We start from the raw sequence: 144179 nt of genomic DNA, 5'->3' as shown, positions 1-144179 counted from the left end.
AGTGCTTAGTACAGTGCTTTGCACACAGTAAGCACATAGTAAATATGATTGAATGAGTGAATGATCTAGTGGAAAGAGCACTGGACCTGGGAGTCAGGGGACCTGGGTTCTATTCCAGGCTTTGCTACTTGTGTGCTGTGAGACCTTGGACAAGTCAATTAACTTCTCTAGCCTCAGTTACCTCATCTGTAAAATGGGGATTAAGAGTGTGAGTCCCATGTAGGACAGAGACTGTGTCCAAACTGATTAATTTGTAATCTACCCCAACGCTTAGAACAGGGCGTGGCACAGGAGTAAGCACTTAACAAGTATCATAATAATAATTGTTATTATTATAACCCAGGATGGGGCCAGAGCAACCTGACCAGGTATAATGCTCGCATTTGGAGAAATGGCTATCTCTCTGAAACTCAGCAGCCAGCCCCAAGCCTAAAGGACTGACTAGTTCAATTCTGGATGATTTCCGTTACTTTTGGGATAACAAATATATGCATCACAGGGTGATGGAAACAAACTATTGGACAATCTCAAGGTGCACTACCATGGATCTCTGAGAGACTTCCTATCCTGGCTGGCAGTTGTCATGAGCACTGGGGCCCTGATGGTAGAAACAGGATATCTTACCTCTAAAGCTACTGAAAAGTTACATATTCTTACACTATTTGACTGGTGAAAAGAACCAGTCCAGTACTGAGAAAATGCTGTCATTCCAAACCACAAATTCTGCTTTAGAGCAGGTAAAGTTTTTGATAAAACTTTCAAGACTGTCGTTTAGACTGTGAGCCCATCACTGGGCAGGGATTGTCTCTGTTGCCGAATTGTACATTCCAAGTGCTTAGTACAGCGCTCTGCACATAGTAAGTGTTCAATAAATACTATTGAATGAATAAAATACATTCAATTCCCTTGTCTAAACCGTCCACAAAAAGAGCCCCAGGGTTAAAATGCTAATGGAGGATAACCTCCCTTGAAAAGTTCCAATTTGGTCTCTAAAAATTAATTTCTCCTTGTGTTTTGGCAGGTTTGGATTCCTGAACTATAGCTTGCTTAGATAGGACACAGAGCATCAGGACCAAGTTTTAGTTACAGAATTAATCTCATCAGTGAGTCCTCTCTATAATTAATAAGTATAGTATTTGTTAAGCACCTACTAAGTGTTAAGCACTGTTATTTATCTATCTATCCAGGTTTCTTTTTTAAAAAGTATTTAGACTGAGAAAATTCATTCACAGCACCAGTTAGTACAAGAAAATGGATCCACCAGCCAAAAACAAAATGAATATTCACTAGGGTAACCTGTCAAGTTTAAGCAAGAATAAGTTGTTTTGAGTGTATATATCTATAATTCTATTTATTTATATTAATGCCATGCCAATGATGCCAGTTTACCTGTTTTGATGTCAGTCTTCCCCCTTCTAGACTGTGAGCCCTTTGTGGGCAGGGATCATCTCTGTTGCTGAATTGTACTTTCCAGTTGCTTAGTACGGTGCTCTGCACACAGTAAGTGTTCAATAAATGTTTGAATGAATGAATGAGCAAAGTTTTCTGCTAAAATCTAGACTTTGCCCTCCTTGAAATGATAATGATGAGGAGGAGAAGGATGGTGATGATTAAGCTTTCATTTCTTCTTCTCCCACTCCCTTCTGAGTCACCTGGCTCTTGGATTTGCTCCTTTTATTCACCACCCCTTTAGCCCAACAGCACTTAGGTACATAACCATAATTTATTCATTTATATTAATGTCTGGCTCTCCCTCTAGACTGTAAACTCATTATGGGCAGGAAATGTGTGTACCAACTCTGTTATATTGTACTCTCCCAAGTGCTTAATACAGTGCTCTGCACCTAGTACACACTCAATAAAAATGATCGATTGATCAGTGGTGGTGGTGGTGGTGGTGGCGGCAGTGGTGATAGAGGCAGGACCATCTCTCCTGCTACCAGAGGTAGGAACTCTACAGGTGGTAGAGGGTAAGACCTGCTATTAGGTTCAAGTGACCTTGAGAGTTTTGCCGATTGGAGTTTGTATACAGAGCGAGGGTAAACTTTGCCTTGGCTGAATGAAGGAGGTGGCAAGAAAATAACTTTTCTCTACATCAAACCCACAAGAATCATAATCCTGGACCTACTTGGGCACAATTCCTGAAAGGCTCCAGGATCAGGAATTGGAACCCACAAAGCAGGAACTGAGGTGGCTCTCAGTGCCTGTATTCTAGTCACAGGACTAGAAATCCTAGCAGCCCTGGGGCCTTGAAACTTGCCACGTTCACCAATGTCCTGCCGGTGGAGGAGTCTAAAATGGAACCCTGTCATGGCATCCGGGTGGAATGTGTTCCACTGCTGAAAAGCCCTAACTAGATTAACTTGTGAGGAAAGTTTAAACAAACTAATGAGAGTCTGAGAGTAGCTAAAGGAGGCCAATCCTCCATAAATATTTGAATGCATAAAAATCCTGGTGAGGGGAATGCCTGGCTGAAGGGAATCCAAGAAGTAGTACTGGAAATAATAAAATAAAATCCAGGCAATAAACATTCAGCTTGAGGAATTCAGGAAAAGTCTCAAAAATATGGCATTATCTTCCCATGGAATTTGTGGAACCTCATTTCCTGAATGATTTGAAAGCAAGAATACCATTGACAGGGGAATGAGATGGAGTGCCTAGCACACTGTTTTCATATCTAATTTCTCTGATTTGGAACCAGTGATCATATTTTATTCTCCATCCCCACAAGAATATTTCCTTACTCAAAATCAGAAGGGTCTTTTTAGTTAAATTACATAGTTTTTCACTTGTATAAATAATGCATTGATATCCCACAGTACAACTTGTGTGGTTTATTGAAACTCATCAGCTTCTTCAAGCCAGACTCTCATGTCATGACTAAGAACTACTGAATAGTTAACCCCCTTTGCTCCGCTGTGCCTTCCTTTCAACTCTCTCCCATCTTCCATCCCTTGCTGATGCCCTCCATTCAGCCTGGAACTCCCTGCCACTTCTTATCTGTCAGATCAATACTCTCCCCCTCTTCAAAGTCCTACTAAATCATATCTCCTTCAGAATGCCTTTCCTAACTAACTTTTCATCTCCCCACCCTAGTTTGCCTCACTGTGGCCTTGCCTATACTTAGTTACATTCCCTCAGCACTCACTGCCCTCCCCTCTAACCCCCACCCCCTACAGCACTTAAATACATATCCTTCTAAACTACTTCCCTTACCTGCAGCGTGATCTGGTGGAAAGAGCCTGAGTCTAAGAGTCAGAGGCTCTGGGTTCTAACTCCGGCTCCTGCACTTGTCTGACATGTGACCTTGAACAAATCACTGAACTTCTCTGTGCCTCAGTTCCCTCATCCATAAAATGGAGATTAAATCTTACTCCTTCTGACTTAGATTGGGAGCCTTGGGTGGAACAGGGACTGAGTCCAATCTGATTATTTTATATCTACTCTAGAGCTTAGTACAGTGCTTGGCACATAGCAAGCACCAAGTAAGTACCATAATGATAGTAACCATAATATATTTTCAAGTCTCTTTCTCCTGCTAGATTGTAAACTCCTTGAGAGCTGGGATCTGTGGCCTAGTGGAAAGAGCATGGGCCTGTGAGTCAGAGGACCTGGGTTCTAATCCTGACTCTGCTACATGTCTGCTGTGTGACCTGGGGAAGTTACTAAACTTCTCTGGGCCTCATCTACCTCATCTGTAAAATGGGGAATAAGACTGTGAGCCTTATGTAAGACAGGGACTGTGTCCAACCTGATTATCTTGTGTCTACCCCAGGACTTAATACAGTGCCTGGAACATACAAAGAACTTAACAAATGCCACTCCTATTATTGTTACTCACTCTACTGTACTCTCCCAAGTGCTTAGTGCACTGCTCTGTGCAGAGTAAAAAGTCAATAAGTACAATTGATTGATTGAAAATGGTAGCAAATTAACCAAGCAAGTCATTAATTGCTGATTAATGCTCCCAAAGGAGAGCCCTAGTTTATATTGGAAATGGATTGAACAGTGGAAGGTTGGGAAGAGTCCCCTCTCCTAACAAGGGTCTTTTGTCCTAAAAATGGTCTTGGGTTAAAAGAGGTGTGCTTGGAAAACAAAGTAAAAAGAAACTTGGGAAATGTTTCTTTTCCCTGCAGAAAGATTAGAAGGTCGCAACTAGCCTATTAGGAAGTGAAGGAGCAAACAAGAAACCCAACAGAGGAAGAGAAAAGGAATGTTGTGATGCTGTATCAAAAAAAACAAAACTCTGTGTCTAGATTTGCCTTGCAGAGGGATTTTAGCAGGGGGGAAAGTTAATTTTCTATAACTGTAAGTAACCCAAGTGCCCTTTAAGGTAACCATGTAAACCAAATAGGTTAGAGCCACGACTCTATAAGAAACGAGGGTGGGTCCAGAAAAGTCAGGCGGAAGAAGTTTGTATTTGTAAAGTCTGAGTGTCTGCATCTCTAGAAATCTGTTTGTGTCCTCTAGGCCCAGTAATATGGGAACTGTTGGAGGAGGAGCCAGAGAGGAAAGGGCTTTCCCCAGGGCAAAAGGGCAGTGCTTGCTAACAGGGTAGCATCATCAGTGGTATTTATTGAGTGCCTACTGTGTGCCAAGCAATGTACTAAGCACTTAGCGAACAGTCTTTTGTTTGGACAAAGGCAGATTTTGAGGGCTACTGGAATTTTCTTCGTATGCACTATCTTCTAGCAAGATCTAGACCAGCCCTAAGAGGAAAACTGTGTTCAGTCTAGAAGTTGTGTACAACCCTGGAGGCTAATTTGCTTAATGATGTGGGTGGTGCCAAGAACAACTGGGCCTCAAAAGAGAGTCAAACTGTCTCCAAATGTAACATTTCATCATGCTTTTGAAAGTGTCATTTGAATCATGTTGGGGTACCCTGAAGAGGAATAGATGAAATCATGGTGCTTGAAGAGACATTCACACACACACATATACATACACATACATACAAATGCAAACCTGCCATTCCCACAAGTACACATGTAACAATAAAAACTGTCATATTGGTTAAACTGTTACTATGAGCCAGCACTGTACTAAGCACTGGAGTAGATATAGGATAGTCAGGTCCCATATAAGGCTCACAGTCTAAGTAGGAGGGAGAACAGCTGTTGAATCCCCATTTTGCAGTTGAGGGAAATGAGGCATATAGAAGTTAAGTGACTTGCCCAAGATCACACAGCAGATGAGTGGCAGAGCCAGAATTAGAACCCAGGTTTTCTGACTCCCAGGCCTGTACTCTTTCCACTAGGCCATGGTGTTTCTCAAGGCATTCACATGACCACATACATAGAAACATACACATGGCATTCACACAAACCCACAAAAATTCACAGGAAGTCTCTTCCAGTAATCTTCAAAGAGGGAGATATCTACATGCCTTTGGTCTGGAAAGAAGGCTAAACTCTACCCTCCAATCAGAGCAACCCTGCTATGGCAGGCTTCCCAAACGCATTCCTTTCCAAGATAATAATTCTCTTAATTATATGTTTGCTAAAGTGAATGCAATAATTCCAAGTTACTGACTACAGAAATACTGTGATTAAGGATGATATTAATTCTGGTTTATTTTTAGGAACCAAAACAGGACACCTAACAAGCTAAGTGGGGTCTAATCAGAGTCCAAGTAAACTTGGCCAAGATTTTGTAAAGTAAATCCACCAAAACGTAAAGCAAGGACATCAACTTTGTATTGACTGGTTTCTGTGGAGACAACAGAAAATTCCCCTAAAAATACCTCTGCTTTGAAAAAAATGTATCCTGAACTACAAGGGAGAGTGAGTGACCTTCAATCAACAACTACGTTAAGCATCAAACGGAGTCAATTAAGAAGGGTAGGAAGCAATAGGAAGAGGTTCAGGATACAATCATGGTATTTGTTAAGCACTTACTGTGTGACAAGAACTGTACTAAGCTCTAGGACTGATAAAAGATCTTCAGGTTCCACATGGAGCTTACATTCTATGTAGGAGGGAGCCAAGTAATGAACCCCCATTTTGCAGATGAGGGGACTGAGGAACAGAGAAATTCAGTGACTTGCTCAAGATCACATAGCAGATAAGTGGCAGAGCCAGGATTAGAATCTAGGTCGACTGACTCCCAGGCTCCTGCTCTTTCCACCAGGCTATGCTGCTTTCCTAGATAAAGGTATGTGAAGGGGCAGAAGGACCAATCAGAAAGGCAGGCAGAGGGCCCTCCCTGGTCTTACTCCTTTAGAAAGGTCACCTGACCCAATCTTGACTCCAAATACAGCCAGTCTTCTAGCTGCCACCAACTAAACTGTCCCACTTATTATGGTGAACTTGAGATCATATCATTCCATATCTGCTCCTTCCAGGAGTAGGTCTTGGAATGAGAAGCCAAGACCAAGATTCTCTTCAGGACAAGTTTTAGCAATTACCTAATTAAAAAATTTCCATTTTGGATTTTCTTCTACAGGATCCTGGAGATTTCTTTTCCATAAATCAGCAGGGTTAATGGATAGTGCCCAGCCCTGGGAGCTGGAGGACCTGGGTTCTAATCCTGGCTCTGCCACTTATCTGCCGTATGACTTTGGGCAAGTCATAACTTATCTGGGCCTCAGTTACCTCATCTGTACAGTGGTGATTAAGACAATGAGTCCCTTGTGGGGCATGGATTGGGTACAACCTTATTAGTTTGTGTCTACCCTAGCACTTAGCACAGTGTCTGTCACATAGTAAGCACTTTACAAATACCATTAAAAAACCAAAACAAAACAGTCATTGCTCTTCTCCCCTACACTTTCAAGAGGGTGTATACTAAACTCAGTAAGAATGTCTCAAAGTCTTCTCGGAGTCTGAATTTAATTCTGCCTCTGTCATGTACCTGCTTAGTGACCTTGGGCAAGTCACTTAACTTCCCTCAGCCTGTTTCCTCATTGTAAAGTGGGGATACAATACCTGATCTTCCTCGCCCTAGACTGTGAGCCTCATGTGGGTCAATGACCATGTCAGATCTTATTACCTTGTATCTATTATAGGACTTTCTACAGTGCTTGGCACATTGTAAGTGCTAAACAAATATCACAATTATTGCTAATTATTAAGACTGGGAGAAGAATTAGGGTGGTTTAACCTGCTAAGCACTAGACTAAGGACCAGGAAATGATGTGTGCCTACACCTGCTTGAACATCAGTTTCCTGCGTGACCAACAATAAAGCTCTTAGGAGAGTGCAATACAACAACCTGATTACCTTGGATCTATCCCAATGGTTAGAACAGTGCTTGATCCATAGTTAGGACTTAACAAATATTATTATTATTATTATTATTATTATTATTATTATTATGAGAAGCTGCTTGGGGTAGTGAATAGAGCACAGGCCTGGGAGTCAGAAGGTCAAGAGTTCTAATCCCAGTTCTGTCACTTTTCTGCTGTGTGACCTTGGGCAAGTCATTTAGTTTCTCTGTGCCTCAGTTACCTCATCTGTAAAATGGGGATTGAGACTGCGAGCCCCACATGGGATGGGGACTGTGTCCAACCTAATTTCCTTGTATACTCCCAAGCTGTTAGTACAGTGCCTGGCACACAGTAAACATTTAACAAATGCCACAGTTATTATTGCTATTATTATCTATAGTAACCCTTTACCTTTCCTTAGGTCAAATGTTCCCTACCAACAGTCTAGAGGGGGAGACAGACATTAATATAAATAAATAAATTATGGATATGTACATAAGTGCAGTGGGGCTGAGGGTGGGGTGAATAGAGGGTGCATATCCAGGTGCAAGGGCCATAAAGAAGGGAGTGGGAGAAGGAAAAATGAGGGCTTAGTTGGGGAAGGTCTCTTGGAGGAGACATGCTTTTAATAAGGCTGTGAAGGTGGGGAGAGTGATTAATTCCTGTCGGATAGTAAGAGGGAGGGTTTTCCAGGCCAGAGACAGGACATCAGGGAAGGGTCAGAGGTGAGATAGACAAGATCAAGTTACAGTGAATAGGTTGGCATTAGAGAAGCAACGTGTGCAGGCTGGGTGGTAATTGATCAGAGAGGTGAGGTAGGAGGGGGAAAGGTGAACAGTGGCATTTTGGGTTTGTAGTATCTTTATTCTCTAATATCCAAGTGCTCTCTAGATAACAAATCAATAATCAACCTCCCATCATTGCTCTGAGATAGTTACCAGGAAGAACATGGGCCCCCTCTCACCGATGGGGAAAATGAACTCATGAAAAATACTAAGTTGCCCAGCTCACCTGAAAATACATTCTAGGCCAAAGATAGCACACAGTTCTCTGACTGATATCATTGTTCTTTTTCTAATTGTGTCATGCTTGTTCATTGCCCTCATTATGTTAAGGCCGGTATGGAACTCCCAGTCCTCCTGCCTGACACATTTTAGAGAGCTGTCCATTGGTAAAGGACAACTAGTAAATCTGCTTGAAGGCAGTGAGCTGGAGTAAATGACCTTTTGACCTTTTAGCTTTACTTTTGTTAGTGTCCACTAAGCTACATCTATCTGAGCAAAAGAAAGAGGAGAGGGGAAATAATAACCCAGATAATTAAGAAAAAAGACCTATATTAAAGATAAAATGATCATATTGAGATTATATTCATGGGAAGCAGTGTGGTCTAGTAGATAAAGCACAGGCCTGGTAGCCACAGGACCTGGGTTCTAAACCAGCTCCACCACTTACCTGGTGTGTGACCTTGGGCAAGTCACTTAACTTCTCTGTGCCTCAGTTTCCTTAACTATAAAATGGAGATTCAACACCTGTTCTCCATCCTGATTAAGCTGAGAGTCCCATTTAGGACAGGGACTGTGTCCAACCTCATTAACTTGAATCTACCTCAGTGCTTAGAACAGTGCTTGAAACTTAAGTGCTTAACAAAGTCGGTTAAAAGCAAACAAAAAACCCCGAGTTATCCAGTTAGTCAAATTGATCAGATTCACCAGGCAGTAGATCAATTTTCACTCCTCTTAGCCCTTGTAGATTCTGTCATACGTCTATGTACGTCTATTCTATGACAGAATTTACCCCATAGATCCCAACTCCTCAACCGACCTTTTCTTCTCCTCCCTTTCCTCTCCCACCTCTGCCTCTCCTTCACACCAAATCACTTGAAAACATGTTTTGTTAGTCATTCCTCTCTCCTTCCCTCTCTTGTTCCCTCCTCTCTCTTTCTCACCTCACTCAATCAGTTGCGGGAGATTGACCCCTTCCATAGAGTATCTGCTCTATGCACTTGGATCTCTGACCTTTGGGTAGTTGGTATTCACCCCACCCTCAACCCCCAGCACTTACATACGTATCTATAAATTATATATTATGAACTAAATATTTGTATTAATGCCTGTCACCCCCTCTAGACTGCAAGCTTGTTGTGGGTAGGGAACATGTCTGCCAACTCTGTCGTATTCTCCCAAAGGCTTAGTATAGTGTTCTGCATACACTAAGCACTCAATAAATACCACTGATGTTGTTGTTTGTCCTGAATATCAAGAATTCTATAAAATGTAGAAGATTTGAAGTTTTGAAGTTTTTCTACCCATCCAAAGGGTGAGGAGAAAATTCTTCTAGTAATTCAGGCTTATTTTCACAAATCACATTACCCTTTCAAAAACCAGGCTTCCTTTCACTAGAAATGGATGAGAAGTAGAGGAGGATAAATGCTATATTTCTGATCAATCTATCCATTCTCTGAACCCTTTCATTATTGTCTGTTCTGGGAAGGAAATTCAGTATTTGCTTTGAAAAAACATCCCTTCTTCTCTGGATCATCTTGATATTTGTTCTATCAGTAGAGCATTACTGGCTTGAGTTAAAGTAAAATTCTTCCTGTTGGAAACAAGTCTGCTAGCACTCAGTAGTGAAAAACACATTATTATTCTAATGAAAAAAACCTGTAGGATTACCAATAATTAACTCTAAAGTTAAAAATATGGTTCTTGAAAGCAGCATCCATATATTTAGCTTCAGATGTATTCAATGAATTAGCAACCTTATTTTCCTTTACTGCAAATTGAGTATTTGATGTGCAAGAACCCATAGAGATAATGATGATCTACTTTTTAGCACAGCTCAGTCCCAGCTGCATTAAAATGTCTGTTAAGGAAGACACAGTGCTTGAAGTGGAGCTCAAAATTGGAATCGTGTTTTCCCTTGCAGGCAAAGTTTGGGAAACAGGGATAGAAATTAAGCCATTTATACATGTCCATGCTTTTAAAGCAAAGTACTTTTCAGGCTCCCAAACTAATGTGTACCACTAAACTCACCCTTTCAAAGGAAATCCCACTCACTTGTTATAAAATAAAGTGCATGGTAGGTAACATGAGCACTCTTCAGAGAAGGAATCAATCACAAAAGCGAAAAATGCTATCTAATATTCATTACCACTTAACTGCCCCCAAGAGAGGAAGTCTTTCAAATGTCTTTCTTGATTGCAAATGAAAAAATAATGATGTCATTTTCTCTTTACCTTTGTTGTTGCTGTCAGCCATGCCCGGTACCCGAGCAAAGTAGAATTCTAGAGGCAAAGATGCACTGTGGTTGTTGGAGAGAAACGTGTCCTTAGAGGGGTGACTCAGGCCTCTGAGGATAATTTGGGGCTTGCATTAAGTCTCTATTTAAGTGAAGTCAGGTTCTCTGAAGATGGTCCTGGTGTAAGTGACCGTTAGATTTTGAAAGCATCCATTTAAATTCCCTGGCATAAAAAGTTAGTAAGTAGTAAGACTCCTCAATGGATCAAGCCCTCAGACAGAAAATAGATCCATCTGAATAAAATTGTGGAATGAGGCAGATAGGGCTTCTGGCTTCCAGAGAAGAGAAGGGACTCCCTTTTCCTTGCTATTAGATAGAGTATGAGAATCAAGTGATTTGGGTCTTAATACCTGCTCTGCCACTGGCCTGCTCTGTGACCTTCAGCTAGTCACATATCCTCTTTCAATCAAACCATCATTAGTATTTATTGAATTCTTACCTTGTTCATAGCACTGTGCTAAGCACTTGGGAGAGTACAATACAACAGAATAGGTCATGTTTCCTGCCCACAGTGAGCTTATAGTCTTTGACCTGCAGTTTTCTCACCTGTATAATAGGATAAGAGATACCAGCATTCCATACCTCTAAGTTTGTAAAATGTGGGTCCAGAACCATGTCTGAGTTGATTATCTTATATTTGCTGCGTGGCTTAATTAAAAACTATTTGTAGTAAAGCAACAGCTAACAAATCAGATCACATTAGGATCATTTAGAAATTTGTGTTTTGTTTTTGTGTAGTATTTGTTAAGTACTTACTATGATCCAGGCAGTATATTAAGCACTGGGGTAGATACAAGATAATCAAGTTGGACTACAGTCCCTATCCCATATGGGTTTTACAGCTTGAATACTCATTTTACAGATGAAGTAACTGAGGCACAGAGAAGTTAAGTGACTTGCCCGAGATCACACAACAGAGAAGTGGCCGAGCAGGGTTTAGAACCCTCTTCTTCTGGCTCACAGGCCCATGCTTTATCCACTAGACCACTCTGCTTCTAGCACATTCTGGGAACTTATTTTCACCTACGGTTGACTTTGCCCTATACAGACATATTCATGGTCTTATTTATGTGAAATGTATATTATGATCACCACAACAGAAATACCCAAATATTTTGCAAGTTCCTGACCTGTTTTCAATAGTGTGATCATCTAGCTGTGGTGTCCGTAGAAAATAGGTGCAGTACTCTGAATGTTACATAAACCCTCAGGAGTTTGTGCCATGAACAAGTACTAAAAATACTGTCACCCACTCACCTTTTTTTTAAAAAAAAGGTCTCACACACTCAATCATGTCATTCCTGATACAAAGTCACTTTGAGGTCATTCAAGGAATCCCCTGACATTGGGCTCTATTTGTGTGGCAGTCACTTCAGAGACACTGTAGGGTGCAATCTTTTATTGGTATTTTTTAAGCGCTTACTATGTGTTAAGCACTATTCTAAACACTGAGATAGATACAAGTTAAACAGGTTGGACACAGCCCGGTCCCACATGGGGCTCACAGTCTAAGTAGGGAGGGAGAACAGGCATTGAACTTCCATTTCCAACTGGGTTCAATTACCATCTCTACGCAGATGATGCCCAAGTCTAAATCTCCAGCCCTGACCTCCCTTTTTCTCTGAAATCTCACATTCCCTCCTGCCTTCAAGACATATCTACTTGGATGTCCAGCTGACACTTCAAATTTAACATGTCCAAAACTGAGCACCTTATCTTCCTACCCAAACCCTGTCCTCCTTCTGTCTTTCCCATCACTGTAGACAATATCACTCGCTAACTCACAACCCATAACCTTGGCCTTGTCCTAAATCATCTTTCTCATTTCACCCACATATTCTGTCATCAAATCCTATCAGTTCTACCTTCACAGTATTGCTAAAATCCTCTTTTTCCTGTACAATAAAACTTCTACCATGCTGATCCAAGCACATATCCTATCCTGTCTTGACTACTGCATCCACCTCCTCACTAACCTCCCCGTCTCCTGTTTTTCTCCACTCTAATCCATACTTCACTATGCTGCAGGAATTATTTATCCAAAGAAATCCTCAGTCCATGTCTCCCCACTCTTCAAGAACTTCCATTGACTGCCCATCCAGATTGTCTCTCTTTATTGTTGTATTGTACTTCCCCAAGAGCTCAGTACTGTGCTCTGTACACAGAAGTGCTCAATAAATATGATTGAATTGAACGTGTCCTCATCAAACAAAAACTCCTTACCATTGGCTTTAAACTACTCAATCAGCTCACCCCACCTCCCTCACCTCACTAATCTCCTACTACAGCCCAGCCAGCACACTCTGTTCCTCTAGAGCCAGCTTATTGACTGTGCCCGATCTCATCTATCTCATCAGCAACTTCTTTCCCACATCCTCCCGGTAGCCTGGAACCGCTCCCTTCACCCCCCATACACCAGGCCACCATTCTCTGCACCTTCAAAGCATTACTAAGGTCACATCTCCAAAAGGCCTTCCCTGATTAAGATGCCATTTCTGCAGCTTGATCTCCTTTCTGCATTGTCTGTGCACTTCAGTCTGTGACCTTTGGACATTTGCTATTTGCCTCATCCCCAACCCCACAACATTTATGTACATATCTTGAAATTATATGTTATAAATTACTTATTTGTTCATATTAATATCTGCCTCCCCCTCTAGTCTGTAAGCTCATTATGGATAGGGAATTTGACTGCTAATTCTGTTGTATTGCACTCTCCCAAGCACTTAATACAGTGCTCTGCAAATAGTAAGCTCTCAATAAATACGGTTGATTGATTGTTTGATGATTCAACAGGGGATTTAAACTTCAACTGAATAAACTACATACATTTTCCTTATGCTACTAATTGGAAAAAAAATCATGAGTATTGAAAATAGCCAAGAAGCCCCACCTTGGCTTAGGAGCAATACATCAGTTACCTCATCTGCAAAATGAGGATTAAGAGTGTGAGCCCCATGTAGGACAGGGACTGTGTCCAACCTGATTAGCTTGTATCTACCCCAGTGCTTAGTACAGTGCCTGATACATAGTAAGCACTGAACAAATCCCATAAAAAATATGATACTAAAAAATATCATTACAACAGAAACCCTGTAGGAGGAAATCACTGGCCACAATAGGGAAAGAGCATGACATATCAGGGAATTTTGTTAAGGCTCTGGAAGACAAAAGAACAAGAGTTTAAAGAAAGTCAAGCTAAAATCAAAGTGAAAACATCAGTGAAAACAGTTTTTATGAATTTGCAATCCAACAGAGAAGGAAGGAGATGCTGACATTTCCTCATCGGGTGAAAACCTCTTCTAGCTCGCCCATCCCAGGGAGGTTAGTTGATCATGAAATAACACAAAGTCAGCAGAATCTCAGCCAGGATCCAGTTCAGGAGAAGAGTTTGACTAATTCTTGGACTTGACCAACCTTGGGCTAAGAACCCACTCTTCAAATGTGAGCTACTGGCGTCTTGCTTCTTGCAGAATTTTCCAGACCAGCCTAAATAATACTGACATACAAATCCTTTCTTCAGGTCTTGTTTCTCCTTTTTGGTCATTTTGAAGAAAAAGGTCAATTTGGAGCTTTTCTTGGACACCTTTGTCTTAATGCTGCCAGAGGGCATGTGCAGGTAAGTGGAGGATTCTGGGAGTTTACGAACACACCTTCCCTTCTTTTGACATAGCTCCTGGCTGCAGAACTGGGTGGCTAAGGTCACATTAATGATGTAAGGCCCCAAGGTTTCATTAATGTATTTTTGCACTGTTAAGCAGTTGTCCTATAGGAAAAAGGAAGAGCAATTGAAACTACCCTCAAATTTGAATTCTTCAACTAAGATCATCCCACTTCCTGAAGCTTAACCTAAAAGATGATGAGTCTCAGTAGTCTCCAGAGTGAGAAAAGATTAACTATTAGGGATCCCTTGAATACCAGGAACCCTGAAATTGTAAACTTAAAATGTAAACTATTAAAGGGCAGGGACTACATCTTTGACTTTTACTGAACTCTCCCAAGGATCTAGTACAATATTCTGCAGTCATTAGGCACTCAATAAATACTAATGAAAGATTGAATTTTATAGATTCTCTCCACACTAAACATTCCTAACAAAATCTGCCTCAGCTAATGAAAGAGGGACGAGTCAGTAATAAAAAAAAACCTCAGTGGGGAGTAGAGCACAGAATGGTAGTTTTTGTTTTTCATTTGAGTTTTGGGGGTTTTTTTTGTTTGTTTTGCTTTTAGTCAAATGATCCAGGCAGCAGAGTGAAGTATAGACTGGAAGGGGGAGAGACTGGAAGCAGGAAGGTCAGTGAGGAGACTGAAGCAGTAGTAGAGGTAGGATGTGATAAATGTTAGATCAGCATGGTAACAAGTAGAATGGAGAGGTGGGGGGATTTTAAAGATAGGATTTGGTGACAGACTGAATACGTGTTTAAATGAGAGAGATGAGTGGAGGATGTTGTCAAGGTTACGGGACTGTGAGCCAGGGAGTATGGTTGGATGGTCTACAGTAATGGGAAAGAGAGGAGAAGGAGAGGGTTTGGGTGGAAAGACAAGGAGCTCTGTTAAGTTCGAGATGTTGGTTGGACATCCAAGAAGAGATGTCCTGAAGGAAGGAGGAAATATATAAACATATAAAAGAATAAAAATGTATTCTTAAAGTGATAACCAATGCAATAAATACAGTTAGCAATAAGAGTATTATAAAGGCAGTTGCTATAGTGCTTTCTGTGGTAATGCATCACAGCAGTTATAAATTGTAGTTCTTGCAGACTGTTTCTGTTTTTTTTCAGGAAGATTGTATCTTGATGTATACCTCTGAAATAGTCCAGGAATCTGCCTGATTGTCCCTACCTTTCGGCCTTTGATCCAGCAGGCATGGAACAATGAGAAAGATTGATTGAAGGGAACAGTGTATGACAGAGTTGAATTGGCCTTCAGAAGCTGACAGGGAAACCAAGAAGCAAACTCCACTCACCCTGGATGCTTCATATTGCTTATTTCCCCACATGACCATTCCTGCAGCCCCTAAAGCGGCACTCTCACCGATAGTGTGCACCAGGTCCATCTGGAAGGGAAAATTTATTGTAGGAAGGAAGGAAGGAAAGAAAGAGAGGAAGAAAGAAAGAAGAAAAAAAGAAAAAAGAAAGATGGAAAGTGAAGGAATGAATGAGTGAGTGAATGAATGTGTGGATTAACATGGTAGCAGTTTGGGTGGAGAGGAAAGGACAGATTTTAGCTATGAAGTCAAGTAACATTCACATTACCCTTGGCTCCTCCCTCTTTTTTAACACCCCAGCCTGTCACCAAAATCCTGTCAGTTCTACCTTCGCAACATTTCTAGAATCTGCCCCTTTCCTCTCCTCCAACTAGTCACTGCACTTGTCATATGACAACCTAATTACTCTTGGTCTACAGTCATTCATTCAATTCATTCAAACATATTTATTGAGCATTTACTGTGTGCGAAGCTCTGTACAAAGCTCTTGCCTTTCTTGCCTTTCTTCTGTCAATCTTCACTCTGCTGCCCAGATCAATTTTCTCATAGTTCTGCACACAACTCCCCATACCTTAAGCATCTCCAGTGGCAGCCCTTTCCTCTCTGTGTCAAACAAAAACTCCTGACCATCGGCTTCAAGGCAATCAATCAGCTCTCTTGTTGACTTTATCCTAGTGCTTAGTATAGTGCCTGAACATAGTGAGCGCTCAACAAAATGCTTCAACTACCATTATTCATTCAATAGTATTTATTAAGTACTTACTATGTGCACAGCACTGTACTAAGCGCTTGGAATGTACAATTCAGCAACAGAGACAATCCCTGCCCAGTGATGGGCTTACAGTCTAATCGGGGGAGACAGACAAAAACAAGACAACTTAATCGCAATAAATAGAATCAAGGGGATACACCTCATTAATAAAATAAAATAATATAATAATAAAATAAAATAAATTTTTAACTTCTTACCTGACTTAAAGCTATGAGGCTATAGGAGTAAAATGGTCTGGAGTAAACAAAAACAGGCAAAACATAATCCTGTCTAGCAACAGTGGCAACTCGTATTGCTTCTCTAACCCGATGGTGAACAAATTTCAGAACATTGGTGCTTGACTTCAAGATCTCCGGCAGGTATATGGAAGGGAAAAGTGCCGTACTTGCTTTCCACAGCCAGAGGAGTTGATTGTTGCGGGAAATTTCAATGTTGGGGCATTTGCCCGTGTACTTATGTGGGTGATTTTTGTAATTATAATTGTAGCATTCTGGGTAAAGATAATAACCCCAGAGTCCCTGGGACCTCATTTTTAAGCCCAGATGGAGAGTTGAATTCATGAAATTTTTGCCAGCCTTTTCAAATTCCTTTTGAGCCACAGTTTTCACTTTGGAATCAGGCCAGGAAGGATGACGGCTTCTAACCAGATTGATAGAGTGCTCCCTATAGATGACTTTATTGTCCCAATTCCTAATCCACTGGGGCCTCCAGTTTTCCCAGTCAATGATGGCAAGCCCCTGGAAGTCCTTAGATGGGAGGACCCGGTTGATGTCTTTCTGGACTTGCGATAAGTGATTTGAAAGGCTCTGGTTTTGGGGGACTCCTCCGTGAAAGGATTCCCCGCTGTCTGAGATGTGAGGGTAATACCCAAATACGTTATGATAAAATATGGTAACTTTGTCACCATTAAGGGCCTCATCAGAGTTTGCAGCAATGCCAAAGGTATCAAGATTGAGATCCACATGATGGCGATTCTTGCACTGAGAAGTGGGTGCATTCCAGAACACGATGAATGGCTTGTTCTGGAACATAGGAGCCTTTGTTGGCTTGAAATTTTGTGTATCGACAAGGACACAAAGCATCATCATTGCCAGCCACCTCATCAGCTTGCACATGGTATGTGGTTTTCACTGTCTAGTAGAGAGAGGTCCTTCAAAGGAAAAACAAAAAAACAGCACGTGTTAGGTAACATTGGCCACAAGGTGGAGTTTCACTAATTACATGGAATCAGTCAATCAATTGTATTTGTTGAGGACACAGCACTGTATTAAGCGCTTGGAAGAGTATAAAATAGGTGAGAAACCTTCTAGTTGCATGGCTTTCTGACAAAAATGTATACATCACTAGGTTAGAAAGATAAAAAAAAATTACTGGAACACGGAGACAGGCAAAGGTGGGAGGGACTAGTTTAAGATATAGGGGAAAGGCAGGAAAATGGCTTAGAACAGAGGAGAATGGGAAGGGAGCAAGGCAAGGGGGATGGATTGAATTTACCGGTTGTGTTTGGATGCAATGTCATAGGAGGGCCGGCTGATCTCAGGGTGTGTCAGCAGGATGTAAGACCAGGTGGCTTGTATTCCTTGCAGGTTTCCTGGGGTCCATAAATGGGTTAAGGTGAAACAAGGTCAGAGAAGCAGCGTGGCTCAGTGGAAAGAGCACTGGGTTGGGAGTCAGAGGTCATGGGTTTGAATCCAAGCTCTGCCACTTGTCAGATGTGTGACTATGGGCAAATCACTTAACTTCTCTGTGTCTCAGTTATCTGTAGAATGGGGATTAAGACTGTGAGCCTCACATGGGACAACCTGATTACCCTGTATCTATCCCAGTGCTTAGAATAGTGCTCTGCACATAGTAAGCATTTAACAAATACCAACATTATTATCATTATTATTATTATTATTAATATATCCTCAGGTTGAATTGTCTTAGAAATAGTTGCACCATAGCTGGTTGTGGGATCATAACTTGCCAAGGAGTGACTCTGAGGACAGAGTGTGTGAGATCAGGGCACTGAGCCTCTGGGGACCCTAGTAAGATGGAAACAGAAGAAAGGCCTTATTGTGATGTATCTGATGATGACTGTTGGTTGCCATGACCTTTAACCTACCCCGGCCATTGCCCCTGTTTGGACTCACTGGTCCAAAAGCCCATTTGCCCTGAGTTTAACTTTGGCTCAGTTAAACTAAACAATCTGGGAAAAACTCCAAGTGGGGAAGAGAAGAGCAGTCCTTGACTCTTCCCAGTGGCCTCCTTCCCACAGGGATCAGTTAGATTAAACTGCCAAAGGACCTTTCCGTCCTGGAGGGACTTTCAAATAAGCAGTGTGGCCTAATGGAAAGAGCCCAGGCCTTGGAGTCAGAAGATATTGGTTCTAATCCTACTTTGCCACAGGACTGGGAGTCAGAGGACCTGTGTTCTAATCCCAGATTAGCCCCTTGTGTGCTGTATGACCTTGGCAAGTCACTTAACTTCTCTGTGCCTCAGTTACCTTGTCTATGAAGTGGAGATTAAGACTGTGGGTCCCACATGAACATGGACTGTGTCCAACCTTGTATCTAACCCATCACTTAGTACAGTACCTGGCCCATAGTAAGCACTTAACAAATGCCATTTTAAATAAACACAAACACAACCACTAGGGACATTTTCAGGCCTCTGGTTTCTTTATTCAGCTGTCTCTAAGGATATCTAGGACAAAGATTCTGATTTTAATGTGAGACAGGGACTGTGTCTGACCTAACAGTCTTTGCCACATAGTAAGCCTTAACAAATACCATTCATGTTTTTCTTTAAAATGTAAAAGGCACTCACTTTGAGAGCCAAGGCCTAGGCCTCAGTGGTAAGCAGAATAGTAGAATCATAATTCTATTGATTAGAATCATGATTTGAATATACACAAATACAAAAGTACAGTGGATGGGTACAATTGAATACTTAAGTGTGAAGAGTGTTGTGTTAAGGTGACTTGGGACACTGGAAATTAATTGAGGAAGGTTTGTTAGGAGAGGTGGGGTTTCAGAAGGATTTTGAAAGAAGGCAAGGCTGAGAGAGGATTGTAGACTAACTCCTATTATACTGTGCTTTCCAAAGTATTTAGTGCAGTGTTCTGCATACAGAAAACACTCAACAAATTTCATTGATTTATTGACTGACTGGCTGTATTCATCATTTATAAAGGTCAAATAAATATCTTTTATCTTTTTATTATTCCTGTTAAGGATTTTCCTTTTACCAATTCAGGGATTATTGAGCCTCATCCACTGGGATGCTCAGATTTTAGAGTACTTTAGAATGAAATATGTTAGAGTGAAAAATCAAATGTATTTTATTTGCCATGTGACTGAACATGGTGCATAACTTCAAAGATAAAAACTGAATGGAAAATGTGATCACAAATAGCATGATGTCATTTAAACTTACCATATAATGGGTTTGAAGGGGAGATGAAATTCATATTAAGGCTGATACTAATGTTCTGAGAAGAACATCCAGGTGGTCTCCGGTCACCCAAATGTTGAGACCAAACAACTCAAATAAGAAAAATCAAAATCTCTTTAATCAGTGACCTCGATCATGAACACTAATTATTCTCTTTTCATTTCAACTTCCAGGCCGCCAGCAAATTCATTTGGTACCTCATTATGTCCATGAACATGTCTTCCCACTTTTCTCATCCAGGGACTCATTTCCGTGTACAATTTAATTTGGAGAAGGACCGTTCAAGACCTAGTCAGCTCTCATTGCTTCCGCTTCACATTCTAAAAACAGACCCTTCTTTTCTGAACAGTGACCACTTAAAGGGCAGTTTTTTAGCCTATGGTCATCCAATATGCTGTTTATTCAAGGGCTGTATCATTTCAGGGGATGTGTCAGGTTTGAAGTGGACTCAGTTGCTGCACACCCACTTCCATGTTGATAGGAAAAAAGGCTTAATCAATCAACGATATTTATTAGTGTGTACTGTGTGCAGAACACTGCCCTAAGTACTTGAGAGAGTACGGTTCCCTGCCCAAAATGAGCTTATAGTTTAGATTCTACTACATTCTAGAATCTAGACTATAAGCTCATTTTAGGCAGGGAATGTGTCTGTTTATTGATGTATTTTACTCTGCCAAGCAATTAGTAGAATGTTCTGCACACAGTAAGCACTCAATAAATACAACTGAATGAATGAACGTTGGGTGTGGGCAAGAGACATTAATGATGTGTTAGACCGTTTCTCTTCCAAAGTAGGTTCTGTTCTTTTCCATAAGGTTAGGGTTCATGGAGAGAGGACAAGATGGGCTAGTACAAGATCCCTCTTTATATCTGACAGTCATTCTCCCGATCTTCAAAACATTATTAAAAAGTGTATCTGCTCCAAGAGGCCTTCCCTGACTTGACCTTCATTTCCTCTTCTCCCACTCCCTTCTATATTGCCCTTGCACTTGGATTTGTACCCTTGATTCACCCCTCCCTTAGCTTCACAGCATTTATGTATATATCTGTCATTTATTTACTTGTATTAACGTCTATCTCCCTTCAATACTGTAAGCTTTGTGTGGGCAGTGAATGAATGTACCAACTCTGTTATATTGCACTTTCCCAATTGCTTAGTACAGTGCTCTGCATACAGTAAGCACTCAATAAATATGATTGAGTGATTCACAGTCCCTCAAAGACCCTTCCATCTAGATCCCAGATGCTTAAGAGAAAACCATCAGGTTAAGTTAGTTGAAAGTGAAAGTGGGTATGTGATTATGGGAACTCCTATCTCTCTCTCTCTCTGTCTCTCTCTGATATGTATGAGCAAATACGTTTGAAACATGTTGAAATATGGAAGACATCTTAATCCTCTGCCTTGGGATCCAGATAATCCTTTAAGATTCCTTCCAGCCTGAGGCAACAGAACAGTTGACTTGTGCTGCTTGTTATTCAAACCCTACACTCTTCACGATACCAACTGATCTTCCTGCCTTCAAACTCACCTCCAAAATGTTGAGCCAAATGAACTGGAGCTTTCAATCTTTCCAGAAACGTTAATCATTCTAATCTTAAACTTCAGGGAAAAATCATCAACCTCAATGGAGCAAGAATAAGTAACCTCCCCATGTTTTGATGGAAAAATCAATTTAATATGTTCACCCTTTTCTACTGGTTGGATTGCCTTTTTAAATGGGAACCAGATTACCAGTTCTGTATGGTGGAGGAGAGGGTGAAGATGGAGAAAGGACTAAGAAGTAGAGACCAGGTTCTACTAAGTACATGTGAAGAATAACTGGAAAATGGAAAGGAGATGGGAGAATAGGTACAGGAAGAATGTTGAAGGTAGGGCCTAAGGGAAGGAAACAAAAATATAAACATTGAACGGCATCTGATATATTTGGTCAGGGACTGAAAAGTATCCTTAGCAGAATAAATAGCACCACCACCACTTCCACCATACTGCCATCAAAGATTTAACATGGATGGGAATAGCGAGGTGGGTGTTATGGACCAGGCCCTTTCATCTTTTTTTTCAATCCGGAACCATTTTTTCCATATGGTCCCTGTTTCCAAAATGAAGGGCAAAACATTTGGTTTAACCCAGTACTCAACTTTGAAGGTGGAAAAGATCCTGTAACTAGTCATCCAAAGAAAGCACACACTCTGGCTGATTTACACGTAACACCTAATTCACTTGGGGATCGATGGACAAATGATAACAGCAAATAGGAATGATCAGAAAAGTAAGACAACTGATCAATCAGTGCTATTAATTGAGCTCTTATTATGTGCAGAACACTGTGCTAAATGCTTGGGAGAGTACAATCAAGTTGGTAGACATAATTCCTACCCTCAAGGAGTTTACAATCTAGTGGGCATCTCTGAATAATGTATTTAAATCAATCAATCAATGGTAATTATTGAGCACTTACTGGGTTTGGAGCACTGTACTAAGTCCTTGAAAGAATACAACAGAGTTGGTGGACACCATCCTTGCCCAGAAAGAACTTACAGTTTAGAGAGCAAAATGATTTTATAGTGTCTATAGACATGTAATTTATGCGGGACATTATAATTCTTAACAGCACTGTTTAAATGTTTATAGTGTGCACAGCACCATACTAGGTTAAAAAAGCAAAACAAACCCGGTCTCTGCCCTTGAGGGGCTATAGTCTAATGAAATACAGGAATACCTCTAGATAATAATGATAATAGTCATGCTATTTGTTAAGCACTTAACATGTGCCAAGCACTGTACTAAGCACTGAGTTAGATACTAGGTAATCAGGTCCCACATGGGGTTCTCATTTTAAGTAGGAAGAAGAACAGGTATTGAATCCCCATTTTGCAAATGAGGGAACTGAGGCACAGCGAAATTAACTGACTTGCCCAAGTCACTCAGGAGGTAAATCGGGATTAGATCCCAGGTCCTCTGATTTCCAGGCCCAAGCTCTTTCCCCTAGGCCATGATGCTTCCCTAAGCACCCCGTCATACAACTAATTCAAAATACAGCCTGCATTGTTTGCTGGCTTACCCCAGGGGTATGCCTACCAATCCAGCTGACTGCTCTTGGTAAATCCATCTCTCTCAAACCATGCCCTACCTATTCTAAGAGTAAACCATCAACAGTGAATGGATCTTGGAGAAACTCTGCCCTCAGTTTGGGGCAGATTATTCAAGGCTTTAAAGGACCCCTGAACAGATAGCCAGAGAAGTTGTTGAACTAGGCAACTATTTAGAAATTTATCAAGTTATCTAAAGCAAGGAGCACCCATTTTGGGGAGAGTTGAAGAGTGACTGTCCGAATCATATCTTTTACATACCCAGGAGTAGAAAATTCTAGCACCATTCTTGCAGCTTTGAGGAGGGCCGTCCAACCACTTTCCACTAACCATTAACTTTTTGACTATTCCTTTCACACAATGGGCCCCGACTAATAGCATCACTGGTTAATGCTATCAGCTGCTCAGTGATTTCCAAAGGACCAACCTAAATCCAGATCAGCAGTGAGATGATTAGACTTGTCAGACAATTGTTATCAAAATGAATGTTTTCAGTCTGCTGCCCAGAGTCTCCAAAGAGGTAGAGGGGAAAGTTAATGCCCAACATCACTCCAGCTCTTCCCTATATGCTTGAATGCTCCCCAAACGTCAATAGTTTGTAGGACATCACTTTCAGCCTTGGGTCAGCAAAGTTATCCCAAGATTGATTTCCATCTGGATGGGGATACAATGAAGGGATCGTGTATGATTGTAGAGGCTGCCAAAAGTTATTAAAAAGGATCAAGTCCACTGCAGCCCAATGAAATCACATTAAGTGCTACCAGCCTCTATGGTGACATTACATAGCCTGAGTGAAACTGGTCTTCTTCCTTTTTGGATCATCACTGTGAGACTTGATTATTTACACTGGGAAGTTTACAAACCTAAATTGAGGGGAATAGAGTTTTCTTTCTCTTTTTAGAAGAGTCAAATGGGGAGTAGGATGATTCCATGGTCAAATCCAACAAGGTGCCCTCCTAGACATCAATGGGAGGAAAAACCCCTTTACCCAAACCTTTGTCAGACTTTGCCCAGTTAAGGAGATGGGCCTGTCCACTGGGAAATGAGGGCCAGGAGTAAATCAGCCTCTGGGGGACCCCTCCACATTCTAGGAGGCCAGGTCCACCTGCCATCTGTCAAGAGAGGTGGGTTATCTGGTGCTAATAGTGATAATATTTGTTACGTATTTTCCTTGTGCCAAGCACTAGAGATAGATACAAGAGAATCAAATCAGACACAGTCCCTAACCCACATGGGGTTCACTGCCTAAGAGAGAAGGAGAACATATTTAATTTCCATCCTACAGATGGAAAACTGAGGCATAGGGACATTAAATGACTTTCCCAAGGTCACACACATCAGGTAATCAATCAAAGGTATTTATTAATAAATTACTGTACTAAGTACTTGGGAGAGTATAATACAACAGAATACAATGCAATACAAAAAAAATGCAACCGAGTTGGCAGACACATTCCCTTCTCTCAACCGGCTTCCAGTCTAGATTAGCAGAGCCAGGATATGTACCTAGGTGTCTTGATTCCGAGGCCTGTTCTCATCCCAGTAGGGTTTGTGTGGCTTCTGACTCAGTTATCTCCATCTCAGGAAAGGATCCTCTTCTCTCCAGGTCTTCAAGGGATTTCCTGAGTACATGTGCCAATGGGGTGTATGCCAACAAGGTTCTTGTGCCAACAGAGTTCTTTCCAGGTAAGCAGCCCAGTAGAATTTGAGTTCCTAAAGGACAAAGACCATATGTTTCGCTTTCGTGGTGTGTTCTAAACTGCCTGTTAGAGTGTTCTCCATCCTGTAAGTGCTCAGTCAGTGTGCTGATATGATGGCAGGCCTAGGGAAGGGGAGGGAGGTAATAATAATTATTACTGTGGTTCTTGTCAAGCACTTACTATGTGCCAGGCACTGTACTAATCACTGGTGTGGCTACAAGCAAATCAGGTTGCATACAGACCCTGTCCCACAGGGGCTCACAGTCTCAATTCACATTTTACAGATGAGATAACTGAGGCACAGAGAAGGGAAGCGATTTGCCCAAGGTCACACAGCAGAGAAGTGGCAGAACCATGATTAGAACCCATGACTTTCTGACTCTTGGGCCTATGCTCTATTCACTACACCATGCTGCTTCAAAGGTCCACACTTCAGCAAAGTTGAAAGCACAGGGCCCAGCCCAGTCACTTTGATTTAGAGCATAACAGGTACCACACTTTTCACCATCTCTGGACACTGGGGCCATCCCAGAAACAGCAGGGCAAGAAAGGTCATGCCGGGGTTGGTGGGACACCATGAGCAACTGCAGGATGAGTTCCCAGCATGCCCCAGCCACATCCTCCTTTGGTCCAGACATGCCTGGGGAAGAGTGTCTAGAACTCTTGCTTTGGACTTTAGACTCTAGAATGTAAACTTTCTGTGGACAGGGAAAGTGGCTATCAACTCTGTTGTCTGGAATCTCCCAAGAGCTTAGTACAGTGTTCTGCACACAGTAAGTTCTCTGCACATAGTAAGTGCTCAAAAAATACCATTGATTGATAGATTGATGATTTGGGGGTGGGAGAGTGAGAGGTGTGAGTCTCAAACCCCAGGATAATCCTGTTTTAGAGACTCTCCCATACATATGGGCCAGGATGGGGAGAGACCTGACTTCTCCATCCAAACTGAGGGTAGGAACCAAGAGCTCAAACACCACATAGAAAAGGACTCTCTACATCGTACTCCACTCACTCAAAATTAAACACACATGTTTGGGGAAAAGGGTAAAAGCAATGAAACAGCTTTTTTGGGGGGTAAATAGGAAAATCTTTCAGACTGGCATGCCTCACTTCAACATTTCTTAAGAAAAACAACAAGATATAGATGATATTCTTTATCAGATCTTCCCTATTTAAGAGGAAGTTCAGAATTGGAGCCAAAACATCATTCACGCTGCTTGAAGACTTCCTGCTTCAGTTCATTCTCACTGAGCTATATCATTGAGGATTCTGGCTCCAATGGGCAGGAAATTCTCTGAATTGTCATGGGAATTACAGATAAAAAGAAGAGCTTCCAAAAGAATGTGGAGAGCAGTTTTGTAGTAAAATTAGGTCATCTCACGTTCTATCAAACATAACATTCTTCTTATCGTGTTGTGTGCTTCACTGAAGTGTGACTCAGACTCCAAATATGTCTTTGATAGAATAACAATGGCCTCAGTTTTCATGGAAATTCTAGAAGCAGCCAAGACTTCTAGGGATGTTTTTTATTAAACTTAAAACTGTTTTAAGGTTGAGAGTTATGACTGAAACCTGAAAACAACCATTCTTTTACTTCAACTGTGAATTCCCTAAACACTCAATGCTGTGTTCTGCTTATGATTTCCCTAGTGCCTGCTGACAGAGTGGTGAATATGCACCAGGAAATCCAACCCCAGAACTAAATGGCATCACGGAATTCTGCTACCTAGGTAGCTCTCTGTCCAACAACACAACAGTGAGCAAGAAAGTAGAAAACCGAATCAAGAAGACTGGCAAATCCTTTGGGTGGCAGTTAGATAGAATGAGGTAACATCATGGCATGAACTGCTATAGAGCTACTGGGCATTCCAAATTCCTATATATCTTGTATTTTCCAGTCCTTTGTACATAATAAGTGCTTAATAAATATCATAATTACTTATCATATGCAGTTGTGAAACTTCCACCTTTATAAAAGACATGTCTGATTCCTTTTACAGCTCAATCAGTATCACTTAGGGACCATACTAAATATTATCTAAGAGTATTTCAGTCAGTTGAATTCTGAAATGTATCCAGAGTACTAGCATTAGAATCATCCTCACCTCAACACAGTTTCTCTGGGTGGGCCATAAGAGGTGAATGGATAACAGAAGGGTACCCAATAGTGACTGTAAGCTGTACTGGAAGCAGTGTGGCCTAGTGGAAAGTGCACAGGCCTGGGAGTCCAAGGAACTAGGTTCTAATTTCAGCTTTGCCACTTATCTGCTCTGTGATGTTGGACAAGTCACTTAAATGTCTCTTTCTTACCTCTTGAGTTCATGGAGAAATGACTTTTAGAAGAGCTCTAAAAGGAAAACAGGAGAGCTCTATGTTTTCAAGATAAAAACAAAATTCACTGTATGCTTTGGTGAGCCTGAGAGCCATTTCACTAGGACTGTTTCTCTCATGCCTGACTCATAATTCTTTGGCTTCAACCTTAGTTTGAAATCAAATTTCTCCTTCATCAGATTTTTTTCTTTATTGAGTAAATTCGCTTTGGAAAGCTGTGGGGAAGGATTGAGCTGAACTTGGTTGCGAGCTCTGATTTCCTTTTCTTAATGAAAAACACTTGTCATGTGACCTCCTGTGGTTTCTCATTGTCCCTCAGAATAAGGAAAGTGGATTAGACTGGTCTCCTCTGCCCCACTGTACTTTTACTACTCACATCTATACCTAGTAGGACTCAAAAGCCTTCTCACTTTCTCCCTCTGGTCAGTAGGTAGTATGAGTATTGGGGGTCAGCTAGGAGGACTGGTCAGAATTTGGAGAGACAGCTAGCTTGCCCCATTCCTAGATGTAAGCTTGACCACTGGACAATTAACTCATTTTGGGCAGGGAATGTTTCTGTTTATTGTTGTACTCTCTCAAGCGCTTAATACAGTGCTCTGCATGCAGTAAGCGCACAATAAATACAGTAGCATGAATTCTCTTTTCCCCTTATCTAAGCCCACTCTCATGGCATCCAAACCTTGAGGAGGGATTAAAGGAGGACGTGAAGGATGATGGACTGAAGGACCCAGGTTTTAGACAAGTCAGTCAATCAATCAGTGGTATATTTATTGAGCATTTACTGTGTTCAGAGCACTGTATTAAGCACTTAGGAGAATTCAATTCAGTTGGCAAATATGATCCCTCAGGGAGCTTGCAGTCTAATGGACTGCACACACTTAGACTGCCATTTACTGCCCAGTTGTATTTGTAGTTTGTGGTGTCTGATGTTGTTTTTCCTTTTATCTCTTCATCTCTTAATCTTATCAAAGCTCCTGATCTTCAAGAGTTGCTCCTTTCTTGATTGCAATATTCTTTGCTGGCTTGTGTGCCACAGTACCTCAGCTTTCACCTGTGGTGCTCTTTTGTCCTTCATCTCACTTTCCCACAACATTAAGATATCATCACTATTCTTTTAAATGGTACTTGTTAAAGAGTTTACTCTATTTCAAGTACTCGAGTAGATACAAGATAATCAGGTTGGACATAATTCCTGTCCCACATGAGCTCATAGCATCCCTGAACTAGGGTCACACCAAGACACTGGAGGAGCAGCTGCTCTTAAGAGAACCTCATCTCTGAGTGGACCATGGACAGATCTACACAAATGAAACTAATGCTACCTGGTCAATGACATACAGCCTGATGTTCAATAAAAATTAAGTGAGTGTCAAGGCAAATGAAGAAAGCTCACTGCTAGATTAATTTTCCTGGGCAATCATCACATTAGCTACCACAATTTGGTCCATTTCTTCTTTCACACATGCTTACATAAAGAAGACAGTTAAGGCAAATCAGTTGTGAACAAAAACTTAACAACTGGAAATTTTTGGAGCTCTGGCTACCTTCTTATAATAAGGGAAATTATCCTGGATTGTTTTCTCTTGTGGAATGAAGATCTGGGGGACCAGTGAAGCAGTGTGGCGTAGAGGAAAGAGTAGGAGAGTCAGGAGTAGGCTACTAAAGCTGAAGTCAAAGGTATTTACACAGCAAGTGCTAAATAAATATTGCTGAATGATTGACCTAGTGTGAACAGAGGGTTCTAATCCCAGTTCCACCAATCATCTGCTGAGTGGCCTTGGGCAAGTCACTTTGCCTTTCTGGACCTCAGTTACCTCATCTGTAAAATGGGGTTTAAGACTGTGAGTTCCTGGTGGGACATGGACTGTGTCCAACCTGATTATCTCATACCTACTGCAGCTTCTAGTACTTTGCCTAGCACATAGTAACCACTTAACAAATACCATAAAAGAAACAGAGCAATGAACCAAGCTTTAGGGAAAATATAATAGAGTTAGAAGACATGAACCATACCCTTAAGGGCTTGTAATTTAATGGGGAAAACAGACACAAGAAGTGTTTAGAGAGTACAAAGTCAAAGGACTATGGACTAAGGAAGTCCTGCCTTCACCTCACAGCCTCAATTCCTCAACTAAGAATCAATAAATTCCATCTGGAGATGCCCACCAAGGGCATCCTGCAAGCCTACTAATTCTAACATGGCTCTTCAATTTGATAAATCCCAACAGCTTAGAAGCTTCTTCTGTTCCCCACCTGTCTCCTCCCTTTCTTCCTGCCAAAATTAATTGCCTCCTAGTGTAAAATACTTTGCCAGGTTTTATCTTAATTGAGGAAGGTAGTGTCAGAAAGGAAAGGCAGCTCTGAAAATCTTTCAATTATTCCTAGGAGAATTTCTAATCTCTTACAGTCTGCCTTGAGAGAGTGAAATTTTAAATACATCTCAGGAAACTTAATGGGAATGGTGATTAGATATATTATTATTACTATCATCATCATCTTCACATCAGGCAAGATAAGGCAAACAGTTAAAGGGGAAAAATCCAGATTATCTTGGTAAATGTGAGGTATTCATTTGATCTTTGTTGCCAGTAGATTTCAGGTTGTAATACACTGCTTTAATGACCAATTCAGCTAAAGGGTGATGGGGGAGAAGAGTCGTTTTGAAGATAATCCAATTATACCGTGTGCCCAATGTAAGACACTGATAATGATAGAGCTTCAATTTCCAAAAATAGCATCTTTTTCCTTTTGCCCCTCGGATCTTCCTATCAGGAAATGTGTATTTCAAGTAATTTCTTGGCTTGATTTGTTTTAAAATTCTCTGAAATGCTCTGGTAGCTAAAATTAGAATAGTCATTGAAAAAAAATCCATCTAAGGGAAAACATACATTCCACAGGTATCCAGCAGTACAGTTCTAAATACCTGTTGGATAGACACAGAGAAGTCATTTAAAAAGAGAGAAAAGGGTAGTCTACTCAGAAGGACTTTGAGAAGGAGTTTTCCTAATTTCCAGTGGACAAATAAAAGACAAACTATTCCCTTGCCCATGGATATTTAAATACAAACAGTGTAATCAGTACTCACCTCTCTGAAACCTTTGGCTGGAAGATAGCATTGGCACAGGGAGTTGTTATGGTGGTGGTGGTGGCTAATTGTGTGTTTGTATTTGAGATTCACTCCTCCTAATGAGTGTACTTTTAACTGATGAGGTACTGGAGGGAATTCAGGAATTTGATACTATAGTTATCCAAGAAATGGCCAGGAGGTCCCAGTTAAAAAAAAACTTATATTAGGGCCGCTGATCATTTATGTCTTCATGGAATATTATCTAGAATTTCAAAGACTGTTTATGGAAGGTAATAATATCCATCTGATCAGTGATCATGATAATGATCATAATAATAATTATGGTATCTCAAGTGCTTGCTACGCGCCAAGCACTGTATTGAGTGCTAGATAGAGATAAGATAATCAGATATGACACTGTTTCTGTCCCACATGGGGGTCAGTCATAGAGGGAGGAAAAGTGTTAAGGAAACTGAGACATAGAGAAGTTAAGTGACCTGGCCAAGGACTCACAGCAAGGAAGTGGCTGTTGGAGAAGCAACAAGGACTGGTAGAAAGAGTATGAGCCTGGGCATCAGATGACTTGGGTTCTAATCCTGGATCTGCCACTTGTCTGCTATGTGACACTGGGCAAGCACTTCATTTTTCTGTGCCTCAGTTCTGTCAACTTTAAAATGGGGATTAAGACTGTGAGACTCTTGTGGGACTTGGACTGTATCCAACCTGATTATCTTGTATCTACTACAGTGCCTGGCTCTGAGTAGACTGTGTCAGTAGTCTTCCAGACTATGAGCTCGTTGTGGACAGGGGTTGTCACTCCTGATTTGTGTACTGTACTTTCCCAAGTATTTAGTACAGTGCTCTGCACACAGTAATGCTTAATAAATGTGATTGATAGTAAGCACTTAACAAATACCATAAAAAATGGCTAAGCCAGGATTAAAACTCAGGTGCCCTGACTCCCAGTCCCTTGTTCTTTCCACTAGGCCAAGCTATCTTCCCATAATTAAAAACTATACTAAGAAACATGTAGATGCCAGATTTACTACGGTTAGAGTGTCAGTATTAACTTTAATTGTTTGGGGGACAAAATGAATTAAGCTGCTCCTCTCATTAAATCTTTTGTTCTTTAGTTTGGGATTCACTCATGTCTAACAAAATACCAAATTACAAAGTACTAGATCTATAGGAATTCTACCTAGAGTCCTAGAAAAGTAGTTAAAGTCCAGCAAGGTAGGTCAAGGTGGAATTTTCCCAGTTTGTTCTGTTCTCATCACACAGGTACACAGTTGGGGAGTGGAGAGGAGTGAAGGGAAGAGGAAGAGGAAGATCTCTTACACAAACAAACTACACCTCCAACCATGAAAATAATAACTGTGGTATTTTTTAAACACTTCCTATTAAGCGCCATACTCAACATTGGGATAGGTACAGTACAGACAGATCAGACACAGTCCTTTTCCAAAATGAGGCTCACAGTCTAAATAGGAGAGAGAAAAGGTACTGAACCCTCATTTTACAGTTGAGGAAACTGAAGCACAGCGAAGTTAAGTTACCTGCCCAAGGTCACACAGCAAGCAAAGTAGCAGAGTGGGATTAGAACTCAGGACTTTTGTCTCCCAGGCCCTTGCTCTTTCTACTAGGCTACACTGCTGCTCACCCACAATTGCCAAAAGCTGTGGATAGTCATTGGGCTCTTTCAGCAATAAAGGCACAGATCTCACAATCCAGAAAAAGAGAAGAGTGTGGAAAAGGAGCAGGAGGAGCTGGAGAGAGAGGGAGAAGAAAGGAGGAGGAAGAGAGGGAGAGAGAAAGAGATGGATAGGAGAAAGAGATGGAGAGCAGAATAAGAAGAGAGTGAAAGAAAGAGTACAAGATCAATCAGTGGTATTTACTGAGAGCTTACTGCATGCAGAACACTGTACAAAGCACTTGAGAAAGTATAATATAACAAAGTTGGTAGACATGACCCCTGCCCACAAGGAACGTACATTCTACAGGGGGAATCAGACATTAAAACAGATTAGGAATAGGGGAAATAGTAGAGTATGAGAATACCTAAGTACTGTGAGACTGGGATGAATATCAAGGTGCTTAGTGGGTATACAGTCAAATTCGTAGTAGACTCAGAAAAAAATGGGCAAATAGAGGGGAAATAAAGAGCTTAGTCTGAGAAGGCCTCATGGAGGAGATGTGATTTCAGGAGGCTTTTTTGTCTGTGGGGAGAGTGGTGGACTATCAGGTATTTGTTAAGTGCTTACTATGTGCCAGGCATACAGATATAAGCTAATCACACTGGACTCAGTCCATGTTCCACATGGGACTCACAGTCTTAATCTCCATTTTACAGATAAGGTAATTGAGGCACAGAGAACTTGCCCAGAGTCACACAGCAGATAAATGGCAGACTTGGAATGAGAAGCCAGGTCCTTTTGACTCTTAGTCCTGAGCTCTATCCACTAGGCAAGAAAGTAGAAGGGGTTTCAAACTCTAGGGAGAAAGAAAGATAGATGGGGGAGAGACAGAGAAAGAAACAGAGAGAGAAACAAGGAGAGACAGAGAGAGACAGAAGGGGAGAGAAGGAATGTGAGGAAGGAAGGAAGAAAGGAAGGAAGGAAGGAAGGAAGGAAGGAAGGAAGGAAGGAAGGAAGGAAGGAAGGAAGGAAGGAAGGAAGGAAGGAAGGAAGGAAGGAAGGAAGGAAGGAAGGAAGGAAGGAAGGAAGGAAGGAAGGAAGGAAGGCACAGAGAGAAGAGAGGGAGAGAGAGAATGCTTAGATTGCTTGATTGATAGATGCAGTGTCTAGGAAGATTCTCCAGAACTGAAAGATGGGAGGTTTTGGGGTGCCACTGGGGCAGCCATTCTTCTATTTGGGGATCACTCCCTGGGGGAGGGTGGAGTGGAAGGGGCAGGTTCTTACTGGAACACTACCAGCCTCCAACTAGTGTTCTGAACTACTGCTGAGTCCTGTTAGGGGTTCGAGATCTCTGGCCTGATCCAGGCCCTCTCCCATCCCTTGGGAGTGTGGTCTGAGTCCAGTGATGATGAAGTAAAGTTATATAATTGTCTCCATCAGATCCATGGCTAGAGGGAATCTTTCAGTGAAATCTACTGAAGAAGAGCAGTAACTTCTAAGAAAGCTGCTATTAAGAAGCAGGATGGCCAGTTGATTAGAGCATGGGACTAGGAGTCAGAAGGACCTGTCCTCTCAACCTGGCTCTGCCTCTCATCAGCTGTGCGACCTTGAGCAAGTCACTTCACTTTTCTGTAAGACATGGACCGTGTCCAACCTGATTAGCTTGTATCTACCCCAGTGCTTAGAACAGTGCTTGGCACATAGTAAGTTCTTAACAAATGCCATAAAAAAGCAGTTCGGTCTTGCCCTTTCTGAGGGCCAGTGACTGATTTATAGCACAGTGGGGGCTGGTAGGTCAGAGGAGCCCAATCTAATTCTTCTGCAAATCATGGGACAGGGACAGGGCCCCTTTAGGAAACAACTTCCCTAAGTCCACTGCCCTCAGGCTTTCCTCCGACAACCATCAGGGTCCAAGATGGCCAGAGAAGCAGCATGGCCTAATGGATAAGGCATAGGCCTGGTAGTTAGAAGAACCTGGGTTCTAATCCAAGTTTTGCCACTTGTCTGTTGGGTCACCTTGGGCAAATCACTTAACTTCTTTATGCCTCAGTTGCCTCATCTGTAAAATGAGGATTAAGACTGTGAGCCCCATCTGGGACAGGGACTGTGCCTAACCCAATCAGCTTGTATCCATCCCAGCACTTAGAACAGTGCATGGCACATAGTAAGCACTTTACAAATACCACAGTTACTATGTTCCCAAACCATTCATTCATTCATGCATTCATTCATTCAGTAGTATTTATTGAGCGCTTACTATGTGCAGACCACTGTACTAAGTGCTTGGAATTTACAAATCGGTAACAGATAGAGACAGTCCCTGCCCTTTGACGGGCTTACAGTCTAATCGGGGGAGACGGACAGACAAGAACAATAGCAATAAATAGAACCAGCCACTCTTTGCTCCCAAACACTGACTTTCACTGGAACTGCACCTCCAGCAGGATGCCTATGGGTAGAGGCAGTGGTAGTAGTGGTATTTATTCATCACTTTTTATACACAGAACACTAAAGCTAAGGACTGGAAAAAGGCTGGGAGTCAGAGGACCTGGGTTCTGATCCTGATTCTTCCACATCTGTTGTATGACCTTGGGTGAGTCACTTCACTTCTCTGTGCCTCAGTTACACCATCTGTAAAAGGAGGCTTAAGTCAGTGAGCCCCACGTGGGACGTGGATTATTCGCAACCTAATAACTTGTATCTACCCCAGCACTTAGAACAGTAACTGGCACATAGTAAATGCTTAACAAATACCATAAAAAAAGGCAGAGGTGTGTCAGGGAGGTCCCTGAATTCCACTACAGTTAATAATGTTGGTATTTGTTAAGCGCTTACTATGTGCAGAGCACTGTTCTAAGCGCTGGGGTAGATACAGGGTCATCAGGTTGTCCCACGTGAGGCTCACAGTTAATCCCATTTTACAGATGAGGCAACTGAGGCACAGAGAAGTTAAGTGACTTGCCCACAGTCACACAGCTGACAAGTGGCAGAGCCGGGAGTCGAACCCATGACCTCTGACTCCCAAGCCCAGGCTCTTTCCACTGAGCCATGCTGCTACAATTAGGCATATCAAACTAGGTCATAATAAGGTGAGCTACTCCAACTCCTAGGATTCAGCAGATATATGTATCATAATTGTAGGAGTGGTATCTTCTGAGCTCCTATTGAATTCAATGCACCGTACTATTTGGGAAGTACAAAATTTGTTTTGTCTTTTTTTAATAACATTTGTTAAGTGCTTACTATGTGCCAGCTTGCCTGAATTTTGAATATTTCTCTAGATGAGTTGGGATCTTAATCTGCCCAATCCTTCAGAGCTTTTGCAGTCTCTTCCTAATACTTCTGAGTTCTATGGTTTAGATGTGGGGCCCAAGTAGTAGTAGTAGTGGTAGGCACTACCCTAATAATTATAATTATTGGACATGAAGGCATCCAGAGCCATAGCTGAACCAGACAGGTGACAAGCCAGCTGAAAACTGGACTGCCCATTATAAAACTGGACAACTGGATGGTTTATTCTGGAATGAGAGCTGTGAGTTAATTGGACTACTCACTGTTATATTTAATGAGGTAGAAGAGGTTCATGGAAAACTAAGGAGCAATTGGAACACAAACTTGTCAAGATTCCCCTGAAAACAGGAATAGGGATCGTCTCCAGGAGGAAGAAATTCCCAAAGCACATCAGCTAGGAAAGTACTGTTCAAGGACTACCATGGTAACAAATAAAGCAGCTCTTCATGACTGGGAAGCAGCCTGATCTAGTGGAAAGAGCGTGGGCCTGGAACTCACAGGACCTGTGTTCTAACCTTGGATCTGCCACATACCTTCCGTGTGACTTTGGGAAAATCACTTCACTTCTCTGTACCTCAGTTCTCTCATCTGCAAAATGGGGTTTCAATACCTGCTCTTCCCTCTACTTAGACTGTGAGCCCCAGGTGGAACCTGATTATCTTTTATCTATGCCAGCAATTAGTACAGTGTGTGGCACATAGTAAGTCCTTAACATACCAAAATTATTACTGTAACTTTACTGGATCAAAAATGCAGAATCCAGAAAGTGAGAGGAACAGGCAGTGACCATCCTTGTCTTTTTTTCTTTCCAAAATCAACATTTTATTGCCTTAAGTTGAGACCATCTGAAGCACAGAATTTAACACTGAAACACAGAAAGATGTTTAGCTTTACCATAAATGGTGGGGAATAAAGAGGGTGTCCTAAGAGGAATTGTTAAAAATCTCCCAGTGAAGAGGAGTTCTGAAAGATTATAATGAAATCACAGCGGAGTTCTGAAAGATTATAATGAAATCACAGCGTCTGATAAAGAAGTAAGAAAAGTGCAGGGAGTTTACCTCTTGACTTTCAAGGAGGAGAAAAATGAGTATTGTCTTGAGAAACTACGTATTGAAAGTGAACTGATAGGAGGATCCCAGAAAAATGGATATTATCAGCTAAAGTTTGTGGGGAAAAGCTAACCGGGTTAAGGCTAACAAAAGGATTAGTAATAAATTGTAAAGAGCTTTTGGAGAAAAGATCTAGGGATTACAGGTCCACTGATAAATGAGTAGAGGTATGAATGGATGATTATAAAATGGTAAGATAATGAATTCTTCTCTGAATGACATTTTTAACAAGACCCATGAAGAAAAATAGAGACAATTAGGAAGTAATGAAGAGTTTACAAATAGCTATTGACAGAATGTAGGTAAGAGAATTACCAGTGAGGAAGGCAGGAAAGCAATGATTTAAGAGGAGCTAGTGATAAACTTTCTGAAATGCAGTTGTTTCTGCAGAAGAGGGAGTTGTGAGGAGATATGGTTTAGACAGGATATGTTGGGAAATGTATTAGCCCTTTAATAAAGGTGACACTGGGATGTGGCTGCCTGTTGTTTATCAAAAAGGTGAACGCTAGCATAATAAAGTTGTTTGTTGATCATCAGAACTGCTGGTTCCATGCTGTCAAAGGCAAAGACCATTTCTTTTACATCTGTTTTATGTTCCCGGGTTCCTAGTACACTCAGTTCTTCCATCATGTGTGTTTTTATTACTCATTTTGGAGAAAACACTGTTTGGGAATTAGCGAGCATTCTTCTGACAGTGCATTTAGAGCTGGATCCTACCCCCGATGAGTAGGATGAGAAGGAGGAATGATAATATTCATTAAGAGTCTACTCTGTGCAGAACTCTGCACTGAGCACTGGGAATGATACATAATCGAAAATTAGACCATGGCCCTGGCCTCAAAGGGCTCTCAGTTGAAGGATAAGGGAGGGGAGAAGGGACAGACAGTAGATACATAGGAAGATGAATCACTAAAACACTAAAATAGCATTAAAGATAAAGATGATGGTCTAAGCAACAAAAGGGACAGGGCACTGTGGCTAGAGGAGTAAAGTTTCGAGCTTCTTGAGGCTCAGAGTCCAACAGTCCCAGCCCCGGCACATCACAGCTGCCACCACTGCTGCCTCAGTGTTTGGCCAGATAAGAAGACTTCACGTTGCTGAGATTCCCTCACTCTCCCAAGTGGAGAAGATGGGGCTGGTGAGAATCCTGGTGGTGTCAAGAAGAGCGGACGGCCTCTCTCACACATGGCAGACCTCCATAAGTGATTCTTAACTGTTGATTCCAGCCCTAAAACTGCTTAGTGAGCTCCTCTTCCTGGAGAAGGACATCCTGTAAGGAGAAATCATAAATCAGTCAGGTTCAGATAGAAACAGAGCAGGAGGGCCTAATGGAAAAATCTTGGGCCTGGAAGTTAGAGGACCTGGCTTCCAATTCCAACTCTGCTACCTGCTTCCTGTGTGTCCTTGGGAAAGTCATTTAACTTCTCTGTGCCTCGGTTTCCTCAACTGCAAAATGGGGATGCAATACCTCTTCTCCCTCCTATTTAGACTGTGAGCCCTGTGTGGAACAGGGACTGGGCCCAAATTTATTAACTTAAATTAATCTACCCCCATGCTTAGGAAAGTCCTTGACACATGTAACCACTTAACAAATACCATAAAAATTTTAAATTAAAAAAAGTATTTTAATGAAAGCCATTGTTTTTGCCACACCTAAAGAAACTTCCACAAACCATAAGCAACTTTTCCATTTGACTCAAAATATTTTTCCTTCTCTCTTATTAGGCAGAAGAAACTGTGTTTGAAACAGCCCTCCGTTAATTAGCACCACCAGAAATGGAACAGAAATTGGAAGTTGGAAATTTAAATTGGAAGCTGGAAATCAAGGGAATGAAATGTGTACCTACTATCATAAATATTCTTTGATTCCCTATAATAATAACGGCATTTGTTAAGTGCTCACCAAGTGCTAAGCACTGTACTAAGCACTGGGGTAGATAGAAGATAATTAGGTCCCACATGGGGTTCACAGTTTAAATAGGAGGGAGAACAGGTATTGAATCCTCATTTAGCAGATGAGGAAACTGAGGCACATTAAGTGCTCAGTAAATACCACTGACTGGTTGATTGATTAAAGGCCATTTGCATTATTTTTTACACAACCCTGTGAAGTAAACTTTATGTCTCTTTCACTAAGCACTGTAGCTGGAGCCATGTCATAAGTCATGGGCAGAACAAAAGTCAAAATTTGTATGTTCAGTCTCTGGGATACAGGCTCTAAACACTTGGTCACGCCCCTCCTTGGAAGATCTGTCCAACCACTGGGAATGGGTGTGGAAAGAGAACACATGTGATTCCTCTCAGTACTCCATTGTTCAAAACTCAATTTAGCTTAAATTCATGCTGTCTATTGGGGTGATTCACGTGCTTTAGAAAATAAAGATGAAGATTGAACTAATGTGATATATCCTATGGGTAGATTGGAAGTGTGTAAATAATTTATATTGGGGGAATGGAAGAGGGAAGGCTTCATCAAGGCTCCTTGTGGGCAGGGAACATGCTTACCAACTCTGGTATATTTTACTGTCCCAAGCTCTGTACACAGTAAGAGCTCAGTAAAAGCCATTGATTTACAGATTGATTTCTGAAACTGCAGCTGCTGTGAATTCATGACATTCATTAAATCATCTTTATTGAGCGCTGTGTGCAGAGCACTGTACTATGACATATGAATTCATGGCATATGTGGGCTGAGCCTAAACAAACAAACCTTTAGCTCCTCGAGGGCAGGAATCATGTCTACCATCTCTGTTATACTGTACTCTTCCTAGTGCTCAGTACCGTGCTCTGCACATAGTAAGCTCTCCATGAATAGCCCTGATTGATTCCTGAGATTGCAGCTGCTATGTACCACAGGCAGATGTGGACTGAACCCCCCAAAATGCCCCTTTAGATCTCTGTTGGAGGAATAATGTCTACCAACTCTTTTGTATTGTACTCTTCCAAGCTTTTAGTAGAGGACTCAAAAGCACTCAGTAAGCACTCAAAAATACTATCGATGAATTTTACCTAAATATATGTCATGGACTTGAAAGTGATGGGTTCCCATCAGGCCCAATGCAGCAAATCAAGGAATACATTGGGTGCCCCACTTTGAATCCTCATTGGTTTAAATGGGTTTTGCTTAGGCAGGATATTTGAGAAACAGCAGGGTGTAGTGGATAGAGCACGAACCTGGGAGTCAGAAGGTCATGGATTCTAATCCCGCCTCTGCCACTTGTCTGTGGTGCGACCTTGGGAAAGTTTCTTCACTTCTCTGTGCCTCAGTTAACTCATCTATAAAACGGAGATTGAGACTGTGAGCCCCACGTGGGACAGGGTCTCTGTCCAACCTGATTTGTTTGTATCCACACCTGCGTTTAGACCAGTGCCTGGCACATAATAAGTGCTTAACAAACACCATAATTATTTTAAAACAGACAATTTCCCAGGCTTCCTAAAGTTCTTAAAAGCTAAACGTGGACGGACAGGTGATGTTCAAAAGACTTAAGGAAGTAGCACCACCTGGTGGGTGATAATGAAAGGGTTTTTTTCGTTTTCTGTGATGATGTTGAGGGTTGTATTACGGCATGAATGGTGTATTTGGGGGTTGGGGCAGGAGGGTGGGGGCATAAAATGAGACCAGCCGACAGAACCTAAGAAGAAGCATGGCCTAGAGGCCTAGTCCAGACCTAGGCATCAGAGGACCTGGGTTTCAATCCCAGATCTTCCCCCTCTGCAGGATGACCTTGGGCAAACCACTTAACTTCTCTGTGCCTCAGTTGGCTTCTCTGTAAAATGGGAATTAAGACTGTGAGCCTAGTCCAGTGCTTAGTATGGTGCATTTACGTAAATGTTTAACAAATGCCATTTAAAAAACCACTTAATTTCTCTATGTCTTGCTTTCCTTATCTATAAAATGGCTATTCAATAACTGTTCTCTTTCCTCCTTAGACTTTGAACTCCATATGGGACAGAGACTGTTTGATCCGACTATCTGGTATCCACCTCAGCGCTTAGTGCAGTGTCTGGAACATAGTAAATACTTAACAAATATTCTTATTACGATGATGATGATTAGTCCCCCAAAATGCCTAGATATGACCATGGCATACCCTCTTTCCCACTCTCTCTCACCTATAAACACCCGTGACCTCTCATCTCACCAGAGTGAAAAGGTCTTCAGGCTGGTCTCTGGCTCTCTTGGAAATAGTGAGGGGAGGCTGAGAAGGGGACCACAAGTCCCGTTTATTGTTGTATTATACTTTCCCAAGCGCTTAGTACAGTTCTCTGCACACAGTAAGCCCTCAATAAATATAACTGAATGAAGTTCTGTAAAAGATAAGGTGCTTACTGCATTTGTTATGGGCAGGCATGTGTCCACTAATTCTGTTACATTGTACTCTCCCAAGTGCTTAGTACAGTGCTCTGCACATAGTAAGTGCTCGATAAATGCAACTGAATGATTGATTGATTGATTGATTGATTGATTCCAGCTTCCCAGTTCAAGCAGATGTTGCTCTGGGATCCCAGGCTGGCAACACTCAACGGCCAGCAGATGGCCCTGGCCTTCAACACCTGTAACAGAAGTTGCTCTGATAACCAAACAAAAACGGTGCTCTGAGCACCCTTAAGAGGTCTGCTTCTAGGATAACAGAGGTGGTCAGCTCATGGAGTGGTGTTTATTAAGTGCTTACTATGTGCCAAGCACTGTATTAAGAACCGGGGCACATACATGATCATCAGGTCCAACATGGGGCTCATAGTCAAAGTGGGAGGGAGAACAGGTAAAAATAATAATAATACTATTCATTAAGCACTACTATGTGCCAGACACTGTACTAAGCCCTGGGGTGGATACAAGCAAATCGAGTTGGACACAATCCCTGTCCCACATGGAGCTCACAGTCTCAATCCCCTTTTTACAGTTGAGGAAACTGAGGCATAGAGAAATGAAGTGACTTGTCCAAGATTATACAGCAGGCAAGTGGAAGACCCAACCCAGGGACTTGACCTCCCAGGTCCATGCTCTTTCCTCTAGAAGTTGTAATCCTGAAATCTAAATTAGCATGGTGTAATGGAAAAGGTACTGAGGGATCAGGTTCATGCCCCAGATCTGCCATTTGCTGCTCTGTGCTTTGTTTGTTTTGTTTTTTTAATAGTATTTGTTAAGCTTTTACTTTGTGCCAGGCACTGTACTAAACGCTGGGATAGACACAAGATAATCGGGTTGGATACATTCTTTCTTCTATATACTGCTCACAATCTTAATCCCCATTTTGCAGATGAGATAACTGAAGCTCAGAGAAGTTAGATGATTTTCCCCAAAGTTACACAGCAGACTTCAGGCAAGTCACTTCAGTTTCCTCATCTGCAAAAGGGGGATAATACTTGTCTTTCTCGGCTCATTGAGAGAAAAAAATGACCTAAATAATATGGGAATGTCTTGGAAATAATAATAATAATGGTATTTGTTAAGCCCTTACTCTGTGCCAAGCACTGTTCTAAATTTCTGGAGTAAATACAAGGTAATCAGGTTGTCCTACATGGTGCTCCCACTTTTAATCCACTTTTTACAGATGAGGTAACTGAGGCACAGAGAATTTAAGGGATTTGCTCAAGATCACACAGCAGACAAGTGGCAGCACTATATAAAATCAAGGCATTATTATTAGTGTAAATTATCTGGAACTTGAACACTGCTCACTCTGAGAAGTAAAATCCCCCAGGCCGTTCATCCCTTAAGTCTGGACGGAGAACTGTCCAGAGAATACTGGAAAGCACTTAAAAATATCTGTTGGGTTCCTGGAAAAAAGCGGGTAACGGCAACCCAAACTGTGAAGCACAGATTGTAAAAGAATAACTCCTGTGACAAGAACTCGTAAGGAATGTATGAACTCCTCTTGGGGGTACAACTTTTCATTTCAATTATGAAGGTGGAGTTGGGCATGGATAACAGGGAATCAGTGTGGCCTAGTGGAAAGAGTACTGGCCGGGGAATTCGATGAACTCAGTTCTAAACCCAGCTCTGTCACATGCCTATGTAACCTTGGGCAAGTCACTTAGCTTCTTTGTGCCTCTGTGTCCTCATCTGTACATAGAAAGAGCTCAATAAATACTACTGAATAAATGAATGAATCTGTAAAATGGGGACTCAATACCTGTTCTCCCTTCTACTTAGACTGTGAGCTCCATAAGGGATAGGGACTGTGTCCAATTTGATTATTATTTATCTGCCCTGGTGTTTAATACAGTGCTTGGCATGTAGTAAGTGCTTAACAACTACAACTATCATTACCATTGTTATTATTATTACTGTCACCATTATCATTACTATTATCAGTGGAACCCAGGAGGAAGGGCAATGTACGAAGGGGGTGGAGCTTTGAGGGACCACAGGGCCTCAGAATGGAGCTTCAAGGGGATGTGGATTGAGGGATAGGGACAAGAGGGTTTCAGAAAGGGGGGAAAAGAGAGAGGAAAAAATAGGGACAAGGGAGAAGACCTGGGAAAAGACCAGGGAGAAGTGGAGGAGGAGAGGAGAAGAGGAAAAGGAGAATAAGGTCAAAATGCCTACTGTCATAACCATGATTTTCTCATCTTCACTGAGCTCTGGGATCAAGCCAAAGGCTCCCCCCTTTCCCTCCCCAGGCTCATCCCCAAGCAGTCCCCTGTTTTAGCACTTTGCAAGGCCTACAAATTATTACCATGATTATTAGTAAAAATGATGCCAATATCAGTAATAGTAAAATCAACATGGTTTAATATTGGGAACTCTCTGTCTTTCCTGGAACACCTTCTCCCTCTTCCGCTCAAATTAGACAAACCATGCCCAAATCCCTCCCTAAAAATCACCTCCTCCAGTGGCTTTCCAGATTAATCCTTACCTTCCTGGTCATCCTACCTTAAACCTGGTATAGATATTCTGTGCTTATTTATATTTTATCTATTCATATAATTATATAGTTCATTGCTTTATTATTTGCATTTTGCTTAGCTACTGTATATTTGGCAATTTGTGTCCATTTCTTTCCTCCATTAGATTTTAAGTTCCTTAGGAAGAGGAACTTATCTGTTCTTCTATCTCTTTCTTCCTTTGTACATTTCCCAAGTACCTTGTAAAGCACTTTGCCATGCACAGCAGATGTTTAACAAATACTGTTAATTGAATTGATGATGATGAGCTTAAACAAACACATGATTATCAATGTCAGTCGTATTTATTGAGCACTTACTGTGTGCTGAGCACTGTATTAAGCGCTTGGGGGAGTACAATATAACAAGAATTGGTAAACATGATCCCTGCCCACAGTGAGCTTACAATCTAGAGGACTGTATGGATGTCATAGATATCAGCTGAAAAGGAATATCATGGAAATAGGCAAAAAGATTCATTCATTCATTCATTCAATAGTATTTATTGAGTGCTTACTATGTGCAGAGCACTGTACTAAGCGCTTGGGATGAACAAGTCGGCAACAGATAGAGACAGTCCCTGCCGTTTGACGGGCTTACAGTCTAATCGGGGGAGACGGACAGACAAGAACAATGGCAATAAACAGAGTCAAGGGGAAGAACATCTCGTAAAAACAATGGCAACTAAATAGAATCAAGGCGATGTACAATTCATTAACAAAATAAATAGGGTAAAGAAAATATATACAGTTGAGCGGACGAGTACAGTGCTGTGGGGATGGGAAGGGAGAGGTGGCGGAGCAGAGGGAAAAGGGGAAAAAGAGGGTTTAGCTGCGGAGAGGTAAAGGGGGGATGGCAGAGGGAATAGAGGGAGAAGAGGAGCTCAGTCTCACCTCTTGGAGGAGGTGAGTTTTAAGTAGGGTTTTGAAGAGGGAAAGAGAATCAGTTTGGCGGAGGTGAGGAGGGAGGGCGTTCCAGGACCGCGGGAGGACGTGACCCAGGGGTCGACGGCGGGATAGTTGAGACCAAGGGACGGTGACGAGGTGGGCGGCAGAGGAGCGGAGCATGCGGGGTGGGTGGTAGAAAGAGAGAAGGGAGAAGAGGTAGGAAGGGGCAAGGTGATAGAGAGCCTTGAAGCCTAGAGTGAGGAGTTTTTGTTTGGAGCAGAGGTTGATAGGCAACCACTGGAGTTGTTTAAGAAGGGGAGTGACATGCCCAGATTGTTTCTGCGGGAAGATGAGCCGGGCAGCGGAGTGAAGAATAGACCGGAGCGGGGCGAGAGAGGAGGAAGGGAGGTCAGAGAGAAGGCTGACACAGTAGTCTATCTGTGGTATGACTCATTGTGCTCATTATTATTTGAAAATTGCTGAATTTTTTGAAGTGTCATTGAGGGACACATGAGGCAAGAACACCGATGTGACTGACACTCTAATAATAATAATAATAATTGTGATATTTGCTAAGCACTTACTATGTGCCAGGCACTTACTAAGCGCTGGGGTGGATACATGAAAATTGGGGTGGACATAGTCCCTGTTGCACATGGAGCTCACTATCTCAATCTCTATTTTACGGATGAGGTAACAGGCACAGGGAAGTTAAGTGACTTGCCCAGGGTCACACAGCAGACCTATGGAAGAGATGGAATTAGAATCTATCCTCTGACTCCCATGCCCCTGATCTTTCCAAAGGCCCAGGCTGCTTTACTAGTCTAAGGTGCCTAGTTTTCAGATTTGGTAGCTTTTCCAGAAGAGGGAGAAAGAAGGGAGAAGCAGAAATGCTGGAAGGGAAGGCCAGAGTGAGAGAGGATTTTCCAGTTTCTCCACAGAGATCATCGGAGCCCTGCAGATAAGTAACAATTGTTTGTTTGCCCCAGAGAAGCTGCTGTGATCACTTTCTGGCTGATGCCAATTCCTCTGATAATCACTCAGTAGAGCAGCCAGCTGTGGTTCTGTGTATTGCTTTCAGCTTGTCCCTGCTTTTCTCTCTCAGTCGGCACAAATCGCTGCCTATCTTTCCACCTTAATCCCATTTTTCCTTGATCCTTCCCTGCCTGCTCTATCCCCAAGGCTACACGGAGAAGCAGGGTAACCTGGTGGAAAGAGCGCGGGGCCCTGGATTCTAATCCCCACTCTTCTACTTGTCTTCTGAGTGACCTTGGGCAAATCACTTCACTTCTCTGTGCCTCAGTTCCCTAATCTGTAAAAATGGGAATTGAGACTGTGAGCCCACTTTGGGATATGAACTGTAACCAACCTGATTAACTTGTATCAACCTCAGTACTTAGTGCAATCTATGGTATGCAGTAAGTGCTTAACAAATATTATTTTTTTTAAATCCAGGAAGATAGATTGGGGCTTCTAAGAAATGTCAAACATGGAAACTCTTGGTCTTTGATGAACAACTTCATGATAAAAATCACTAAAACATACAGCCTTCTAAATAATTTGTAATCCACTGACTGCTGACCGGCTTGTTTCTGTCTTGTTTTGTTGTCTGTGATGTCTGTGCTTCAGCTCTTCACAACAGTGTGAATATTCTGAAACAGCTTTTGCCAAGAGCAGTGTGTCAGCAGCTGTGCACCCTCTAAACAACTGTTTGGCTGATTGGGAAATGAGATCAGACTGAGAATATTTTGAAATAGGCAAGCTGACGTCATCTACTTTTGCGTGTGATTCTTTTTTAAAGTCAGCAATTTGATATTTTCAAGTGGAGAAAAAATGTACAAGTTCCAAGTCCACAGAAGGAAGAATTTCAGTCGGTCTTGTTGTTATTACAGTAAATCACGTGGCCCCATTTCAGAGAGCAAGTAAAGACGCTGGCTTCTTGTGCATTCATTTAAAATGAGTTGGAATGAAATGAATGCTCTTAGAAGTTTGTGAACAAAGATCCCAAAGCCCTTAATAGATGAGGAAAATTCTTCTTTTTCATTTAGCAGTTGTGGATATTGGTTCTAGGTGACTTGGCAAAGGCTAAATAGAAAGCACATGAATATTCTGTTCACTGAATAGAACTGAGACCTACTTCATTGTACTAACCCCTATCAGTTTTTTTTTTCTTAATAGCAATGAGAAATTCCTCTTGCACAAATAGGGTGTGTAAACCTCACTTCTTCTTTGGGTGTAGGCTCTGTGGACATACCTGCTGAAAAATTCATAGTTCTGATCCATAAATCCTTTGTACAGGCAGTGATTCGTCTTTTTAAGGGAGTGGTCAAATGCTGTTTTGCCAGTTAGTGATTCAGTGTATGCTTTATTTCCGTGGAGGCACTTAGAGTGTCTAAGAAAAATTGCCTTCCTCTAGACTGTAACCTCTCTGTGGGCAGGGAATGTGTCTGCCAACTCTGTTGTATTGTACTCTCTCAAGCAGTTAGTGTAGTGCTCTGCACATCGTAAGCATTCAATATAAACACCACTGATTGATTTAGAATCACTTCATGATTTTTCATCCTTAAAATTCTAATGCCCAGTGTGGGACTGAGTGACATAAGAAAGTATGCTTTTCAGAAAATTTTGTATAGTTGTGTATGCCTTGCTATCATCTCTGAAACAGAGCTGGAGTGGGATAAGAAATTCTATTTTATTGGGGTTTTTAATCTATTTTCTGCCTGTTATTTCTTCAAGTGATTCCCTCCTCCCCCTTCCCATATCATGGGTCCCATAGGGATCAGAGACTGTGTTCATTCAATTTCCATCTTGTCTTCCCAGATTTTAGAAGAGTTTCATAGAAGATTAGTGCTCAGTAAACGTGAATATTGATAGATCAATTGGTTGCTGCCAACAAGCCAGCAAATGCAACCAAGATTTAATGTATGTCCTCATCATTTATTAATGAGGATGAAGATGATTTACCATCAGGACTTCTGACATGTAAAAATCTATGAGGCCAATTCAGGGATATTTTCCTAGCTCCAAACAGTTGTTATTGAACAAGTCTCTATGTTACCACTAACACCAGTTCCTGGACATATACACTTCACATACATCTTATGTCTCTGTCAATTTATATCAAATGTTTATACAATTTTTTGCTGAAAATCCATTATAGGGTTGCCAACTTTTACTTCTTGTCTTGTCTTACTTATGCTGTTGAGTTGTCTCCAACCCCTAGTGACACCATGAACACATATCTTCCAGAATGCCCCACCTCCATCTGCAATCGTTCCGGTAGTGTATTCTTAGAGTTTTCTTGGTAAAAATATAGAAGTAGTTTATCACTGTCTCCTCCCGTGCAGTAAATTTGAGTCTCCTCCCTCGACTCTCTCCCATGCCACTGCTGCCCAGCACAGGGGAGTTTTAACTTGTAGCAGATTGCCTTCCATTAGCTAGCCACTGTCCAAGCTAGGAATGGAATGGGTTTGCCTCTGCTTGACTCTTCCTCCTGTAGAATAGACTGGTAGAATACTGGAAACTCTCCAGGTGGGAGCCTGAGAGGAACTTTTACTTCAGCAGAAGGAAAATAGTTGTGTCAAACCTCCACCTCCAGCGATCAGATAAATCTACCCTATCACAATCCTGCCACCACCACCTCTGCCCTTACCCCCCATCTCTTCAACTCTCCCAAGTTCCCCTCCTCAAGGAAGCTTTTAAAATTGTTCCCCCTGTTTTCCTATAACTCCCCTCTGCCCTCCACACTCTTAACACCACCCCTCTTTCCTGGCAGTAGCCCCTGGTCACAGCCTTGGGCACCAGTGTAGCCCAGCTGGACCAGCCAGGGCAGGGGAGGAGACCAGGGAGGGGGTCAGATTGCTCCCTCTCTCCCTCCCCTTTTCCCCAAATTTACCCTGCCTCAGCCTGACCCCTGTAGTTGTGGTGATTCCAGAATTGCCAACAGGGCAGGGACTGCCCTGTTGGGAAACAAACAAACAAAATCCCATGAGGGGGACCATGGAGAGGAGGGGATGGATTTCAGGGATGAGAGGAGGAGAGGGTGTGAGGAAACATGCCTCTAGACTATAAACTCATTGTCGGCAGGGAATATGTCTGTTTATTGTTAGATTTTACTCTCCCAAGCCTGTAGTACAGTGAATTGCACACAGTAAGTGCTCAATAAATACAATTGAATCGAATTGAAACAGACAAGCAATTCTAAAAGCTGAGGGAGAGGGAGAAAGAGGGAAGTTTGAAGAGGTATAAAATAAGGAGTGGGGGAGAAGGGGACTAGGAGGGGGAGAGATTAGCTGTTCTTTCAGATAAAGTCAATTGGCTGGTTCCATATCATTATTTCTCCCCATGAAATACAGATCAGGCCGGCTACCCCACCCCTTATTTCAGATCTTCAGGAGCATTCCCAGAGGCTTCAGCCTTATAGATATCAACAGTTTCTCAGGAAATAAATCTAGAAAATCTTCTCTTCTTAGATTTGGAATTCTATGAGGGACAGGGACCGTATTTAATTTCTACTTGCATATTCTCTGCCAGCACTTAGTACAGTGTTCCACAGACAGTGAGCGTTTAATAAATGCTATTACTGCTACTTACCTCAGTGCATACTGAAAAAGTAGATAGAGGTTTCCTTCTTCCCATTCCTCAATTCAGATAAGCAGGAAATTCAAGGAAAACTTTTATCAAACAGAGCTTTGTCTTATCTGGATGGCTGCATAACCTCAATCAACCAATCAGGGGAATTTATGGAGCATTTAATGGGCAAAGGGCACTGCACTGAGCACTTGGGAAAATACAGTACCACAGAGTAAAAAGACTCAATCCCTCCCCACAAGGGGTTTATAGTCTCAAGGGGTTCCGTTCACAGTGATGGACTGTGGCTGAGATGGGCCATTTCAAATTTGTTGCGGATGTGTTCAAGGCTGGGATGTTTGCCAAGGTTCCCGGAAATGAGCGTGCTCCCTGGGATCAACCTACTCTCTTATGGTTATTGCTCCGGGTTCTCCTTATGCAAATTTCAAACCTGACTCAGTATCTTGCTAGACTATCTAGATTAGCGGGTATCCTAAGTAGACCCAGTCCTGGGTAGTTGTAAGGTCATAGGGGGCAGGGAACGTGTCTGTTAATTCTGTTGTATTATACTCTCCTGTTTAATAAAGTACTCTGCATATAATAAGCACTCATTAAATACCACTGATTGATTAACTGACTCACTGGAAACAAGGAGGCTCTGCTGAGTTTCTGAAACTATCAATGAACCTCTCTTATTCAGCATCTATTTGAGATCGATCCTGGAATCTCAAATATTTTTTAATAATTATGATATTTGTTAAGTGCTTACTATGTGCCAAGCACTGCTCTAATCACTGGGGTAGATACAAGGTAATCACATTGTTCCAGATGGGGCTCACAGTCTTTATCCCCATATTACAGATGAGGTGGCTGAGACACAGAGAAGTGAAGTGACTCACCCAAGGTCACAGCAGACAAGTGGTGGGGGTGAGATTAGAACCCATGACCTTCTGACTCCCAAGCCTGTGCTCTTTCCATTAAGCCACGATCAGAAAAGTTAAATATAAGAATACACACAAGGGGGTGGCATTCTTGAAAAACTTCGTGCTGTGGGAAAATGTTAGTGTGGTATTTGTTAAGCATCTAGTATGTGCCAAACACTGTGCTAAGCACTGTAGATACAAAATAGTCAGATCAGACAAAGGTCCATGCCACCTGGGGTTCACAGTATGAGGGGGAGGGAAAACAGGTATTTAATCACTATTTTAGAAGTGAAGAAAGTGAGACAGAAAGAAGTTAAGCGACTTGCCCAAAGTCGTACAGCAAGCAACTAGCAGAGCCAGGATAGAACTCAGGTCTCCTGACTGCCAGTCCTGTGCTCTTTCCACTAGGCATAGTAACCATTGATACTATGGAAATTAATGTATTAAATGGTAGTTCAAAGATGTCATCTTAAATTACATTCTTTGATACAAAATCCTATTATTTTTTCCACCAGTGGTAGAATGCTTTACACCCTGCACTCATGGTTATTTTATTAAACACTGTGAAATTGGAGAAAAAATGAAGTAATATATGGTACAGTAGATTGAAACAGAGGCTGGAAGTTTAGCAGTGTCTTGTCTCCTTCAATCCCACACACACACAAGCACAACCCTTTATTTCTACCCTCTATCTGCTTCTACTCGTTGCACAGGCTATATCAGAACAGTCTCATGCTGTGGGAAGAACATTCCCCATTTCGTCCACTGTGTTTTATCCAAATTGAGTAATGGAAGCATGTGTTGTGAAAGAACTGGTTTTATGGAAAAAGAACAAAGTATCTTTTTTAGATGTGAAGCATGTTAAATTCCTCCCAATAAAAGAATTATATAAGAGCAAGGTAGCTAGTCTATTTCTCCCACGGCCTAAGGTTAGCTCCCTCAGACTTCTAAGGGGCAGTTAATGCTTCAGTACTGACTCTGTGCATATTTATTATCAGCTAGCAGGCAGCAATTGGGAGAGGGGGTTTTTGTTTGTTTTTTATGGTATTTGTTAAGTGTCAGGCACTATACTAAGCGCTGGAAGCTAATCAGCTTGTGCACAGTCCCTGTCCCAAATGGGGGTCATAGTCTTAATCCCCATTTTACAGCTAAAGGAACTAAGGCACAGAGAAGTCTCCACATAGCAGACAAATGGAGGAGTCCAGATTAGAACCCAGTTTCTTCTCACTTCCAGGCCCATGCTCTCAGCACTAGGGCCAACTGTTTCTCAAAGTTGGTTTCCTTGAGCAAAGTCTTTGAAAAATCAGTATGCCAAGAAGCAAGTTGGAAAACTGGGATAAATCCATTAGCAAAGCAAAGATCTAGTCTTAAAGTGCAAACAATGCTACAGAGCCTGGCAACTGCGCTTCTGTCTTTTCAGCCCTGCTTCCCAATCAGTAACATCATCTCCCAAAATGGACAACTATACCAGCTATACATGAGAATCAGTGTGGCCTAATGAAAAGAGCACAGGACTGGGAGTCAGAGGATCTGGGTGTGGCTCAGTGGAAAGAACACGGGCTTGGGAGTCAGAGGTCATGGGTTTGAATCCCCGCTCTGCCACTTGTCAGCTGTGTGACTGTGGGCAAGTCAATTAACTTCTCTGGGCCTCAGTTACCTCATCTGTAAAATGGGGATTAAGACTGTGAGCCTCACGTGGGACAACCTGATTATGTGTATCTACCCCCGTGCTTAGAACAGTGCTCTGCACATAGTAAGTGCTTAACAAATACCAACATTATTATTATTATTATTATTGTTAGTCCCGGCTCTACCACATGCCTGCTGTGTTACCTTGGATGAGTCACTTAACTTCTCTGTGTCTCTTTCCTCATCTGTAAAATGGGGATTAAATCTTACTCCCTCTCACCTAGACTGTGAGCCCCTTGTGGGACAAGGACTGTGTCCAGCCTGATAAAGTTGTATCTACCCCGGCACTTAGAACAGTGTCTGGCACATAGTAAGTGCTTAACAAATGCCATAATAATAATAATAATGATAATACATCGACTTCTGCTAGAATGTGTGTTTTTCATTAGGCATTTTGGCTAGAATGTTGGGAGTGAGTCAGGGAATGAATGTCCATCCAATAATGTAAGCCTGAGTGGTGACAAGACACATGGTGCTGGAAAAAATGGTCAGTGTCCACGTGCCTGGTGTTAGACAACACCAAAGACCATGGTGTGAGTTTTCCTTAATAAGGGATTTGAGGAGCAAGTAACCACCACATTTCAGAAGAACTCAGTGCCTTTATAAAAGACCTCCTTGCCCTCTGAAAGAGATTCTGCTCCTCCCAGAGTGTCTGACAACTGGTGGGTGAGTTTAGGCCCTGAAGGGATGGGCTTCTTGATGTTGTTTTTATATAATTAATTTATTTCATTGTCATGTGCCCTGAGTAATTCAACTAAATAATAATAGCGTGATCCTCACCTGGCCTTATGCCTCTAATGACTTAATCCAAAAATAGTACTCCTTTAAAACAAGTGAATAATTTGGAAACCAGAATTTGGTTGTCAAACGTCATACCCAGGCTTCAGTTATTCAATATGAGGGTTGACCCCCCAAATCTCTCACCTCCATGAAGTCATATGACTTGGAAGTCATATGGTGAATCATGTTTGCTTCTTCTCAGGTATTCCCAACTCCAAACTTCCTTCAGAAGCACAGCCAACTAATTGAAAAGTTGGCAATTTCACCTCCTGTCACCTAACAATGGGACCACTCACAAGCCAATTATCTGGTAGCTAGAATGCTGGGGCATGTGGCATTGTGTTCGACTTCACATGAGTTGTCGTTCTATCGGCTAATGAATACACATTCTGACCTTCCAACTCTTCTTACTCAGTGGTTTAATGGGGAAAGTCTTTTCACCATCCAAATATATCATCTTGAAATAATATACTCTCCCACTGTGGTACTTAGATGAGGAGTTTTAAAAATCACAAGATGGCACCCAAATCACTGGATGTTATCCCTTTAGGTCTCCCCTTCTCCCCTCAAATAAACTGATGAGATCACTGCAAAGGAGAGCTAGACTGATTTCTTCAGACAAAAAAAATCCCCCTTTACTGTTAATGGGCTGGGAATACAGAAGAGAGGGTGACGGGAGCAGCTGTGTTCAGTTTGCTTCTGGCTCCTAATTGGTGAACACAGCTTTGCAGGCAGACCCCCTTATGCTCATTCAAAACTATGAGCAGACTCAAACTGCCCTGCTGGTCCACTATGCTGACCAAAATCAGAACCCTGCTCCTTATTTTGCAGAAGTGAAAGAAAGAATAGTCTTGGTCCCCGACAGGGAAGTACAGGTTTAATTTCAATTCTACCAATTCTAGATTGTTCAGGGGAGTGTGGATTTCTCAGAAGCTCAAGTATCGACCAAAATAAGTTAGGCAGCAATTCAAAGTGTTTTTCTATCTCTCCACTTCAACCACTATTTAAATGAAATACAGAAACCAGTTGTGTGTAATCGATCTGTTCATTCTAGCAGAAGACTCTCTTGCAATTCAGGTAAAGTCCTATGGTGTGTGAGAGTCGGGGGTCGGGGGGAAGGGGGAAGCTCTTTCAATTGCTCTAAGTAGTCCAAAAAAGAAACGGTGGCGTGCAGTGAATGATGTAAGGCTTAAAAATCAACATCTGGGAAGCAATCCCAATCTGACAGCCAGATGAGAGGGTCAAAAAAGCATACTTATCACCACTCTTTATGTCATATTGTTATCAGCAGTCTTCTCAGATACCCCTGGGACCTGTCCCACTGTAAGGTCGAGGATGGAAATGTGCTAAGTTTGTCACCTTGGCCAGCAGCATCAGGCAAGGTCAAGATGCTGGCAAGAGGAAGTATATCCAAGAGGTCAGAATTCAAGCAAGAAGAAGTTGGGCACAACTGAACTCAGTACCCAAGAGATGGGTTGTCAGGGTCCAGGGGTGGGGGGGTGCTATTGGAACTCTAGGAGAGGAAAGGAGCATGATTAATGAGCTTGGCATTCAGAGGTCACTGGCAAGGATTCAATCAATCAATCAATCAAGGGCATTTATTGAGCACCTATATGTACAGAGTACCATACTAAGCATTTGGGAGAGTACAATACAACAGAATTAGCAGACATGTTCCCTACCCATAATGAGACTACAGTCTAGAGGGGGGAGATAGGCGTTCATATAAATTAGTAATTTACAATACATCATTTAAAGATATGTACACAAGGGGATTGTTTCTAGTTGTAGTAATAATATTTATTAAACACTTACTTTGTGCAGACCAGTATTCTTAGTGATGGGAGAGAATACACAGGTAGGCATTAGACATGGTCCCTGCCCTCTGGGGGGCTCACAATTTAAGAATCCATGCAGCAACACCACATGCTGTTCTGAGCCTTACATACCACCGAAAAGTGGCATGGCCTGGTGGAACAAGTTCGGATCTGGGAGTCAGGAGACCTCATTTTCATCCCGGCTCTGCCACTTGTCTGCTGAGTGACCTTGAACAAGTCACTTAACTTCTCTGCCTAATTTCCTCATTTTTATAATAGGATTTCAATGCCAGTTCTCCCCCATATTTAGACTATGAGCCCCATGTGGAACAGGGACTATTTCTAGTGTACTTACATTATAACAATCCCAGTGCTCAGTGCAGTGCTTGACACATAGTGAGTGCTTAATGAGTACCACAGTTATTATTAGAGTAACTCAGAGCTGCTGTGAGATACTCCTTAATAACAATGATAATAGTTGTGGTGTTTGCTAAGCACTTACTACTGTACTAAATGCTGCAGGTGGATATAAGCAAATCTGAATGGACACAGAACCTGCCTCGCATAGGACTCACAATCGTGATCCCCATTTGACGGATGAAGGAAGTGAGGCACAGAGAAGTGAAGTGACTTGCCCAAGGTCCCACAGCAGACAAGCGGCAGAGCCAGGATGATAACGAGGCCTCTAATAAGAGGCTCTACAGAGCATGGCTTGCAGGTCAGCCTGTCTTGCACTGCTCCTCAACTGCTCTTGGTCACTTTAAATGCTGAACCAGTAGGAGCATGCTTAGTAGGTACTTGGGAATTGAATCCCACAGTATTCTGAGATTTGTAGGGCAGATGTTCCATGTTGCTGGGGGGATTTAACTCCATGCATTCTCCTACCTCTGCTCTCATGTTTTCCAAGGAGGAAGTGAGAAGTGGTGTTAGTTATTGTGTTTATTAAGCATTCTTTGAGTGTCTCACAAATACTGGGATAAGTACCAGGTAATCTATTCAGACACTGTTCCTCTCTCCCAGAGGCTCTTAATCCAAGTCGGGGGAGGCAGAAACCTAGAACAATAAGGATGAATGAGGAAGATTAATAAATTACAAAGCACAAGAGCAAATTCAAAATAAACAAATTAGAAACAGAGATAAACTGATAATCAGGTGTTGGATAAGACAGTCTTCAGGATCTGCATCGCTCTCAGCCAATGGGCATTGGTTACAAACCACGGCAACCTCTTCAGTACTCTAACGGTTGGTTAGTAAGGTTGGTTTGGCTCTAGGGGTACAGAGGAGGCAAAGAATTTGACCCAGATATGGCTTGGCCGATCAATCGTACTGATCGCTTACCATGTGCAGAGCACTGTACTAAACACTTGGAAGGGTAGACATGTCTATGTTGCCACAGTGAGTTTAAGATCTAGAGAGGAAGAAGGATATTGAAATAAATTATAGCTATGTACATAAGTACTGTGAGGCTGAGAGGGGCGAGGGGGATAAAGGGTACAAAACCAATCAGTCAATCAAATTTATTAAGTGCTTATGCAGAGCACTGTACTAAACTCTTGGGAGAGTACAATATAACAATAAACAGACACAATCGCTGCCCAAGTGCAAGGCCAATGCAGAAGGAAGAAGTGCTCAATTAATACAATTGATTGACTGTGATCGATTGAAGAGGGAGTAAGGGAAATGGGGGCTTTCTGGGGACTCCAGGCCACTGGAATCTCAGTTTCAGTCCATCCCACCATTCCCTCAGCTGTCAGCAGGATCAGGGAAGCTGATCCTTGCATTAGACAGCCCTCATGGACTCTAGATCATGTAGCCCTAGTTGGGTGGTGCCCTGATCTTTAACAGAAATAGCATGGTCACTTTATCTAGATGGGACTTTCCCCCATCTAGATAATAAATAATATTAAACATAATAAAAGAAAAAGACCAGGCCTGTTAAAATAAAAACCACCCTACTGGAAAATCCCTAGCTATTAAATCCACTACAGTGGTAGGATAGCCAGTAAACTAGAATATTTGATGCCCGTCTTTGAGTTTGGGGCAGATTCTCCCTGTTCCAGCAACTTCCCTGATTAGGAGAACCATATGAAGGACAGATTAAAATAGTTAGGGAGGTTCATTTGGCAGAGAGATTGCTCTAATCTCCCTCTCTGAAAGAAACATAATGCGCTCAAGTATTTGGTAAACAAAGGAACTGTATAGAAATTGCCTTCCTATATTCCAGGGTCTCCAGTGGTGGGATATTGATTTTGTTTGAAAAGGAGGTTGGTCTCCCAATGAACTGCATTATTTTCAGTGCCTTGGGCAAAAATGTCATAATTTAGGGTGAAATTGACTCCTGCTGTGAGTTTCTTATATTAGTGGTTCTTTGAGTACAGCAGTGGGTGTATGGAAATAATTGCCCCAGGAAGTGGAGTAGGTTGAAAATATCAGATAATTTGAGGGAGTCTTGAATAAATTCACTATTAAATGGTCCAAAATGGGTTACTAGAAGGAAAAGACTAAGCATACTTGAAGGTAGAGCAATCACCATGAGGATCGTTGTCAAACCAGTCAACCAACACAGACTTCCTCCAATGATTTTGTTGTCACTTTTTTAATGGTATTTGTTAAGCGCTTACTATGTGCCAGGCACTGTTCTAAGTGTTGGGGTAGATACAAATTAATTAGGTTGCACATAATCCATGTCCCACATGGGGCTCACTGTTTTAAGCCCCCATTTACAGATGAGGTAACTGAGGCACAGAGAAGTGAAGTGACTTGCCCAAGGACACAAGGCAGACAAGTGGTGGAGCCAGGATTAGAATGCAGGTCCTTCTGACTTCCAGGACCTTGCTCTATCCACTAGGCCATGCTGCTTCTCAAGAAGTAGGTTCAGTATGGACCAATGGATCTTGAGAAGCAGCGTGGCGCAGTGGAAAGAGCACGGTTTTTGGACTTAGGGCTCATGAGTTCGAATCCCAGCTCTGCCACTTGTCAGCTGTGTGACTGTGGGCAAGTCACTTAATTTCTCTGTGCCTCAGTTCCCTCATCTGTAAAATGGGGATTAAGACTGTGAGCCCCACGTGGGACAACCTGATTCCCCTGTGTTTACCCCAGCGCTTAGAACAGTGCTCTGCACATAGTAAGCGCTTAACAAATACCAACTGATCTTTGTATTAATCGATGATGTCAGTATTTATGGTTTTATATTCTAATATCAAGGCTTGACCTCACTCCCACATTTGACAAGACAGTTGAAAATGGAAAATCAAAATATATTTCTCTCCCCATTAATGGAGAAGAATGGATTTATTCCTTGAATCCTCCTCTAAAATGTCTTGAGACTTTATGGTGATAGACCCAGTCAGCCCTTCAATCTATTTCCTAGATTAGGAAGGACAGTGCACCTGTTCCCAACATCAAAGCCTTCACCATTAAAATGGGGCCACCACTAAAGTGAGACCCCAAATCATCATCGAGGAGCAGCATGGCTCAGTGGAAGGACCCCAGGCCCAGGAGCCAGAAGACCTGGGTTCTAATCCTGGCTCTGTTATATACCCACTGCATGCAAGTCACTTAACTGCTCTGCACCTCAGTTTGCTAATCTGTAAAATGGGGAGGCAATCAATACCTCTTCTCCCTGCTACTTAGACTGTGAGCCCGATGCAGCAACTGATTGTTTTGTATCCCCCCTAGTGCTTAGTACAGTGCTTGGCACATAGTAAGTGCTTAAGAAATACCACTATTATTATTATCATTATTATCAGCTCATTGAGCCAGAGAAAATGCTAACTTTGAGCTTTCCTGTTGGACTCCTCTGGTTTGTGAGACTGGAGCCTTTTTGCTGAAAAAGAAGTGAAAGTACTAGTATTTCCAGCTAAAGCAAAAACAATAATCAGAAGAAATACGGTGTGGGGGAGGAAGGGGTGTGAGAGGGTAAAGAAGCTCTACAAAAGTCCTGATACTCATTGCAGAAATAGTTTCCCAGACAGAATGATGACCAACAGCTCAAGTTCAACCAAAATGACAATAATAACTGTGGTATTTATTAAACACTTTTCTGTGAGCCAATCACTGTACTGAGTGCTGGCATAGAATCAACATAATCAGGTAGGACTCAGCTCCTGCCTCACATGCAGCTCACAGAGAACTGGGAAAAAAGAAGAGAGAGGGGGAGAGAGAGAGGAGGGAGCAAGGAGGAAGTACGGGAAGGAGAGAGAGAGAGAGTTGAGAGATGAGAAAAGTGTCTGTGTGTTCAACCCTGATATTCTAATGGATGGCCCTGAGTTTGACGAACAAAAAAGATATGAAGGTGACTGACCCTTCTAAGCTTGGTCTCTGTAAATAGAAAAATGGAAAATTGAGGCAATTTCATAAATAATTCCAACCAACCCCTGACTTTAGCATTTGGCGTCCCAGATGGTTCAAGCAAAAGCAGAATTTTTGCATCAATTAAGGTGACCTTGGTCTCTGGCCTTGGCCTTTGGAGGTGTGTCATGTCCAGGCTATCACCACTCTAGGATTTGAGGTTATTTGATTCAGGTGGGCCCCCTCACTCACTGGTTCGGGATATCACACCTATTTAGTCAATACCACTATTTAATTTAATTCAGTCTTTTTACTTTGTAACATGGAGGTCAAACTCCTTTTGGGGCTGGTGGGACATCTGCTTCCTGATCCTGTAGGATTTAGACACTTACTATTTGTAGCACAGCACCAATAGATAGCACCGGCCTAGGAGTCAGAAGACCTGGGTTCTAACCCCGGCTCTGCCAGTTGTCTTCTGTGTGACCTTGGTAAAGGCACTTAACTCTTCTGGGTTTCAGTTATCTCCTCCATGAAATTGGGATTAAATCCAACTTCTTTCTACTTATACTGTAGAAATAAACTCAGAGAGATAAAATAGGATAAATACCACTCTACCTAGAATGGGTTAGGGGATGTCCTGCCCTAGTGTCTTTTTCTGCTTCTTTTCCCTTTTTTTTTGTGGGGGTCAGGAGAGGAGGAAAACATTTTGTCATCTCTTGAGTCAGTTCTTGCCTCATCATATTGAATTTATTCTGGAAAGAGCTAGACTCATTCATGAGCAGATGATATTGGGCCTGAGGAATTTATGAACTGTTGGGTGGGGATTTGGGGCCAGAGTCATGACAAGTGCAGTAGGAGGAGACAGGAAATCCCTTTCTCATTGCTTTTTTTTTTTTGGTACCCAAGCAACAAATACCCATTGTTTCAAAGGCTTATGGGGCAGACGTTTCTTTAATCCTAATATAGAATTCCCATTCTGATGAAATTGCTTAGCACTGTAAAATGCTCAGGTGATGAGAATGCTGTAATAATAATAATATTGGTATTTGTTAAGCGCTATGTGTGGAGCACTGTTCCAAGCGCTGGGGTAGATACAGGGTAATCAGGTTGTCCCACGTGAGGCTCAGAGTCTTAATCCCCATTTTACAGATGGGGTAACTGAGGCACAGAGAAGTTAAGTGACTTGCCCACAGTCACACAGCTGACGAGTGGCAAAGCTGGGATTCAAACCCATGACCTCTGACTCCCAAGCCCCTGCTCTTTCCACTGAGCCGCGCTGCTTCTCAGTGTAATGAGCACCAGGAAAATATTCTCCAACAAACAAGTGGCAGAAAGGACTATAAAGGACAGAAAAAGAAAATAACACTATCCAGATTGAAAAATGAAGTGAGAAGCTTGAGTAAAATCAGCTTTCTTTCCTCTGATGATTCCTTTCATCCATGCCAGAGTCCTTTGCAGAGTTCCCATTTCATTCATGCCCAAGGACATGACAGTTCCCACAAAGCATGTTGGAAATCTTTTAGATCTGTGGAGGAAACCCAGAGGAGAGGCTATAAATACTTTGGAAGTCTAGATAAACCTTGATGTAAGCAAAGTACAAAAGAGAAAAATCTAGGTGGAAAATTCATCCAGGAAATGCAACTGCTTGTATGAGAGTAAATTTTCCCAGTGTAATAATAGAATAATCAGTCAATTAGATTTATTAAGTGCTTACGTATGCAGAGGTCTGAACTAAGCGCTTGGGAGTGAACAGAACAAGAGAATTAATGAGCAGGTTCCTTGCCCACAAGGAGTTTATAGTCTAGAGGAATAATGTAGAATCAATAATAATATTTCAGGATCATTGAAGAATTGAGTGTCCATGATGCCCTGGAAATTTTACATATGCATGTGTCCAACCAGGATCTTATATTTAAAGTCTGTTAATATGTCAATCAGTCAATCTTATTTATTGAGCACTTACTGTGTGCAGAGCAATATAGGAGAGAGTACACTATAACAATACAGACTTGAGATTCAAGGAAACAGTGCTAATCGACAGAGTAGGGAACTCAGAGACATTGTTTAAAACTTTATAGCTTTGTTGAAAGAATATTTAATTATTATTTTGGAAACCCCAGAGTTAGGATATTACCAGAAAGGAGAACACGAAGGAAAATTCAGAAAAAATGTCTCCTCCATTCTCTACTGTTTGGTATAATATTATACATGGTCTTAACAATATACTGATCATGAAAATTGTTATGAGGGTTGAAGAAATGCACTGGAAAATGTGTCTGTAGAGGAAGACTCAGAACTTTGATTCTCTCATTCAATCAGTGATATTTATGGAGCACCTATTGTATGCCAAGGAGTGGCACTGGGGGAAATACAATAGAATTAGAAGGAATTATCTCTGCCCTTAAGGAGTTTACAATCTAGTGTATGAGACAAGACACCAAAATGACTTACAGATAGGAGGAAGAAGGAAGAAGATGAGTTAAATTTAAGTAATACGATATGCATGATATGACATAAGTGCTTTGGAGGTTGTGAGTATGTAAGTGTTTAGGTGGCACAGAAATGCTGAAATGGGAGTCGGGTTTTACAAGATGGGGAAATAGAAACTAATTGGGAAGGGTCTCGTGGAGGCGATGATATTTCAGAACGGCTTTGAAGATGGGGAGAGCTGTGGACAATTAATGACTTCTATGTGCAGAGCTCTGTACTAAGTGCTTGTGATATGACAGATTTGAATGAGGAGGGCGTTTTGGGAAAGGGGAAAGGTATAAACAAGAGGTTGGCTATGGGAGAGATGAGAATGAGGCCCTGTAAGTAGGTGAGCCTGGGAAGAATGAAGAATGAAGTTTGCACTGGGGTGTAGTGGGAGAAGAGAGTGGATAAGTAGGAGGGAGAGAGCTGATTAAGCATCTTAAAGTCAATGGTCAGGAGCTTCTGCTTGATGTAGAGAAGAAGGGATGACCATCCCAGGTTTTTGAAGAGTTCAGGGTCAGGTGCAAATGGCATTTTAGAAAAATGATCTGGGTAGTGGAGTGAAGAATGGCCTGGAGAGGAGAATGACTAGAGGCAGGGAGGCCACAGAGGAGGCTGATGAAATAGTCAAGCTGAGAGAGGGCAAGTACTTGGATCAGAGTGGTGTCTATTTGGGAGGAGAACAAGGAATGGATTTGGGAAATGTTGTGGGGAAAGCTGATAGGATTTGGCACTGTTGGGATCTGGCAAAAGATTGACTGTGGTGGTTGAAAGGGAGGTTAAAAGAGATGGAGGAGTGAAGGATGTTAAGTTGAACTAAATGCTTGGAAAAGTACAACACAAGCAAGACAGACATTCCTGTCACTCAAAGAGCTTGTCTCTTTGATTACATTAATGTCCTGAGTTAGCAGCAGCTTTCTAACAAATTAAAAATATAGTCGGAGTTTCTTATTTTACCCCCTTGTTTTTCCATTGCAAGCCCTAGATAAAGGATGGAAATGGGAACTTTATTCTGACCTCAGCAACTGACTCAGTCTCTAGATCCTAGATTCATTCTGGGTATTTTTCCTCTTGGGTAATCATCTTCCTCTTTGTAAAGGCAGGCACTCCTCATCCCCGCTAACTGCCAGGGCATGGATTCTGTCTTGCTCCAATCTCTGGTGAACTGTACTTTCCAAGTGCTTAGTACAGTGCTCTGCACACAGTAAGCACTCAATAAAAACAATTGAATGAATGAATGAGTGAATCAATCAATGGTATTTATGGAGTGTTTACTGTGTGCAGAGAACTGTACTGAACATTTGGGAAAGACAATAAAACAGAGTTGGTAGACACAGTCCCTGCCTACAAGAAGTTTATGATCTACAGTGGGAGACAGGCATTAAAATAGATTAGGGATAGGGGAAATAGTGGAGTATCATCAATCAATAAATCATATTTATTGATGCTTATTATATGCAGAGCACTGTACTAAGTGCTTGGGAGAGAACAATACAACAGAAGTAGCAGACATATTCCCTACCCATTATGGGTTTACAGACTAGAGTATAAGAATATTTACATAAGTGTTTGGGGACTGGGGTGAGTGTCCAGGTACTTTAAGGAGTATATAGCCAAATTTCAAGTTGAAGCAGTGGGGAGGGAGGATAAGCTTTAGTCTGGGAAAGCCTTTTGGAGAGATGAGATTTGGGGAGGGTTTTGAGGTCAAAATTACCCTATCATGCTGGGCAGATTAAAGGTTTGGCACTTAATAATTCAAAAGCATCGTAAGAGCTTGGTTATACAAATGCTACATGTTCAGACAACTGTTCCACACACCTCCAAACATTATCAATGCTGTTTACCTAACCCCAGTGTCTACCTTTTGTTTTGCTCTAGGTAAGGTATCAGCCCCTGTATGATGTTGCTGTTTAGAACAAAGACAATCAGTCTTCATTTTTACTCATCTCCTACCTCATTTCTCTATTCATTTAGCCAAGGACAAAACAAGGCTCATGTTTTTATACACCTAACATAGAATGAATACAGCTCTCTAACCTTGATCAGTGAACTCTTTCTGCCTCTAGTAAGTCTTGTAAATTTTCAAATGGGGATGGCATTGGATCACTTGAATGCCACATTGCCAGGTTCCAACATAAAAGGGTGCCTGGCAATGCTATTCTGGCCCGTTTGGGGGGGGAGAAGGTTTATGCCTGAATTAGCCTTAACCCAGTAAAAAAAAACACACAATAGACTGAAATGAGTATGGGGAGGCAGGGATTGCTATAGCCTTTACATTATCTTTAAATGAGTAGGTGTTCTTTCTTCTCAGACAAAAGGAAAATCCAATAAAGAAATAAAATAACTTTCCGGTTCTTTTGAGTAATCTCATCTCCTAAACCGAGGAAACCGTCCTTTGTGTGGGTAAGTGGTGGAGGAAGGGGAGAGATAGTAGAGGGAGGGAGAGGGTGAGAAGGTTAGATAAAAAAGAAAAAAGTAGGTGAAAAATAATGGAATTACACCAAGAGGATGAAGACTATTATCAATGGAGGCTAGAGCCAATAGTTAATAATAATAAATGTTTTGTTAAGTACTGCAGTAGATAGAAGATAATCAGGTTGGTCACAATCCCTGTCCCAAATGGGGCTCCCAGTCTACAGAGGAGGGAGAATAGGTATTTAATTCCCATTTTACAGATGAGGAAATTGAGGCCTAGAGAAATGGCATGACTTGCCCTTGGTCACCAACAGACAAGTGGTGAAGCCAGGATTAGAACACAGGGCTTCTGATTCCGAGATCCATGCTCTGTCTCCTAGACCACACTCCTTTGGTTGAGAAGGTGCATGTAAATCTTGGCTCCTCCTCTCTCTTTTAGGACTCCTGATGAGTCCTTTGAGCTTTCTCCCTGAGAAGGAGGAAAACGAGTAGGAGGAGGAGGAGGAGAAGGAGAAGGAGAAAAATGAGGAGGAGGAGGAGGAGGAGGAGGAAGAGGGCATATTTGGTAAGTTTCTTCCTCTTCCTGGCTGCCTGGGCTCAAGGATAGAAGGAATCTACTATTCATAATAGCTCAACTCTGTCTTAAAAAGAAATGCATGTATCACTATTTTTCTTTTCCCTTTCCTACCAGTGGGTCTGTTAGGCTCTCATGCCCTTCTCTGGCCTTTTTCTCCCCTTTTCCTTGTGTCCCCTACTCATCCATCCCTTAGCCTATCTTGTGCTACCTGAGCAAATGGTTGTCCCTCGTTCAGCATGGCATAGTGGACACAGCATGGGCCTGGGAGTCAGAAGGTTCTAATCCCAGCTCTGCCACTTGTCTGCTGAGTGACCTAGGGCAAGTCATTTCACTTTTCTGTTCCTCAGTTATCTCAACTGTAAAATGAGGATTGTAACTGTAAGCCCCATATGGAACAGGGCCTCTGTCCATCCCGATTTGCATGTATCCATCCCATTGCTTAGTACAGTGCCTGACTCATAGTAAGCACTTAACAAATATTATCATTTCTATTATTATTATCCTCAAAATCCTAAAGCAAAGTGGAGGAGGAAAGATGCTCTGGGGTCAAAAATCTGAATAGGGAGCTTGCCCCTGGGCCCTGTTGTAAGCTATTTTTAAAAAGCGCTTAATTAAGTGCTTACTATGTTCCAGGCACTGTATTAAGCATTGGAGTATGGAGTAGCTACAAGATAACTAGGTTGAGCACAGTCCATGTCCCACGTGGAGTTTGCAATCTTAATTTCCATTGTAGGGTGATGAGGTAACTGAGGCACAGACTAGTGAAGTGTTTGCCCAAGGTCACACAGCAGACGTAGTGAAGCCGTGACTAGAATCCAGGTCCTATGACTTCCAGACTATTGTTCTATCTCCTTGACCACATTGCAGCCATGTTGTTCATAGAAATCATGGCCACACCCACAAATCAGGGGTGCCATGAGAAATCCATTCCTGTGTAGATGTGCACACCAAGGAATAGGTATATGCATTAAGCATGGTACATATGTGGGCCCATGTGTGGGTGGCGGCATCTGGGAGCAGAGAATGTCTCATACATGCCCAGTTCTAATACACCCAGTCACCCTGTGTATCCAACTTTCTTGGATAATTTAACCTTTCAGAAAGAAGGTTTAAGTGGGGTTTGCACTCTATACTCATAAGTTTGAAAATGGCCCCCAGTCTGATAAAGTCACATTGCCGTTGCTGGCCCGGCATGCCTGTCTCCCCCTTTTAGAGTGTGAGCCTATCTGTTGCCAAATTATACATTCCAAGCACTTAGTACAGTGCTCTGCATACAGTAAGCACTCAATAAATAAGATTGAATGAATCAATGAATCAATACCAATACTGGTGAAAGCAGTGGTAGCTGCCTAAGGGCAATGACTGGAGCCAGCCTGTCAGCAATATAACAGAGGAGTTAGAGGGCCTGGGCCCCAATCCCGGCTCCACCATTTGTCTGCTGTGTGATCTTGGGCAAGTCACTTAACTTTTCTGTGCCTCAGTTCCCTCACCTGCGAAATAGGGATTCAATATCTGTTTTCCCTCCTACTTAAGACTATGAATCCTGTGTGGGACCTGATTATCTTGTACTTACCCTACTGCTTAGCCTATAAATGATCATTTTAAAAATTATTTATTTAAATTACTATCTGTCTCTCCCTCTAGACTGTTAGCTCGTGGTGTGCAGGGAACATATCTACCAACTCTGTTGTACTCTCCCCAGCACTTCACACAGTGATCTGCACTCTGTAAGCATTCAATAGATATCATTGATGGATCAGTACAGTTCTTGACACAAAGTGCTTAACAAATACCACAGTTATTATTATTTGATTATATCCAATACTGCTTCTGACTGTCCTAAGCTTAAACTACTTGTATACCTTAGTAAGGGGTAATTATAGGTTGGGGGACTTGTAATACGTAATTAACAATAACATTTTGTAGAAGATAGGAGATCCACCTTAACTGAGGTAGGCCAAGAAATTTTACTAAGTTTAGTGACTTCAGCAAGAAGCTGCATTATAAAATATGCATTCATTTCTTAGGAGAAAATGTCTATTTACTTCTACTGTTCTCCATAAGGAACAGGGCAGTGAGAAGAAATAAGATTAAGAGGCTAAGAGCAAACAAAGCTAAAAGTTGAGAAAGGAAGGTAAATAGAAAATAAATCTGAAAAGATAAACTATTGCCCTCTGTCACTGGTGGGGATGGGGGAACTACTGGAAGACCCACAGGAAAAGAGGTACTTGGTAAAGGTTTATTCACAGCCACATACTTTTTCAAAGAGATGAAAACAAAACTTTCATAGTTTTGCTGACTGGATTCAAAGTTCTGAAGTTTTCAGTTGGAAGGAAATACAATCCTCTCAATTTCCTGATGTAAAGCCAATCTCTCAAACTGGGTGAAAAGAGTTTGAGATAAGGAAATCTTCTTGCCAAAGAAAATACAGAGAAAGCTGTTTTGTGTTCTGCCAAATGAAAAGTGAGCTATCAAGAAAGATAGAACCTTTGGGGGACAAGAGTAGGAAGAAATGACCTGCTAAAAAACTTCTGAAGGGAATAAAAGCAGAAGCTAGTGGTGCACAGTCCTAGAATAACGATGACTAAACCCTCCCTGAGGTCTGTGGAAAGATGTTAAAAGGGAATTCTGCAACTGCAGTGGGGAAGTCATTCACTGATAGGGCTTCAAAATTAAAGAGCTGAGGAGCAATTCATTTTGAGCAAGCATTTGGGGGTATTGAAGAAGATCCAGGAGAAAGCAAGAAAATGTTGAATGATCCCTTGGGTACTCAAAATACTATGTAATATATGAGGAAGAAGCAGTGTTGCCTAGTGGATAGACCATGGGCCTGGGAGTCAGAAGGAGCTGGGTTCTAATCCCAGCTCCACCACTTGTCTGCTGGGTGACCTCACGCAAGTCACTTAACTTATCTTTACTTCAGTTACCTCATCTGCAAAATGAGGATTAAGACTGTGAGCCCCATGTGAGACAGGGACTGTGTCCAACGCGAATTGCTTGCATCTACCCCAGGGCTTAGAACAGTGCCTGGCACATAGTAAGCACTTAAGAAATACCATTATTCATTCATTCATCCATTCACTCTTTCATTCATTCATTCAATTGTATTTATGGAGAACTTACTGTATGCAGAGCACTGTACTAAGCACTTGGGAAAGTGCAATACAACAGTAAACAGTGACATTCCCTACCCACAATGAGCTTAGAGTCTAGTGGGGCGGGGAGACAGATATCAATACAAATAAATGAAATTACAGATATGTACATAAGTGCTGTGTGGCTGGGAGTGGAGAAAAGCAAAGGAAGCAAGTCAGGGTGATGCAGAAGGGAGTGGGAAATAAAGGAAAAGCAGGGCTTAGTCTGGGAAGGCCTCTTTGAGGAGATGAAGAAAGACACATTTATGTGATGGAGAAAAAGGATAACTTATAAACCATCTCCTAGGACCAGGTGAAGGACATTACCATCATCTTTATCAAATATTTGAAGTCAGAGGGTAAGTGGGCTAGAGAAGAATGAAGTGTGTTTACTGGAGAGCAGTGGGAGAAGAGAGTGGATAGGGAGCAGGAAGGGAGCTGACAGAGTACTTTAAAACGATTTGGCAGACGATTCTGTTTAACACAGAGACTACTGGAAAACCATTGGTGGAGTAGGGAGAGGGTGCAGAATGACCTTTCAGAAAAACAAAAAAAATATTGGGTCACCGACTGAAGTATGAACTGGAGAAAAGAGAGATTGGGGCTGGGGAGAGGAGTGAGGCGGTAGATGCAGTAGTTGAGCCTGGATATGGCAAGTGCCTGGGCAAATGCTTTAATGCAGATGAAGGAAGAAGATCCTGGAAATGCTGTGGAGGAAAAACAGATAGGATTTGGCAACCTGCTGAATATGGGATTTGAAAAGAGAGGGAGGAGTTTAGGATGATACCAAGAAATGGAGAATTTCAATCAGTCAATCCTATTTACTGAGCACTTGCTGGGGGCAGAACATTGTACTAAGTGCTTGGGAGAGTACAATATAACAGATTCTTGTTATTATTATTACTAATGTATTAAAGTAATTAATTACCAATCATGTATTTAAAAAGATAATAGTATTTAAGTGCTGAGGATTAATCACCTAGTCTTCCTCCTCAGAAGATGTTGAGACTCATGTGGGACAAAGACTATGTCTGAAACGCTTACATTCTCAGTGGAAAGAACCTGGGCTTGGGAGTCAGAGGTCATGGGTTTTAATGTCGGCTCCGCCACTTGACAGCTGTGTGACTGTGGACAAGTCACTTAGCTTCTCTGTGCCTCAGTTACCTCATCTGTAAAATGAGGATTAACTGTGAGCCTCACGTGGGACATCCTGATTACGCTGTATCTACCCCAGCACTTAAAACAGTGCTCTGCACGTAGTAAGCGCTTAACAAATACCAACATTATTATTATTATTATCTACCCCAATGCTTAGTACAGCACTTGACTCATAGTAAGTGCTTAACAAATGCCATTAAAAATAAATAAATACCACAGAGTGGTTGATTGCTCTGCTTAGAGTAAGCAGATGGTGAGATCCAGGATGGGTCCAAATGGGTGAGGTGGGGTGCCGCAGTGGGTCCGTAGAGTTGAGAAAGAGGAGGAAGCGGGTGGCTGGAATATCATCAGGAACTGAAGTTCCAGGGGCTAGGGTGACAAGACGCTTCTGTTAGACTCTTTCAAGTACTTAACATTGTGCTTTGCATTCATTAGGCACTCAATACCCAGGACTGTGGATTGTCAATAAATCCCATTGATTTTTTTTAAATGGCATTTGTTAAGTACTACCTATGTGTCAAACACTGCTCTAAGTGCTGGGGAAGGTACAAGTTAGGTTGGACCCAGTACCTGTCCCACATGAGGCTCACACTATAAGTAAGAGGGAGATTTTACAGTTGAGGAAACTAAGTGACAGCCACTGTCACACAGCAGACACTTGTCCCTTCCCCAGTGTAAGTTCCATTAATGTTGAGGATATTAATGCTTTCATTTGAAGGTTCATAATAATCAATCCATTAATGGTATTTATTGAGCACTTAGTGTGTGCAAAACACTGTAATAGGCGCCTGAGAGAGAACAGTACAACAGAATTGGTAGACGTGTTCCCCACCCACAGTTAGCTTATGGTCCATAAGGAGAGACAAGCATCAATATAAATGTATTATAGATATGTGCCACCGATCAGTTGTGTGACTTTGGGCAAATCACTTAACTTCTCTGTGTCTCAGTTGCCTCAACTGTAAAATTGGGATTAAGACTGTGAGCCCCACGTGGGACAACCTGATTACCTTGTATCTCCCCCAGTTCTTGGAACAGTGCTTGGCACATAGTAAGGGCTTAACAAATACCATCATTATTCCCTTCTAGACTGTGAGCCCATTGTGGGCAGGGATTGTCTCTATTTTTGCTGAATTGTACTTCCCAAGAGCTTAGTTGGGCGCTCGCCACAGAGTAAGCGCTCAACAAATAAGATTGAATGAATGAATATGTACATAAGCACCGTGGGGCCGAGGGTGAATGAGTTAAGGGTACAAATTCAAGTGCAACACAGAAGGTAGTGGGAATATTGCTATTGTTCTTGTCTGTCTGTCTCCCCCCATTAGACTGTAAGCCCATCAAAGGGCAGGGACTGTCTCTATCTGTTACCGATTTGTACATTCCAAGCGCTTAGTACAGTGTTCTGCACATAGTAAGCACTCAATAAATACTATTGAATGAATGAATGAATGAATTGGGAAAATGAAGACTTGTATCTTAGTGAAAAAATCCATCCTGGCCCCTACTTCTCTAAATGAATATGCAGTGATTGTGCACCATCTTTAGCATTGTGTCCGTTTTTCCAAATCAACACAAACTGAACAATTAACTTGTTCCTATGACCACTCTGACCTCTCCTTATCTGGGATATTTCAAAATAAGTTGGCCAATTCTGACAATCACCCCTCTGGATTTTCTTTGAGTTGATAGAGGAGTGATAGTCAAGGAGGTAGGGCAGGGGAGGGAAAACTCGAGTCCCATTTGGGGAAATCCAGAGATTCTTTCTTTCCAACCCCCTCTGCATTTGGGTTTGTGGGGCACAGACTCCAAGCCAGGCAGGAAGAGCCCTTCTCCTCCCAATCAGAAGCATCAGCCTGGTTTGGGAGGCATTTATTTCTGAGTGCAGTTTGCTTATCAACTGGATCTCTCTTTCCCAATCCTGGGAGAGGCCTGTTTATGACTTCCCTGCCCGGGCTTTGATTCGGACAGAGTTAGACAGAGTTGGACAAATCCCCGTCACCTGCAGTTTGCACATGGGGGTGTGGGGGAGAGGGTGTGTGTGTGTTTGTGTGGCTCAGTGGTGAGAGCCTGGGCTTGGTAGTCAGAGGTCATGGGTTCAAATCCTGCTCCGCCGCTTCTCAGCTGTGTGACTTTGGGCAAGTCACTTAACTTCTCTGTGCCTCAGTTACCCCATCTGTAAAATGGGGATGAAGACTGTGGGACAACCTGATCACCTTGTATCCTCTCCAGGGCTTAGAACAGTGCTTTGCACATAGTAAGCACTTGACAAATACCAACATTATTATTACTGTGTATGTAATATATACGCTGGGCAAGTCGCTTCACTTCCTTGGCCCAGTTACCTCATCTTTAAAATAGGGATTGAGACTGAACCCCATGAGGGACAGGAACTGTGTCCTACCTGATTAAGCTGTATCTACCCCAGAGCTTAGAACCGCGCAACACATAGTAAACGCTTTACAAACACCATCATTATCACCAGTAAAATGGGGATTAAGACTGTGAGCCCCATGTGGGACAGCAACCTGATAAGCTTGTATCTACCCCAGTGCTTAGTATAGTTCCTATACACATATATATTAAAGAAATATTTCCCTAGATATATATATCCCTACAGAAATTCTCCCAGCGTCCCTCAAGACTTTCTGGGGACAAGGTAGAGACTGGCTGCCAAGTGAAAGAATAAAATTGGGGACGCGTCCTCCCTTTTGAAAGGGTGTGGGGCTTTTTGGGGGGAGTTTAGGGTTAGGCACGTGGCTCAGTGGAAGCATCATGGGTTTGGAGTCAGAGGTCACGGGTTCGAATCCCAGCTCTGCCACTTGTCAGCTGTGTGACTGTGGGCAAGTCACTTCACTTCTCTGAGCCACAGTGACCTCATCTGTAAAATGGGGATTAAGACTGTGAGCCTCACAAGGGACAACCTGATCATCCTGTATCTACCCCAGCGCTTAGAACAGTGTTCTGCACATAGTAAGCGCTTAACAAATACCAACATTATTATTAGGCCTCCATGGGGCCCCAGCCTTGGGCACCCCCTCTTCCTGGCAGGTGCCCCTCAGTGGGCCAAGGCAGCCTCGGCCTGGCAGACGGGAGAGCAGTCATTCATTCACTCAATAGTATTTATTGAGCGCTTACTATGTGCAGAACACTGTACTAAGCACTGGGAATGTACAATTGGGCAACACAGAGAGATCATCCCTGGATTCTATTTATTGCTATTGTTTTAATGAGATGTTCATCCCCTTGATTCTATTCATTGCTATTGTTTCTGTCTGTCCGTCTCCCCCGATTAGACTGTAAGCCCATCAAAGGGCAGGGACTGTCTCTATCTGTGGCGATTTGTCCGTTCCAAGCATTTAGTCCAGTGCTGTGCACAAAGTAAGCGCTCAATAAATACTATTGAGTGAATGAATGGGCAGGGATGGTCACTATCTGTTGCCGATTTGTCCATTCCAAGTGCTCAGTCCAGTGCCCTGCACATAGGAAGCGCTCAATAAATCCTACTGAATGAATGAATGGGCAGGGATGGTCTCTATCTGTTGACGATTTGTCCATTCCAAGCGCTCAGTCCAGTGCTCTGCACATAGTAGGCGCTCAATAAATACTAATGAATGAATGACTGGGCAGGGACGGTCTCTATCTGTTGCCCACTTGTCCATTCCAAGCGCTCAGTCCGGTGCTCTGCACCTAGTAAGCGCTCAATCAATCCTATTGAATGAATGAATGGGCAGGGATGGTCTCTATCTGTTGCCCATTTGTCCATTCCAAGCGCTTAGAACAGTGCTGTGCACCTAGTAAGCGCTCAATCAATCCTATTGAACGAATGAAACCCTGCCCAAGGCCGGGCTCACAGTCTAAAGGGGGGGGGGCCCAGGAGAAGGAGGGCGGGGGACGGCCCATTAAGGACTCAGCCCGGAGGGGGGGGGGGCGGCGGCTCGTCTCTTTAGCGTCCGGCGCCGCCTCCCGTTTCCGGCGCGCACCCCCTCGGCCCCACCCCCCCCGGGCTCCCCCCGCCTTGTGGTCTCGCCCGCCTCCGCTGCCATGTTGGATGGTGCGGCGGCTGCCGGGGAGGCCGAGGGGTAGCGCGGCCGGGCCGGGCCCCGGGGGGAGGAGGATCGATCCGGAAGGACCGGCTGGCGGGCGGACGGACGGACAGATAGACAGGCAGGCAGTCCGTTCGTGCCCCGGCCGCCCGCCCGCGGGAGGCCTCGCTGGGTGTCTTTTTGTTCCCGGCCGGAGGCTCCTCCCCGTTGGCTCCCCGCCCCCCGGCGCGATGCTGTGGCTCTGACCGGCCCCTCCGCCCCTGTCACCGCGCGGGGCCGGGCTCCGTCCGTCCCTCCGTCCGTCCCTCCGTCCGTCCCTCCGTCCGATCCCCGGAGGACACGGCCTCCCTGCTCCTCCAGCTGCTCCCCCGAGCCCCGCCGCCGGCCCCAGCATGAGCTCCGGCCCGCAGCAGCAGCCGCCGCCGCCGCGGAGGGTCACCAACGTGGGCTCCCTGCTGCTCACCCCGCAGGAGAACGAGGCCCTGTTCGCCTTCCTCGGCAAGAAATGTGTGGTCAGTTGCTGCCGCCCCTCCGGGCCGGTCCTTCTCCCCTCCGCGGGCCTCCCCCCAACTCCCTCCCCCGTCGCCGGGCCTCTGGCCGGTCCTTGGGCCCGGGCCCCTCCCCGCCGGCCGATCCGGGGTCGGCTCAGCTCAGCGGGAGCGGTTGGGGCCGCCGCGAAGCCCCTCGTCCCGCCGGCCGCAGGGTTGGGCCCCGGCGGACCAGGCCGGACCAGGTTCCTGGGTCTCCAGCAGCAGCAGCAGCAGCAGGAAAAAGCGTGAAGGCAGGAAATGTGCCGCTCCCCGGTGCGGGAGGAGCCTCTCCCGGGCCCGCTCCTTCTCCACCCGCCCTGCGCCCCTCCACCGGGGGTCCCCCCCCCCCCCCGATCCCTCCCCCGACACCCCCGATGCTGGGAGCAGAGGCGCCTCGGACCCCGTCCCCGGGGACCCCGCGGTGGGGTGGGGGACACGGGTCACCCGCCCACCCACCCCAGCCCTTGATGGTCGGTTGGGAAGGAGCAGTTGAGCTGGGAGAAGGGGAATGTGTGTTGTTGACGGAAACCTTCATGGTATTGGCAGCAGCTGCTGCTGCTGTTGCTGCTGCTGCTGCTGCTGCTGCTGCTGCTGCTGCTGCTGAGGCTTGGCTTCGCGGTACAGGCCTGGTCAGAACTGCATCCCCCCCGCGGGGGCTCGGGGATGCTGGATCCCGGTGGGTTTGGCCAAAGAGCTATCCCGGCCCCTCTTTTCACCCCCTCCTTCTTATCCCAAACTAACTCTTCCCCTCTTCATACTCTTCTGAGAACTCACCTCCTCCAGGAGGCCTTCCCAGACTGAGCCCCCCTTTTCCCTCTGCTCCTCCTCTCCCCCACCCTCTGCACTTCCCCCTTCCCCTCAGCACTGTGCTCATTTGTATATATTTATTACCCTATTTATGTTGTTCATGAAGTGTCTATCTCCTTGATTCTATTTATCTTGATGATGTTCTGTTTTGCTTTACTTTGCTTGTCCATCTCCCCCGTTTAGACTGTGAACCCGTCATTGGGCAGGGATGGTCTCTATCTGTTGCCGAATTGTACATTCCAAGCGTTTAGCACAGTGCTCAGCACCCAGTAAGCGCTCAATAAATACGATTGAATGAATGAAGATGAATCATCCCTCCCCACGGAGCAGGACGTCGATTGCATGACCGGATCCCTTCGGATCGACCTGGAGGGGGATTTAGCAATCGCGGCTTGTTGCCGCAACCTCCCTTGGAAACGGTGAATGTGTCAGGCCGGATTGAACCTGTTGGCAGAACAAATCAGGAGCGGAACCTTGTAGGAATGGTAGCAGATTAATTGTTAACTCTTCTCCAAGAGGCCACCCATCGGGCCCCAGTTGGCTGATGGCCTTTACAGGTTGGACCTCCTTGGCCAGATTGTAGGTGCTTCTCTACCTGGTGGGCCCATATTTTAACTGCCTTTAGCAGTTAAATGTCACCGGACCATGCACATCTCCAAGTGGAATGTGATCTTTACAACCTCAAGGTGAAGTAAGGGAGAGTAGTGTAAATTGCCCCAAATCAATGGAGTTCGTGACCCATAGAATGTTTTTTGACTCCCAGCCAGGTTTGAAAAGATTATTTTGTGTTATCTCTATTGAATAAGTTCTCAAAAATAACATTCTTAGCTTTCCTTTGCTTGACCTTTATTTCAAAAAGCGGCGTTAGGGTGCAAGTTTGCCATGTCTTGCGTAGAGCACAGTCAAATATAAAAATATGCTCTTCGTTGAACTTCCGATAAATTAGAATTTGAAGAAATCCCTGCCATTTTCCTAAAGATTATTAATCATATTGGAAATATGCCTTTAAATTCGATAAAAATTTTTGTATCGGACACACAGCGTGATTTGTAAAGGAAGTAATTGGACAATGTTTTACATACCAAACACAATTAAGTTTAAACAGGAAGGAAATTGCATTAGAATACAAGTAGACAAAGTAATTTATTGTGAGATCACCAGTGCTTATTAGAACCTCTTTCAAGTTCCAAATTTGTCCTTCTGTGAAAAAAAAAAGATTGCCGTACAGAAAGGAAGCACAGTTCAATGGCTAGACTAGTGGGTTGTGAGGATTTCGGTTCCCAGCTCCTAACTTGCCTTGTCACGTAAGATAGGTAAGGTCCAGGTCTAAGACCGGTACGTCTCCCAGAGTAGTATACCGGATCCAGATTCCACTTCTTACAACATAGAGTTGCTGAAAAGATTGAATTAGTGTTGGTAAAGTACTCATTTAATGGGGGTTAACATTTTAGATTTTCTTTTCCTCGTGTAAAAAAAAAATGAATTTCTTAGGCATTTGCTAAAGTATGGTAGCAACAACAGGCCCAGAAGTGGCATGAACAAAGCCGGTAGCTATTAACCATGACCATAAGAAAACAGCGCTGAGTACAGTGTTCTGCACATAGATAAATACCAGTAAATACCACTGAGGGAGTTTCTGTAATTCAGTCAGTCATATTTATTGAGCAGTTACTGGGTTCAGTGCACTGTACTAAGTGCTTGGAAGAGCACGTTGTCAGATTTGGTAGGACACGTTCCCCGCTCACAAGCAGCTTACAGTCTCACTGGGGAGGATTGAAATAGATTTGAGAGCGTAAACTAACTTAACGTCGCGAACCCCTAACAGGTTGTATGTTGTTGTGGTTAGGGACTTAGGATCTTAATCAGAAAGTTTGGATCTATCTGTAGATAGATACCCAAATTGCACATCCATATAGGGTGCATCAGCTCCAAGCCCTCTGGCTAGGAGAACTGGGCGATGGGAGGGGCAAGGAGGAGGACAAGCAATGAGAAAGAAGAGGAAGGTGCTGGGAAGCAGGATGACTGGGGCTTGAGAACCTGAAACCACTATGCACCTGGCTTTGGAGACTCTGTGTCTCCACAGAGTCTGACTGTGGAGAGAGCAAGGGCAGGGACAAAGGTAGGATTTCTGCGAGGGCACTGCCAGGAACAGGGACAGGAGCCGGGCACGCACCCCTGGTGTTGGGTATAGTTTTACTGGAAAAGAGACTGGGCATTCTGCAATGGGAAGTTGCAAGTAAGTGACCAGGTATTAAAATTTGGTGGGGAAAGCCTGTCACCAGCACCTGATCTTCTTGGCTGTTGCAGTGGCAGTCAACTTTCTGTTCACTTCTGGTTTGTTGCCGGTTGTCCATATTTCCACTGGCATACAATTCCCTTCACTCACCCTGGGAGGATTGAGACTGAGTCTGTTGCTTTCTTCTCCTTCTCAGAGACCATCTGTGTTCTTGTTCCTTCCCTTTATGTTGAGGGAGCAAATCAAGAGAACAAATCCCCGAAACTGTGACTACCTGTTTGCAGGGGTGTTGGGAGCAGCAGCAGGAGCCGCATGTCCGACTGGGTCCTCTCTTGGTGTCCAGCTCAGACGTCACCTTTCCTCAGCTGGTGATGGAAAATGTAGGCCCTTGGGTATTGCAATACATTTAGTCTGTGAATTTGGATATTCAAACTCTACTACTCCACATTCAATACCTGTTCTCCCTCCTACTTAGCCTGCGAGCTTCATGTGGGACAGGGACTGTGTCCAACTTGATTATCTTGTGTCTACCCCAGAGCTTAATGCAGTCCTTGGCATGTAGTAAGCACTTAAAAAATACCATCATCATGCCATCACGTTATGGGACAACTGGCAGCATTTGAAGATGTGTTTTTAGTTATAAAATAATGCTTGATAGGAGAGTTTCTAATTTTCCAGATTTAGAAGTTTGGAGATTTTTAAAAACCCTGCATATGATATGATAGTTGCTAATTTTTCAGTTTTTTTTTTTTAAAAAAAACACAACTCTGGACTGATCAGTTTTATTGGGCTGAGTTTCATGGTGGAGACATTGAAGCTGAGAAATTGCTCTAAGATACGCTTTGCCTTTTACCAAAATTAGTGTTAATTTAGAAGCTGATTAACTTATCGTAAAGTAACTATGAATTATCTGAAGTTATTTAACAGGGTAGCTGACTGGAATCCAGAAATGTATAGCTTGTTTCCCATTTTAGTGTGAAGTGCAAGACTTAACCTTTGCCGACTTCCTCGCCTACCCATTACTTACCCATGTGTGGATTCATAGGAAAGCAGGATTTGGACCAGTGGCAATACTGAACTCTCTTGAACCCTGTGAGGAATTAATTCCCAGCATCTAGCAAGCCAACACAGTTCTATGACCCTAGTCTGTACAGAATTGGGGATAATGTGTATTAAGTACAAATTTTAAAGTAGTATTTTCCTCCAAAAGTAGATCTCGTGTTGGTGAATGGCTGGTGGGGGGGTGGGGCGGGAAGCAGGGGACAGGTAGTAGTTCTGGAGTAAGACCTCTGCTCATAGAGCAGGTTCCAGTGTACTGCTTACTGAATGGAGTGTGCTTAAGTGTGGCCTGGAGCACCCGAGCAGGAATAGAATTACCACTGGGGTAGCAGCCCAGGGGAGCCATTCTCCACACTGAGGGCCATTAACCTGTCTATCTAACAAGATTACCTGGTCCCCCTTCCATGGGGAATGTGGCTGAAGTGAGTCTGAACCTTTGGACAGACATAATTCCCAATACTCGTTCTTCAAGTCCTTCCACACACAAAATTTCCCTCTGCAGCATAACTTCCGGGAGGAAAGTCCCAACCAACTTTGCCCCGAAGCCTTCAGGGACCTTGTTAATGACTCCACTGCCGATCCTAGCTGTAGTCAAAGCTCTGCCGTTGTACCAGCTGAACAATACATTCCCTAATACTCATGTCAGTAGAGAAGATTAATTTGATGAAGCTCTCTAAGAGTAAGGCAAATACGAATGGGGATATCCGTAAATATCATTGCGGATAGACAACTCATAGCACGGAATTATTTCTTAAATTTGGCATTTCTGGTTTTATTGTGAGACAAGGTATTAACTTTCTCTAGATCCATATCAAGGGAAAGTACTTTATCATAAATTAATATATTGCATGTAATAGTTATTACTGTGATCCACCATTATTGAGACCCTCAATATCATGAATAAATTCTTGAAGGAAATTGTTTTTCTCTCGCTTACTGTGATACAGGGGTGGGCAACTTGTAGGGCTCACAGATTGATTGCTCTCAGGCCACTACGTACATTACAGGCCAGCCGACAGCCTGGTAAAAGAGGAGAAGCAGCTTGGCCTAATGGAAAGAGCATGGGCCTGGGAGTCAGAGGACCTGGGTTCTAAATCCTGGCTCCACCACTCGTCTGCTGTGTGTCCTTTGGCAAGTCATTTAACTTCTCTGTGTCTGAGTTACCTCACCTGTAAAATGGGGATTAAAAATTTGAGCTCTGTGAGCAACAAGGGCTGTGTCCAACCAGGTTATCTCCTCAGTGCTTAGTACAGCACCTGTCACCCTGTAAGTGCTTAACAAATAACCTCTCCCCCCCCTGCAAAAAAAGCAGAAAGACAGATGTAGGTGCACCTCGTCCTTTTGCCCGAAGTGGCTCCTTGGTGACTCTGAAACAGTTGTGGATATACTTGGGCATTCATGCCTTCCTAACTGCTGTTCTTGGACTTGCTGCATGCTGGGAGGCTACTAACTCATCTGCTGCTGGCCCAGAGCCAGGTAGGAGCTGCCACAAGGAGAAGCGGCTGGTCTGAGCTGGGCCACATTTAATCATTTGGCTGGATGGATTCTGCCTGCTGAAGTCGAATGAATCTCATGAGTCCACAAAGCAGTAATTCAGCCTGAAAATTTTTGAGAATTAAAATAAGGTTATTTGGCTTATTAGGTGTGATACAAACTGCGGCCTAAACATTCCAATTCTTTTTGCATTTTCTTCACTTTGTCCTGAAAGGCAGCAGCTCAGTCGTCCCCACACTTGCCCTGGAAGGGTTTAAAATCATTTACTATGTTGTGCAGCACCCTGTATTCCACTGTGGCATTGGAGAGCTGTATTAAGCCAAGTTGTTCAGTGTGACAGATTTTGAGTAAATAGTCCTATGATTCCAATGTATTTCAATTACAGAAAATATTTAGTCTTTCCAATTTTTTCCATACGTGTTAAACAAAATTGAAAGTAAAGAACTTTCAAAAGAAGTTCAAAATCACAAACTCTAAAAAAAATCAACTTCTAACGACAGCCAAAATCTTAGCAAGACATAATCGATCGAGAGACTGTGAGCTCATTGTGGGCAGGGAATGTCTGTTGTAATATACTCTCCCAAGTGCTTAGTATAGTGCTTTTCGCACAGTAAATGCTCAATAAATGCGATTGAATGAATTTACAGATATCTTTTTTGTCAAGCACATTAACATTTCTTCTTTGACTGCCTAACCCATTTCATAAAGGATGCCAGACCAATTTTTCCCACTCCTTTTGCATTAAATTTCAAAGAACAGAGCCTCCGAAAAGGTAACTCCTGGGTTTCCTGACTAGACTCTCTCCTTGTGAATATTTACATCTGTACAACTACTTAATTATGTGTTCAGAAGAACTAACTTGAATCATCTGCAAATTTAGGTGGAGGGAGGTGGAAATCAAGTCTTGTAAAAGAAGTCTTTCCTTAATCCTTTTTAGCTGTTGGCTTCATTTTCCAGTTTCCTACCTGGTAGCCCTTCAGAGAAGCAGTATGGCCTAATGGGAGGAGCACAGGCCTGAAAGTCAAAGGACCTGGGTTCTAATTCTGGTTCCACCACTTCTCTACTGGATGACCTTGGTCAAGTCATTTCTCTGTGCTTCAGTTACCTCGTCTGTAAAATGGGGATTAAGACTGTGAGCCTCTTGTAGGACAGGGACTTTGTCCAACCTGAACACCTTGTATCTATCCCAGCGCTTAGTTCAGTGCTTGGCATGTAGTAAGCGCTTAAATGCCGTAGTACAAAAGAACCCCAAGCCAAACACCTTAATGAGCTTAGAGGACAGGTCCATGGTGATAGCAGTAGGGTAGCATCAGTTTCTTTCAGCTCAGGCCACACTGGCAGCACAGGTGTGAACCGGAAGAAAGATGAGAGAGAGCATGCAACAGATCGTGAGGAGATGGGCTAGTGGCCAGTGCAGGCTGTAAGGAATGGGGCATCAACACACTCATCTCCTTAATGTCAGTGAATACTTTGGTCATCTTTTGGAGCAGGGTTGGTTCCTTTGTCTCCTTTGTCCTTTGCTGTAGAAAAATCCTTTTTGTTTTAAGCTTTAGTAATTTGTGTAGATGTTGGGAAGAAAAGCTTAATGTAGAAAACAGCACTTTCAGAAAAAGATCTTCTCGATCAAAGTGCAAGAACTAAAGCGGAGGAAAGGTCCTGAAGAGCAAGCTGAGACACAAGGGATGAGATAACAGAGGGAGTGTACACATTATTTATAATAAGTGCAACAGACACGCAAACACACACAATTATTTATGGGACTGATTTCATCCAGTTTTCCAGGAGGTTTGGAAAAGCAGAAGATATTTGGAAAAGCATTGTAGCTTCCTACTGTGACTCTAAAATCTGCTTATTAATAGGAAATTTACTTTAGAATAGTATCTTGCAGTTATGAACCAGTCAAAATTTCCTTTAGCGTAATAACCTGCAGTTATGAACCCGCCCACCATATACAACAAAAGTAGAGACATCTTCCGTTTAGGCAACCTGCTAGTTGGCTGGTTTTCTAGTAAAGGTGGTTTAGATATCAAAATGTTTATGCTCCATTTTGATGTCTGGGAATGTTGAGAGACCACTAGTGGTAGCCAGACCAGGCTGGCACACCGCAGCAAAGACAGGAGTGGTTCTTTGACCAGAAGCCCTGAGAGGATCGTGAGTTTGTGGCGAAACTGAAACGGTGTCAAGTTCTGCAAACAGAAAACCCAGCAATACAACTGGGAACAGTCTTTGAATATCCTGGATTGGCATTTTGGTCCACATTCACAACCTTGGGTAAAATTCACCATCATTGGCAATGTCTTTAAAAACTGTACAAAAGGCTACTCTATATGCCTGAGAAGCATTAGTAGCTGTACTTTATGTTCCTCGTCTTTATCCTCATGAGCATTTATGAAGGGCGCACTTATTCAACACCGGGGAGATTTCAGTAAGGTTAATAAAGCACAGATACTGCCCTCAAGGAACTTAAAATCTACCGAGAGAAGATTTAGGCACATAGAAATACCAACAGTTCTCAAATGAGTTCTTTTAGTTAACTTGTTTTTTTAAAGTGGAATGAACAAGCATAGACCCACACTGGCTCTTGGGACCGTAGAATCTCTCCAGGTGGCAGATCTTTGTTTTTTCACAACATCCAATCGCCCTCGTGTCATGTGGAGGCAGGTAAGCCCAGTGGGCAAGCGGGTCTTTTTTTCTTGAAGTGCTCAGTGCTGAGGAGGGAAACCATGATAATTGCCTCATTCTCCTCTCCCCCATCTCCCTGGAACCTGCTTTCCTAGTGGTGTCGCTTCTCCTCTCAAACTGGTGGCTCGCAGAAGGTTTCCTTTCCGTGGTGGTCAGCAGGAGGAAGGGGTACCTGCTCAGTGTGGCTTCCCCCTTTGCAGTCCCCGGAAACCCCTCTAGGGAAATACACGTGGGTGCATCCAGGCCAAGGGAGGCCACTGCGGCTGCCACCCCCTCCCCACAACTCCAATTTCATGGGGTAGGTCGAATATCATCCCCTGGTGGTCAGCGGGAAAGAGGAGAGCCCCACCTCTGATTTTTGAAGGACTTTAACACAAGAAGCCCGAACATGGTATTGTTTATCTTTCCCAAACTATTTTGATTTTCCTTTTTCTCATTAGACTCTACTCAATAGATTACTTTCTATTGCTCTGGACACCGGAAGTCCATTTTCATTGTGGTTCCCTATAAAATCCTCAGGTTTTACATTTACAGCATTAAGGCTATCCCTTTTCTACATTCTCCAATTTCAAAATTGCTTTCCTATGGTGAGGAGTAGTGAAGGAAATGCATTGCACATTTTGAGCTCTAGCTTCTTAAACCTGATTTCTCACTTTTTTTCAGGGAAGAGTATTTCTATTAGAGTAATCATTCTCACCATCCTAAGCAAGCACTGTCCCCTGATGATTGCCCACACTTTCCCTGTGTAGTTCTGGAAACCTCTAATTTTCTTTCTGCAGGTCATCTATATGACATTTATCTCTCTACCCAGCACTCAGTGCTTCCAAGCCCATTCAGCCCCTCATCTACTATACACCCAGGAGGCTTCTAGGAGCATGGGAATTGGTGAGACAATGACCTTTGACCTGGGTGGATGGGGATGGAATCCACCTGGGACTGTGGTGAGTGGGAGAGTTTTGGGATCATTCTCAATTTAATTATCCACACCACTACTCCCCTACATTAGTGTAACTAATTGAGAGTGGACTGTAAATCCTTCCCTTCACTGGCTGGACTTTGAACACCCCCTCTCTAGTTATATTCTGTTTTCTAGGCTTATATTGTCCCCCGCCCCCTCTGAAATTTTGTTTCTCACCCAAAGCTGCTGCTTAGAGAGTATGTTTGGTGCTCTGTATTTGCTTTAAGATCGGAAGCTTCAGACTCAGCAGAGGACAAATGCCGGTGCTTGAAAAATGATGAGAAGCGTACATGGCCACAGCTTACGCTCTTTTCTGTGCTAAATTTTGATTTTCCGGCTGTTAGCTCATTCTTTTAATAATTAGAAAAGTGTTGTCGAAACTTGTGGGGTGTGAAATTGTGAAAATTAAGAGCATTTTAACAAAGTCAACTGCTTTGTCATTTCATAGAGTTCACATTTTTGAAACAATTTCCCAAATGTGTTCATTACCTTGAAGGTGCTTTGTTTTTTGGAGATCGTCTAGCCTCACAGTAGGATAGATGTCAGAGTCTGCTCTTCATTTTTTAAGAATGGGATCTAAAGTCTTTAGGAAAAGAGGGACGTGGAAGCACTACTCAGCAGGGACAATATTTTGTTTGGTTGTTTGGAAGGTAATTTTGATTCATGAATAGCAATCCAGGAAAAAAATTGGGAAGGGGTTCTGAAGCAGATTTTCCTCTTCAGAATAGATCCTCTCATGAGTTTAAGGCCAACCGAAATCCATTTGATGAGACCCAGGGCAGTTTGATGTAGAAGCACTAAATACCACTGATGGTGATTGAAGAAGGAAGACAGTTATTTGCTACAGTAAAATTTTGCTATCCATGAGAGTTACTCTGCTATCATGTCGCGAAAGGCAAGGAACCAAATCACTTGAGAAGGAGTATGGTCTAGTGTATAGGGCATGGGCCTGGAAATCAGAAGGACCTGGCTTCTAAACCTGGCTCTGCTTTTTGACTGCTGTGTGACCTTGGGCAAGTCTATTAACCTCTCCATGCCTCAGTTACTTCATCTGTATAATGGGGATTAATACTCTGAGCCCCATGTGGGACAATGGACTGTGTCCCACCTGATTAGCTTGTATCTGTCCCGGCGCTTTAGTTCGGTGTCTGGCACATAGTAAGAGTTTAACAAATACCATAAAAAAAAAATCATCTTGACTCCCCACCCCTGCCATGCAAACAGCCCCGTGTGGGGTCCTGGGTGGCATTGGCAGCAGGTGGGCTTGCATCCCAGCATTTTAAAATTAAAATTAAATTAAAATTGAGTATTTTAATCACAAAAATAGCCTGCAGTGAAGACTACATTTTTCATATGTATTTGTTTATGTGCATGTGATAAGAGAATCGGTTGAGTGAAATATACTGTTTCAAAGTTGTGTTCAACCTTGTGAAAGATAATTTTCTATTGTTTCAAGGGTTTTATGAAGGACCCTGTTCAAAATCATTACCATACTTTATTGTTCAATATTAGAGTCCTTGCAGTATGTTCAGTACCTCATAGAATGTAGTATACAGACCTCGTAGAATGTAGTATACAGCCTAGATGCTTCCCCTGAGAAGGGCGTGGGCCACATCACCCGATCCATGAATTTACCATGAAAACATGTAGTGACCCCTTAGGTTTGTTTTACCTTTTTGGTAAATACCTTGTTTTGCCGAAAGAGTTAATCCACCATAGATTGTACCCCCAGAGGATGTTTTTACTTAACTACAATTCAGTGAATGATCTCAAGGTGCAAAAATGTAGTAAAATTTGCAATTAGGATAAATTTAGGGGAACTAGCTGCTCCAACACCCATTTCATACTAAAGAATGTAAACATCCCTTTAAATCATCCCCCAAAATGAAACTTAGAAAGAAATTTTAAACTAGGAATGTGAGCCTTTGCAGCTCATGTAAATGGTGCCTTCAGATTTTCCCAGAGCTAGCTCCCCACACATACCAATGTCATAGCACTGATGCATTTTTTATTAGTAGTAACAATACTACTAGTATTTAAGCACTTGCTGTATGCCAAGCACTGGGCTAGATACAAGATTATCAGTTCAGATACAGTCTTTGTCCCACTTGGGGCGCCCAATCTGAGGGGGAGGGAGAACAGGTATTGCAGCCCCATTTTACAGAAGAGGAAACTGAGGCCCAGAGAAGTGAAGTGGGTTGCCAAAGGTCACACAGCAGGCAAGTGGCAAAGCTGGATTAGAACCCAGGTTGGCCATGTGCGTCATGTAAGGAAGTGGGGTGCATTTGGAGAAGAGTGAAGTATGAGATATAGGGAAGGGAGATAGAACAGCATTTTACAAGCATTGAGCCTGGAAGTAGATCATATTTTAGCAAGTATCATAAGTCTTTCAGACCTTCAGGGAATAATTTAATGCACTCAAAAACCAAACCCTTTAGACCTGAAAATTAATGCCTCCCTAAAGAGTGAGCAAAGTCCCCTTTCTCGCTGATGAAGTCAGAATGTGTTGAATGACAAAAGGTTTCCTAGTTTTGTGGCAGGAGCTAGAAAACCACAGGAAATTTGTGTGAATCTTTCCAAATCCTGCACATTTGAGGTTCCTAATGTACCTGGCTCCTACTTGCCAATGTTTTTGTCAGTTAACTATGCTGGCATTTTAGTGTGGGTAGGTTTTAACTTGGTCATTTCTTGCACTTCCTGTAATCTCGTTTTAAGACAGCCCACTCTTGCTTGAGGTTGGCTTGAGTTGAAGTCCACTCAATCAGTCGTATTTATTGAGTAATTACTGTGCGCAGTGTACTATAATAAGCACTTGGAGAGTACAGTAAAAAGAGTGGGTAAGTACATTCCTTGCCCACAATGAGCTTACAGTCTAGAGGGAGATGCAGACATTAGTATAAATACAGATATACTTAGTACTTAGCAATAAGTACTGCAGGGCTGAAGGAAGGGGTGAATTGAGTTCACAACTGAGTGCAATGGTGATGATCCTAGATTTTATACCCTGCAGAGCCAAATCCCCTAGCCCAGAACTCCTAAAGAATTGGACAGTTTCCTCCGTTCAGTCTTTGGGAGTAATTTTATAGTAGAGAAAATACAGTGCTGTCTTCAGTTGCAGAGATGTTTATTTAGGAAAAATGATTGCACTGTGTAGCTTTTTAGTCAACTTATTTTTAATTATTTAGGCTTCGGTGTCAGTGAAGGTGTTTTACAGTAAGTAGACTGTAAGCTCAGTGTAGGCAGGGAATGTGTCTACCAACTCTGTTGTATTGTACTTTCCTAAGTGCTTAGTACAGTGTTCTGCACCCAGTAAGCGCTCAATCAATACCACCAAAAATTATTGATGTAACCTTGTTAACTGGTTACCCACCTCCTGGATATAAAATTGACAGCCTATAGCGAATAGGGGAAATTGTCAGTTCTTATGAGAAATAGATATGTAAGAAACCCACAAGGTTAAAAAAAAAATCCCATAGGAATTGGATTTATTTAAATACGATTTTAAGCATTTAATTCTCAGAAAGGTAGATTACTTTATCGGAGAAGAAAGAAAGTTTAAAATGTGCTTGAGTGTTAGTATCCAACTGTCCAAGTTCCTCATATTTTCCTTTGACAGTGCCATCATCTGAAAAGTTTTCCAAATCTGGAGAGTTTATATGCTGACTAGTAGCTTCTGCAAAGTACTACTCAAGAAGTCATCCATAAATTCTCTTGGTACCATTTAGAGGCCAAAACCTTTGTTAATAAATGAAGAATTAGCCCTTCCATAAACATTTGTCGGGAAAGCTATGAAATCTAAAGAAATGTTGAGGGCTTTTTTAAGCAGGCTAATGGAGCAGGTGCATTATGGATTTGAGTTCAGCCAAAGTTCCTAAAGCCTTCACAGTTAACGTATTTTAAAAAGCTTCAAGTCCCCTATCCTCATAACAGATTTATAAGCATTACTTTAATTGGTCAGTCAGTTGGTATTATTTGAGTGCTGTGTGCAGAGCACTGTACTAAGCAGTTAGGAGAGTACATCAGAATACAGAATTAGGGAGTGAGTTACAACAGAATTAGCAAATACATTCCTTGCCCATAACGAGCCCAGAGGGCATGTCTTTAGGTATAAATTGGCATTAATTGGCACAGTTTGGGGGGTAGCGCCTCTGTCTTTTATTTCTGTTGAATGTTCCTCACGATAGTAGGACAGTACTGTGCCCTCAGTGGAAACTCCCTTGCTGCTGCTGAGTGTTCATTTACAGCTCCAGAGTTGTGCTTCATTATCGTAAGGAAGCTGGTAAGGTAAAAAGGCCCCAAATATGTAGCCAGCATGAATTGCATTTGGTAGCTGAAATAAGATCTGTTGTGTAGCATGAGCGGGGTAACTCTACAAAGCAATCATCTGCTCTTCTTCCCCTCTAGGATCCAGAAATCAAATATTGGTGATTTTTCAACAATTTATTAAGAAATGTTCTTACCCAAGTTGGAGACAATGTGTCCTTTACTTACTATAGAATTCGGAGAGGGAGGGAGAGTAGTAAATTTCTCCTTCCCTCCCCGAAAATCAAGTGAGAGCTCTGCAATCCTGTACAGTAGCCCAAAGACTTGTTTTTTGGCATACTTCTTGTGATAACTTGGGTCAGCTTTTCATCGCATCTGAATAAATCTGCCATTTACTTCAAAGCCCAGCAACATTCTTCCCTTTACCTCCCTGAAGATAGCTCAAAGAGCCCGTTTTTAGATCCAGTGTTATTTAGTCTTGCAATAGGGACTTGTTTCTTATATTTTAATTTTACTTATTATCGGTGCAGTCTGCTCCCTTAGAAACTCCCTAAAATCGAGATCCTAGGATGCAAATGTAGGAAAATATTAGCAGCCCACTTCTTAGGTTGAGATTGGAAACCACAGAATTGTTTACTTAGCATAGCTCTCTGAATGTCTTGGAAGTTTACTGCTTTTGTGCTTATCTGACTTACTGGATTTGACCATACGTTCAGTGGCTTTAAGAATGTAGTTTGAGAAGTGCAGACTACTTTTTTTGTAAAAGTATGTTGAGATTTGTTTTCTTAATGTCAAGTCTCCTCCCAGATAAAACTTCATATGGCTAATGGCATTTAAAATAATGGGGGTAGAGCGTCAAAGCAGAAGTTCCTCACCAACGAATGTGATGTGATTTTTGTGGTTAATTGGAGGGCCGGAGGGAAAACTATGAATATCCTGTCTTGGTTCTTTTTTTTTTAAGTAGTAAAATACCACAGATTTGCTTCCTCTTTCATATGTAAAAGTGAAGCAATTTTTTTTCTTTCTTTAACCATATTGAGTTTTTAATAGTCAGAGCCCGTTTTTCCCCTCCTCAGAAATAGACAGCGTGCATAGTTAAATTGTATGTCGATGTATTTTGAGCAGTCAAAAGATAATTTTTTTATAAACCAGATTTAAGAAGAGTATCATCTTAAATTTGTAATTATCATGTAGGACAGTACAATGGGTAAATAAATAGAGAGCCTGAGTGATTGGGGATAGAGTATCTCTATATTGTTTCGGAACCAAAACATCTCTTCGTTTTAATGAAATGTAAACTGTTGGAATTGTAAAGGGGCTTATCTTCCATAAAAGCTTAGGTTCATCATCCAACTTCACAAGTTCATTCTTGTGGGTTTAAGAAAAGTAGATAAGCAAAACATCTAAAGTGCAAAACCCCAGGGGGTCAGACTTGTTAAAACTATGGAAGCCTCTTGGTGCATAGGAGTAACATGGTTGTCTATCTGCTTTGTAGGGTGTGTACAGAGTATGTGAGCCACACCCAATACACTAAGAATACCCTGATTTGGGAAATCAAATTGATTTGCCAGACAAACCTAAAATAACAGCATGTGTGTCATCTTCGGGGCAGTAAATTTAAGTGATGGTTAGTCGAGACAAATCCCCAAGAGTCTTCAAAAAGTTTACCATGCTTCTTGAACTTCCCTAGTGCCTGGTGCTGGGTTTGCTGAGTTGCTATGGAATCCATCCCCATGCCAGCAGCCATATTCGGGGGGAGCGACTGTCCCTGGCTTCCTGGGGCCTGGGCGGTTAGGGAAGAGGTTCAGGGCAGGTAGAGTGGCGAGGTTTGGGGTTTGGAAAGATCAGAGTGGGGAGGACAGCACAACCGGGTAAACTGTCAACTTCACAAACTACATGGGAAGTCATGGACCATCCCGGAATTGCTGACTTGTCTGTTTACAAGACAGCACGGTGGACTCCAGATCCCAGGACAGCAAGCTATTAATCAGATCCCAGACACTTCATTGAGTAGAATGTGGTGGGAATACAGAACTTGGGGAGTCTCTGCCATTGCAAAACATTCAGCCAAGAGAAGTTTGAAGAACAAATGTCAAAATAGTTAAATGTAGGCATTGGTAAGCATAAATATATGTATGTGCACATTTATTTAAATAGGGAAGACTTCCTGGAAGAGGAGAGGCAGGATTGGCACGGAAGGATGGAAAGAATGCTGTAGTGGTAGGAATAGGATTTCTCGAGCAACCACACTTATGATGCAGTGGACTTAGTGCTGGGGAAAGTACAGTGCAATGAAGAGACTCATTTCCTGGCCACCAGGAACTTAAACTGTAATGAGGGAGACAGACCTAAAATATAAACATTTAGAACAACCCTTGACACATAGTAAGCGCTTAATAAATACCATAAAAATATTTGCAGATAGACTAATCAGTCTAGCAAGACATTTAAAAATGGCATTGAAATACCGTATTCAGTGGCAAGAAGTTACTGCTTTACAAATAAGTGTGTCTGCTTATTAGATTAGTCTAGGTCTTTGACCTATCTTTTTTTTTTGAGGGGTAATAGAATGAAAAGAACATATTTTTTTAAAGGAAAAAAATCCTAGTTTTTACATCAGAACTCAATATCAGTTACCATGGAAATAAAATCAAAAAATACTTTAGCTAAATAAACAGTGCTGACAGATTTTCTCATCTTTGAGACTAAATCCTGGAATCTTTTTACCTGGGCCAGTTCAGGTTAGTATGCAGGTTGTATGCACTGTTTTGGGACGGGGAGGCGGCGGGGGAAGTCTTGGCTGAGGTCTGAGCAATGTTCTTAGGTTGCCGGATCAATCCTGAGGAGGATTGGGGGTTGGGGTGTTGTATGCCTGGTTTGCTGTGGGGTCCCTGGTACTTCAGTCCCAGGTGACAAGTAGAGGTGGGCGTGAGCAGAGGAGCTCAAAGTTGGGACCCCAGCCTGGCAACCCAGAGTCTAGGGCTCCAGCCTGCAGGAGTGATGTAGAATCCAGAGGAGGTTTACCTGTCACCTTGAAGAGGCAGTGCAGTTGTTTGTTCCAAAATTGGCCATAAGCTCATGAGCCAGACAAGATGATTTGGCTTGGCTGCTGAGGGTTACCAACTCCCCAGGGGAATATTGCTAACTTTGCCTTTGGAATTGAAAGTGAACTCTGAAAGGTATCTTGAGATTAGTGTTATTCATTTCCAAATTATAGTCGTTTTGCTTAACTGGAGGAAAGTTAATTCTCCTTTGAAAGCTAAGGGGGAAACATTCAACGTGGCTAGTGCACTGCCAGTGATTCCTTTTAGTTTCCTGTCCATTTTTATTTCCCAAGTTTCCTTCTTCTCTTTCTCCACAAGCAAAATGATTAATCATTCCTGAATCTCCAGGTCCACATTCTTTCCCCTTCGTGCCTCTAGTCTTTCCCTTTCTTCCCACTACAAACAAGTGCCAGACCTTGCTTATATGACTGTAATGAATCTTCTCCAATTCTTACTTCTTTCTTCTTTTTTTAATTGGTATTTAAGCTCTTACTATGTGCCAGGCGCTGTACTAAGTGCTGGGATAGATGCAAGTGAAACAGGTTGGACAAGCTCCGTGTCCCATATGAGGCTCACAGTTTTAATCCCCATTTTGCAGATGAGGTAACTGAGGCACAGAGAAGGTGTGACTTGCCCAAGGCCAAACAGCAAAGTACCTCCATTTGCTTGATTTCCATGTCCAAATAGTAACTGTCTCAGAGAAGAAGCCCTGCATCCATTTCTCTGGGGACTGCATCATGGAAGAGACTATCTGAAGTCTGAAAGAAAACTCCAAAGGCACTTGGAAACCCCAGTAGGGAAAAAGAATGTTCAAAGCAGAGGGAGCAGTAATACGAAAGCAGTCAGTAGATCAGTGACATTTAATAATAATGTTGGTATTTGTTAATCGCTTACTATGTGCCGAGCACTATTCTAAGCGCTGGGGTAGACACAGGGGAATTAGGTTGTCCCATGTGGGACTCACAGTCTTAATCCCCATTTTACAGATGAGGTAACTGAGGCACCGAGAAGTTAAGTGACTTGCCCAAAGTCACACAGCTGACGAGTGGCGGAGCTGGGATTCGAATCCATGACCTGACTCCAAAGCCCGTGCTCTTTCCACTGAGCCACGCTGTTTCTCAGTAAGCAATCAATTTAGTGATTGCTTACTGTGTGCAGATCACTGTACCAAGGGCTTGGGAGAGTACAGTATTAGAGAGTTGGTAGACATGTTCCCTGAAAGGAATGGTCAGGAATAGAAGTGGGTGAGAGAAAGGAGAGCCAGGGAAGAGGCCTTTAGAATGAAGCAGAGGTGAGATGAGAAACCTGCTCTAATGCAGAAAGTGGCAGTGGAAGCAGGTGACAAGCTTATAACAATGGCTAAGAAATGGAGTCTTACCAGCAGGGCTTGTCATGGATCACAGAGTGGTGATGTTGGAATTGAGGCAGCCGAGGAGCTTGTAGATCCTTGCACATAACCTTTATTCCAGGGGGTAGGTTAGAAGAGTCCAAGGGCGTAATATAGTACATTACACCCAGTGGGTGCTCAGTAGTCACCATCACTATACTACAGAACTGTATAAAAATTAGTAAACTGACACTAACACCTCTATCCATAGATTATATTCCTGGACTAGATGATGAGGTTGTTTGAATTCATCTCTCAGTTCTAGTAGGGTGTGTGGTGGCAAAAATCCAGAATAAGGGATTTAAAAAAAATGCTTATTGAAGCTAGCAAGTGTTAGCGTCTTCTAGAATGTATCATCATCAGTGGTATTTGTTGAGTGCTTACTGTGTGCAGAACACTGTACTAAGAGCCTGGCAGAATTCAGTAGAGTTGCTAGTAGACATGTTCCTTTCCCACAATGAGCTTACAGTCTTGATGGGGAGATGGACCTCGATATGAATAAATAATTTATAAGACATTCAAATGGATTCCAAATTAATGGGTACATGGCTATTGTCAAAGTCCACTAAGCATAGATCTTCAAAATGTCATGTCTGCAAAGGCCAGAGGGTACTTGCCCAAAGATAGTTCATCCCTGCCAAGTGTAGCAGTTTTGGCTCACTTGGAGTTCTGGGGTCTTGAGTGGCCCATGCAGGACATGGACTGTGTCTGGCTTGATTCTCTTCTCTCTACCCCAGTGCTTTGTACTGTGTTTGACACATGGGGTATGGGCAGGAACTGTATCTGCTTATTGTTACATTGTACTCTCCCAAGCACTTAGTGCAGTGGTTTGCACACAGTAAGCACTCATAAATAATAATAATTATATTTGTCAAGTGCTTACTATATGCCAGACACTACTAAGTGCTGGGGTGAATACAAGCAAATCGGGCTGGACACCGTCCCTGTCCCACGTGGGACTCTGTCTCAATCCCCATTTTACAGATGAGGTATTTGAGGCCCAGAGAAATCGTGACAAATGTGAAGGAGTGAAGAATGAATGGCTTCTTGTGGGCAGGGATTGTGCCTACAACTGTATTGTACTCTTCCAAGTGCTTAGTTCAGTGCTCTGCAACAGTAAACACACAATGAATACTAATTGAGAGCTGTGCACAGACCAGATTTTGAGGGTTCAAATGCACCAGACCTTCCCTGGGCCAAGATAGGAAAACTGTGAAGAACTTGGGATCCTGGTATATCATGACCCTAAATTTTAAATCAGTCAATTTAAAGATAATTTTCTTGTCCAGAGAAGCAAACACTTAAAGGAAACATGAACCCTTTAAGTTCTCTGCACACAGTAACCACTCAATAAATACTATCGATTGATGGTTGGTAAGTGTACATGCAGCAAAACTAGGGGAGATCAAACTAGGTGGCCACAGCACCTCCAACTGGGTTCATCTCTCTCTTGGCCCAACTTGGCTTCCGAGGCCTGAGCCTGTGCAGAATTCTGTCTCCCAGAACTTCTCCCACTGCTACTCCTGGGCCTTTTTTGCTTTTTCCTGTCTGCCTCTAAGTCACCTTGGGCCACAATCGATCAATCAGTCAGTCAATTTTTTTTCTGTTATAGAGGGCTACTTTCTGCTGAGCATTATGTTGAGTGCTTAGGAGAGTACAGTACTGCAGAGTTGGTAGACATGTTCCCTGCCCAAAATGCTTTTACATTCTAGAGGACAGATGTGGCATGGTGAGCTAGTTCTGGGCGGGAATGTGTCTTGCTGTATTGTATTCTCTCAAGCGCTTAGAACAATGCTTTGCACATAGTAAGCCTTCAATAAATACAACTGAATGAATCAATGAGGTGACCTGTACCTTAAACATTTGTCATGGGATCATGCAGCCTCAAGTTCCTCCCCCTGTTGCCCAGCTCTTCCAGCACTTTGCCACTTTGGGAGGAGAGCAGGTTCAAACTAAGAATTAAAATGAGGGTTTCAGCCAATCCATAGTGTTTAGTGCCTGCTTTGTGCCAAACACTCCACTAAATGCTTGGGAGAGTTCAGTAGTATTAGACAAAATCCCTGCCTGCCAGGAGTTTACAGTTTAGCCAATTGTATTTATCCACGTTCTCCAGAAGCAAATGAAAGGACATAAAAGGACATGCTGGATGTTTACTGCTGGGATGTGTTCCCAGAAGATCCAGAATCCATCCCTGTGAAAACACAAGGCAGATTCAAAGACACTTATGTGGCCTGGTAGATAAAGCACAGGCCTGGGAGTCATAAGGATCTGAGTTCTAATCCTGGATCCATCACTTTTCTGCTTGTATGACCTTGGGCAAGTCACTTAGCATCTCTGTATAGTGCTGGGCACATAGTAAATGCTTAAAAGATACCATAAAAAGCTTCGTGTTCACCATTTGAAATGTCTCTAAGGACTAACAATTAATTGTAAGGATTTAAAAAAATGTAATTAAGCACTTACTATGTGCTGGGAGTAGATGCAGCTCAAGCACCTTCCCTGGCCCATGTGGAGCTTGCAGTCCAAGAGGGAGAACAGGTATCTTATCACCAAAGATACAGATGAGGAAATTGGGGCCCAGAGAGGTTAAGTGATTTACTGAACCTAGATCTCCCGACTCCCAGACCCATCCTCTTTGTGCTTTTGCTCCCCTGTCAAGCTGTTATAGAGTGACATATTTTTGTTGAGCTGATGTGTACAGCTGTCCTTCACACTCAAAGAAAGAAGATGCCTCTGATACCAATAGAGGTACTGTGGGCTTGAAAAACCCAATGGACCCACAGTTACAACCACATCTTGCACAAGCAAAGACTGGTCCTTGCTGTTTTATCATGCTTGTTGTTTGCAGCACTTGACAATGCTCGATCCAATGTAAACTGGAAGAGTGATTGTCTGGCCCCCTCCCTTTTTCTTGAGTTTCAGAGATTGTTTTTCTCTAGGTGCCACCATCCATGTAATATCTGAACTTTCAAGTCTTTGAATAGGTTCACTTGGGCTCTTTACACCTGTTCTTAAACTTGGCCTCATTCAGTTTCAGATTTCAGGAATAGGAAAAACATGGACAGAGAAAAGGTGTGATAGGTTCTCACACAGACACCGTAGGTTAAAGTGCAACACTAATTTCTGGCCACTGTCCAGGTGGGTATTGACTGATGTTGAGCCGACAACAGTATGAGAATAAGATCATCAAAAAGCCAGGGGAAACGATAGGTGCGAAGGTCAAAGAGTAGAAGAAGATACTGAGGAGGAGGAAAAGTGAGCGAACAGGGGGATAAAGGGGATAGGAAGAGAAGAAAGGTAAAGCAGGAGATACAGGAAGAAGGAGAAAGGAGTAAAGGGCAGATCTCACTTTCTCTTTTGCTACCTCCACCCACCGGAGACCCAGTCCAGGATGAGCCAGTTGAAACAGGGCCGCCTCCTCTGAGGTGGCAGCAGTGGGAGAATGGTGGCCCAAGTCATGGTTCAGATGGCCCACATCTGGTATTTCAGGGAACCGCAGCCGTCTAGACCTTTAGTTCCCAGCACTTGGAGTCACCAAAGCTGTTGGGGCTCAGAGAGCTGCAATCTCTCTCCCCTTCCCTCCCCCACCCCCCTGCCCCCACCCCCAACTGTTCCTTGTGATGAACTACATCCTTTTCCTTTTTTGTGTGATCCTTATGTAAACCTTCCCTCTCTCTGCTCCTGCCCACCCCCCAACCACAACTCACAATTTACCGATTAAAATTTCTGTGAGAAAGTTTCCAGGGTTTGACCTGGAGGTCTGTAAGCTGCCAGCATGTGTTTGAAAAACTCTGCTAGCTTTCAGGGGTAGGTAAACTTTTGTGCATTAGATTACTGTTGTGTCAATAAAGTAGAGACTGAGTGTATTTTTAAAGTGATCAGGTGCTTTTACTTTATTTGGAGCATTAATTACTTTTTTTAGGCTTCAGACTCTAGAAGTTTTTTTTCTCCTTGCTTTCTTTCTTTCTTTTTTCTCCCCCTTTCCTTCTCCCTCCAAATCTATTTTTAGATGATAGATCGAAAAGAATGTCAGCTATGAAAAGAACAGTAGGCTCAGAATTCTTGAACTTGCTTAGAATATTTTTCCTAAATAAATAGCTGAGCTTGAGGGTTTCTGGGTGAGAATCGGTTGGAATGGAAGGATCATTTAGCTAAATGGGAGAATTGTAGTGGCAACATCATTGGCGATCTCAAGAATTAAAGAGTGTATTTTGGTCAGGCTGGGAGTTCTCCTTGACTTTCTTCATGAGGCAGGGATTTTAATTTTGGCTTCATTTTCCCAATTAATTTTTCTAATTTCCTTTCATTTATAACAGGTACAATGTCCTCATCTTTAAAATAGATATTTAATATGTGTTCTCCCTTCTATTAAACTGAACCCCATGTGGAACAGAGACTGTGTACATCCTGATATCTCATATCTACCCCCAGTGTTTAGAACAGTACGTGGCACAAAGTAGGAGCTTAACAAATACCCAGGTTCTAAGTGACCAGGCAGGGTTTTCGTTTTTAGGGGTTTTTTTTCACTTTTTTTTTTTTTGCAAGCCTGGTGCATTTTCCTGTGTTGCTATTTTCAGAAGGAACATGGAATATTTAATTCAGCCATTCAGATCGTCTTTCAGTGTCAATTGTCTGACTGTCCGCTGACTTGCCCTCTCCGAAGCCCCTGACAGGAGGAGCGGCTGGTGGTGGTTCAGCTTGCCCACAGCAGCCCATGGGGTAGGGGAGGAATCAGTGGCTGTACCCTCGGGCCAGGCAATGAATTGACCGTATTTATAGAGTGCTTACTCTGTGCAGAGCATAATAATAGTAATTGCAGTATTAAATGCTTACTATGTTCCAGGCACTATACTGAGTGCTGGGGAGGATACGAGCAACTCAGGTTGAAAACAGTCCCTTTCCCACATAGTTGAAAACAGTCCCATTCCCACAGTCCCAATCCCTACTTTACAGATGACGTAACTGAAGCCCAGAGAAATGAAGTTACTTGCACAAGATCACACAACAGACTAGTGGCGGAACCTGGATTAGAACCTATGACCTTCTGACTCCCAGGCCTGTGCTCTGTCTACTATGGCATGCTAGGGAGAGTACCACACAAAACCTTCAATAAGGCAAGCCTTTGTCCTCAGCCTATGCCGTTGCCAGGGCATGGAGAAGCTGGTGCTCAGGGAGTTTATGGGGGCTTCTCCCAAAGTGGGAGAAGGAGAGGAGGACAGGCAGATAAGGAAGCCAGGTCTCTCTGGCCTTTCAGTCCGTGGATGTTGTACTGGGGAGATTCCCACAGCTCCCCCACAACCCCAGAGAGTTCCTGGGTAAAGGAGCAGGCTTTTTTGTCAGCTCCTGCTCTTCAGATTGGGCTTGAGCATGTATCTGGAGGCCCCATTTGGAGGCATTGTGACTTTGGACCTGGCCACGGTAGCTGCTTGGGAAGCCCCAGGCAGTTTACTTTGGGGGAGGTTCTCTGAGAGGTAAAATCACCTGCATATGGGGTGGGAGAGTAGCTGGTAAAAGCCAAACTGCCATTATTGCTGTTGGCAGGGAAGCTGGTTCCAGCTGCCTCCCTTCTGGGGGAGAAGGCGGCAGGCCTTGGAAGCAGTCCAGGAGTCTTTGGGCTTGCCCTGGCGCTTGCCTTTATCCTGCTCTGCACCAGTTAGAAACAGCTGGCTGAGCCCTGAGCTACTTGCTTGTTTCCTTCCCTCCACCCCACCCCCACTGCCCCCCAGCTACAGCAGCAAAGCCTTGCTTTTCTCCCACCCTTCCCCCAACTGGCCAGCTTTAGGTTGTGATTGTCACCTTCGCGGACCACAAAGGCTAAGGTCAGTAGAGGACTGCTCCACCTCAGTGTCTTCAACACCAGACTGATGCCTCAAAAAGGAAGTTACCTGAATAGAAAGCTAGAATCCTACGAGGTGTTTGAAAAAAACAAGGTATTTTCTGGTGGCCTTAGAGCAGGGGTCAACAACCTCTTGATGTAAAACTGCCCAGCTGTGCCCTGAAGCTGCAGCCGCTTCATGGTAACAACTGTTGCCTCCAGCACGTGAAGCACTTGCCATGCCTCCCAGCTGGGAAGAGCACTGCCTTCCGGCCCTGGGGCACCGACACTTGTGCCCACATCAACAGCTGCCCCCTTGCTGCCCTGGTCCGTCCATCCCTGCATCCTGTGACTGAGACAGGGCTGGGGAGGTCAGGGAGCCTGTGGGAGGAAAAAGAGAGACGCCTTAGCATATGAGGGTATCATTATAGGACCGGCCTCATTGTGGCAGATTTTGAGAACACGTCACCCCCCTGTTCCAGCCCTCAGGAGCCCCCACACTTCCCTCCCCCTCGCTCTAGCTTCTGGAGGGTACAACAGACCGTGTCTGTGGAGGGAGGGAGGAGAGATGAGGGAGGCAGGGGAAGGAAAGGAGGAACCCTGCTGTATGGCTCCATTCTGCAAACACCCGGTGGGAGTTTCTCCCCCCTGGGTCAGTGCAGCTGCAGGCAGCCAGCCCGGGGCGGCTCCACCCTCAAACTGGCCAGCCGAGTGGGCCCTTGGCAGAGGCCCGCAGCAAGACTCCCCTGAGAGGCTGGCAGGAGACGGTGCAGGAGATCTGAGACAGCCCATCCACCTGCTTGCTAGTTGCTCCCCTATTCAGTCCACTTTGGCCCCCTGCCCCCAGGTGGGTGACTTTTCCTCAGAATAGACCACAAGACGAGCCAGTTATGGCTCATGAACCATTGACTGCTAGCGCCTGCCTGAAAGTATTATCCTGGGCTATTGATGATGCAACAGGTAACTCTTTAAAGGGATCTACTGATGCATAAGTCGGATCCTGTATTTTATATTTTAAAGCAGAGCAATAAGATGGTAAATCCCTGTGAGAGAAACTTGAACATTCTTCTCCGGTTGGGGGTGGGTGTGGGTGTAGCAGAGCAGGTAGGATCCCTGGGTTTCCATGGTTCAAATCTGTACAGATCGGCACAGGAGTATTTGTGAAGCACTTATTATGTGCCAGGCACTGGACTAAGCATTGGGTTAGATATAAATTAATCAGGTTGGACACAGTCCCTGTCCCACAAAGTCTAAGTAGGAAGGAGTTACTTAGCAGACAAGTGGTGGAGCTGGGATTAGTACCCAGGTCCTCTGACTTCTTCCAGTCCCGGGCTCTTTCTACCAGGCCATGCTGCTTGTGTGTTTTCCCTATTTTACTGATGCCATCTGACGTGTACCACCAGACAGTGCTCCAGCTGGAGCCAGTCCCATGGCTGTTTGTCATGGAACTGAGGAATGCATTAAACCAAACTAACTTGTGGCGAACACGATTCGCCTTTGTATGTACACTTTCCCCCCCTCATGGCTTCATTGTGTGCTCTCTGACAGCCACACGGGGTGCTTTTAGTGTAGAGTTGAAACAATATAAACATCCCCAATTCTAGCCTATAGGGTGTAAAAAATAAATTGTTCGGAAGTACAGTCTTCAAGTGAGTAGTTACCTTTACACTGAGGGAAAATCAGGTGAAGTGTTTCCTTAAAACGAATTTTTGGGGACATGATACCAGAGTGTACACTGGGTCCGGCAAAGCACTGTGACACTGCCTGAATCACCCCCAAGATCCCAGGGTGTGCATGGGATTGCACTGTTTTGCCCTTCAAACTTGCTCTCTTCTTCTCAAGGCCCCGGCTAGGACCTGGAATGATGGTGGTAGCAGGATCAGTGCGGCTTCCCTACTCTTCACAGCCGCCCCGGAGCTGGGAGAGAGGGAGCCTTGGCCAGCCAGACCCCCGGTAGGGGAGGGAGTGCTCTACCCTCAAACTGGCCAGAGAAGCTCCCTCGCAACAGGGACCCTTGAGCAAGCCAGCAGATGAGGACCCTGTGTATCTGGGACAGTCCTTCCCTCCCGAGTTTTGGGGGTGGGAAGGAGAGGGTCTGCATTGGGGTGGCACTATGTTCCACCTGGCTGGAAAGCTTGAACCCCATACAGTGTGAATCTGGAGCATTTTTTGTTTGGAGTTTGCCACTTTATTTGCAATAGATGACAGTGGAATTTTTCTTGGATTATTCCTGATTTCAATTTCTTAAATTGAAGAAAGGTCTTTTTAGAAAATGATGGTTTTAAATGTAGAAAATGATTAGTTTAATTTCTAGTCGATAAGCCTCCAACTCCCCTCACCCCCAATAATTGATTTACCACACAGATGGTTTCAAAGCCCCAAGGTAAGCATTTAGTGCAGTGGGGAAGACAAGGTGGATGGTGGGGTCTGCTATGAAGTAACACTGTTCTGTTTATCCCCTTATGGGCTAATCTGAGGGAGTTAGAGACCATCAAAGTTTGAACTTCCCTCTCACTGAAATTAGTAGTGGTGGAAATTTCACTGAATAGCTTATCACAGTCTAGTTTCCATTCTTTTTTTTTTTTTTCCAAAAATCCATTCTAATAAAGCTGGAGAAGGCATCTTATAATTACTTTCCTAGTTATAATTATTGGGTCCATTGAGACATCAATACAACTTTAATTAAATATCCCAAGCAAATAAAATTGCAAGAAGGGAGCAGTACTTTAATTTTTCATCTCCCATGAGCAGTAGTGAGTAGAACCCTTTTTTCTGGGTAAGTATTGACATGTTTGATTAAGATTAAATTTTCTGACTCTTCACCCAGTTCTGGTTCTTATTTTGGAATTTACTTAACGAACATATGAAGATGGATAGTCCTATCAGATTAATGATTGTCTGGGGAGGAGGAGGGTACCTGTAGAAGTGAACTGCTTTGGCCTCTAAGTCTCAATAAACTCCTCAGTAGAAATGCAGATTTTTTAAGTCTGAGAGTAACATTTTAGCAGAACAGTTTTAGAAACAGTAGTAAATATTAGATGCTTGGTGATAAACACATTTTATGTTTTCAAGAGGTCTTAGATCTTCTCTCAATGTGCCAAAACATTATGGTCAAGGAACTAGTTTCTTTACACAGAAGTAAGCTCTTCCCGATTAATTTCCCAGTACCATGAGCCATATCACACCCTCAGCCAACTCTAATACTTTTGTGTGTGTGTTTGTATGTGTGTGTTTGTGTGTGTGTGTGTGTAAACATATTTTTGACCTCCCCAGTTGTAAATAAGTATGCGCTTGTTAGAATGTAAGCTCCCTGTCATCAGGGAACCTATCACTTTCTTATTTTGTACTTTCCCAAGTACCAAACCAAGAGGGTACTCACTAAATGTTGTTGCTGCTACAACTACTATTCAATCAAATCAATCAATCATATTTATTGAATTCTTACTATGTGCAGAGCACTGGACTAAGTGCTTGGGAGAGTATAGTATAACAACATAGCAGACACATTCTCTGCCCACAAGGTGCTACTGGTCTAGAGGGAGCTTACATTACTACTACAATATAAATCTAAATTTGGTAAGTGTAGTGGACTTGTTAATCCATGACAGGGGAGAAGAGTAGTTATTACTCTTTTTGTTAGTGCTGTTGCGTGCTCATATTGTACAGGGCACTGGGCTAAGCACTGAGTCAATTTTTAGAAAATCTGATGAATTCTTTCTAAGTGGGGAGGGACAGACACATAGAAAAATACGAATATAAGCCAAACCACAATGAAAACAAATTTAAATTCAACAGAAATGGTAAAACTATGTTGGCTAAATCGGTTTGGAGGGGGCTGTCTTTGGGCACCTCACCATTCCAGACACATTCCCGCCCTCTTGAAAACTGAGGTGATAGATTCATTCAGTAGTATTTATTGAGTGCTTACTATGTGCAGAGCACTGTACTAAGCGCTTGGAATGTACAAATCAGTAACAGATAGAGACAGTCCCTGCCCTTTGACGGGCTTACAGTCTATGCCATTCCAGAGGTGCCGATTGGGCCCGAGAACCCTGCTGACCTGGAATCTTGGGACCCTGGGTTTCCTGCTTCTTCCCTGTCCTTCCATTCCTGCAGGGACTGGGACTTCAATCCTGTGGTGTAAAGACTCTCCAGTCATTTGTCTTGTTAGAGAAGCAGCGTGGCTCAGTGGAAGGAACACAGGCTTGAGAGTCAGAGGTCATGGGTTTAAGTCCCTGCTCCGCCACTGATCAGCTGTGCGACTTTGGGCAAGTCACTTGACTTCGCTGTGCCTCAGTTACCTCATCTGTAAAATGAGGATTGAAACTGTGAGCCCCATGTGGGACAACCTGATTACCTTGTGTCTACCCCAGCGCTTAGAACAGTGCTCAGCACATAGTAAGCACTAATCAAATGCCATTATTATTATTATTATTAATATAAAAGAGCAGATAGTCCACATGGCCCATGTCTTGCTCAGGACCTCCACTGACTTAAGGGAGGTAGGAGTAGTAATGGTTTTTGAGTAGGTCCTGAATACAGTGCACTGGAAGAAGTAACTTGGAATGTACAACAGACACACAGACCTACTCCCTGCATATGATCAAGTTACACTGTAGAGGGGAAGATATTAGGTGTGATCATAATCACTACACAGTCCCTAAGCATACTTGGATCCATTGTCCCTGGTCCTAGATCCATAAGAGGCCCAAATAACAGGCATAGAAGAGAGTGAATCAGTCTGGACTTGGCTTGAATCCAGCCTCACAAATTCCCATCCTTGAAAGGATCCATAGATCAGTCATATTTGTCGAGCACTGACTGTTTGCAGAGCAGTGTACTAAATGCTTGGGAGAATACAATACAGCAATATGACAGAGTTGGTAGACACATTCCCTGCCCACAGTGAACTCACAATCTAGATGGGGAGACAGGCATCAATATGCATAAGTAAGTTACAGATAAGTACCTAAGTGTGCTGCAGGGCTGATGGATAGGTGAATAAAGAGAGCAAATACAAGTGCAAGGGTAATGCAGAAGGGAGGGGAAGAAGAGGAAATGACTTAGGGAAGACCTCTTGAAGGAGTTGTGTCTTCAGTGAGGCTGTGAAGGTAGAGAGAGTAATTGTCTTTCAGAAAGAGAAGCTGTGGATAGAGCACGGACCTGGAAGTCAGAAGGACCTGGGTTTTGATTGCAGCTCCGCCACTTGTCTGCTTTGTGACCCTGGGCAATTCACTTCACTTCTCTGTACCTCAGTTATCTCATCTGTAGAGTGGTGATTAAGACTGTGAGCCCCATGTGGGACAGAGATGCTCTCTAATCCAGTTTGCTTGTATCCATCCCAGCTCTTAGTACAGTGCCTGGTACATAATACGCACTTAACAAATACTACAATGATTATTATTATATAAAGAGGGAAGGCATTCGAGGCCAGAGGCAGGATGTGGGTGAGAGGTCAGCGACAAGATAGATGAGATCTAGGAACAGTAAATATAGTCACTCGTCCCCTCAGAAACACACTTGGATGTGCTTTCCTAGGGCTCCTTTATCAATTAGCTTATTGGTGTTCTCTTCCCCTCCTCCTGCTAACTTTGCTCCCAAATTGTCTCTTGCTTCTGTTCTGCCCAGCCTTACATGTTAATGAAGTTGTTTCTCTTGGATGAAACCTCAATCCATAGACCAATATCTCCTTGGAAACTGTCAGCGAGTAGCTGGGGTTCAGCCAGCTGCCTCCCACCAAGGCCAAGAATGGTTATAAGGAGTCAGGAGGAACCTGGGAAGCAAAAGCCAAGTGCCATCTACATTTCTCACCCCCTCCCCATCCTCAGGAGCCATTCTCACCACTGGACTCAGCATCCCTCTGACTTCAAAGCCAACTCTGGGGTCAACCCTTTGCTCTCAGAGCTGTCTCCCCGCCAGTGACCTTGGATTCTGGGGCAGTAGCGGTGGGCAGCAGGCGTGGTTTTCCTGTGACTCAGGCTCTTCCAACAGCCTTCAGGGCCGTCTCTTTGTCTTGGCCCCAACCCAGTCCAACTCGCCTCTGCCCGAGTCCCAAACCCAAGCCGTGGAGATTGGAACTTCTACAAGGGCTGGACCACCTCTCGGCCTGGAGCCAGCAAAATATAGGGAACAGAGCCGCCAGCCTCGGCTTCTCTGTCAGCAAGACTGATGCTTCTGGCCCTCTGCTACTGCTGGCTCTAAGCCGAGACACATTCCGGCCTGCACAAAGCCCCAAATCATCACATTACCAAGAAATATCAGCCCAGGGCATTTTGGAGTTGACTAAGAACACCTTCCTTGCTTCAGTGTTTTTGCTACTTAGTTGGTCTTTTTTTGTTTTTCTTCAATATTGTAACGAAAAGTGGTGTAGCATAACAGTTGTCATTTACTTTTAGCCCTAGTAGACCCTGGAAGCAATTTTATTCCAAAGGGATGTTGCCACTTTAAATAGAAGAAAGGTCATTCCAGGATTTTAGGGAGAAGGTTTTGCACTGTCCAAGGTTTGAACACAATTTCCATTCTCATTAGAGAACTCATTTCAGTGTAGCTATTGATGGGGCTGGAAAAAAATGTCCTTCCTTACTAATCATCAGGGATCTGTAGGATAGGAGTATTGGATAACTAGATTGGTATTGAGGGTGTGGGAATATATTGTTCAACCAGACTGGAAATTGCTTCTAATTAACTTTCCTCTTGCGTTGTATTTTAACATTGGCAAACTAAATATCGAAATTTATTTTAAATCAAAATTGAAGAGACATCAGCATACCCCAGGTGGACTTTCCTATTATGGCCAAAGACTTTGTTCCCTCAATTGTGATTTTGAGGAAGTACTGTAAATCAGTTTAAGACTCTTAGAAAGTGGATTTTAAAATAAATTTTGAAACTTGGTAGGTATTAAAATAATGCTTCCAAATGTACCACTGAATGCTTTGACAAGGATTCTTCTAATGTAATTGAATTTCAAACCCTTAACTGGGATTTTGTCCTGCAGTTTTTCTTTATAAAAACCACAACACTTTTTGTAATAAACAGAAAAAGTAAAGACTTGGGATCCTCGTCTTAGAAGCCATTAACAGTCTTTCTTCCCCCTTTACAATTGCTTTTATTATTTTGAGATTGTTTCTCCTTTGATATACGAAATGTGTATCTAGAGTAGTGTCTAAAAGTTTTCTCCAGTTGAACTATATCACTTTTAATTATGTACTACCTTCTATATAAGCTTCTGAAAGCAGGCTGTATAAAATAAGTAAAGATTCCATTCTGAAAACCACTTCTTTTGTCAGAAGCATGCACTATTAAATTGTGAGCTAGTTCAATATTTTCCACACTGTTTTTCACCATAGTTTCTCTGGTAACTTTGACTAATTTTTCTGGTACCCTGAACACTTAAGAGAATAGATTAAGGGTACATTCTGAGTAGAGCACTGTCTTAAGCACTTGAAGAATACAGTAGAGTTAACAGACACAATCCTTTTTTTTAAGGTACTTAAGTGCTTACTGCATGCTGGGCACTGTACTAAGCAGTGGGGTAGACACAAGCTAATCAGGTTAGACAGAGTCCTCCCACAGTCTTAATCCCCATTTTACAGACGAGGTAACTGAGGCATAAAGAAGTTAAGCGACTTGACCAAGGTCACACAGTAGACATGTGAAGGAACTGGGATTAGAACCCAGGTCCTTCTGACTTCCAGGCCCATACTCTATCCATTAGGCTAGGCTTCTTCTTAAGGAGTTTACTTTCTGGTGGAAAAGCAGACAATCTAGCAGATATCATTTGGTCAGTATTTCTACGCAGTAAGAACCTGGCCTTGATTTTTCCTTTTTTTCTAATTGTGCATGGTATGTTTGGTTCTGTCATAACATGTGTTTTCACTATGTGCCTGGGAATGTGTTGTTCAGGAATTAAAGGACCATTGGTCTGAAAATGCAAGCCTGTTTGGATATAAGACATCACGGTGTTGGAAAAAACCTCTCACACGTGTTTCTTTTGCCTGTAAGATAAATGGGAGTAAACTTCAAAAACGTCGTGCAATTTTAATGCAGCCAAAAATTCATTAACATTTTTTACTTATAAATGCCAGGTATTTGGGGGTTCAGTGGTGCAGAAGAATCCTTCTGTGCCAGCCAAAATAAAGAAGACAAGCAATTCAGAAAGGACAAGCTAATGGAAAAGAGGTCACATGTGGTCCCCATTCTAAATTCTTTCATTCCTTTATTAAACTTACTTCTTGGGGCTCTGGTTTATCACTGCAGTGCCTTTATGGAAGAAACTTTGTTCCATTTATATTTTGCTGTATAGCCTTTCTAAAGAAGTGAAATAATTTGTTGGGAGAAAAAAATCCTGAACCTCTTTATTTAATACCTCTTCTGTATTATACACTCTTTGTTTCTCTAGGGGTTGAACTTCAAGTAAGTTTGACAAACTTCTTAATTTTACATTAGGCTGTATGTTTATCCTGAGCTCCAGTTTGAAACAATCACATTTGGAATACAAACACTGCTGTGTTTGTCTTTTCCAGCCCTAATCTCTAGTAGAGCATTTTAGGTTTTAATTTTCACTTGTTTGTTTTTTGATGGTATTATTAAGCACTTACTGTGTGCCAGGTATTGCACTAAGCAGTGGGGCCGGTACAAGCTAATCGGATTGGAGACGGTCCTTTGTCCCATGTAGGACTTCAGTTTTCATCCCCATTTTACTGATGTAGTATTTGAGGCCCAGAAAAATGAAGTGACTTGCCCAAGGTCAGAAAGCAAATGAGTGGTGGAGTTGGAATTAGAACCCAGTTCCTTCTGGCTAAATTGCATCTTGGACACCTGGTCACCTGTGACCCAAAGACTCAGGGACAAGCAAAGCCAACAGAGGTTAGTTTGCATTTTGCGCTACCAGGTTGTTTTTGGTTTGTTGTTTTTTTTTTTTTTGATCATTTGTTAAAATGAGAAAGAACATGGCTTGTTTTGTTTGTGAACGGTGAGGGAACTGCTGTGGGTGGTTCTCCTGCTGCTACTAGAACACCAGTTGGGAGTTCTGCTTTTCTCTGAGCAACCAGCTTGGGTTTGTGCATATCACTCAAAGTCCTATCCCATGGTTAAAATAGCAAAAGAGCACCTCAGGGAGAGGGGACAATCAGGGAGAAAGGAAAAATGGAGTTGAGGGTGCAGGGGAGAGAGAGAAAAGGAAGGAAGGAATGGACAGGTAAGAATAAGGAGTGAACAGGATTGTGGGAAAGATTACTGCCTCCGGAGTCTGGGAGTGCTGATGTTATGTGCTCTGGCTGCAAAAACCACCAGGGGAATAAAAACTAACAAGGTATTTTGGATCGGGAGCCTCAGGAGGTGGGGAAGCAAAACCCAGGAGGTAGAATTAGCCAATGACAAGCTGCTCAACCCCTCTTCTTCCCGAGAAGGGAGAGGAGGAAAGACCTGGGACTCCCAGGGCAGGCTTTGTGTATCGCACCCCCAGGATCCCAAACCAGACCTTCGACCTCAAGTTTAGTAGACCTGAGCCCTCCACAAGATCACAAGAAGGGGCGAGGGAGGGAGCCACAACCAAGCTGTCCTCAGACCCTGGTCTCAGGGTGGGTTGGTATTCTGAATCCCTTGGGATCTGAGCAGTGAGCTTCCATGCCCCCCACCTGCCCCCACTCCAGAGAACTCTAGTTCAGTCTCATTCCCATCCCCCTACCCCAGGCCATGGACAAATTGATAAGCCGTGAAGAAAGGAGGCTACTTACCCCTTTCCCTGCTGCATAAGCTCCCAGAAGATGACCATGATTAACAGTATTTGGAAGTACAACTTGCCCCATGACTTTGTTGGTGGGGCATATACCTGTCTTAGGGCACAATTCTAGATTTGAATTTAGTCGGAAATAATGTGAGATCCTTGAGCAACTTTATGGAAAGCAAGGTATCCTTTCCATCTGAAGGTTCAAGTTATATCAGTTATTAACCAAAATGGGGTTTTTCCCCCTCACACCTTTTCTTTATGCACTCTCTTCCTCCAGACCACCTGTTGCCTCCTCAGTGAATGCAAAGAAAAAGCATAATCTAACATTAGAACAAAAGGACCCAAAACTACATGTCATTTTTAGCCATACAGGCTTATTTGAATGAAAAACAAGGTGAGCAGCTAGTCAGGTAATCTCCCATTCCAGACAATAAAGAAATTGCCTCATGGCTGACTAGTGGTTGTTGAATCATTTGTCACATTCAAACACTCAGATGATTTTGTGTTGGAGTCTGACAGGTGATTGATGTATTTATCTTTGAGGTTCCGGCTCTGGACATAACTTGGTTTCATTGGGCTTCATCGGTTATTCCCAAGTGAAGTTCCTTCATTTTGCCTTATTATACCCACGGGAGACCTGCCTGTGGTTGTTTCCAACAATAAAGGACAGAGGCACAACTCCCACTGAGTCAGCAGTGGCATTTGCCTGGCATTCTAACACTGGGCAAGGCTTTATAGAAGTGTTTGTTCTACCAAGAAAACGCATGAGTCATTATCCATTGATGGATGAATATTCTGTGCCTCAGTTACCTCATCTGTAAAATGGGGATTAAGACTGTGAGCCCCACGAGGGACAACCTGCTTATCTTGTATCTTCCCCAGCACTTAGAACAGTGCTTGGCCCTTAGTAAGCGCTTAACAAATATTATTATTATTATTAGGCCATAAGGTTGCTTTTTGCTGGTGATGTGAGCCACCATAAATTTATGTGACCTTCTAACTTACCATTGGTACCTAGTGATTCTATTTTAAGAACTTGGAAGTTTCATGGGCCAGTCACGGCAAATGGCTTTGCACTGTTTTGCCAATATGCAGGCTTAATCCTGCTCTGGTAGGCAAACTTGTCTAAACTCTGTACATCTGGCTGCCATTCGCTGCTCATTAACACTTCCACCCGGGGAAAAGCAGATGCTGATTCTTAAGGTCCCTTCTAGCTCTCGTTATTGTAGGGTTCTAGGAAAGTCATAACGTCTTCGAGGCCTGGCAGCCTTGATTAAAGTTTGGACTCTGGTTCATCCAAACCGATCCAGCTCAGCCATCTATTTGGTAGCCAAGCTTGACACAGTTCCAACATAACACAAAGGAGAAAAGGTTAGCACGAATCATTTTGAGGCGCAAAAGAGATAGATTTCACATCGCTTTGAGGGGAAAAAAAAATATTAAACAGGGCAGCTTTGTGCTTTTTGGTACTCCATATTTTGGAATTTTCCCAAATTTTTAGTTTTGTTTGCTTTTAATCACAGGCGTTCTCTTGAAGAGATTTATTTTGTACTCAGTGAGAATCAAATAGATGACCATTGAGTGTGAGTGAACACAACAGTGCTCTGAGGCAAAATAAGAAACACACCATCAAGCAATACAACAAAATATTTTTTTTTCTCTGACCGGAGGCGTCTGTGAAGACAGAGATGGGCAGGGCCCTAACTAAGCATCTGGGTGATCTGCCAATCTTAGAGTCATGGGGAGAACCAGTTCCAGTGGGAGGGGAACAGGGTGAGGTTGTAATACTCATCCACTCTATCTGGAGCATGTGCCTACTTCAACCTCCAATCCCTGTTTTGGCCTAAGGCCCATACCTGACCTGTGAGAAAAGGGGCAGGAGCCTTGCCTCTGACCAAGAGGATACTGAGGGTGGGGTCACGGGCATGACAGAAACTCTAGTCAGTCTTGCCTACTGCCAACTTTTCACCTTAAAAGATGGAGCCTCTATGTTCACTGGTTACATAGCAGTTCCTGGTGGCCAGGATATGTTGCATCTTTTTTTTTTCCCTCCACCATAAAATAAGACAAATGAACTTTAACTGTGATTGCTTCAGCATCCTTAATATATAGGGAATGATACCAAAATTCCAGAATACCTAGGACCTGGATATTTTCAAAATTTTTTTTTCTACATTTTTTTCTACATTTTTTCTACATACATGAGCCTAGGGATAGGTCACACATCACTGGAAGCAGCATTGTCAACCTCCATACCTACACCTGGCCTTCACCCTCTCCCTGTCCGGTTTTGATTACCAAAGGTCTGAGTTAGCCTCAGCTTGCTCCCTTCTCTGGTGTAGGGATGCTCAGGGAGAGGGTGACTTGGAAGGGAGGAGCCCTAAGGTGTCAGACTTACCTGGCCTACTGGATAGAGCATGGGCCTGGGAGTCAGAAAGAAGGACTTGGGTTCTAATCCTGGCTCCACCACCTGTCTGCTGTGTGACTTTGGGCAAGTCACTTCACTTCTCTGTGCCTCTGTTGCCTCATCTGTAAAATGGGGACTTAAGACCGTGGCCCCAATGTGGGAGAGGGACTTTGTCCAACCCGATTTGCCTATATCCATCTCAGTGCTTTGTACAGTGCTTGGCACATAGAAAGGGCTTAGTAAATACCATTAATTTAATTAAAATATTGTTCGTCTGCATCTGCCCGCTTCCGCCTTGTGTTGTACTTGGCACCTGGGAGTTGACAGGCAGCAGCATGTGGTAATGCGTATGATATCTCAGACCACCTTGTGCTACCTACTGGAGATGCTGATGCCCAGTGGATGAGAAGGGCTTGCTAGAAACTTGTCCAGATTTCTGAACAATCGGGTGCTCTGATTCTAATGCCATTCTATATTTCAAGAGAGTAGCCATGGAGGGAAATTCTCCTGTCAGAGGTAACTGGTGATCACAGATTCTTGAAGGCCCCCTTTAGTAGCATTTTAACTCCCTGACACTGTGGGTTATTAGGAAGTCGATATTTTGGACTTATTCAACTGTATTTTTTAACTGAATGTAAATCTTAAAGCTCTAGGATTTCTGAATTATCATTATGATTAAAAGCAAGCAAACTTGTTATTTGGATCAAATTGTGAATTCTAGCCTGGAAGAGTAGAGATTCTTTTAGTTTTTATAATTTTTTATTTAGAGTCAAATTATTAAATATTGGTTTACCATTGGACTCTGAGAGGTGAAAAATGTACTTACTAAATGCAGGTATATCCAGCCTCTTGTGAATTTTGTTAGGATGAATGGCTGTGCAAGTGACTTCTTGTACTAAATGAAGCATCTCAGCCACTCTAGTGAGGCACTAGAAAGTGGGTTGGTTTGTTTTTTCAATTTGGGAGCCAGTTCAGTCATCAGAACATATGCAGTAGAACAAGGAGTAATTACAAATAAATTAACAACTGGTTTAACACTCTTCAGATTGTTTCTTAGCGCGTAAATTGGCACATGGTAATGATTAGCTAAAATAAAGTCCTTATTTGTAGAGGCAAGAACATCTTAAACTAAAGCAAAAGCAAGAACCAATCAAAGATTTAGCACATTAGGTTTTTAAGCAAGTTGTACATTCCAAGTGCTTAGTACAGTGCTCTGCATACAGTAAGTGCTCAATAAATACAATTGAATGAATGAATGAAGCAAGAAATCAATTTGCAAAAGTAAATGTACGAACAGGAGAGCACTGGAACTCTATTACTATCCATTTAAAAATTACTTAGGTGGAAGCATTCATTTATTCAGTCGAATTTATTGAGTGCTTACTGTGTGCAGAGCACTGTACTAACTGCTTGAGAGAGTACAATACAACAATAAACAGACACAATTCCTGACCACAAAGAAAGTTTGTGGTTACTATATGAATCAAATTTTGTTTTAACTTTTTAAAAATTAGACAAGAAAATAAATTTATTATTGAAAAGTCCTTGATAAACAATATTTCATGTAAATTGATTTTTGCTTTTAGCTGCAGGAAATATTGGCAGTAATATTCATAGTAGTATTTTTTCATTTGCTTTGGTCTCTAGCTCTCAAGCTATTGTGTAAGTGTCAATTTGAAAAAATAGCTACACAAGCCTAACTTTTCTCAGTTTCTCTCCTTCAACCTCATTGATTGTGATGGTAAATTCAAATCTAACTGGGAAGTGACTTCTTTTGGAAGCAGTGGGAATAATACTTGCGTCAGAAGGAATCAGAGGTATCTGAGGAATGAAAATGATACTTGCCCTTTCTGAATCCTGTTGCAAATTTAATTTCAAATAAACTTTCCCTGGGATTACTGGCCTCTCTCATCATCATCATCATCATCATCAGTGTTTATTGAGCACTTTGTGCTGAGCACTATACTAAGCACTTGGGAGAGTAGAGTGCAGCAGAGTTGTTAGACGTGTTCCATGCCCACAATCTTCAGTCTTGCAGGGGAGGGACGGACATGAATATAAATAAAATAATGTATACATATAATTTACAGATACGTTACTTATCCCATCATTCTGGCTACAGAGCTAAACTTGGTGAGCCCTCATTGATTCTAACACCCATGAGAGCAAAACCTTGGAGGGGGACGGCAGCCTGCCTTGGGGAGGAGCTGGAAGACCCACCTGGGGCTTCCTTTAAGTAGAAGTCTCTGTATCTCTCTCCCCTCGCGCGCCCGTGTGTGTGTCTGTGTGTGTGTATGTGTGTGTCTCCCATTGGTTAGCCTTTTTTTCTTCTACAGTATATCCCTTTTCCTTTTCACCTTTTTTGACCCACTCTATCTCTCCCTCCCCCTTTAAAAGCTATCTGTGAAGTGCTTACCATGTGCAGCCACTATACTACTAAGCACTGGGGTAAGTCCTAGGCTATACCATAATTTCTGTCTCCCCCACTCCCCATATAAACAAGAGGAAGAGTGTTAGGATAAGTTGGAAGAAGGGAGCTTCCAACTCCATTAGCAGAACCCATTCTGCCTAAAAAACCAGCATGGTCTAGTGGATAGAGCCCCGGCCTGGGAGTCAAAAAGACCTGGATTCTAATCCTGGCTCTGTCACTTGTCTGCCATGTGACTTTGAGCAAGTCACTTAACTTCTCTGTGCCTCAGTTACTACGTCTGTCAAATGGGGATTAAGGCTGTGAGCCCCATGGACTGTGTCCAACCCCGATCAGCTTGTATCTACCACAGCACTTAGTACAGTCCCTGGCACATAAAAAAATACCATAATAATAAAAAAGTTGTCTCCTTGAGGACAGACAATGGTAGAATGGTAATTTTTCTCTGTGCTTCAACAAAAATACTCTTGTACTTTTAGCTCCTAATGACTTCAAATTCTGTCTTTCAGACGATGTCCTCAGCAGTGGTTCAAATATACGCAGCCGATCGGAATGGTATGTGGCTCAAGAAATGCTGCGGTGTAGCCTGCCTTGTGAAGGACAATCCACAAAGATCATACTTTATCAGAATATTTGACATTAAGGTAAGACCATTTTTAATATTGTTTTTGAACTTGTTTCCCCCCCCCCCCCCCAGCCCCTTATCCCAGTGAGCCATACAGAATTGGTTTGCTTGGTTCCTTAATTTCTAACCAAGGAGACTAAATTGGCATGTGTAGTAATAAAGCCAAGTTGCCCTTCTGTAATCCCTGAGGCTCCTGCTGCCATTTAACTATTTTTTGAAGACTCGATGGGCATGATGCTCTAGAGTTAATGAAAAGGATTCAGTCATGCCTTTGCTCTGGGCGGAGTTTTGTTAAGGAAGCGGATTGCAGGTCAGATCAGATGATTCCTCTACCAACTCAAGAGCATATTAGGGCATTATGTCACCTTGGCATTCCAGGGTAGAGTACTTCGTGGAATGATATTTGGCATCTCACTTCCATGGAATTGTTCATCCCAAGGCTGCAAACATCTGGAGATCAACCCTGGCTTTTGCCCACCGTTTCAGGTGTCAGTCAACCAATCACTCGTATTTATTGAGCACTATCTGTGGGCAGAGCATGCCAGTTCAACCTACTCCTCTAGATCATGCTCTGGGGCTCTTAATTGGCAGCAGCATTTTGAGTGCTCAAACGTTTGATGGCAATGTCATTCTTCAGGAGTAGGCACCAACAAACTTCTTTCCTATAGACTGTAAGTTCTCAGGGAACATTTCTACCAACTCTGTTGTATTGCACTCTCCCAAGCGCTTAGTACAGTGCTCTGTACCCAGTAAGTGCTCAGTAAATGCAATTGATTGATCGACTGATTGATTTCCTTAATCCACTCCCAGAGGTTGCCTCAGCTCCAACCACCAGGAATTCGGGCTGGTCGTTAATGGGGGTGAGAATGGTATTCCTGGCAGATTGAAATGGCTGATTGAATGGCCAGAGATGTCGAATTCCCTCAATAGGTGATGCTGTGAATTATGGAAGGCAATCTTCATGCATGCATTTGCAGCTGCTTCTCAACCTTCTGGACATGTGGGTTATTTAAAAGAAAGTGAAAGGGGCCTGTTTAGCCCTCACTTGCGTGAAAGAGCAGGTTGGGATGTCTAATCATTTGCCTTTTGAGATTACAAATGGGTCAGTAAAATTTCATGGTAAGGGGTATCAGTGATTGCCCATCCCCAAGAGGAAACCCTGGGCAGGGGTCTCCCAACATAACTAGAGCTGGAAGGATCCCCAAAATGCTAATTAGCTCAGCCCCAGGCCTCTTTAGAGAAAAATGCACTAATGTCAGTTCTGGATGGGAAGGACAGGGAAAACTCTAAACTCTGCCCCCCCCCCCCCCAAATAGTGTGGAGGAGAGTGGCATTTGATTAGTTTCCAATAAATGCATTTGTCAGTCAATCAATGGTATTTATTGAGCTCTTACTATGTGCAAAGCACTGTACTAAGCATTTGGGAAAGTATAAAACAATAGAATTGGCAGACATGGTCCCTGCCTATTTATATTTGAGGCACTTCAAAATTATCTGCCCAAATGACCTACCAATATTAGTAGATTCTGTTTCTGAATATTGTTGGAGAAATTCAGTTCACTCATATTACTTTGAGGTGGAAGGCTTTATCCTTGCAATTGTGTCCTAAGTTGCAGTTTCCGTTATTAATAAATAACTGGATAAATAATCCAAGTAATTTTCCTAAGGTAGATTTCCTGTATTATTACTATAAAAACCCTTTAATTGAATTGATATTGTTTATTCCCCCTTCCATATGGTAAGCTGTCTTTTCAGTCCTAAATATAATGCTCTTAATTGATTTCTAAATCTGAACTCTGTATTTTATTTTTTCAGGATGGGAAACTATTGTGGGAGCAGGAGCTGTACAATAACTTTGTATATAATAGTCCTAGAGGATATTTTCATACCTTTGCTGGTGATGTAAGTCCAAATGTACTATACGCTATTTAGCCAATTTTTAATGTTATTGCTGTATAGCCTTGTCTGCAAAAGATACACAGGTTCCTTAGTTCAGTAATTGTGAAGATGTAATTGATACTTTTATGTCTTGATTAGTGTTTAAGATATTTTAAAAATATTTGAATTAAAAGAGAATGTAAAGTAGCTGTCTTCCCCGTATGAAAAGAACACACTAAAGCAAGATAGTGGATTTCAAGCCAAGGACCCCTAATTTCAAAAAAGTGTTTCTGCTCAGCCCTCAAATCCTTCAATTGAAAGCTGCTTAAATTATCAGATTTGTCTTCCCAACATCTTAATTTATTGTTTTGGAAAAAGGAATGAGGCAGAGTAGAATAGAACTTTGTGATGGATTTGTGATGGATTTAACTTTGTTCTTCCCCTCCTTTACTTTTCATATTTCTCCAAAGGAGGTTTCTTTGCCCATTTTATCTGTCTTTTGACTTGGTGGTTTCATTAGATGCTCTTGAAACAGTAATATAGTAATAGTAATTGTGGTATTTGTTAAAAACTTACTATGTGTCGGGAAATATGTTAAGAAATGAGTCATTGCTGGGTTAGAACTAGAGTTTACAGTTTTTTTTAAACCGTCTGTCTCATGCCAAAGCCATTTCTCTTGTCACTGTTCATCCCCATTAATTTTGTCAGCCTAAGCAGTATGTTAATTGTCTTTCAGACATGTCAAGTTGGTCTTAATTTTGCTAATGAAGAGGAAGCAAAAAAATTCCGAAAAGCCGTTACAGATCTTTTAGGACGGCGGCAAAGAAAATCTGGTAAATATTTCATTTCCCCCTTTTTTAAAAAAAGGTCAATTTTATGGGGACCCAATTTCCTAACACTTCAGAATTACTGGTGGGCCCAACAATTTAAATTCTTCCATGGGCCAAACTTGCATATTTAATACCTGGGTTAATGAATTTAATGTAAGTAAAAACAAAACAGAACACAAAGCCTTGTCTTGCAAACTGAAAGAAGCATTTCAAAATCAAGCTTTGCAGCTCTATAAACTGTGCTCTGCCATATTATTTTTGCATGGAGGCCGTAATGTTGCATGTTCACGTATTTTATGAAAGCAGTAGGGTTTTATTGTGTACACTAGAGTATGATAGCATTTTTCAGTCACAATAAATGCTCTGCTTTCAATCTCCCCTTACAGTGCATGTATGAAATTTTGAAAGCCATCCAAAATCCTACTCTTATTCTACTCACCTACACCCTTGTATATGTTACCCTGGTAAAATCTCATTCAGTGTGTTGTCTGGAACTCATGCTTACTTACCCTCGTAATGAAGTTGAATTTTAAAACCTAACCTGCTCTAATTCTTCGTTCCATCTCCTGTCCATGTGCAGAACTGACTGCATTGTCATAAATCCTGTAACTTGTCTCAGGATCTACGTCTCCTGTGTCTTCCTTCTTAGTGCCCGCCTATGGAATTAAACCCAATAAGATGAAGACAGAATCATAAAAGTGGGGATTTTAGGGGGTTGGCATTAAGTGTCAAATTTGAAATAAATTTTAGTACCCCCCCAGAAGGCTTTAAATGTTCCTTTGTCAATCCAAAAGGTGGTATAAATTCATTTATAGCTCTCTAAATAATAAAATGTCTCATGTAATGGAAAATACAAAGTTTCCTTTAGTAACATTTAAAAAATTTGTTTTTAACAGAAAAACGACGGGACCCACCCAATGGTAAGAACATTCTTATTCAGGATGTAATTTGGATTAGTTGTTCAAAGTAATCTGTGGGTCTTGAGTCTTAATTTGAAGATGGGACTACACAAGGCAGACATGATTGGGGTGACAGGGTGGTAGCCTGGAGCTCAGCATCCAGACTTGGAGAAAAGAAAGCCCCAGAACTGTGTGAATAATATGCAGCATGGATAATCGAAGCCCAGATTATTGATAGTTTAGAATTCATAGAAGGAGTATGTAGAAGTACTTGCTCAGCAAATACCAGATTAAAGTAAATATCCCAATCAGCACTCTTATGTTGCTCAGAATCCAAGACAAATAGCCCTGAAGCATTTGAAATGGGTAGGAGTCATGCTAAGGATTACTATGTTGAAGAAGGCTATGTTGCCCGCTGTGGTTTCTATTTAGCAGTGGAAGTGCTTCAGGGGATTTTTGTTGTACATTGCAAATATCCCCTTTCATTAAGCTATCTCTCTCAAAATATCATCTGTGGGCAGGGTGGTGCTTCCCTGAACTGCCCAGTCTTTGAGCGAATGGGAATGGGATGAGGTGGTGGGAGAGGGTGGTGGTGGAACCTCAGGCTGACCCATCACCTTGGCTTAACAAAACGTTTCAATGCTCCTCTCTCCGTATTCTCCTCCCTCCCTGCCCCGTCCCCCGGCCCACCCCACACACTTAAATTTCTAATTAAACAGGAACATATTACTAGTACAAATGCTTATTTGAATATTTATGTGATAGTTTGTGCATATAAATGGGAGCCATCTATCAAAGATGGGCTGTCAAGGCATCATTGTGCTTGGGCTGGTGAGGTGGGCAAAGGGAAGAGTGGGCAGCAGGCTCCCTGCTGGGCAGTCCCTTTCACCCCCACAGTGAGTGTATATGAGCCCCCTGGTTGGCAGCCAGGGACAAGGCAAGGAAGGGACTCAAAACTCAAACATCTCTGACTGTGGAGGTACTCCCACCCCCTTTTTTTCACATTTGCTCATGATCCATCGCTTGTCTAAACACGAGCAATAGCATGATCTAGTGGAAAGAACTTAGGCCTTGGAGTCAGAGGACCTGGGTTCTAATCCTGGCTCTGCCAGTGGCCTGCTGGGTTACCTTGGGCAAGTCACTCAACTTCCTTATGCCTCAGTTTCCTCAACTGTAAAATAGGGATACCTGTTCTCTCTCATACTTAGACTGTGACCCCCATGTGGGCAAAGACTGTGTTCAATCTGATAAACTTGAATCATCCCCAGTGCTTAGAGCAGTGCTTGAGAGTAAGCACTTAAACCAAGTAATAATAATAACAACAATAGTAATAATAATAACTTGTCCCTAGAGATGCTTGGCCTTGTGGTAATCTCACCTCTCAATAGCAACCATGGCAAGCATTTCTAATCAATCAGTGGTATTTATTGAGCGCCTTATGTGTATGGAGCACTGTACTAAGAGCTTGAACAGTGTATTTTGCAGCATATGATGCCCACAGTGAGCTTACTGGGCCAACGTGTCATTTGACTTTTGGGCATGGAGAGGTGGCAGCGTCTACTGTGCTATAGAGGTCAAGCAGCAGATCAGCCTCCGAAGTATATAGCCCCATATCACTCAGTTGAAGAAGAGATCATTTTGCTACCTCATAATGTGCAATTAAGATCATCAATCAAACTAGGCTAGAATGTTACTCCTGATTTGGCAAAACCAAACCCGGGGGTTAGGGTGTCACTGTCCCCAACTCGCTTAAAACTCAGGAATGAAAACCCAAGTGTTATTTGAGAATTGGTCAGTTATATTCCTAAGTTAAGTTGATTTAGTTATCCACTTGTTTTATATTTCTCCCTCTTAGTAATCAAATCATATTTATTAGGAACAGTTCCAAGATGCTGGTCATGAAATCTTTGATTTCTGAAGCAACATTCAAACTAGCAACTCAATTATGTAAAAGAACAACCCCTTAGAAAATAGCCATCTATAAAGATTGTCAGATTTAGAGCAACTTGTGTAAATATTTTGACATCCTGGTCTTTTTTTTCTCTGACCCTATTCACTGAGAGATAACTCCTTCCTAGCAGGTGGTTGTTTTTTTTACAGTGAGCATTTGGACCCTTTATATATTTGTATACAAAGGTCTGAAAATACTTTCCCTGTACACTTGGCAATATTGTTTTTTAAATCCTTCTCAATTCAACACCCTAGGGGAGCTATTGTTTTGAGAGTTGGGTTGCAGAACTTAAGAACATAAATGCTATTATTGGATAAGACCAGTTGTCAATCCAGCCCAGTATTCTCTCTGTGACAATGGCAGCACTAGAAGAATAGAAAATTTCATCATCATAAAGAAAGCTTAACTTTTTACCTGGGAAATTCTTGCCTAAAATGTTATGTTTGGATAATCAATGGCATTTAACCTTTTTAAGGAATTTACAATGTATAAAACACTGTTATTAACTGCTGGGAAGCATACATGTCCATTAATTTATATGGGAGGTCTCTGTGGGTTGTGAACCATAATTTAAGTAGTGGAGGACAGACATATGGGGAAAAAGTTAACAAAATGAGTCAGAACAGGGGAAAAACAGATAAAATACAACAATTAAAGAACTATAAAAGCAAAAGTGAAATCATCCTTTACCGTCATCATTTCATTTTATATGATAACTTTAAGTGGATTTTGTCTCACTGCATTTTGAGATTAGTAATCGGCCATGAAGTCAGTGTAGATTTTCAAGTAGGCAGGTCATTGGGAGACAGTGCATTCATTCATTCAGTTGTATTTATTGAACGCTTACTATGTGCAGAGCACTGTACTAAGCGCTTGGAATGTACAATTCGGCAACAGATAGAGACAATCCCTGTCCAACAGTGGGCTCATAGCTGCAGACCCCTGAGCTTGCAGTGGAGGGTGGTGGCTCCCGGTTAAGAGTTAGGCCAACAGTGGGTAATGTAAATTAAGGGTCAGTTCCCCCCCACCCAGAGATAGCAGAAGCAACTGGTGGACAACAATGCCTAATAACAATAATAATAACAACTGTGGTATTTTAAAACTTACTATGTTCCAAGCACTGTGCTAAGCACTAGGATAGATGCGCATGATTAGATCAGACTGTCCCTGTTCCTCAAGGGGCTCACAGTCTAAGTGGGAGGGAGAGCAGGTGTTGAATCTCCATTTAACAGATGAGGGAGCTGAGGTGCAGAGAAGCGACTTGCTCAAAGTTACCTAGCAGGCACGTAGCAGAGCTGGGATTAGAACCCCATGTAACCTCAGGCTCAGGCTCTTTTCAGTATGTCATTCCTCTTGACAAAGCATTTCCAAATCTGCTATGGTTTCAGTCAGCAACACATACACACACATAACAATAATAATAATAAAAATAATAATAATAATTGTGTTATTCATGAAGTGTTTACTCTGTGCCAGGCACTGTACTAAGTGCTGGAGTGTATACAAGCAAATCAAGTTGGACACAGTCCCTGTTCCACATGGGGTTCACAGTCTAAAACCCCATTTTACAGATAAGATACCTGAGTCACAGAGAATTTAAGTGACTTGCCCAAAGTCACACAGAAGACAAGTGGTGGAACCAGGATTAGGACCCAGGTTCCACTGATTCCCAGGCCTGTGCTCCATCCCCCTTACACCCTTTCCACCTCTCCCCTGCGTGCCCCAGAGCGGCTGAGTAGAGTGGGCCAAAGACACTGCTGATTGCATGACACGACATGTAGTGACAGGCTCAGAGCCTGTTAGGCTCTGCCATAAGGGAAGACACAGCAGTTTCTGAAACTTCTTCAGGACAGAAACTGAGCCTCTTTCTCCAGGAGGCTCTTCAGAATAATATGCTGTGCAGAAATCTCGTGTAACCACTGTCTGATTGCTGTTTACAAAATAAGATACTGGCTTGGGTAAAGCTAAAATGGGACTCAGAAATGTTTTTTTCTGCTAGTTTCTTTTGAGGTTTTTGTTTTAAGGGTGAGATTTAGTCACAGATTTTATTTGCTTCTTTTGTTCTCATTCAGAATTTAGAACACCAGGGGAGAAAAGAGTAAACCGAATTCAAGATGGAATGTATATCCTGATTTATGCAGTGCTCTTCATTTTCATCCCATTAGTTCTATAACACTTGTATCTAACTGAATTATTCTTCTCCTTCCCTAGTTTTTTTTTCCCCCTCCCAAGTTGTTGAAATTCTCACTCACCCTCTTTTTGTATTACGCTTTCCTGAACCAAAAGCTGAAGAGGATAACGGCCTACTGTATGAAGGTGTTGGTGGATTAATAAAGCACAGAGCAAATATCATTCATTCACAGTTATCTGTACTAATGGAAGTCACCATAATCCCCGATCACTGAATCTGCAGATAAGCCACTCACCTCGTTTTCATTTTCCACCACAACCACTAATGACCAACCTGGTATTTGGAGTTACGGGTTGTGGTGGAAATGGTCTGGACTCGGTCTGCTGCAGCATCCAGGCCAGGCCATTTCTTTCCACCACCTTTCATAGCTCCAGGTGGCATCCCCTTTGGGTCTTTGCCACACGTGAGATCATTTTCCCATCCTGCCCACCAGGTTCCAGGAGACTTTCCTGCCAGTGGGACAGTTTTTTGGGGGAGTGTAGGGTTGTGGGGAGCAGGGGGAGGTGCACAGGGGGAGAGACCTCTCCCAGCCACCTCACATTCTTGGGAAACTTTTGAACTTTCAATCCCTTGTTATTTCAGTTTCACTCTAAAGCCAAAAGATCCTTCAGGGGAAATAAGAAATGGGAGAACTGGTCCCTGAGAATTTCAAACATGAACTTGACATTAATAGTTTAAGGACAGTCCTCCTTTAGCAGTGTATTAGAGGACTGGATGAAATGGCTAATTGAGGTTTCTCACTGCTAAATTGAAAACTGGGTGGTGAATTTTAGAAAAATGAAATGTTAAAAAAGGGGTTAATTACCAGAATCCTAATTAGAAAAGATTGTTCAGGAATATTGTTGCGAAAAGGAATTATTCTTTGAGGGGCAAGGTAGGAGACTGGTAGTGGAAGCTTTCTATCCCCAGTGTATTCTTTAAGTAGAAATGTCTTAAAACTATTTTCCTAAAACCACCATTTTCCTTCTAAAAATCAGTCTCATGCGAAAGACATTAAATCATGGATTCTGGTTTTTCGGAGTGATTGTTGGAAACACTTAATTCTAAAGTCTTCCTATTCTCTCCTGTCAACAAGACCCCTTCCAAGCCCTCCTTCACAACTGAGCTGTTGGTTGCAAGTAAAAAAATTAACCCAAGGATTCATTTTGATTTTGCTCTTCAGGGCTGCTATATCCTTGTGTGGAGTTTAGGAGAGAGAAAACAGAATGGCATGAAAGATCATTTATCTTACATTATATTATTTTACATTGATCTTAAATTCAGGTTTCCCCTCTTCCCTCCTATCCTTTCTTTAAAGAAAAAAGGTAACCTTTATAGAAGTGTGCATTTAAGATTTCGGCTGAGTTAAAGGATTAAAAGCAAATTGGCTTTTTAATGGTATATAAAATGCATTAGGCTATAATTCTTGGATTTGGGTTTTTTGTAAAGGGAATGGGTTGCAATTATCGTAATAGTCCCAAAGTCAAATTTTGGATGGAAAGAAGGGATTTGTCAGAGAATTGTATGTTAAGAAAGGGTCTCCAAGGTATGTGTGACACTGTCTATTTAATAGCTGTTTTGAGTTGTTTACAGTTCAGGGCACAGTTTTCTTTATTTTGGAACACAAGCCTGGTAATACCGAGGCCTGGAGAGGATTTTGCAAAACATAAAGCATTGCAATATGTTTTGCAGTACATTTGCTGATGCCCCTTGCAGAGTACATTACTGATGGTATTAGCGTTGGCTGCTTGGAACCTCTGCATTGTCAAGTTCTCCCCGAGGATGAGCTCTCTGAGCCTATTGCATCTTCATTTATTGAGCTGTCTGATAAGGAAGGTGCATGTTTAATGATGTGGAAAATATTGCTACATAGAAACAAAGCAATATTGGAAGGATGCAATGGAAATTATTTTGTTTTAATTCCTCAAGGACTAATAAAACCAGAAGGTAAGTCTGAATTTTCTCACATGACCTTTGGAAAGAAAATCCATTCTTCGTCATTGGTCTCCTCATCACCAAACACTTATTGATTGCCTGCTGGTTACAGTTGATGTTAGGGTATCGATCATATTCCGTCATTATTTTTCCATTTACATTCTGTCTAATTTTGATTGTCCCAGGGGGCAGAGACCATACCGTTCTATGCGGTTCTGAACATGTTGTACTCATTAAATTGTGGTATGGATTTACTTGGAGAACAATTTATAATTTAGGATCTAAGAACTTGGTACTGCTAATTCCAGAATTGTTGCGAGCAGTATAAAGCTGAATTTCTTTAAAAAATGGATATATATGTATATATATATTATATGACATATGGCAAAGTTGTTTTCAATATTTTGGAGGTTAAGAATAAGTACACAAGGCTTTATACATTTCAGAGTAAAGCAGTGTGGCCTAATGGAAAGAACATGGGTCTGGGAGTCTGAGAACCTAGGTTTTAATCCTGGTTCTGCCAACTCCTTGCTGTGTGACCTTGGGCCTTAGTTACCTCATCTGTAAAATGGAAATTAAATCATCTTCCCTCCAATTTAAACTGTGAGCCTCACGTGGGACAAAGACTATGTCCAACCTGATAAGTCTTTATCTAACCCAGCACTTAGGGTAGTGCTCGACACATAGAATCTAACAAATGTCATAAAAAAACAAGTTTCATGTCAGAATTGGTCCAGTGTGTAGCACAGCCTAAAACAGCTAAGTTAAATGCAATAAATACTATTGAATGAATGAAATAGCTAGCCTCATCAGGAAGATGTAGATGATTAAACATAGAGCATAGTCTGACCACTATAGGAAACCATTCTACTTCTGCACCAGGAATACCATGCAGTTCTGGTTGCTGTATCTTAGGAAGAAGAGAGTAGAACAAAGATAAACAAAAATGATCAAGGGGTGGAGCCGTTTCTTTTTATTAGAATAGGCTGAAAAGTTTAGGGTTTGCCAGTCTGGAAAGATGAAAGCTGAGAGGGAGAATATTGCTAATAGTAATAATTATTGTGTTTGAATGTCATGTGCCAAGCACTGTTCTAAGCACTAGGGTAGATATGTCAGGTTAAACACAGCCTCCTTCCCTCAGGGGACTCACAGTCTAAGTAGGAGGGAGAACAGAATTGATATTTATAATAACACAAAATCTGTGAACAGAGTTCCTCCAGAATGGCCATACATCAAATTCCACAACATCTGTACAGAGGCAGTTTGCTGAAATTTGCAGAGCAAACAAAAGGAAATAAGTTTTCACACAGTGGATAAGAATATCTGTTGCCAAATTGTTCATTCCAAGTGCTTAGTACAGTGCTCTGCACATAGTAAGTGCTCAAAAAATACTATTGAATGAATGAATGTGGAATACATTCAAGAAGTGCTCAGGGAAATTCACAGATGACAGCTCTCTAAAAAGTTTTAGAGGAAAGCTTAGGAATGTTAGGATGCTCAGGAAGGGTTGAATAGATTCCTGGCCTTAGAGGGGCAGTTGGAGGGAAGAATTAGTAGAGGGTTGTTGATAATAGAGGGATGCCTAACCATGAGACTGGAAGTCAAGGAGGCAGATCCTTACATTGTTTCTCCAGACACCCTTCATCATTGCCAGAGCTAGGTTATTGAGAAGCACATGGCATAGTGGATAGAGCACAAGTCTGGGAGTCAGAAGGTCATGGGTTCTAATTCTGGCTTTGCCACTTGTGTGCTCTTTGACCCTGGGCAAGTCACTTCATTTTCATCTGTAAAATGGCGATTGAGACTGTGAGCCCCTTGTGGGACAGGGATTATGTTGAAACTGATTTGCTTGTATCCACCCCAGCGCTTTGTACAGTGCCTGGCACATAGGAAGGCTTAGTGGAAAGAGCACGGGCTTGGGAGTGGAAAGAGCACGGGCTTGGGGAATCAGAGGTTGTGGGTTCTAATCCCAGCTCCACCACTTATCAACTCTGTGACTTTGGGCAAGTCACTTAACTTCTCTGTGCCTCATTTGCCTCATCTGTAAAATGGGGATTAAGACTGTGAGCCCCATGTGGGGCAACCTCATTACCTTATATCTAACCCAGTGCTTAGAACAGTGCCTAGCACATAGAAAGAGCTTAACAAATACCATCATTATTATTATTATTTGGTTAATGGGCCATTGGATGAGCCCAGTATAGCAGTGCTTGTGTTTTCAATAAATATTGTTGTCCTTCCAAAAGGGTTTTGTATGTGATATCATGTAATTATTCTTAATCTAAGGCTTTTTAAATATTTAAAAATGATTTGATTGGAAGCAAGGTGCATTGGTAAAAATATATGAATCTTTCTAATAAAGATTATAGTATTTCAGTTTCATGCTAACTTAAAATATAAAACTCAGGCATAGAACATACCGCTTTGTTTCTTCTATGAGTTGGTGAAATCTATCTTAAAGGAATGTTTTAATTAGTATGTCAGTATTTCAAATAGACCTTTCATAAGACAATAGTTTAGGGTTTATATTTATTTCCAAATACCAACATTCATAAAACTCCCAAACAGTTCTAATCTCTTTTCCAAGCTTTGCAGAGGGACTTGGCACAGAATGCTTCATTATGTAAAGTAAAAGAGTTACTGAGAGTTCAGGTTCTAAAAAGTGTACTTGCCGATTCATAAAAAGTGACAACTCCAGGTTTTGTTTAGACTTGATTTGATAATTATCTTTCTCTTCAACTATTTTCCCACTTTTGTCTAAAGGGGTTATTTATTAGAATAATATCGCAAGAAAAGTTTTGGTGATGCAAAATTTCAGAACCTTCCTAGTTAGGCAGTAGGCACTACACCCCTCTTTGAAGTCCAGTAGGCATGTGAATGTGTCATCAAGTTAAACCAAAATTTCAGTCTGGCTCAATTGCTTTTGATTTATTTTGGGTTGATCACAGGTCCAAATCTACCAATGGCAACTGTTGACATCAAGAATCCAGAAATCACAACCAACAGATTTTATAATCCACAAGTCAACAACATTTCCCACACCAAAGAAAAGAAGAAAGGAAAAGCTAAAAAGAAGAGATTGACCAAGGCAGATATCGGAACGCCAAGCAATTTCCAGTAAGGCTATTTCTTCAGTAATCTCAAGTATTTCTTGCTTTGTACTGCTCTAAGAGTAAAAACTGATTTAGACTTTACTGTTGGTAAGAGAGTAAGGAATTCTATGTGAAAGGATTCTCTGATATCTAACTCACTTGTTGTGTTACTATGGGAATATTATGTCACGAGAACTCCACAAAGCCTCTCTCTCTCTCTCTCTCTCTCTCTACCTACCTGTCTGCTCATTTAGTCATACTTACTGAGCACTTACTTTGTGCAAAGCACTGTACTAAGCACTGTCTACTTATCTCTCTCTTCTGTAAACTAATAGGTAAGATGGTTACTCTCCATCTTCAATGTCTTTGATCTTCATGGTGACTAGATTTTAAACTCCTTGAGAGCAGGGATTATGTCTGCCAACCCTATTGTATTGTACTCTCCCAAATACTTAGTACCCTGCTCTGCATATAGTGAGCTCTCAATAAATACCATTGATTGAGCTAAGGCATCTCCAACTTCAGGTTCTGATTCCACAGACGCTAAAGAGCTCTGTGTCTTTCCATTTTGCCTCTCCTCTGTCATCTTCTCTTTTTTCTCTCTAGCTTCTGACTTTTTACATCAGGACGAATGATAATTTAGTAAACCTTCCACCTTCAGCATGCACCCACAGCAAATTTCTTCCTTATCATTATTCCAGTTTGTAGTGGGTCTGAATCTGGCCAACTAGTTGACAAGCTGTGCCAATTGATTTGATTTTTCTAGTGGTTTTTCTTCTTATTTGTTTCAAATTAGGCAGAATTTAGGCCAAGTTTACAAATAAAATTCAAGATTCCTTGTAGGACTTTTAAATGTCCTTTGTGAAGCATTTTTTTTCTTTTTCCCACCCTCTAGACACATTGGACATGTTGGCTGGGACCCCAACACAGGTTTTGATGTAAGTAGCTTTTCGAGATGTGCAAGCTGTACTTTTAGACTGGCGTGGGAGTATTTTGCTCCATATTTAGCTTTTTTTTTATTATGAGTTCTAGGATTTATTTACATGAGCTAGAATTGTGTTCTCCTTAGGGGACAGATTCAGAAAAGGTTGACAGGCCATTCTTCATTTGAAACAGCATTTCTCATTTTTGGAGCTCCACTGGGGATCCTTTTGCCAACTCTGCCACTTTTCTTCAAGGAAGTACTCATTGTAACCTCTTATTTGATTCCATTGGCTTTCTAAAAGTCTGGATTTTTATTTTAAGGTAAGAAAAAATGAGAAGCAGCGTGGCCTAGTGGAAAGACTGGGCTTGGGAGTCAAAAGACCTGACTTGTAATCACGCTCTACCATGTAATATTAATAATGATAATAATAATAATGTCTGCTCTGTGACCTTTGGCAAGTCACTCAACCTTTCTGTGCTTGTTACCGCATCTGTAAATGGGGATTAAATCCTCCTCCTACCAATTTAGACAGTGAGCCCCATGTGGAACAGGGACTGTGTCCAACCTGATAAATTTGTATCTACCCCAGCTTAGTCCTTGACACGTAGAAAGTGTTTAACAAATACCATAAAAAATTAGGGGATGTCAGCTACAGATCTAATGAAGTGAAAATGTTGCCCAGGAAGAAATCTAGCAATCTCTTCATTACTCTCCAGTTAATTTTTCCAAGCCCTGTGCTTACCTTCCTTCCCCTACCTGTCTTTGGCCATTTAATTCCTGGTTGATATTTTACTAGAGGTGCTTGGTTTCCAAGGAAAAGAAGCAGAACCAGCCCCTTCTCTCCTTGTTTAACTGCTCTTGTAAAGAGGCTTGCACAGGGAAGACATTTGAAACTGTTGCTGAAAATGAGATTTATGGAATATCCATAGATTACATGTAGCCAGTGCTATCCCTGTTCCCATTCCATAGGTAAATAACAGCTGAGTGAACCCTTTAGGAAAGGGAATGACAGGTTGTGAAGGGAAAGTGTATTTTCTGAAATAAATTAGGCCTTAGAACTATTCATTGGCTTGGGAAGAACATAGTGTGTTGGGGAATAGCCAGTGAAGAAAGCAGATAGGTAATGTGGGGCAAGATTGTGGAGAACCTTGAAGCCAATTGTGAAGAATTTTTGCTTGCTTTGAAAAGAAACAGGAAGGCAGTGGAGGTGTTTGAGGAGAGGAGTGATCTGGGCCAAGGAATGAAAAAGAATGGATAGACCATGGTTTTCAGTTTACAAATGCAATTGACTATCTAATTTGCCTGTAAGCTCCTTGTGGACATTTACTGTGTCTACAACTCTAATGTATTGTACTTTCCCAAGTGTTTAATACAATGCTCTGCACATAGTAAACGCTCAATATATACCATTGATTGAATAATTGATCTAAGTAAAGTGAGGAATTTAGATGAGCATTCTTAGAAGTGCTTAATTTCATCCTGATAGTAATTTTTTATGAATCTTTATATCTCTTGTAGTTGAATAATTTGGACCCAGAATTGAAGAATCTTTTTGATATGTGTGGAATCTCAGAGGCACAACTGAAAGACAAAGAAACATCAAAAGTCATCTATGACTTCATTGAAAAAACAGGAGGGGTAGAAGCTGTTAAAAATGAGCTGCGCAGGCAAGGTAAGTTGTTTATCCTGAATTAGCAATTGCTTTGTTTCTTTTTGTGCTTGGGAGGATGAGGGAGCTTTGAGAATTTTCTCTAATTTAAAAGTGTCAGATTTTGAATTTCTGTTAAAGCCATGGATTAACAATAATAATAATAATAAACAAGTGATGATTGTGGGATCTGTCAAACATTGCTAAGCTCAAGGGTATGTACAAGTTAAGCAGACAGGGCACATGGGTCTCATAGTCTAAGGCAGAGGGAGTACAGATGTCATTTCTTCATTTTCAGAGTTGCTCAAGTTCACACAGCAGGCAAGCGGCAGAGCCAGAATTAGAACCCAGGTTCCCCAATTCCCAGGGCTATGTTCTTTCTACTAGGCCTCCTGCAAGGTTTCTCTTAACTTTGCAGGAAACAAATAAGTGGAAAGAGCATGTGTCTGGGGAGTCAGGAAACTTGGGTTCTTGTCCTGGCTCCACCACTTGGCTGCCGTGTGACTGTGGAAATCACTTACCTTCTCTGTACTTTACTTTCCTCAATTGTAAAGTGAATGTGAAAATGCCAGTTTTTCATCTTAAACAGCGCGTGCTTCATAGTAAGCACCATATAAACAGCATCATTATAGTAGAGTAGCTTGGAGTGTATGCAGCTGGGGGCGTTCCACAAACTTGCTTTTAAGTCTTGTTTCATTTTGTGGAAGTAAAGAACTCAAAATTGCCATCTAATCAATTACAGTTTTTTAAATTACTTTTTCTTCCCAGATTTCTCTTAATCCATTTTGAAGAAATACTATGCAATTGTATTTTTCCGAAGTATTTGAGAATTCAAACAAGAGAATGGGTTTGAAGAGTTTAATTAGATGTTTGTTTTCCTGATTAAGCACTCCTCTTAAAAGTACTGTTTTCCCCCCATATATGCTATTTCTAAATCCACTCAATTCTAAATTATCCAACTGGAAAATTTTCCAATGCTTTCTTGTTTGGCCACACTGTTCCTTCTTGCTTTTATCCATTTGGTTATATCAGAAGTGTGTAGCACTTTTGCCAAGAGTCAAGCAGGACGGGCCTGAGGACAAGAAACCTCATTAATCACAGTGGGTCTCTAAAAGGTTGGGTGGGGAAAAAACGGTTGAGGTAACAATTAAAGTTTTTCAGTGTCAGTGGCTGGTGGATCCATTAGAGCTAAAACAAAAGGTCAGCCAATGGCTTCATCAGTAAGACATGTAGTGCCCTTAATGTTTAGATTTTCTGTTTTTAATAATGAGAGAGCATTGAAGGACTGTGTCTTTTTAGATTGCTTTGTACAGCATCTTATTTGTGCCATGTGCCTGTGACTAATCTAGTTAAGAATATGTTTATGATTGGTCTTTAAAAAACCCATAATTCTACTGAGAGTGTGATTCAGAGGAAGATTCTTATAATTCAATCAGTCATATCTATTGCACGCTTACTGAGTGCAGACTAAATACTAAGTGCTTGGGAGAGTACAGTATAAAAGACGTGCAGACATGTTCCCTGCCCACAATGAGCTCGCAGCATTTAAATGTTTGACTTTCTAGTAGCATTCAGGAAAGAGCCAGAGTGTTGTGATTACTATTACTAACTTTCTATTTTTGTGGGTATTTCTATTTCAATGTTATTGTTATTAATAAACATTTGCATATTAACCAGAATCTGGGCAACTTTACCCAACAGTATTAGACAGTTACAAACTTCCTGTCCTTTTCTCTGTTTAGGCAGAAGTTTTGAAAGAGGGAAGAATAGCTTGGTGGATAAAGATGCAGGTTTTAGGCACATAGTGTCCTGAAACAATGGCTTTAAGGCACTCAGTCCCCTTTTTTCCCCACCTACTTTCTCCTCCCTCTTTTCCCTGACTCCTCCCTTCTGTGTCATCTGTGCACTTGCATCTGTGACCTTCGGGCATTTGATATTCACCCCACCCTCAATCCCTCAGCATTTATGAACACATCTTCAAATTATATATTCCACATGACTTTTAAATGTCTCTGCTAGATTATAAGCTCATTATGGGCAGGAAACATGTCTGCCAACTATTATGTATTGTTCTTTCCCAAACACTCAGTGCTCTGCGCAAAGTTCCACTCCATTAATGCCATTGATGATGAGGAAATTTATCCTCACTCCTCTCCCACTGTTAAACAGCCTGCATACTTCACTTCTCTAACACCAACCTGATGACTGTGCCATGTTCACTTTTCTCACCTCTGACCTCTTGCTCATGTCCTCCATCCTGGATGAAACTCCCTCCCCTTCACATTTGGCAAACTGCTGATCTCTCCATTTTCAGAGCCCTTCTAAAATCACATCTCCTTCAGAAGACCTTCCCTGATTAATCTCTCATCTCCACACCCCATTTCTCCCTTACTGCCACTTAAACTCTTGCAAGTTACCTGTTCACTTGAGTCTCCCTCCTCCCCCACTTCCCCAAAGGATGTGGGTACTCACCCTACCCTTTCGCTCGTCCAGCACTTAATGTATGTATTTTTAAATTCTGCTGCTTCCCTCCCTGTACTTAATTTCAGTGTCTGCCTCCCCCACTAGGTTGTAAGGTCCTTGAGGTCCAGGATCATGTCAGGCAGTCAGTCATATTCATTTAACACTGTGTGCAGAACACTGTACTAAGCACTTGGGAAAGTACAATAAACCAGACACATTTCCTGCCCGAATGAGTTTACTGCCTAGAAGGGGAACAGAGATTAATAAAAATAGGTAAATTGTAGATATGTATGTAAGTAATGTTAGTATTTGTTAAGCACTTACTATATGCCAAGCACTGTTCTAAACACTGGGGCAGATACAAGGGATTTAAGTTGTCCCACATGGGGCGCACAGTCTTCATCCCCATTTCACAGATGAGGTAACTGAGGCCCAGAGAAGTTAAGTAACTTGCCCAAGTGCTTTGGGGCTGGGAGTGATGAATAAAGGGAGGAAGTCAGAGTGATGCAGAAGGAAGTTGAAGAAAGGAAAAGAGGGCTTAGAGAAGTCCTCTTGGAGAAGATGTGACTTAATAAGACTTTGAAAGCGGGGACAGTAATTGTTGGATTTGAAGAGGGAGGGCATTCCAGGCCAAAGATAAGATGGGGTCAAGAGGTCAGCGGCGAGATAGATGAGAATGAGGTAAAATGAGAAAGTTAACATCAGAGGAGTGAAGTGTTCAGGCTGAGTTGTAATAGGAGAGTAGTGAGGTGAGGTAGGAGGGGACAAGGTCATTGAATAATAATTATGGTATTTGTTAACCGCTTACTATGTGCCAAGGACTGTTTTAAGCACTGAATGCTTTAAAGCTGATGGTAAGGAATTTTCTGTTTGATGTGGAGGTGGGTGGGCAACCACTGGAGGTTTTTCAGGAGTGGAAAAATATGGCCTGAATATTTTTGTAGAAAAGCTCATTATGTTTGTTCTCCAGGGCCACCGTGTTGGAGTGGTATGTATGTGGGATGGTATTGGACTCCTGTTTCTCTCAGACATGCATGTTATTGCGTGTGCCCTTTCATAAAATAATTGCCCCCAATCCACTGTTTTCAGCCACAGATTTCAAAGTTGAGCAGTGGAACCAAGTCTAATTAACAAGTTAATAAATGATTTTGAAATCTCTGAAGGAAAAATTAACAAGTTACTTATCCCAATTTTAATTTTTTTTTAACCATTTAGTGGTCTGAGCAAGACATTTAAATTTTATTCATAGTTGTGCACTAACTCTGACCAGTTGTAACCATTGTAAATATAGATTTCTTCACATATAGAGGTGCACAGTAATGTGTGTGAGGACACCAGGTGCTCCTGCTCTGGGCCAAAAGTACATCAGGTATCCTAGGGTCATGGCTTTTATGGTTTTTTTTCCATCATGTTTGCCTGCATCTTGGTGTGAGTGCTGCTTGAAGGGTGATTTCCCCATTTATTTTGAGAACCCATTTCATAGAAAAATTTGTATCAGCATGAATGTACATGTTTTTATTTTAAGATTTTCTGGGTTTATTATGTGGTTTTTTTTCAGCCACAGTCAGGCTTGATATTCTAATTACCCTTGGTTTTCTCTTTTTCCGTAAACGTTCTCATTGATAAACCTTTTTTGGTTCCGTCTGGGACTGTTTTTATTTTTGTATCTTTCCTTTTACTAAGCTAAATTGGCAAATTTGTTCTTTGCTTGCTTATTTTCTAGCTCTTTCCTTATATGCCTTTTGATTCATTTCTTTTCAAAAAGTCTGAGGTCTATTTTTGTTTTTCTTTTCTGGCACAGAGTGACTTTTTTCCTTTTAGTTGTACAGCATTGACAGTCCGTAAGGTAGTCAGCCATTCTTTTGGTGGTATGTAATTTTTGTTTAGCAGATTTCTACTTTTGCATGCAAACATATATGACTTTTCCTTTCAACTGCCCATCTCATGGTCTTGCTCTTTCACATTGTAATTCTGAGGTCTGGCATGTGCTTTGTGTATTTCCCCCCCACCCCCTTTTCTTGTTTTTATGTTCTTTTTCCTTCTGTCTTCTAGTCTTCATGTAAACATCAGGCATACTGGTGACAAATTTCCAAGTTTACTGAATCATTAAGGCACGTAAAGCATACAACATAAACTTCGGCCCTACTTTTCATCATTTTCAAGACTGCATGTGTTATAAAGATAATAAATCAAATTCACTCAACTTGACATATTTAGGAAAAAAAAAAGCAAGGATTGCCCAGTTATCATGAAAATCTCATAGCCTGTGAAAAACACAAAGATGTTGAGAATCACCTGATTCTCCAGGTGATTCTCACCTGGCACCTCACCCTGGCACCAGGGTGCTTAATAAAGTGAAACTCAACTATACAGGCAACTAGATATGTCCTGTATGTTCAATCAACATTAAATTAATCCTTGTGAACATTTAACTTGAAAGTGCAATGGAGATCTAGTACTCATTTAGTCCAAGACAACAGTGAGGGAAGGAGAAAGGAAATGCACCCTTTGGGTTATTAAAGCTTCATCTTGCATTATCTAAGTCTATTCCTATAGACAAAATTATTTTTATTATGGGAATTGGCACCCAGCAGGTGGAACAAATGTGAACCTGTATTCTTTAGGGGAAACTCCAGTGAAATAATGAGAGTAAAACCTCTGGTAGTGGGTGTGGTAGAACTCAACCAAAAGCCCCGAAAGGTTAACTGAGGCACTTGAATCCAACTACTAAAATGTGTGGTGTTTTTGAACAAGAGAAGGATGGGTATTTTTATGTAGGAGATTGGAGGGTCTGGGAGATAACTGTGTCACTTTAACCCTCTTCTGAAATCCAAAGAGAGGATCAGGTTGGCGGGGGGGGGGCCTTAAGCTGGGTACCAGTGATGAGTACAAGGAGATAGTAACATCATCTAATTTCCTTCCATGAGGTGAGAGGGGGAAAAGATAGACCAACCCCCAACCAGGGATAGGTCTTTTGTTCAAATGGCAAGACAGGATCATGAGCAGTGAAGTCCTTGAACACAGTCAGTCTCCCACATTGAAACTGTCCATGCCAACTGCACGTGTGTATATATCGTATACCTATATAGCACATATATACCTATCTGTAATTTATTTATTTATGTATATTGGTATCTGTCTCCCCTTCTAGACTGCGAGTTCATTGTGGTGAGGGAATGTGTCTTGTTGTATTGTACTCTCCCAAGTGTTTAGTACAGTGCTTTGCACACAGTAAGCGATCAAATATGAATGAATGAATGAATGAATGAACTGCAGCGGAGATGAGATAACAGTAGCACACTCAAACAGTTACTGCATGGTGAGCTGAAATTGGGAAAGGGAAAGCAGGCCCAGAGGAAACATTTTAAGGATTCAGTCAAACAAAGCATTTAACAATGCTATACCTTAGCTGAAAACTGAAAGTCAGAAGCTACAGATAGAGTAACGTGGAGCCCTGCAATCAATGAAGGACCTGCTCTTTTGGAACAGAGGTGCTTAAGGGTCATCAGAGTAGGAAACAAAAGTGCAAATAGCATCAGGCACTGCAAACAGTGCAAATACCACACAACAAACTTGGTGTGGCAGCACTCATAGTGACCCTGATTGCATGCACAGTGTTCGGGCCAGATGTGTAGTGAAAATGCACATTGTGGGAAAACCGCCTTTATATGAGTCTTATTGGACTCGGTGAAGGTGGACAGAGGGATGACTGCCACTAACATGAATTCCTGAGTACTAGCATTCTCCTGTGCGTAGTTTGGCATGCCTTTGCATTAGCCTCCCTATTATAAGAATTGAGGGTAGCGTGTAGAATTGAATTTCATTTTCCAAGCATCTCATTGCAGATTATGGGCTCTCTTCTTCCCACATCTGAAATTATTTCCCTTTCTAAATCAAACCTTTGAGAGTCAGAAGGAGCTGGGTTCTAATCCTGGATCCACCACTTGTCTGCCATGCCACCTTGGGCAAGTAAATTCACTTCTCTGTGCCTGTTACCTCATCTCTAAAGTGGGGAGTAAGACTTTGAGCCCAGTGTGGGACAGGGACTATGCCCAAACTCATCAGATGTTATCTAGCCCAGACCTTAGTACAGGGCCAGGCACATAGTAACATGCTTAGGAATTTTTTTTTTAAAGGAACACAAGATGGTATAAAACTAAGACAAAACTGATCAAGAAATTAGGGTAGTTTAGATAGGCATATAACTAAATCCATACACATCACTATGAACCGACCATTTAATTCTGCTTCTAAATTGAATCCAATAGGAAACCAAGCACAATTGATTTTCTTTTTTTAAGGTGAGGGAGACATATGTTTTAAAGACACAGGATTGATTTTTGAATCGGCTGCTGTGAATTTACGTCTCTTGGCTTGAATGCTTTGTTCATATGTGCCTAAACCTGGAAAACTTTCCTTCCTCTCTACCTACAAGTAATTACTCTGGATCTCCATCATTACTACCATCCAATTTCCCTATTTTTTTGTTCTATTTTGAAGAAGGAGGAAATGGTCCTGGAGCTGGACCCTTAGTGGGAGCAGTAGGACTAGTCTGTGAAGAAGAGAAGCCTTCTTTCTGCCTCTGATTCGTATCGAACGTTCCCCTGCACGTTGGATGCGTTGTGGTTTTAGATGTCCATCTGGATACAGACATACTCTCTCTTTTTCTGTTTTCATTTCAGCACCGCCCCCGCCTCCACCCTCAAGGGGAGGACCCCCTCCTCCACCTCCCCCACCCCATAGCTCAGGTCCTCCCCTGCCCCCTGCTAGGGGTCGAGGGGCTCCCCCTCCCCCTCCTCCTTCAAGAGCTCCTACAGCGGCCCCTCCCCCGCCACCCCCCTCCAGGCCTGGGACCACAGTTCCGCCGCCTCCTCCCAACAGGATGTACCCTCCGCCCCCTCCCACCCACCCCTCCTCAGCACCCTCAGGCCCCCCGCCCCCGCCACCACCCCTGTCGGTGGGCTCGGCTGCTCCACCCCCTCCGCCTCCCCCGCCACCGCCTCCAGGGCCACCTCCTCCCCCTGGCCTTCCATCTGATGGGGACCATCAACTCCCAGCACCGGTGGGGAACAAGGCCGCTCTTCTAGATCAAATTAGAGAGGGTGCCCAGTTGAAGAAAGTGGAACACAACAGCCGACCAGTATCCTGCTCGGGGAGAGATGCGCTGTTAGACCAGATTCGACAGGGTATTCAGCTGAAGTCTGTAAGTATTTCCGCTTTCTTCGTTTCACTGCCGGTGATAATGGAGCATCGAAGGACTTTGCCTATGTGATAGGAACTTGCCTTGATTTTTGACTTCTTTCTGGTGCAGGGGAAGCCAGCACTACGAATAAATTCAACCATGGATTCATTCAGTCAAATATACTGAGTGCTTACTGTGTGGCAGAGAAATGTACTAAGCACTTGGGAGCATACAGTAAAACAATAAACAGACACGTTCCCTGCCCACACAAGCTTACAGGCTAGAGGGGGAGGCAAATGAAATCAGGGCTTAGATAATCTACTTGGTCCAGGTTGGTGGCATGGCCTAGTGGAAAGAGCATGAGGCTGGGAGCCAGAGGACCTGGTCTTAATCCTGGCTCTGCCATGTGCTAGCTGTTACCTCGGGCAAGCCACTTCACTTCTTGGTGCCTTGGTTTCTTCATCTGTAAAATAAGGATTCAGTATGTTTTCCCTCCTACTTAGACTATGAGCCCCTCAAGGGGCAGGGACTGTGTCCAGTCTAATCGTATCTATCCCACCATTCAGAACAGTGTGTGGTATATAGAAGCACTTAATGCCACTATTATTATTACTGTTATGTAGAATGGACTCAAAAATGAACAGTCTCCCCCACAAAAGACAATAATAGTATTTTTTAAGCACTTACTATGTGCTAAGTGCTGGGCTACACACAGGACAATTAAGATGGTTATAGTCTTTGTCCTAGGTGGGGTTCACAGTCTAAGAAGGAGGAAGAGAAGGTCTTGAATCCCCATTTTACAGATGGGGGGACTAGGGCCCAGAGAAATTAAACAACTTGCCCAAGATCAAAGGTCACATAAGAAGCAAGTGGCAGAATGAGCATTAGAACCCAGGTCCTCTGACTCCCAGGTGACACTGCTTCTCAACAAAGAACAAATTGCTAGTGGTCTGTCATGATGGGCAGGCCTCAGATGAGAATTTTTACCCCTGGTCAAGGAAAGTTGGTATAGTCAATACTGTGAAATAAAAGTAATCAATGATATACTGGCAGGTGGCATCCCTTATCCCGGGCATTATTATTCAATAATAATAATAATAATGTTGGTATTTGTTAAGCGCTTACTATGTGCCGAGCACTGTTCTAAGCGCTGGGGTAGACATAAGGGAATCAGGTTGTCCCACGTGGGGCTCACAGTCTTAATCCCCATTTTACAGATGAGGGAACTGAGGCACAGAGAAGTTAAGTGACTTGCCCACAGTCACACAGCTAACAAGTGGCAGAGCTGGGATTCGAACTCATGAGCCCTGACTCCAAAGCCCGTGCTCTTTCCACTGAGCCACGCTACTTCTCTAGACCACCAGTCTTAGCATTGAAGCTTATCCATGAACATTTCTTAGAATTTCCAGTAGGAAAGAGAACTACTACCTTGATCAAGATGCTGGACTTGTACAGCTTAGAAATCACTAAACTAGCCAGCAGGTACTCTGGGGTATGTTTTTCATAGGTGTCCCTTCAAGCATCAGGTTGTTCATGCTCTGTCATCATCAGTGGTATTTATTGAGTGCTTACTGTATGCAGAGCACTGTATTAAGAATTTGGTGGAATACAGTGTAATATAATTGGTAGATATGTTCCCTGCCTACAATGAGCTTTCAGTGTAGATTATAATAATGGTATTTATTAAACACTTCCTATGTGCTGAGCACTGTTCTACGTACTAGGGTGGATTCAAGTTAGGTTGGGCACAGTCCCTATCTCACATGGGGCTCACAGCCTAAGTAGAGGGGAGTCAGATTTAATAGTGCCTGTTTTACAGATGAGCTTACTGAAGCAGAGACAAGTTAAAGGACTTGCCCAAGGTCACACAGCAGACCCATGCCATAGCCATGATTAGCATTCAGTTCCTCTGTCAGTGCTGTTCAGCAGGTCAACACTCTAGTGTCCAATTAACTTGATTTTAGTCTTCCCAAGTGCCTAGTACAATGTGCTGCACCAAATGGGTGCTCAGTAAATGCTGCTACTCCTAAGTGTTCCTGCTGTTGGTGAGTGAGGGGCACAGGCTAATACCTCTGCTCCACACTTCTGTTGCTTTGGGCATTGAACACTAAAATCAATCATTGTAAGCTTGGTGATTTTTCTCTTTTCCTGTATGCAAACCTCCTGTAGCTTTCATGTACCTTTAAATATTAGTGAGATGTCTTGTTTCAGTTTCGTGTGGAGCTACTCTAATTGGTCATCCATGCATGTCTCTAATATGGTGAGGGGTTGTTGAAGTTATTTTGGATGGTGTCGGTCGTGGAGGAACATGAGCAATAGGACTTTCAAATTCCATCCATTTTTCTTTGAAAATGATTATGATTAAGGTAAAAAAAAAAAACCAAGAAAATGTTCATATCAGAATTCCTGGACCAGATTTTCAGCTCACCTACTAAATTATGCCAAAAAGATTTTACCATTTATAAATGAATCGGGTTTGTTGCCTTAAGGTTACCAGTCAAACAAAGCCAAGACCAGTCTCTCACAATTCCTAGTCACAACAGCACTTTTCCAGGACTACAGCCTCCCTCTCCTCCTCTACCCTCCTCTCCTCTGCCCCCTACCCTTCTCCTCCTCCTCTTCTTCTCTGCCCTTCTCCCTCCTCTTCTCTCTGCACTTCCACCCCCTCCCCTTTTTCTCTGCCCTTCTCCCTCCTTTTTTCTGCCCTTCCCACTCTTCCTCTCCGCCTTTCTCTTTGCCTCTTTGGAAAGTGGGTATTGGATATAGCATATTATTGTCTCGCTGAGTATAAAGGTTTAAAACTGCAGTAGGCATCCTGGAGCCTTTGATAAAGGATGAAATAGCAGTTGGTACATTTATTATTTATAGATTCATTTAAGTGTATGTTTTGCAGAAGATCAAAGCACTTTCCTAATAGCTACACTTGCCCCAAGAGTTAGATATTAGCTATGCTTTGAAAGGTGGTCAGATGGAAATTTGACTTTTTGTCGATGAGATTGTTATGCATTTGCAGTGGCTTGTCAGCAAAACACTATTTTTTTTTTAATGAGTAGACTTTGATAGCTTCTCTTAAGAAGGTTAAATGCACTATGGGTTTTTAAATAGGAAGTGGTCTTAATGTCATCTCTGGGTTGGTAAATAGTTGTTCCCTGTTAGCAGTTATACAGTTATCTGCCAATAGCCACAGCTTTGGATACTGGAGAAGAATAAAAGCACTTTGACTGCAAAGCCAGGTATTATTATCGAGTTAGGGGAGAGGGGACTTGCCAAAATGCAGTCATCTGTTTATGAGCAATATGAGGAGTTTATAAAAGGTTGTTAATGCACCAGAGTAAAGGCAATTGCATTCGAGGGAAAAGAATGAGAGGGAGATGGTATTGAATATGAGAGGTAGTGGTGCCAATGGTTCCTCTTCTCTCTGCCACTCCTCCTTTCATAGTCTCCATTTTGAAATGAATCAAGGATGGATCCTGGGGCCCTAAAGGTCCTCTTTTCCATGAACACTACTGCATTTTGTTGACTTTCTGTTCCCAAGGTATCTGACGGCCAAGAGTCTGCACCACCCACCCCAGCACCCACCTCAGGAATTGTGGGGGCGTTAATGGAAGTGATGCAGAAAAGGAGCAAAGCCATTCATTCTTCAGGTATGTTTGCTGGAAGCTTCCTTGTTGAGGGGAGTTTGTCCCCATAACCTCTTTTCCACATAGGACTTGTATGTAAGTCCCCTAACCTTCCCAGTGAGAATTCAAGAGTCCTTTCAGATCCCAACCCCATATTTGGAAGTGGGGACTGCAGGGGAGTTGAGGAGTTAGAGTTGTGGAAGTGGGGAGAGGGGGCGCTCTGAAGGGCAGTGAGGGAGTGGTTGGAGGGAATGGGACAGCTGGGACCCTCCCTTTAGAAAAAGGAACAATCAGAAGCTTCTTGGGGCTTGGAGAAGGCACTTGGAGATCAACCTGCTTCACCAAACCCCAGCCCCCCTCTCTTTGTGATTGTCAGCATCTATCAAGAGTATTGACTGAGCACTTCCTGTGTGCAGAGCACTGCAGTAAGCGCTTGGGAGAGTACATCATAACAGAGTTGGTAGACACGTTCCCTTCCCACAATGACCTTAAAGTCTAGAGGAGGAGGCAGGCATTAATATAAATAAATGTCTTGGGTGTGTACGTAAGTGCTGTGGGGCTGAGGGTGGAGTGAATAAAGAGTGAAAATCCAAGCACGAAGGCAGCAGAGGGAGAGAAGAGGAAGTGAGGGCTTAGTTGGGGAAGGCCTCTTGGAAGAGATGCACTTTTAGTAAAGCGTGGCTCAGTGGAAAGAGCACAGGCTTGGGAGTCAGAGGTCATGGGTTCTAATCCTGGCTCCGCCACCTGTCAGCTGTGTGACTTTGGGCAAGTCACTTGACTTCTCGGTGCCTCAGTTACCTCATACCTGATTACCCTGTATCTACCCAAGCGCTTAGAACAGTGCTCGGCACATAGCGCTTAACAACTACCAACATCATTATTATTATAAGTCTTTGAACGTGGGCAGAATGATTGTCATTTGGATAAGAAGGGGAAAGGAGTTCCAGGATGTGGGTAAGGGATCGGCCACGAGGTAGACGAGATCGAGGTACAGTGAGTAGGCTGGCATTCAAGGGGGTGAAGGGTGTGGGCTGGATTGTGTTGGGAAATCAGGGAGGAAAGGGGAGAGGTGATTTAAAACCAGTGGTAAGGAGTTTGAGGAATTCAATGGGCAACCACCGGAGGTTCTTGAGGAGTGGGGAAGACATGGACTGATGCTTTTGTAGAAAAATGACCCAAGCAGCAGAGTGAAGTATGGACTGGAGTGAGCAGAAGCAGGGAGGTCAGCAAGGAGACTGATGCAGCAATTGAGGCTGAATGGGATAAGTGAGCCCATTTATGGGTAGGGATTGTCTCTACCTGTTGCCGAATAGTACATTCCAAGCACTTAGTACAATGCTTTGCACACAGTAAGCGATCAGTAAATACGCTTGAATGAATTGAATGAATGAATAAGTGCTTGGATTAACATGGTAGCAGTTTGAATGGAGAGGAAAGGGTAGATTTTAGCAATGTGAAAACTGAACTGACAGGATTTGATAATAAATTGAATATGTGAGTTGTATGAGAGAGATGAGTCAAGGATAAGGCCAAGGTTATGGGCTTTTGAGCCAGGGAGGATGGTAGTGCTATTTACAGTGATGGGTAAGTCAGGGGAGTACAGGGTTTGGGTGGGAAGATGAGGAGTTCTGTTTTGGACAGTGCTAATTTTGAAGTGTTGGTGGGACATCCAAGTAGAGATGTCCCGAAGTCAGGAGGAAATACGAGATCTTCAGTGAGAAAGATCAGGCCTGAAGATGTAGATTTGGTAATTGAGTCATGGGAACAAATGAGTTCTCCAAGGGAGTGGGTGTATTTGTAGAATGGAGAAGGGAGGGACTGGAGAGGAGCAGGGGAAATTTTAGGGGGATTTTAGCAGGCATGTCTCCATCTTCAAGGAACTCACAATCTAAGATAGGACATACGGAAAAAGTCCAACTGCCCCAAACCATCTGGGTACAACTAGCAAGGTACTCTGGATACAGATCAGAGGATTAATGCCCTCCTTAAAGCCCACTGGTTGCCCATCGGTCTCAATGTACCGAAAGCCCGTGTATCTGTTTCCCTCCCTGGGCACAATCACCTCCTCTCCTGGAAGGCTCAGGGATAAAGGGGCAGTTCTCAGGACTCACCTCAACCCTTCAGCCCCTCCCCATTCTTTTCTGAATGGGACTTACCATAGTGGATCAAAATGAAAACCATTTAACCGTTTAGTGTAGTTTCAGCCTCTGTTGATAAATATCACCACCTAGGGTAATTCTCTTTCTTCATTAAGGACTTTCAATTCTCCTTCTATAGTATGAGGATTGAGTTTCTGAAGAGCCTTGTGTTCATGGAAGCATGGAACACATGGTATAGAAGAACTGACTGTATTTTAAACCCTTAATTACTTTATTCAGATAAAATTTAAACTAAAATCAGAAATGGAAATATTTTGTCATTAGGCTTAATTTTAACAAGTTTAACACACTCACAGATTATTATACACTTACACATATTGTTCACTTGTCAGGGTTGCTCCATCTTAGAGAGGCAGGTCCATCAAGACCCATTTCCTTCTGGAGAGTCGAACCCATTATTGAGTGAGAGCCCTGGACCAGAATGTGTATTCTTTAACACAGAACTAGATTATTAAAGGGGCAGAGGGTGGGTGCAGGTCAGCACAACATCAGTCAGAGTCCAACCATTGCATTTTGCCTTGCCTCTGTTAGATAATGTCAGTTAGGGTTAGCCACCACTGGAGTGGGTGTTGAAAACAGGAATCGAGCCAAACAACAAAGCAGCCTGGACCTAGTTCTGAAGAGATATTTTTCCCTGTCCTGTAGAGGAGCTACCAAACACATCTCTCCCTGTGAATTTTGGTCAGAAAATAAAGCCATTTTCTTTTGAATCTTAGCAAAAAACCCTAAAACAAACTCACAAAGCCTTGGAAGAATTGTATTTGCCCGTCCCTATCCCTGCAGTGACACCGTATTCCAGCAGATGGGAGCAAAGCCGTTTCCACTCCCACGACCTGTCAGACAGCCCCGGCCTCATGAAGAAGAAATGGGTGCCGAAGAAATTACCTTTCCCTTTCTTAGCATTTTTTTGCCCTGCTCACCAGTCAATTGTATTTATTTATTAAACACTTACTGTACAGAGCACTGTACTAAGCACTTGGAAGACAACAATGCAACAGAATTAGCATAGAATTTCCTTGGTTTCAAGGTGCCCATTTTGTTTTTGTAACCAACAAACTATTTCAGCTTTTTGGTTAGTAGTCGGTGTGTAGCAGCCGCAGAAGAAAACTCTGTGTGTGATGCTGAAAACCGAAATCACCCGGCAAGGAAATTTTTGTGCCATCACATTTGTACTCCAGAAGTGAATATTCATTTGTTTGTTTTCTTGTTCTAGATGAGGATGAGGATGAAGATGATGAAGAAGATTTTGAAGATGACGACGAATGGGAAGATTGATCGATATATATTATATATATATTTTTTCAGGTGAAATACTAAACACTACTTTCCGTCTATGAATTCTGTAAAATGATCATGTAAATGTTCTACCAATTTGCTGTATATTTTTGTTGCCTTTGCTTTTTTTATTAATCTGTGCAATACCTCATTTAATCTGTAAAGGTTTGTCATAATCCTCTACAAAGCTACTCCCAGATGATTGTGTGCAAGTTTACATCAGGAGGCTCAATTTACTTGTGAATAGGTGTCATTCCATCACTGAGGGAGTTGAAATGTATTGCGCGAGACTGACAAAAACCTTAATGTAATTTAGTTATAATGCAAGAAGGAGAAACACTATTTTCATACCCTACTTTTTCTGTATCTAAATTTTCGTATTAAAACCTAGTTATAGCACGACATCCTTTTTTTAAGCGATGCAGACCTTAGTTTATTTTAGCCCCTCCATTTTGAACCCAACGCTTCACGAATGTCGAGGCGGAGACATTGCACGGTCCTCGAGACACCCCCATACTGATGTGGTTTCTCAAATTTGAGCAACAGGGTTTGCATAAAATCGCCACGAACCTCAACCCGCCACCCGCACACCCCTTCTTCTGCCTGAGCAACGATCCTCTGCTCTCCGCTCAGCAGGGAGATCGGAAAGCTTGAACATTGTGACCCACCGCATTGGCCTGTGCAGGGCGGGATGGTATCCTAACAAGGGGGAAGGTGCCCTTGTGATGCAAAGGACGTGAATCCTTTCATCGTTATCTCCTGAAAGAGAGGTGGGGCTGAACTGGCAGAACCTGGGTGGCAGTTGTGGTGATAACCCAATCTTGAGGGTTTTTCCCCCTTTTGGATCTTCCGTGCATCTCTGAATTGAAGGGCCATTCTTGATACCCGCTTCAATGAGGCAGTGTTCGATTCATTTTTCAAACGAGGGCAGCGGTGTATTAGGAAAGGAAAATGGTCATGTCACGTTTTGGTCTTTTATAGACCGAAGCCATACCCGGCACGGACGACAATCCTAGGGAGAAAACCGTCGCGTCTGATGACGTCAGCTGTCTTTCTGCACACGGTTTGAGGTGAACGCTACCGCTTCAGTGCTCTGCCCCACCAAAATGAAGGGTTGATTCTTCGAGGTCAACGGCTCTTGTTTCAAACTTCGGAGAACACATAGTTGACAAGGTGTTTCTTTACACAACCTGAACGTTGATATTATGTGTGTGGAGTAGGGTGGTAAAATTTGGGGTGCCTGCCTTTATAAAACACACTCATCTGCTCTAAGGTGGGTGTTTAATATCTACAGCACTAATTCCTGGGCCACAGTGAATTTGAGGTAGAGAATGATCTGATTTAAAGACAACATTTTTCACGTCGTCATTTGCAGAATGCAGTTAATCCACAAAGTAGCTTAAGTATTTCATGACTATAGTCACATTATCAAACTAAACTTTAAGCTATCCAAAATCAGACTGACCAAAACCTCGTATTGATGTGTAACCTTGTCAGGCTGGACCTGCAAGGTAAGGGGTTTGAGTTTCTAACCCAGTTATCTCATAATCTTTAGTGATCATGCATCTAGTTATCAGAAATAAGGAAAAAAGGTTTTGTTGCTGAAAGCAGTAAGTGGTGCCATTAAAAAAGTTAAGTTATTCAGAGAATGTTAACTTTGCAAGAGTAATTTAAACCCGTAGAGTCTGTTCCAGACTTTTTTTTTTTTGGTTTCTTGCAATAACTCTCACAGTGCCCTCTGCTGCTAGAAACCTTTTCCGCTTGCTTTGATTTTTATTGTGGCTGCACTCAGTGAGTCCCGTGGCAGCGAGGCTGGCAACTGCTAACCAATGAGATCAGGCGTTGGTGCACATGGAAAATAGCATGGAGGTCCCAGGGGGCGACCTGAGTTATTTCGTCACAGAGCAGATTTTCATTTTCTTGTTTTAATACCATAAAAGCTCGCTCTAAGCAGGGAACGTTACCTACATACTCCACTGTACTCTCCCAAGCGCTTAGTACAGTGCTGGGCACACAGTAAGCACTCAATAAATCCCATTAATGATTTTGATGATGATGAACAGAGTTACAAAGCGGGGGCTGGACCCAGAAATCTCTCCAATGATGCATTCCTGATTAGGATCTTTAAATTTGAGCCCTAAGCCTGGTAGTTCAAGACTTCTGTGACTCACATCATTGCATAATTAATCATCAACCCCCAACCCTGTTCTGGAGAGAGGATCCCAGTCCCCTAAGTGGGAAACTATTAAAAACCATATGAGCGCTCTGGTTTGGGTTTGGGTCTATCTCCCCCTGCCTCCTAGAGAAGGTGTTAAGTTTTATTCTCTCTACCAAAACAAGGAATAGCCATTCCATGTCGCACAGAGCCTGAGTTCGTATGGTTTAAAAAAATAATAATAGGAGCTCAGTCATTCAGGCATGAAGACTGTAGTTGTGGTTGGCTTCAGTGGCATCATGTCTGCATGCTTCAGAGTGCCACCGTTTGCACTGTGGGCAGAAGATAGTGTTTCACGGCATCGATCCACTGTCCCTGCGTGTTGTCTGAAAGCCTTGCTTATATTCTAGTTAAACGACTGTCCAAATAGCCTTAGCGTCTAACAAACCAGCATGAGGCTTCTGTATCCAACGCTGTGTGATAGACAATATCAGCTAGCCACTTATTGTACGTATGAGATTCATAGGAGACGTTCAATCATCCAAGTTTCCATTTATCAAACTGAAATTTTGTTTAGTATGTGAATTTTTTTTTTGAAGTGTACAGTGAATAGGATATTGCACTGGTGGCAATTCATCATGGAGCATAATAAAATTAATTTGACCCAAACGGTGTAAAGTAGTCTCTTTTGTGATTCGTTCAGGGCACTGAGGGAGGTCGGGCCCTCAGAGAGAAATTTTCCAACAGAAGAGCAGAGGCCCAGCTGCTGGTTAAGACCTCACATTCCAGTAATGTTGGTGGCCAGAAAGTCTCTGCATCACCAAATAAGCAGCTTATCATATTGGATAGAGCGCGGTCCTGGGAGTCAAAAGGTCATAGATTCTAATCTTGACTCTGCCAGTTGTTTGCTGTGAGACCTTGGGTAAGTCACTTCACTTCCTCTGTACTTCAGTTACCTCATCCG

General features: G+C 42.5%; 2 protein-coding genes and 1 non-coding gene across 3 annotated transcripts; 1 reads left to right on the top strand and 2 right to left on the bottom strand.

The window, feature by feature from the left end:
* Positions 1 to 13760: 13760 nt before the first annotated feature.
* LOC120638654 (hyaluronidase-1-like) lies at positions 13761 to 17886 on the bottom strand. Its single transcript, XM_039913310.1, has 4 exons — positions 17758 to 17886; positions 16461 to 17413; positions 15471 to 15560; positions 13761 to 14270 (listed from the first exon to the last, which is right to left on the bottom strand). The coding sequence occupies exons 2-4, from the start codon at positions 17376 to 17378 to the stop codon at positions 13830 to 13832; spliced, it is 1449 nt and encodes a 482-aa protein (XP_039769244.1). The 5' UTR covers positions 17379 to 17413; positions 17758 to 17886; the 3' UTR covers positions 13761 to 13829.
* A 29229-nt stretch (positions 17887 to 47115) lies between these two features.
* On the bottom strand, positions 47116 to 47253 carry LOC114814840. The gene has a single exon (XR_003762637.1). It is a non-coding gene; the product is annotated as a small nucleolar RNA SNORA7 (small nucleolar RNA).
* A 24687-nt stretch (positions 47254 to 71940) lies between these two features.
* Positions 71941 to 143884, top strand: WASL (WASP like actin nucleation promoting factor). Its single transcript, XM_029073419.2, has 11 exons — positions 71941 to 72083; positions 110918 to 111052; positions 112849 to 112935; positions 113648 to 113744; positions 114638 to 114661; positions 123645 to 123813; positions 124684 to 124726; positions 126232 to 126385; positions 133507 to 134027; positions 137542 to 137650; positions 140999 to 143884. The coding sequence occupies exons 1-11, from the start codon at positions 71964 to 71966 to the stop codon at positions 141058 to 141060; spliced, it is 1521 nt and encodes a 506-aa protein (XP_028929252.1). The 5' UTR covers positions 71941 to 71963; the 3' UTR covers positions 141061 to 143884.
* The last annotated feature ends 295 nt before the right edge of the window (positions 143885 to 144179 follow it).

Source organism: Ornithorhynchus anatinus, chromosome 10, assembly GCF_004115215.2.
Source record: "Ornithorhynchus anatinus isolate Pmale09 chromosome 10, mOrnAna1.pri.v4, whole genome shotgun sequence".
Lineage (NCBI taxonomy): Eukaryota > Metazoa > Chordata > Mammalia > Monotremata > Ornithorhynchidae > Ornithorhynchus > Ornithorhynchus anatinus.
The sequence above is the reverse complement of the archived record's forward strand: the minus strand, read 5'-3'. Positions and strand labels throughout refer to the sequence as shown.

Excerpts from the sequence above, each read along its gene's own strand:
- WASL (XM_029073419.2), top strand. The coding sequence starts at position 71,964 with ATGAGCTCCGGCCCGCAGCAGCAGCCGCCGCCGCCGCGGAGGGTCACC. Across the intron at positions 134,028-137,541 it reads AGGGTATTCAGCTGAAGTCT|GTATCTGACGGCCAAGAGTC; the intron begins GTAAGTATTTCC and ends TCTGTTCCCAAG. Across the intron at positions 137,651-140,998 it reads CAAAGCCATTCATTCTTCAG|ATGAGGATGAGGATGAAGAT; the intron begins GTATGTTTGCTG and ends TTCTTGTTCTAG.
- LOC120638654 (XM_039913310.1), bottom strand. The coding sequence starts at position 17,378 with ATGTGCAAGCTGATGAGGTGGCTGGCAATGATGATGCTTTGTGTCCTT. Across the intron at positions 15,561-16,460 it reads GCCTCATAGCTTTAAGTCAG|ATGGACCTGGTGCACACTAT; the intron begins GTAAGAAGTTAA and ends TTTCCCTTCCAG. Across the intron at positions 14,271-15,470 it reads AGCAATATGAAGCATCCAGG|GACAACTGCTTAACAGTGCA; the intron begins GTGAGTGGAGTT and ends TTTTTCCTATAG.